The 107,924-nt window shown below is 45.2% G+C and overlaps 1 protein-coding gene and 1 long non-coding RNA gene across 7 annotated transcripts; one reads left to right on the top strand and one right to left on the bottom strand.

Annotated features, from left to right (window-relative positions):
* Positions 1-23,811: 23,811 nt before the first annotated feature.
* Positions 23,812-100,421, bottom strand: add3a (adducin 3 (gamma) a). Of its 4 annotated transcripts, none has more exons than XM_056410056.1 (15): positions 100,321-100,421; positions 63,399-63,643; positions 48,748-48,886; positions 45,910-46,061; positions 45,305-45,385; positions 40,947-41,096; positions 40,133-40,276; positions 38,128-38,226; positions 36,871-37,047; positions 35,927-36,184; positions 35,145-35,249; positions 34,973-35,059; positions 32,084-32,207; positions 29,308-29,400; positions 23,812-26,560 (listed from the first exon to the last, which is right to left on the bottom strand). In XM_056410056.1, exons 2-15 carry the CDS (start codon positions 63,591-63,593, stop codon positions 26,310-26,312), a joined length of 2,055 nt encoding a protein of 684 aa, XP_056266031.1. In that variant the 5' UTR covers positions 63,594-63,643; positions 100,321-100,421; the 3' UTR covers positions 23,812-26,309. The 4 variants fall into 4 exon arrangements, with proteins under 4 accessions (XP_056266031.1, XP_056266030.1, XP_056266032.1 ...); XM_056410055.1 differs by lacking the exon at positions 100,321-100,421 and adding an exon at positions 68,849-69,233; XM_056410057.1 differs by lacking the exon at positions 100,321-100,421 and adding an exon at positions 64,737-64,889.
* On the top strand, positions 89,739-93,406 carry LOC130190576 (uncharacterized). Of its 3 annotated transcripts, none has more exons than XR_008830998.1 (9): positions 89,739-89,846; positions 90,214-90,345; positions 90,738-90,875; positions 90,992-91,085; positions 91,445-91,541; positions 91,652-91,872; positions 91,967-92,136; positions 92,452-92,579; positions 92,694-93,406. It is a non-coding gene; the product is annotated as an uncharacterized LOC130190576 (long non-coding RNA). The 3 variants fall into 3 exon arrangements; XR_008830997.1 differs by having other exon boundaries at positions 91,426-91,541; XR_008830999.1 differs by having other exon boundaries at positions 90,966-91,085; positions 91,426-91,541.
* Positions 100,422-107,924: the final 7,503 nt, after the last annotated feature.

The following is a 107,924-nucleotide window of genomic DNA, read 5'->3' as shown; positions in this document are numbered from 1 at the left end:
AATGTGTTGTTTTTTTGGTCTTTTCATTGAATCCCATCAGACCTGTCATTGAGGTATTTAGATCAGAAGCGGATTTTCTTCTTCGTGATGAAGACACAATGTCGTAAACTGTGAAGTTGCAGTTGCAGTTGGCCAGTAAACAATCATGCAGGCTTGGCAGGATCTGCATGACAAATAGTTCCCTTTCTTTGTGGATCTTCAGGAATGTGGTCTATTAAACGTGTGTCGCACAAATCCTATGTTGAGACGCATAGTCTTCAGTTTGCACATTGAAATGCCGCCAAGTACATTTCACACACACACACACACATACAAGCACAATAACACCTCCATCGTTCTGGTAGCTGTAGACAAGAAGCCTCAGACCCCTGGAGACTCCACGGTGTGATGATTGTGTGCACTTCGAGATGCTGGAGGCGAGGTGAGAAGAGGAGCCCGAGGAGGAGGAGAAAACAAGAAGGAAAAACAGAGGAGAGCAGAAGACAGCAGAGGAGACGCTGTGGGGATCCTCCCTCTGTCGTTTTCACACTGGCTTCCTGTTGTCACCGCGACCGTTTCCTGTCCCAGAGGAACTCTGCTCACACATCCCACAATTCTCCTTTTTTTGTGTGAACACCTGGGTTATTTCTGTCTGAATTCAGGAGTAAAAAACTGATATTTCTGTGTCTGGTGTCTTAAAGGAGCCACGTATGTCTGATAATTCCCTTCTTAAAATCCCTGTCATGTCTAGCAATGATTCGGTCAACCAACAGAACTCCAAACACACATCCCTCCTTCTATGTTATCATCCCTTCACCTACCTACCTCTTTTTTTCAAATTTGTTCCAAGTTACTTCCTTTCTCAGGCCTTCACCTTCCTCCCTGGGGTTCTGTCTGAAAATCTCCCCCTCTCCTTCCCCTCCTTCTCCCCTCTGTGTTTTTCCGTCTGTTTTCTAAAGTGGAGGGGGTGGGGGGGCGTGCAGTCTGGCCGGGGATGCTGCCTGCAAGAAGAGCAGTAACCTTTCTTTGGGTCCTTGCTGATTTCATTATTTTCATTCTTGGGAGACTTCCACCATAGCAATCCCATTAGGATAAGACGGAGCCCAGCAGGAGAGGGTGCACTGCCTGGGGGTGTCGTGTGTGTGTGTGTGTGTGTGTGTGTGTGACTAAATGGAGTGGGTGTCCCGCAGGATACGAGCCTAAACTTAAGCACGGCTACATTACCCCGGGTTGTCGGGGGGTACATTCTTAATTCCTATTTCCTTTGTCTCATTTGGGACATTTCCTTTGTCTCAGTTGTGATATTTGCATGTTCAACTTTAATAGCTGTTTAGAAATATTCTTCAAAATGATCAACCGGAGAATCTGATCAAAGACTAAAATGAGCATCACAGTAATGCTGATTATCACTTTGTGATATTGTCAGCAATTTGGAAAAGTAAGGCTTCCAAACTGATCAGATACAGTCACTAGTTACATATAAAGATGAGTATAAAATTAATCATTTTGTGCATGTGCGGTCAATAGATGTAATAATTCATCAATAAATCAAAGCAATTTCTTTTGCTATAATATTTCATTTAGAAAACTGATTGTAAAGTCATCAAGTGTTCATCATTTAAAGAAGTTTGAGATATTGAGTAAATAGCCTGAGAAGTTACCAGTGGACCTTACCCCATTTGTGAGCTCAACCTATACTGTCGGTTGTGCATAACATCTTTTCTCTTTTTTATTTAAAGATATTTACTGAATAAAGATATATATATATATATATATATATATATATATTTGAGCCTAGTGGACATGTTTATAATGTGGATGTGCCAACATTGGTTCGAGAGTCCTTGTTATAACTCGCCTGACCTTTGACCTCACGTCCTTTCCAGTGGCCTGTAGCTCCGCCCCAAATCAACGAGAAGTCTAATCAGCCAAAGTAATGGAAAACACCTGTGTGGGGTTTGCAGGAACTTAAATGGACTGAAGGCCAGCTCAGTGGCTGAAGCCCAGCGTGGCGATCATAGAGGCTGTGATGACATCACAGACTCAAAGTGTCCATCCCCCACGGGAGAAACAACACTCAGAAAGAGAAACGTGTCTGGCTCCAGATGAAAGGCGTATGGTCCAGAAGTCCTCTTTTTAATATATATATATATATATACTGTCTGATTATTCTTCCTGCAGGCCCATGTTTGTTAGCAGCACATTGCCTCAAAAGACAGAGAGCAACATTGATCAGCGCTATGTTTTAGAAGATAACCACAGCTAGCGCTTTTAATTAATCTGGGAGTAATGCTAATGACCATTTTCTGACAAACAACGCTAATCCCTCACTTAGGGATCATTTACGGACGACGTCTCTTATCTCGCTTGCGTGTCTGATGAGGCTCACAGGAAGCCGAGGAACGTAAAGGCCAATGAATCATCTTGAAAGTGAGGGGGTGTGAACCTCAGCGGCCTCCTTACATCGTCATCTGGAGCCGAACTCCCGCTCTGCACTCATCACCCTGACAGCTTAAATGCCCCATTTAGTGCCCTTTTTTGTAGGCTCAGTGTGTGTGTGTGTGTGTTTGTGTGTGTGTGTGTGTTCACAGAGGAGGGAGCAGGAAGGGGTGAAGGGCTCATTTAAACCCAAGGGAGTATGGACATGGACGCATATGCATATACATACACTACTGCATACCAGTCCTATTTACACACGTAGCCACAGATGCATACACACACACACACACACACACACATAGTCATCCAGCCCTTTGGCTCAAACAGACCGTTGAACTCATGACTGCAGCTGCTAAATCCTTATCGGTCTAATACTTCAATGTTTGCCGTCAGCAGAATAAATGCCACAAGTTCGTTGCCCGGGTCACGCAAGTGATGATCAGAGGAAATATATGAATATGTGTGTGTGTGGCGCTTAATCTCCAATCTTATATCTGGCGGAGCCCATGAAAACATACACATCGGAAGGGAGGGATCGGAGGACTCTCACGACAGCTAAAAAGCTCGGTAATGAAATTCGGGTTGCGACTGCGACGTGCTGTTTGTTATCCTCTTGGTAACCATGGAGATTAAGATCAAGTGTCACCACAATGTGCACACACACATCCTTGAATGTTGATTCTTATGAAGCTCCCCATGTGAAACCCAAACCCTTAATCAAATCCTGACTTAATCCCAACTCTAAATTAAACCAAGTCTAGTTAACTGTGCTAGAAGATTGAGAGCACATAATGACCAGAACGGCGTCTCCCTTCAAACTGATGTTAACATAAATTCTCACAAAGAAGTAGAAGAACCAAAACACACAGAAACACAGACAGCCTTCCGGTTCCTGAGTGACTCATCCGGTTCCTCTCGATAAACAAAAACTGAGAATCTCAATGTGATTATGGTTCGGTTGCTCTTCAGCTGGTAAGAAACTGCCTGAGTTAGCGAGAAACAATCTTGGGATTTGGTTTTAGAAAGCTGCGTAATCAATCCAATTTGTTAACAATATACCAAATAACTAAAAAGGTTGAATCCACAGTTATACACTTCCCTCCAGCTCTGTGGAAGGTTTTAGAACCTCTCTGCTTATTGTTTTGCTTTTATACGACCTGCTAATTTGTTTTTTGTGCACTCTCAGCGCTCCCATCGCTGTTGTTTCCAGAAGCAACCGGATCCCACATGTGTTACCTGTCCAGAACCAAGCAGCAGACTTGGCTAGCTGGAGAATGTAGCTGCTGAAGAGCCACATGTTGGTGAAGGCTATAAGGAGCTAACGGGAGGGAATGTTGTACTTTCATTTATTAGAAACATGACTCCAAATAGTAAATCTGTAATTGTCGGATGTGTAAATGAGCAACTGTTCTGTCCACTGGCTTCAAGATGCAAATATGTGATGTTTGTTCTCTGGGGACCACGAGGGCCACCTTAATTATAACCAACATACTATCCAGGGGCGTCGTTAGGCCTATTTTAGGGCGGCTTCAATACTTTTTTTGTTGTTGTGATGTCATTAAATGAAACTATTAATTCTCACATGGACATGTTATGTACAACTCTAACATGCTACATATGTGTGTGTTCTGGTTTGTATGGTTTCTCCCCCTTCAAATTACAATCCAATAGCCTGTCATCATACTTTACGATTGTTACCTGCTTACATTTAGGTTTACTTGTTAGAAACTGTCGAATGAATTTGAAATACAATAAATAACTATCGACGTCTCTCTATTCTTTGGATTAATATATATTTGTGACAGGTGTGTCGCCGTCACTAGTAGGTTCCCCGCTTAAAGCACCAATGAGCAACAAGTAGCCAGAGGGATATTCGGTAACAAGGTTTATTTCCCAGATCAGACTGTGTCTCCGCTCATGGCTCCCGATCCTCCTTCTGCCCAGCTCCTTTATGGAGACAGACTCAGATACACAAACACTGATCGTCATCAGCTGGACTGATTACCAATCTAATTACCAATCAGTCCAGCTGATGACAATCAGACACCGTTCCCTGAACCACACCCCCGCTCCACCCACTCTGCAGCAGAGCCTAAACACCCCCCGCTGCCACATACCTCCACCGCCCGACTTAGGCCGGGGCAACATCCGGCCTAACCTACTCCCCCTCCCCCCCATGAGAGCGGGAGAGGAAGTCGGCCACGACCATCTGTGTCCCCGGCCTATGGATCACCTTGAAATTAAAAGGCTGCAAAGCCAGATACCACCGAGTGATTCGGGCGTTGGTATCTTTCATGCGGTGGAGCCATTGGAGCGGGGCGTGGTCCGACCAGAGGGTGAATGAGCGCCCCAGGAGGTAGTAGCGCAGGGAGTCGACCGCCCACCGGATGGCCAGGCACTCCTTCTCCACCGTGCTGTACCTGCCCTCCCTCTCCGACAGCTTGCGGCTGATGTACAGCACGGGGCGGTCAAACCCACCCCCCCTGCTGGGACAAAACGGCCCCCAGCCCTCTGTTCGACGCATCAGTCTGCAGAGTAAAAGGGAGAGAGAAGTTAGGTGTGTGGAGGAGTGGTTCCCCACAGAGAGCTTGCATTACCTCCTCAAACACCAACTGGCACTGCTCTGTCCACTGGACCGGATCTGAGGCACCTTTCCGGGTCAGGTCAGTCATGGGGCTGGTCAGCTCTGCAAAGTTCGGGATGAACCGCCTGTAATAGCCCGCCAGCCCCAAAAACTACCTCACGTCTTTTTTAGTCTTGGGCCGCGGGCAGGCTGCGATGGCGGCGGTCTTGTCCACCTGAGGGCGCACCTGCCCGGCGCCCAAGTGGTACCCCAGATACCGTACCTCCCTCCGTCCAACTGCACACTTCCCCGGGTTGGCCGTAAGCCCCGCCTGCCTCAGGGACTCCAGCACCGCGCCCACCCGCTGCACATGCTCCGCCCAGGTGGTGCTGTGTATGATCACATCATCCAGGTAGGCGGCAGCATATGCAGCGTGCGGCCGCAGCACCCGGTCCATGAGGCGTTGAAAGGTGGCCCCGAACAACCCAAAGGGAAGCGTGGTGAATTGGTACAAACCAAACGGAGTGGAGAAGGCCGTTTTTTCCTTAGACTCTGGCGACAGAGGAATCTGCCAGTAGCCCTTGGTTAAATCCAGTGTCGTAAAGAAACAGCCAGTGCCCAGTCGGTCCAGGAGCTCGTCGACCCGGGGCATTGGGTAAGCATCGAACCGTGACACATCGTTCACCCTGCGATAGTCCACGCAGAACCGAATAGACCCATCCTTCTTGACCACAAGAACAATGGGGCTACACCAGGCACTGTGGGACTCTTCTATTACCCCCATCTCTAGCATGGCCGCTAATTCCCGCTGAACCATCTTTCTCTTGTGTTCAGGTAACCTGTAGGGTCGTGACCGCACCGTCACGCCCGGAGGAGTCTCAATCTCGTGCTCTATGAGGTTTGTGCGTCCTGGAAGGAGAGAGAACACATCAGCAAACTGCTTTTGCAACCGGGCAATGTCTGTTTTCTGGGTCCCGGAGAGACGGTCTTCACAAAGGAGCGAGGCCGGATTGGTTGATTTTGTGACCTCAGGCCCCAGCTCCTCTCTCAGATACCGAGGACACTAGAGAAACAGACTCCGCCTCCCTCCATGCCTTTAGGAGGTTGAGGTGGTAAATCTGTGTAGCTCCGCCCCTATCAGAACGCACCACCTCATAGTCGACATCCCCCACTCGCCGTGTGACCACAAAGGGCCCTTGCCACTTGGCGAGGAGTTTAGAGCTGGAAGAAGGAAGCAATACAAGTACCTTCTCTCCCGGTGTGAATTGTCTCAGCCTGGCACCTCTGTTGTACAGCCGCTGCTGACGCTCCTGGGCCTGGAGCAAATTCTCACGTGACAGCTGACCCAGTGTGTGGAGCTTTGCTCGCAGGTCCAGGACGTGTTGGATCTCGTTTTTACTGGTGCTCGGCCCCTCCTCCCAGTTTTCTTTAATGAGGTCGAGCACCCCCCGTGGAGTCCTGCCGAACAACAGTTCAAAGGGAGAAAATCCCGTGGAGGCCTGGGGAACCTCCCGTACTGCAAACAACAGAGAGTCAAGCCATTTATCCCAATTACGTTCATCGTCATTAATAAATGTACGGATCATGGACTTCAAAGTCTTATTCAGACGCTCCACCAGACCATCGGTCTGTGGGTGGTACACACTGGTCCGAATAGACTTGATGCCCAGTAACCCGTAAAGTTCTCTCAGTGTTCTTGACATGAACTGGGTGCCCTGGTCAGTCAGAATCTCTTTCGGGATTCCGACTCGGGAGATTACCTGAAACAGCGCCTGCGCGACACTCTTTGCAGAAATGTTGCGCAAGGGCACCGCCTCCGGGTATCGTGTTGCGTAATCCACGAAGACTAACACAAAGCGATATCCGCGTGCACTCCGGTGAAATGGCCCGATGAGGTCCATAGCGATTTGCTCAAATGGAACCTCCATTTATGGCAGAGGGCGCAAAGGTGCCCTCGGAATGGCCGGAGGGTTTACCAATTGACACTCCGGGCAGGACGCACACCAACGGCGCACATCCGCCCGGATGCCCGGCCAATAGAATCGGGTCATTATCCGGTCCAGAGTTTTATCATACCCCATGTGACCAGCCATCGGGTTATAGTGAGCTGCCTGAAAAATAATTTCCCGGCGGCTCTTCGGCACCAGCAACTGGGTGCTTTCCTGCCCAGTGTGAGTGTCACGGCTCACTCTGTACAGTCTGTCCCTGATCAATGTGAAGTGCGGATATGTCTGCGCTGCGTCAGGGTGCACCAGCTGACCAATTCGTATCCCTTGGTCAAAGGCTGAGCGTAGAGTATCGTCCCGAGACTGCTCGAGTGGAAAATCCTCCATGGAGTGAAACTGCAGGAACGGGGAGTTCCATAGAGGCTCCTGCGTTCCCTCCCCGTCTGCAGTGTCGGACAACCTTGCGTCACCGCTGAGCACGGCGCACACATCGCATGACCCTGTCTGCCGTGAACGCCCCCCCCCCCCCCCCCCGCAGCCTTCCCCATTAATTTATCAAAGCCCGGCCAATCGGTTCCCAAGATTAAGGGGTGCGTAAGGCGGGAGCTAACCGCGACCTTCACGTTATGCTTTTTACCCCCATGTCTAATTTCCGCTGACACTATGGGATACTCGTGAATGTCCCCATGCACACACCTTATCTTCACCCACAATGCCTCCACCAATGCCCCTGGTCGAACCAGGCTCTGGTGGATCATAGACTGTGTACAGCCGGAATCCACCATTGCCTGATGTATACCCCCCTGGATTCTTACCGGTACGCGGTACGTCGCTCCCGGACCTGGGGAGGGCATTGGAGAGCCGGCAACCCGGATCACCTGGTCCACCTCCATCAGCGGACACTCCCACCGGACGTGTCCGGGCCGCCTGCACCTCCAACACTCCTGCCCTAGTGTTTGAGGGACTACCTGCGGGTTGGGAAGGGTGCCGGTGTTTGCTGGGGCCGGTGTGGGTGGCGTCAGGAGCTGCGTCGGCCTGGCTGGAGCCAGTGCGCCGCCGCTGTCCACCTGACTGCTGGGATAAACCGCCAGGTGGTCCTCTGCCAGAGTGACGGCGGCCTCCAGCGATGTCGGGCGGTGGCAGCAGACCCACGTCGACGTTTCGGCCGGCAGGCCCCCAACAAACTGCTCCAGGATCACCCGTTCTGCCACTGCCTGCGCCTCTCCTGTGTTCCCGGGCTGCAGCCACCTCGTCGCGGCGTCCCTCAGCCGTTGCGCGTAGGCGAATCACCCACTCCCCCGCTGGCCAGCCGCATGCCTCCGCCACATACTCAAAAGTCTCTAGAAATGACTGCGCGTCGTCCCCCGCCGTCATTTTTTGGAGCACCACCCCCGCCAAGGGGAAATGTGTGGCCGCAGCCATCTGGGCGGCGAGCAGTTCCAGGGCGCGAGTCTGCTCCTCTGCCTGGGCCAGGAGCTTCCCCAGTGTCTGCCGGCCTGCCTCCGCCTGGTCCTGCAGCATTGCTGCCATCCCCTCCAGCATCTGCCCCAGCTGAATCCATGGCTGATCTGGGTGCTGCTGGATGCTCTCCATGTGCTTTTTCCCACAAAAAAGAAGGGCTCCACATTTGGCTTCAGTGTGACAGGTGTGTCGCCGTCACTAGTAGGTTCCCCCCCTAAAGCACCAATGAGCAACAAGTAGCCAGAGGGATATTCGGTAACAAGGTTTATTTCCCAGATCAGACTGTGTCTCCGCTCATGGCTCCCGATCCTCCTTCTGCCCAGCTCCTTTATGGAGACAGACTCAGATACACAAACACTGATCGTCATCAGCTGGACTGATTACCAATCTAATTACCAATCAGTCCAGCTGATGACAATCAGACACCGTTCCCTGAACCACACCCCCGCTCCACCCACTCTGCAGCAGAGCCTAAACACCCCCCGCTGCCACAATATTATTATAATATTTTTTTCCATTGAATGGTATATTTGACACTCAACTAGTTCATCTTTATCTCAGTGATAGAGTCCAAATGAGCATATAATATCCCTATGACGTGCGCAAACATAGCCATGCATTTCACTACACCCTCGGGGCTTAGCCCCCCCTTTCTTTGAATCCTACAAACGCCCCTGATACGATCACAATACTACTTAAATATCAGTGTTTGTGATTTTAAATACTTTGCTCTACTTACTAGTCTAGCGAATAAAATGTGTTGGACTGAAAGCCAGTCGATGTAATGGATTTAAAAAAAACTTGATTACTTACACGTAACGTAATCATGTAAGTTAAGTGAGTAAAGTTCAACCTAACAGGGATTATTGAAAATACTTACGCCTCTGAATTGCTATTGTAATACATTTACCTCAACGTAAAGTAGAGCTATTAGCAACATGATACATGATGTATACGTTTGGACCACTCTGTGTTCTCCCGTTGACCCTCAGTGGAAATAGAGGGACCATAGCAGTTGGCTGTTTCTGGGTAAGTAGGTCCAGTATGGGCCTCCGGCGAGGAGGAGACTCAGCCAAACAATAGGAGCCAAAGGGAAGTCGTGGAGGAGAGGGTCCTCCAACGTCTATCGCCCAAACTAGGTCCTCCATTCACTGAGCCGTGCTCCACAGACAATGGGGCTGGATGGGGGGGGGGGGGGGGGAGCGAGGAGCTTCATGGGCACGGAGAGACGGCCGGTGCCAGGCAAGCACATGTTTAAATGTTTAAGGCGCGTGTGCATGTGTTCGCTTCGAGAGGAACCGACCGACATAAACCACACGCACACAAACACACACTCTCGTGCACACACACACACAGACAGGAGGAACCCCTGTAGCTCGGTTTAGGGTCCTCCGACGCTAAATATGGCTTCCTACTGAACATCTGTGCTTCATCAAAAGCAAACAGCTCTCCTCTATTCATCTCCCACTCTCATAGCCCCTGAATGGCGATTTGATGTGTATTGTTCTGCTCTGTGGTCATGAACCCTGCTCTGTGATATTTTCCTCCCAGGGAGGTTTAAAAAAAAAAAAAAGAAGTGGAATGGGTCTTTCGTATCCCATTTCCACGGCTGATTAGATGTCAGATGTCACCTTTTCCCACTACTTCATCCATTCTGCTTCTCGACGGACATTAAAATGAGTTACGAGTTAAGGCGCGGCTGTCAACAGGGAGGCGTCTTCTTCTTTTTTTCTCTTCTTTTTTTGCCTTTGCATCGTGGTTGATATTCAGATGAACAAATCTCAATCCGCTGTCGGTTGAGAACGACTCTGGCGAAAAAGTTATTGCTCCGTTGAATAATTCAAATATTATCTTTTCGGGCTGGTGTCTGACCCCCCCCCCCCCCTCCTACCCAAAGAAAAAAAAAGTCTGGGCAGAGACAATGAGCTATGTGAACAATTTTGACCAAGTCAATCGGCAACTCCCAGGAAAACACAGCCTCTCATTGTGTGCCTGTGTGTGATGGGAGAGAATGAAGAGAAGAAAGACGAGAGAAAAGTTGATATTTCATACTGAGCGAGTGAGAGGAGGGGCACAGCTCAACACAGCCAGCTGCAGAGGACAAGACGGGGCCAAAAAGGAATCCTTTCCTTCTTTCTTTCCTTCTTTCTTTCCGTCTGTCATTCTTTTTTCTTAAAGTGGAGAGAGACTGGAGGGGGGGGGGGGGGAACAGACGGAGAGGGGTGGGATCTCCTGCACCTTGAGGGAAATCTTAAATTCTGCTGTCCTTCTTGTGGTTGTGTGTCTGGAGGGGTGTGTGGAAAAGAAATGGGGAAGCCCCCCCCCCTCTCCCTCCGCAGACAAAGGGCGCAGATGGCTGGCCCTCCGCAGCTTTCGGGGTGGGGTGGTGCCCAAGCAGACGCCTGCGACGGAGCGCCGTGCCCTCCCATGGAGTTCATTTCAGTTCCCCACTGAAAGAGACAGCAGACAGGGGGGCCTTGCTCATAACAAGAAGGGCTTAGAGACCCTCCACTGCCCCCCCCCCCCTCAACGCCCTGACGCCCCCTCACCACTGGCCCATGACCCGTACTCCTAAGCAGGTCACATGCACAGTTACGAAGGTGGGAGGAATGCCGAAGGGAGAAAGGGAAGGAGACAGAGGCAGACAGTGAGCACGCAACCTGGCCATGAAAACAACTCGGACAATCTTCTCGCAACAAAAGCAGATTGTGCTCCGTTTGTATTCGTCCTCTTTTAGCTGTAAGAGAGATGAGAGCCGGAGGAGAGGAGGGCAGCACAGCGAGAGTAGCCTATCAGAAAACACGTCCTTTTGATCGGTCAATTTGCTCAATAATAACTTAATCTCCATACATCATGTCGTCTCATGTTGAATTCATCCCATTTTGTGTTTTGACATTTTGACGATCAATAGGCCAAATACTCTGATGTTCATTCACCAAATATGAAGCTACAACAAGTGAGCTTAGCTTAGCGAGCCGGGTCCAAGAAAGAGTTCCAGCCAAACCACAAAACTACAGAACTACAGAACTACAAACTGTTTGTTGATACAGTTCGGTTTTCTTTTTCAGAATGAAACATGTAATTGGTGAGCTTAAAAGATCCCGACAGGTTGATCAGTTTTGGTGTGTTGTGTTGGTGTGTTGCTGTGTTGGTGTGTTGGTGTGTTGTGTGTTGTGTGTTAGTGTGTTGCTGTGTTAGTGTAAGCGATGTGGGTGTGTGCGCAGGAATAACTCAGTCCAAGCCGTTCTGGGTTTTACTCATAACTTTAGTTGTCACTCCACTTCCAACTGTACCGCCAAGTCCCCTCCTCTCTCCTTCTCTCCTTCTCTCCTTCTCTCCCTCACCCTGCCGGCGCCTGAACAGCGCTGACTAGTGGTCATAACTCCTACATGTAATTAGGTTTATATCATAGAATCTACTCTTACATTAGTGTGTTGTGTGTTGTTTTGTTGGTGTGTTGTGTGTTGCTGTGTTGCTGTGTTTCTGTGTTGGTGTGTTGCTGTGTTGCTGTGTTTCTGTGTTGGTGTGTTGCTGTGTTTCTGTGTTGGTGTGTTGGTGTGTTGCTGTGTTGCTGTGTTGCTGTGTTGCTGTGTTGGTGAGTTGGTGTGTTGCTGTGTTGCTGTGTTGCTGTGTTGCTGTGTTGTGTTGCTGTGTTGCTGTGTTGCTGTGTTGCTGTGTTGCTGTGTTGCTGTGTTGGTGAGTTGGTGTGTTGCTGTGTTGCTGTGTTAGTGTGTTGCTGTGTTGCTGTGTTGCTGTGTTAGTGTGTTAGTGTGTTGGTGAGTTGGTGTGTTGGTGTGTTGCTGTGTTAGTGTGTTGCTGTGTTGCTGTGTTAGTGTGTTGCTGTGTTGCTGTGTTGCTGTGTTGCTGTGTTGCTGTGTTGCTGTGTTAGTGTGTTGCTGTGTTGCTGTGTTAGTGTGTTGCTATGTTGCTGTGTTGCTGTGTTGCTGTGTTGCTGTGTGTTGCTGTGTTGCTGTGTTGCTGTGTTGGTGTGTTGCTGTGTTGGTGTGTTGGTGTGTTGCTGTGTTGCTGTGTTAGTGTGTTGCTGTGTTGCTGTGTTAGTGTGTTGCTGTGTTGCTGTGTTGCTGTGTTAGTGTGTTGCTGTGTTGCTGTGTTGGTGTGTTGGTGTGTTGCTGTGTTGCTGTGTTGCTGTGTTAGTGTGTTGGTGAGTTGGTGTGTTGGTGTGTTGCTGTGTTGCTGTGTTGCTGTGTTGCTGTGTTAGTGTGTTGGTGTGTTGCTGTGTTAGTGTGTTGCTGTGTTGCTGTGTTGCTGTGTTGCTGTGTTGCTGTGTTAGTGTGCTGCTGTGTTGCTGTGTTGCTGTGTTGCTGTGTTAGTGTGCTGATGTGTTGCTGTGTTGCTGTGTTGGTGTGTTGGTGTGTTGCTGTGTTAGTGTGTTGCTGTGTTAGTGTGTTGCTGTGTTGCTGTGTTGCTGTGTTGGTGTGTTGCTGTGTTGGTGTGTTGCTGTGTTGCTGTGTTAGTGTGTTGGTGTGTTGGTGTGTTGTTGTGTTGCTCTGTTGCTCTGTTGCTGTGTTGCTCTGTTGCTGTGCTCGTGCTCATGTCTCAGTAATCCCTCCTCAATTTGAACCAGAGCACTCGGGGCCTCGTTTTGTTTCTTTAACCCACTTCAGAAAGCGTGTTCTAGTTCTTCGGGGGTTGGGCTCGCACAACGCGGTCAAACTTTGTCAACGTGGCTGATGAGCGGCGATCCCATCCCGCCCGTGTTTACTAACACATGTCAACATACAGCGTCCACTTTCCTTAAGAACACTTTGATTAAGGGCACAATCGATGAGGGATAATCTGCAGGTGATTATCTGTGGAGGAGACACATTCATAATTCCGATGTAATACGCAGCATTTAGTCCCTTAGTCCCAATGACCCAATGACCCATATCCCGTCTTGTAGGGGGGGGGGGGGAGGGGTTGATATTAAAAGTCTTACAATGGCTTATCGGGAGGGACCTCAGGCACAGTGAGGCGCTTGTCAGCCCACTCCTGATCCAGGGGGATTGGACCACAATGTGTGCATTATAATGGGCAGTGGGATGTGTGTAGGCGCTCTGGCAGCTGTCCCACACACTGTACGCAAAGTATAGAAGCGTTGTGTGTGTGTGTGTGTGTGTGTGTGTGTGTGTGTGTGTGTGTGTGTGTGTGTGTGTGTGTGTGTGTGTGTGTGCGCTAATGGAGGAAGAAAGGGACGGAGGGAAGACTGTTTGCAAGTCTAAGTGTGTGTACGTAATAAAGATGGAAAAGGCGGTAGAATATATTGTTTGCCAGCCAAAGGGGGGGGTGTTGTGTGGCATATATTAGTGTGTGTGCGTGTGTGTGTCTATAGGCATCTTTGTTAGAGCGCTTGTGTGTGTGTGTGTGCGTAAAATGTAAAGAAAAGTGAGAAAATACTTCCAAATTTGCGTGTGTGCTTCGTGTGTCTTCTGAGAACATGTCTAACAGCGTATCCCTGCGGACAATGTGTGTGTGTTTGTCTGAGTGTGTGTTTCTGTGTGTGTGTGTGTCTGTGTGTATGTTTGTGTAAGAGAGAGAGAGAGTGAGTGAGTGCAAACACGAGTGATGCTTGTTTAAACCACTTTCTGGTAAAATGCGGACAGGCACGTGAAACATGCATATGTACGCATTGATTGTTTGCAATTGTGAGTATGCATTATACAGCATGTGTGCATTGGTGTGTGTTTGTGTGCACATGGGTGTTTGTATTGGCGGATAAAGGGTGCATTGTTGTCACGGCTGTGTGCATGAACACACTGTGTGTAACTGGAATGATGGAGTAGAAGTGCAGAAGAAAAAGGTTTTGTGTTGCAGTAGTACAGTCTGTGTGTGTGTGTGTGTGTGTGTGTGTGTTTGTGTGTATAGTCCCAGAGTGTACCGTTACAGTAGACATCGAGCCCCTGTTCGTAGCCTGTGAATGGAGGTCAGTGTGACTCCTGAATAGTAGAGAAGAGAGAGGAAAACATGACAGATAGAGGATGAATCAACAGCTCTCTCTCTCTCTCTCTCTCTTCCTTTTCACTCCTCTCCTCCCTTCCCCCTTGTGTCTCTACTCCCTCCATCTCCAGCCACGCAGCCATGTTGCAAAGCTGCCCGGTAACCAAGAGTGAAGGACTGGTATTTTCCCGTGTGGCTGTTACGTTACATGTGAACAGCACAACTTTAGAAACGCAGGAGAATAATCTCCTGCTGAAGGAAAAAAACCGAATATTATATAACACATCATTTATTACGGCATTCGGGGGAAAAAATCCCGCAGACCATTTTCAGGCCACCGCCGTGACCCACGCCGGTTTTGGAGCTCAGCTCTGGTGACCAGACGACGGGATCGGTCAGACGTGGGTTGAAAGCTCTTCGCGTGATCCCACATCAAACACAGTGGTCCTGTGTTCGTGAAGATGATTTCCCCTGAGGGAAAGCATGAAATGGGGTGAAATTCTGCCAGCAAATGTGATTTAAATATATATATTTTTTAAATCCTAAATTTATGTGACATTAATTATTCCTACGATTTTTTAAAATTTTTTTTTACAGCAGTGTTTTATATGTTAAACCCTCTGCCTTCATTCTTCCTTCATGTGTTGCCATTGTGATATGTCTTGCATCATATCACCGTCAGGGTCATACACATGCAGATGCTCTGGCGAGGTAAACTGATTCTGATGCAGTCATGTTAATTTTTTGGACTGTTAAGCTGTTAAATGAGATATCTCATGAGATATGAGATATCTATATTTGGAAAAGTGACAATTGAAAAACTATTTTTGTTACTCAATTGGTCATTACATCCTTCAGTATGTGAGCAGTGTTTTAAAAAGCATATTTTTTCCAAGAAACAAAACCAAAAAGTGCACGATCCATTCCTGTCCATAATTTCTCATTTTTATTATTTATAAAATTATATTTCATTTCCAAATCACACATGATGCCTCTCACATTGCAAGCAGGGGCTCTAATTCCTCGATATAGCATGAAGATATGACCGAGCAGAAAGTTTATCCCGATCCATATCCCCCCACATCTCACATCTCTCCTCCTGTGCCTGCTCCACCTCTCCTCCCCTGGGCCCTTCATCGCCTCCATCCACCTCTCCCTCCTTTACTCCCCCTCTCTAGCCTCAGCGGAGAGACGGTCGCTGGGGAGTCACATTGATGCCTCCCTCCTCCCTTCAAAAAAATCCCCTCACTGTTGTTGTTGTTGCCCTCCAAATCTCTGCTGGAGAGAGCAAAGATGGCAAACAGAAAGAAATAGACTTCAGCCCCTCCCCCCATGTGTTGTGTTTTTCGCCCCTCTACATAGAGCCTTCATAGAGTCTTCTCAACAGGGGGAGAGTTCTCAGGGCGGCAGGAAATTACCCATGTTGTTTTTTTGCTCATCCTTTTTTAATATCAGGTTTTGCGACAAGGAGGCAAGGAGGAAGACAGGAGGTGGGATAGAGAGAGAGAGGGAGGGAGAAAGAGGGAGACAAAAGGGAGGTCCAAGGCAGACAAAACGATCGGCGGCTCCCAGGGGGACGATATGGTGTCTGTGTGTACACAACACACATCTCAAGCGCTGGAAATGAATCTCTTTATGAGACTCTCCGTATGTGTCACTGCTCAGTGATGCCATTGGTCTCCCTCCAAATGAAAATACATGAATGAGATAGTTTTTCTCTCTTTTTTTAATCACAAAGCTCCCGCTCACAAGGCTTTGGTTACAAGATGAATAGCTCACTAAGTGAAATACAGACCAGTATAAGTCCCAAAAATACTGCATGAAAATCATCTCAATGCGATGGCTTGAATTAATTTTTATTATTGTTGACTTTCCTCATTTGTGACCAACTTTTAAGACACGTTATATATCCCATTAGTGTCTATGATTTGCTTGCATCCTACAGTTTAATCAGGGTATGGAAGTTTAAAGTTGCATGAATCCATTTTTGAAACTGTGGGTCAGTGGTTAGCAGATCTGTCTTTCAATCAGGGGGTTGGCGGTTCAATCCCCGCCCTAGTCGATGTGTCCTTGAGCAAGACACTTAACCTTGAATTGCTCCCAGTAGCTGTGTCTACGGTGTATGAATGTAACAGGATTGTAATTCAGCTAAATGAAATGTATGGAAGTTTAAAGTTGCACATATCCATTTGTTTTAGTAACAAATAAATCATATCACAAAGTGAAAGATGTTGTTAGAGTCACAGACGGTGATAAACTTACTCACCAGCTGAGCACCATCAGACAACAAAGAAATGCAGACGTTTAGAGTTAATGACCAACATATTGGTGAGATAGTGAATGTTGGAGATAACGGTGGCCAGAATCAAAACTTTAATGTCTCTGCCTGTTGGATGTTTCTATAGGCAACTCGAGATTCGGCTACAAGTGCGTTTTACAACTTTTAAGACTTACAGTTTTAAATCAGGCCTATTTTTGAGTTCATACTGGGAAGTAAATATATCTAAAAATACATTGATCCACTGATTAACAAAAGTCTCTTTCCCAATGTAAGTCTATGGGACCAACATCTTTTTTGGCCCCATGACACCAGCGGGGAATTATTTGGTCACTATGTAAAATTTGCAGAAATTAGCTTCCAGCAAAAAAAAGCTCTAAAAACTCCCTGTAGGAGATGGTGGAGACTAAAAACAAAGCTAAAAGAAAGTGAATATTGGAGTTATACTTGTCGGGGGGCCAGAGAAATGTCTCCAAATACTAGACTGTATTTAAGACGTGAATGTAGTCACTGTGACATCACCCGTTGGCTTGTGGAGGTTGTGAAGCCTTGTGGCTTATCTGCTGTTGCCATCTTGTGTTTTGGTCATCGGCAGAAAGAGGTTGAAGTTAGGTAATAACGAGCGCTGAAGAATCTTTACATGTTACAACATTTATGAAGGGAAAACACACTGTGAAAGGGTTAAAATTGAAAGACAGAAACACGCACGCTGGCTGTGACAGCGACTTGTCGATCACAAGTTAGCCGGCCCTAAAGCCTAAAGCTTTACGGTCACTCTAAATGGGACGATACTTTACTAAATGAACATCGTGTTGTATTGAAGTACAGCTAAACTAAAGATTGAAACCATAAACTCATGCTTAAAATGTCTGCTGACCAGAGGCGTCGCCCCCTGCTGGCCTGGAGGAAGAATGCAAGTTTAAGGAACTTCAGAATTGTCTTCGCTCATCCGTAATCTAAAGGAGTTCTAATGCTTTGAGTGAACATGCCGCTATTCACGAGCTCATCAAACCCCATCCTGATTCACGCTGAGATTCTATTTGAATGAAAAGTGCTTTACAAATAAAATGCATTATTATTATTATTATTATTATTATTATTATTATTATTATTATTATTATTATTATTATGAGGTGACTGTGGCTCTAAGCAGGGTCGTCCTTAAGCCTAAAATGAGTGAATGTTAGTTAGTCCTGGTGGGCAGATGGCCCCTCCCATCAGTGTATGCATGGGTGAATGATGTCATGTCGTGTTAAAGTGCTTTGAGTGGTCGGAAGACTGTCCAAGTACAGGTCCTTCTACCATCTCACAATCTTCATGAAGTACTGACGTGTCACAGTTGTGTTTAGAGCTCGTGGCGCTGCCCCAAAGTGATAAAAAAAAAAAACACAACTGTAGCTACTTTAACTTGTCAAGACGTTTGATTTAAACTTTTGGAAAGCCGAAACGTTCCTTCAAAGGCAGACTTCACTTGATACTTCAAGGCTTGAATAAGTATGGGCTTGTACTGATAAGGAGGAGAAGGATCTGTCTGCATTCTCAGCCATTCATCAGTGTCACTTAGGGAAATCCAAGCCTCCCATCAGCGTGCCAGTGTAGATAGTGGCTGACACACAGAAGAGGAGGAGGAGGAGGAGGAGGAGGAGGATCAGCCGACAAGATACAGCTCACAGTAGCCTGTCGGTACCTTATTAACCCCTTTATGGCAGATGCACCCCTTCAGGGTCTGTCTGAGTGGCCTTCCGCTCCTCCCCCACACCCTTTCTTTAGTGGGGTGTGGCAGATAGTGAAAGAGAGGAAGGACGGATGGGAGAATAACAAAACTATACAGCAAACGTGTACACCCTCTTTTCAGCAGGCCTCCTGCCCCTGGTATTTAGCACAGGGATGTTACTGTATATATAGGCGAACGCCACACACACACACACGTGTGTGTTCGCCTTTTTTTATTTAGCTGGAGATGGACAGTTTGCGGCAATTCCGGAGTGTTTCACTCAACTTATTACAACACAGGTCAATATAAGACTTCAATATGAAAGCCATTTCATGTCATTGTCCCGGTGGGCCTCGCGGGTTTGAAGATCGGCCACCTCACAACCACGCGTGGCTTTGTGTCGTCGCTTCAGGGCTGCAGTGTCTGGTATGTTGAATCCACACCCTGCTTCGGTCTAGAATTTAGTTTTGATGGCTTACTGTTACTCAAAACACCAGGAAATGTATCTTCGGAATGGGGGACTCTAAAACTACGAAACAGAACGGTAATTATTGAACATGAAAAGTATGAAAACGAGGGTTTGATCGAACTGAGGATGCACTTTCCCTTTAAAACTCCTCAAAGAATCCAACAGACATATTCATATAATTCCAGTCAAGTATGTTTGTGTCTGTCCAGTCTGGTCCAGTTCAGCTGTCAGTGTTCTGGTCCAGTCCAGAGCTTTTCAGAAAAATAGTATTGTATTGAGGGAGTTCCTTCTAAAGCAAGTTTAGCCCACTTCAGCCTCCTCAAGCACTCCGGCCCAGTTTAGCCTAGAATTATCTCGCCAGTTCTTCTGCACCTGCATGACAAAGCAAGCCCTTCAAGCCCAGCTCAGATCAGAGCGCCGCTCTGCCTTCCTGGATCGCTGGTTTGTGGTGATAAGGAGGTTAAAGGTCAGCGTGTGTGTGTGTGCGTGTGGTTGTCAAGGGACTATAGATCACAGCTAGTAGCCATAGCGCTTCCTTTTTCTGCAAAGGATGTACAAAACACGTCCCTCCATCAACCGCGGTGTGAAACAACATTGATCCCTGAAACATTTATAGTTTATAGTTGCGGTAAGAAACAATCAGGTCGTGTTGGTCAAGGTGATATGGCGCACGTGGTAGGAAGGCTGTGTTTCACCAATAGTAAATCTTCTTTTATAGTTTAGTATCCAATAAATCGTGCTTTAAAAAAAAAAAACATTGACCAGGCACCCGGTCCACGCTATAGAAATATATTGAATCCTTGACAAGTGAAGAGGAAATAGGATGCTATTGATCTCCAATGGAGGATTAGATTTCCCATAGAAAAAGGATGCGGGTCTCATTCGACAATGGGAGGAGCATGCGACCTATATGGCCTGTATATAACCAATAGAAGGGAGTCAATAGACAGCAGGACAAATGATGCCGTGGCTCAAGGCAATTTATGCCACTACTTTCTCACAGCGGTCGCCGCGTTTCGTCCCACGGATCGATGTAAGAGAGGTTCGAGAGCAGCTCGTCATACGTCATCAGGGGCCGGCGTGGCTTCGGTTGAAGGGCCACTCCGTGTGCACCAGTTCTCTATCGGGGAGCCCCAACACGGAGCCGCTGTTTCTGGTCGGGTGTGGTTATTCGGGTTTTTTTTTAGTCCTTTGTGGAATCGCTCTCTTGTCGTTCTCATAGTTGTATTCTGTATTTCTTTAGTGCTGGAATTTGACCTCTGACCAGTTTCTGACAATAAAAACGTTTTAATGTGTGCCATATAAAAGTTTTTTTATTTTACTGTCAGAAACTGGTCCGAGGTCAAATTCCAGCAGCAAAGAAATACAGAATACAATAAAGAATTACAAGATATATATATAAATATATAATATATAGATATATATACAGTGGGTACGGAAAGTATTCACACCCCTTTAAATTGTTCACTCTTTGTTTCATTGCAGCCATTTGCTAAAATCAAAAAAGTTCATTTTATTTCTCATTAATGTTCACTCAGCACCCCATCTTGACAGGAAAAAACAGAAATGTAGAAATTGTTGCAAAATTATTAAAAAAGAAAAACTGAAATATCACATGGCTGCAATGAAAGAGTGAACAATTTAAAGGGCTCTGAATACCTTCCGTGCCCACTGTATATATCTTTTATTTGTATTTAGTATTTTCATAAAGCACAACCATATCAGTACTATCACATCCACTGATGCTTGTGAAATGTTCAGCTCAACCTGTTGACTGCATCACACTCACTGTGAAGCTGATGTGTCAATCACAAGGATTTGATAGAGCAGTTGATCAATAACAGTAACTGCACAAAATAACCCCCACCCCCCAACACACACACACACACACACACACACACACACTTGCACTTTCCCCCCTGCTCAGTGATGCAGGACAGCGCTATGAGGGCACCATTATGTACTCAAGCCATCAAGGCCAATCCCACAGCAGCACTGTACTCCCAGTATACGGCATCGTGATGACCTCATCACGAGACACTTTTCCAGACAATGTGACTTTATTCGTTCAGTTGATTACAGCCCACTGGGGTGTCCAGTAGGGTCCTGTGGGGGTAGGGTGGTGCTCATGTGTGTGTGGGGGGGGGTTGCCGTGAAATAAAACGGCCTATCGAGGTCTCCACCCTCCGCGAGCAGATCATCCATCTGGACGCAAGCGGGCTCATTGTGTTGACACTCACAGCGGGGGGCCGTCTGGAGAGGGGAACGCCCCCCTTCACCTCCTTAATTGTGCTGAGCGTGATGCAATAGAACGCACGTGCGTGTGCGTGTGTGTGTGTGTGTGTGTGTAAGAACGGCGGCCCTGAAGGCTCAATACACGGCAACTCAAGAAAAACACACACAGAGGGAAAAATATAGAGCAAACGAAGAAATGCTCTTCACCATTTTGACCGCTCACGCACGCACGCACGCACACACACACACACACACACACACACACACACACACACACGGTGCAAGACAGCAGTCTATATTGGGACACTAAATATGGCTTATGTGTTACAATTAATTAATAACTTTTCTAATAACTAATTTCCGTAGTAACCTTCAGTATTCCTTGTGTACTCGGCTGTGTGTGTGTGTGTGTGTTCATGAGGTGCGTTTGTGTATTCACTTGTTTCTCACTTTCACTTGTCAAGTTGCTGAAGACGTGTAGATGTGCTTCCTTGAGTTGCAGTGCACTTATTTTCAGGGCCACTAAAGTAATCAGACATATTCCAAAATGACTTCAAATGTTTCATCAATATCTGATGTTGACTGAAGACTGAACCATGAAGTTATTTTGTTGTCCTGTATTGAAAGAAATGACATTATCCGGTAACAGGTTGCATATAAACGTTCCGACAGTGCTGATGAATATATATATATATATTACATTTTATTCATATATATATATATACATATATATATATATGTATATATTTTCTATTTTTTATTTTTATATACATATATATATATATATTTTTTATATATGTATATATATATGCAGTTAAAAAAACCGTGCATTATACAGTTTACAATGTAGTACCATGCTATTGTTGCTTGCCTGTCTAACCGTTTATTAGCAATGGAGGATCACACACACACACAGCATATATATATATATAGAATAATATATATATATATATATATATATATATATATATATCCACTCATTTTCTGTCCGTCCATCACCCAAACTCAATTGTCTCATCTCTTGCTTTTTGTCTTTCCATGCAGCCTGAACAACACACCAATCAAATGACCTCAGAAACTCTCCCCCCCCCCCCTACCCACCCCCCACCCCTCATCCTCTGCCTCCAGTCTATTTCCTTCACTGGTTTCCACTACAACTTCCACCAAAAGTTGTACAGCAGTTGAATTTACAGGAAAAAAATACTTTCATTCAGACACAAAATGGCGGCTGAACATCACAGCACCGATTGAACTTCCAGCCAGACTTCACAATTCCACAATCACAAGACACACGAGTCACGGGATGGCTCATACGCTTTTATTGTTCATATCTGGAACGCTGCCACATTCACTGGCGCTAGCACAGGATTACATAATTGTCAATGCTACAGTATATGTGAAACAGAAATGATCCCATAGATAAAGGCGTTGCCATGGCACCCTCTCACTAACACACTCCCTGATGGGGCTCTTCTCGTGCCTTTAGCTTTTCACTCTAATCACATTCAAGCCATTTTTTCTTCAACCATTCAGCCGTTTCCTAAATGATCCCCTAAATGATCGGGAGCAGCAGCATCCTGAAACATGTTGATCTTTGACCCTCGTGGTAGATACTGAATTGTGGAAATAGGCCACGGTGAGAAAAAAGGTGATGGAAAAATTAATTGTATTATATTATATTTGCAGCTTAGTATCATAGAGAGAAAACACTTTTTGGAGGAGAAAAAACCCAGATTTAAGGTCACTGCAGGGTGAGGACGTGTTTGTGGAGTCATCTTCTCACGGGGACGTTGGAACACCATCATGACACGTAGAGGTTTTGCATATTTAGTTTTTGCATCTGAGGATATGAATGCAGTCAAGGCACACATATAGAACAACACAATGATTGTTTAAAGCACACGGTTCCAGACCTTTTTCTTCTTCCCCCCTTTAAAGAGGGAACTCCTTTGATTCTACACATCAAAGTCTGGATCCAGGTCTCGGGCTCTACTTTGTAGTTCTAAGACTTGTCGGGCTCCAGAGGGAGCTATGTGAAATATGATTATTATCATGTGATGTCACTTGAGTGAATTGGACTAAACGTTTGAAAATGAAAAGAAGAAAAAAATCAGGTGTGTGGAGTAGACCAGAGCTCGACAGACCACTCCTCATCTCTGCTGAAGGCTGACAGTTTAAGGCTGATTAAAAAAAACTGTCACTAGAATGAATCAACACTTTGAAGAGAAAATCCAGAAAATAAAATGAATTTGGTGCAGCAGTATTCAGACCTTCTCATTTCCTACACCAGTCGTCTTCTAGCAACACTCACTGGAAACCCACTAAGGCTCACTGAAGGAGACGCGAGTTCACACTGTAAACAAAAGGACGTACAGTAATCACAGCACGTCAACAACATACGTCTCATATTGAAGGGTGCGTTTGAGGTAATGCGAACCTCTGATCCAGCATGTCGGAGACGCCTCCTCTTACGTACTGCAGAGCAGAGCTCAATGTGTCTGCTTCCATATTTCCGGGGCCTCCGTTATGGTCGTTGCCATACGTGCATCATGACTTCCTGGATGTTCACACATACAATATATATTTGTTCTCATATTTCCATCTCATAAGGCACCGGTTGCTGTCTCCGCCTGTGTGTCAGCGTGTATTGCTTCCTCTTGAAGCCGCTCCACGCTGCTGAATTCATGATCGTGGCACAACGTAAAATGAGTGTGTGTATGGATGATGTTGAACTTAAAAACAGTTTTGAGGAATGATGCAAATGGTGATGAACAAACGTGAAAAATGAGCTTCCGTTTCTTAAAATACAGCTTTATTTGTGAATTTACACGGATTAGCAATACATCTAAAAGCAACTCCATTTGATAACCATTATTATGGGATGTTCACAGGTCACAAAGTAGCGCGGCTCATTCTGGCATGCCAAAGCAACACGTTGTTATTTACTTTAACAGAGAAACAAAGGTTGGTGGAGAGCGTTAGTGAAGCGAGGCGCAAACAGTCGGAAACTAAAGAGGAGAAAATAACGAGGATCCAACGCATCCAGCTCACCTGGGAGCAACTTGCTCATAAAAAGAGTTAGTAAAAATATATAAGCCGAGCGCTCTCTGTAAACTAAAAGAAAGCGTACATGAAGAAGAAGAAGAAGAAGAAGAAGAAGAAGAAGAAGATCTGAGTGATGAAAAGATGGTGCGTTAGTGTCAGGTTGTCTCTACCCACTGCCCCCCCCCTCCTCCTCCCCTCACACACAAATAGAAATATATATGCACTTCCGTTTCCGATCTCACACCTCCCCTCTCCTCAGCAGCTCTTTGCCGAGAGCCAAACGCTATCGATGAACACCCAGAGACCCCTCCCCACACACACAATCCAATACTTCACATTGCTAGCTGGGATATTGGTACATCTGGTTACACTGCTGGGGGGTGGGGTTATACATGTGGCGACCCATTACACTTTGGCTCTGCAGAGTTCATCCGTGGGTCATCTGACAGTTACAGCGCGGTCGTGTTTACTGGACAAATTACACAAGGGGGGGGGGTAGAGGGGGGCTTCAGAAGCTGAAATGACGACCGGGCCCAAGGAGCGATCTAATACAAATAAAAATGTCCATATGTCCTCCCCCCACCCATTTGTCATGTTCCAGGTCCAGGAGGAACTAAATGCCAAATAAAGCTGCTGTGGATGAAGCTACTGAAAGAAAAAAAGAAAGAAATGAAGTTCTGGGGGCACGGAGGGGGGGGGGGGTCGATGCAGTCACAGAGGTCTTGTTCGGGTCCTCGACGCCCGAGCGGGCAGACGACGGTCTCAACCCTCGTCTCATCATGAAAAACAATGGAGGGGGAAAAAAGAAAAGAAATGTCACATGGCCTCAAAAAACACACACACCAAACCAAAAGCTCCTCGTTCCCGACCACGTGACTCATCTCAGCTGGCGACTGCACGTATTTGGACTTGGTACTTCGACGCTCCACTTCCTGTTTCGCTTTATTGAGAAGAGGCGATCTCTCATTCCACCAATGACAGACGACCATTCGACTCACTTCCGGGGTTCTGACTGTTCTCCGACGTCACGCCTCGCTACTTGCGCACCTTTCTTTAAAAAAAAAAATCAAATTACTTCACAACCTCCTTCACTGGTGAAACCACCTGCAACTGAAATGGGTTTATATACCACGAGAGAAAAGTGCAGGACAATAAAATAAAAAAATATATAGTTAAAAATCTATAGCCGACATACCATCCAGTTTTCATATATCTGCGTTAATATAGTAAATTTGTGTACTCTGAAGATTAGAATATAATGTCGGCAATCAGGCATCGCTAAAGAACGTAGTCGGCCATATAAATTCAGTTCTTGCAACAACAAAAAGAGAAAACGTGCGTAGCTGCTGTGATTCTCTGTAAAAGATAACACGTGAGTACAAAACAGAGTCGACTAATACCAAATTTGTGTAGAATAAAAAAAAAAAAGAAGATCACATTTCACGAGATGACAAACTGGACTCAAACGGCGACGCTCTACCCAAATGAGATGCTCTCCTCTTTTTTTTAGTTTGGCAATAACAACGTTGAGATGAAGAGGAAGAGAAGCTGTGAAAATGCTACATAAATATTCCGCGCGATGACGTCGCCCGAGTTGTGAGAAACCGCCGGCGCCTGTCCTCGCTACGCCGCCCGGTCCGGCTTCTAACCCGACGTCTGTCGGAAGCTGAACGCATCTCCTCAGGCCGGTTCTCCAGTGTGACTCCGAATGTCGGGAGGCCTCTCGGGTCTCGGTGGGGACTCAACTCAACTTAAAAAACACAAAGATTTGAGTTTCAACGCGCGCGGTTTGACAACGATGTTGTAATCACCGAATGAAATTGGATTTTTTTTCTCCGAGCGAGGCGGTTTTCCAGTTCTATCTTCGGCCTGGGAACCGGCGGGGGAGGAGCCAGTTATTCAGGATCTCAACCAAAGGCCTGCTGGGAGTGCTGCCGACGCACAACACCCCCCCAAGTCAGCGCGAACGTGTGCGTCCGCGCGCCCGCCCCGTCATCACATGACGTCTCCCGGCAGAGGGAGAGGCCTTTCTGTTCCTGCTGTTGTTGAAGTCATTTTGTTTCTCTACGTGGATCCGTTTTGTCGGCCATTTTTGCACATAAAAGCTTTTGTTAAAGATTTGAATAAAATTTAAAACACTAAAAAGGACGTTGAAAACGGAGACAAAACAAAAACAAAGACATCAAAAGAGAGAAGATGGCCGCCGCCGCTCTTTCTTCTTCCTCCTGCCTCCCCGTCTGCTCTCAAGCCTCCGTCTTCTCCTTCTTTTTGTTCTTCTTCAGGAAGGACGGGGTGCGGAACTTCTTCTTCTTCTTGGCGTTGGGGGACTTGGAGGGCGAGCTCTCGGGGGACAGCGCCTCCTCGATCGTCCCGCAGCTGCGCACCGTGACCTCCACGCTCTCCACGCTGGTGGTCAGCTGGCTGACCCGCCGGCACAGCTCCTCGTCCACGTCGCCGTGGCTGTCTTTGCCGTTCATCAGGCCCGTGTGGATGTCTGAGGGAGGGGGCGGGACCAACAGACACAACCGATTACCAACAGAACCAGAGGCAAGAACAGGATTCATGCACATGCTGACCAGTGCATTTCCAGGACTTTTAAACCAAATATCCATGACCAAACATTTTGTGAAATCTCCGTGGATACACGAGTAAACCTTAAAAGACACAAATGAATGAGAGACAATAGTTTGATTGAAAAAAATACATATTTAAATGTTTATTCTTTTAAATCAAACTGCCTAAATGAACATAAGTATATAACACATTTCCATGACTTTTCTAAGACTTTTAGGATTCAATTATTTTTCAAGGACTTTTCCAGGACTGGAAAGAACACTTTTAAAATTCCATGAGTTTTCCAGGTTTTCCATGACCGTACGAACCCTGTAATAAATAATACACACGATGCTTCGTGTGACTGGAGAGGCGATAATGTGCGGAGGCACAAAGGTTCGCACCTCAAGCTAACATTTTTAAAAAGTTGACTGAATATAAAGCAACAAATCTTTATCATGGAATATTTGTGGTCATTAACATGTTGGGAAACATGGATCTCCCATTGTGTCCGATGTCAGTCAAAAAATAACAAGCATTCCAAAGGCCCTGAAGGCGTGGTGGCTTTTCCACCATATGTTGCCATCTCATATAATTTGCATTATCATATCTTTAATACACTTAAGGTGAGTAAACGAAGGAAATGTAATGCGTAGAACATCATTATCGTCAATGGTCGTAATGTCCTACATTTAATTACCTGATCAATTATCGTTGTGCTCTTTAGTTTTTACCGACACATTTTATGAACTTTTATGTTCAGCATACAAGGAGGGTAACGTAAGAGAATCCATGTTTATTATTATTACCTTCGCATTGAAAATGCGGAAGGTTATGTTTTGATCGCCGTGTATTTATTTATTTTTTATGCGTGTTCCTCGAATAACAAAAAAAGTTTTAAACCGAATCGCATGAAATTTGGTGGGATGATTGGTTATTATCCGGGGACCATTTGATTAGATTTCGCGATCAATCGGGTCAAAGGTCAAGGTCATGGAAAGGTCAAAATCTTCTTTTTACCATAGCACGGTCAATTTTTATCCAATTGGCATGCAACTAATGCCAACATGTTCATAATTCAATGCCCAATCTTGTGAGATGCGAAGGTATGCGCTCTACCGAGTGCCCATTCTAGTTATTATATTATTATTATTATTATTGAATGCCTCTCTGTGCTCATGTAGAGGCATTTCAGGTCCCTCTGTACCAAACACACTCATACAGAGTAACACAGAGCGACATGGTGTCCCAGTGCTCTACTCCTGCATACACTCCCGTGACCCGACAGCCCATAAAGCCTGTCCTCCTTTCACCTCCACGCAAACGGGGCGTGCGTCTCCGTCTCGCCGTCGCTAATGCGGTTTCGGGAATGCCGAGCGGCGGCGTCGAGTTTCTACCCTGACACGTGAAAACAGAGATGACTTCTGTGTCTTTTGTGTGTGTGTGTGTGGTCTGAGCTCATCGCAGGGGCGTCAGAGTAAGTCACCGTGCTGTCGGGGGCTGATTGTTACGTATCGAGTGTGTGTGTGTGTGTGTGTGTGAGAGGGAAACTGACAGGAAGTCAATTCTACAGCGTCGTTATTTACAACCTGCGAGGAGGCCGCTGTGATCTTTGCCTGTCGAGGATGCACGCCGCCCCGCTTCAGACGCCTCGGTTAACAGACACGAGGCGTGCGGATCCAACGAGGCGACTCAAGACCCAGAAGTCACGTGACGCGCCGCGCTCACGTTACCCAGCCGGCCGGTCTGAGCCGTTTTACACGGGAACGCGTTTCAACGGTTCTATTGGTCGTGGTGCGTTTAGGGACGCTGCAACATTCCCAGGTTGGGAGTGAGCCAGAAAAGAACGCTGTGATCTATGCTCCTTGAAAAAGACCGCCAGGCAAATGATACGGTGTCTTGCTGAGAGTCAGGCCAACACCCCTCATGTTTCAGCTTCAAGGAAAAACTGTTCATCGTGTGAAACTCTGTACAACAAAGGAAATGTCTGTTGGGTATTTACATTAGATTTGAACAAGTTAAACCAGTGATACAACATTTGAATGGTTAAGCCCGAGTAGTAGGCGTACCCCTTCAGTCTTTATGCTCAGCTTATTTCCAGACTGAATGTACAGACACGAGCGGTACATCAGCCAGAGAGCACATCAACATATCTGCCGTAAAATGTCAAACTCTTCCTTTAAAAAGTCAAACCAGGAAGACTATGAGCAATAAGCAAATATGTAAGTGTGAATATAACCTTGCACATTAGTTTTTTCTGCATTCAAAAGGTTTGGGTGCGACAGCAACCTCTGAAAACCTCGATGTCCCCAAACGCCCCGACAGGGAGAGAATCCACAGCAGTTCAGGACAACTGGATTCTCCTGTTGTCCTGACATGAACGGCGACCGGCGGCGCCGAATCGTTGTGTAGCTTTAAATGTGGAACATCCAAATGTTAAATAACTATGAATGTGCTTTAAGGGTTTGCTTTATCCCTTCTGGGAGGGGAGGGGACATTATTGCAGAAGAATCATTAGAGAAGTACAAACTCATCGCACCGATCAGTGCTTCAGGCAATGCTTACTGAGTTACGGTATTATTTGTTACTTTCATGCACACACACACACACACACACACACATAAAGCAAGGCAATTAAGATCATTCTGACAAAGTGTCTCTCTCTCTCTCTCTCTGGGCGAGTGATACCTTCTTTAGCTGGATTGCTTTGCAGCGACTGGCTGAGAGACAGAGACTGAGAGAGAGTGGAGCCGTCGTCGGAGGTTAACTCGTGCTCTCCACCTGCAGGGAGGTGTGTGTGTGTGTGTGTGTGTGTGTGTGTGGGGGGGGGGGGGGTGAGAGGATTGCAGGGCGGAGTAGAGGATTGAAAGCAGGGGTGAGTGGGATGAGAGGTTGAGGGGGGGGGGGGGGAGTGGAAGTGGGAGGGTTGGAGAGATTAGTGGTAACACACATGTTAGAACCAGGCCATGCACAGCTGCTTTTACACAACATTTCCCCCAAATCCCCGTCGGTCGGCCGCTCTCCGTTCCTCGGCGAGCGCCTCGTGTCCTCCTGACGAACAGAGACCCTCCGACTGGACCGCCGCGTTGCCCCAAATGATGTTGTCCAAACTAAAGGCTAACATGTTACAACAGGAGCAACAACGACTTGTAAACACCCGTTCCATCCTTACTCCACTTAAGAGTAAAAATGTTATTTCCCATTCATCATCTTTTTAAAAAAAAATCTCTAAAAGCCCTCCGTGTTGCTTCATGGCTCTTAATTGAATGGAACTAAGGAGCCTTCAACACATCCTTCGTACACACACTCAAAGAAATGACTCATTGGATGAACTCAATTAAATTGTTGGCAGGTTTTCCATCCAATAATTATATGCAACTCCAACTCAAATTTAGCACATCAGTGCAATAAATATATAATTAAATTATGTGCAGTGAACGTGCGGATATGTTCCCCCGTCAGATGTGACATGCCGCAAGTTGAGATGCACTCGGAGGTCGGGGCTTAAACATCTATAGAATGAGCTGCACGAGTCCCATGATGTCATCACTCTTAAATGAAGGAGCACCATGATGACAGAGAGTCCTTTTCAACCTGCAATACACACATTATATTCTCTACAATGGACATTTAAGGCTAAAAATGATCGGACAGTAATGTAACACACAGAGTGGACTGGACACTACTAATCACAGGGTAGATCTATATGTGTGTGTGTGTGTGTTGCCCAGGCACATATCAGGCCATGACAGACGGTCTCCAGCTTGCATCCAGATTGGCCATCGGGGGATTGGTGGGCCTTTGGAGGCAGCAGTGTCATAGCAACGGGCTCCGCTCATGTGGCGGGTGAGAAGACCTGCTGTCTGCTCGGTCTGCCATCTTTAGTCACACCGGCCTCTCGTACACGCGTGTGCACGCGCACACGCTAGCGCCGTGCTTCACGAGGAGGATCGATTTCGTGGAGCGAGCGTGTGCGTGCTGATGTACACACACGCATGCATAGCCGTACACACATAGATACACACACACACACACATGAATCCACTCCAACGTGGGAGGATTCTGTGTCTGGGCTAGTGGTCAACCCCCCTTCAATATCTGTTCACTATTGATTTCCCCCCTGCTTGTCTGGGAGAGATGGACGATATGATTAGCATTGACAACAGTGTGTGTGTTTGTGCGCACACAAACACACACACACACACACACAAGGAATGAAGACAGCAGTGGAGCCCGCATGGACCGAGCCCTCATGTCAAGAGGTAGATAGGTAGTCAGTTAGAATATGGGCGTGTCCACCGAGATCGCCGCTATGGCGACGGGGACACAGACCGTGAGACTGCTGATAGAGCACAGAGCAAACTCAACGTGCACAGTAATCAATCTGCTGGTGACACTTTTAAAGGAGGAGGAGGAGGAGGAGGAACAGGTTTTCCAGTTTTGAAATCTGCTCCGGCTGTTTTTTCGCCGACTCGGAGCACTTGAAAGTGTCAGATGGGGCTTGTTTAACTTTAACAGGCTTCAGCAGGACGTGCTCACATCTGGCTGTTCGGGTCTCGTCTTTTATACAGTTGGAAGTCTGTTACACCAATTAAGAAAGCTCATGAGAAAGATCACGGAGCAGCAGGACGTCGCCTGCAGTCAGAGAGCAATCTGCTCGCTGAGGCTTCACTCTCCAGGCAAATCCAATACAATTTTAAACAAATAAAAAGTCTGTTTTTTAGGCAATATTATGTGTTTTACACAATTTATCTTTTGCTTAGATAGCTCAGATGTTGTGGTTAAAGAGTTGCAAAAAAGATAATGTCTGTCTGGGATATTGAAAAATATTATTTTTTACAATAAAAGAGGGCAAAGTGACACTATTATACATAACTATAAATCTAAACATAATATAAACAAATTAAGAGAAATTGAGTTTACAGTCATCTATAATGATAAAACATAATATTACTGCCAAAATATAAACCGAAACCTGATATGACCAATATCGGCCGGTACGATCTTCTCTGCTGACACATCGGCCGGCTCTGATACAAACTGATGAAGAGGAGAGCACTCTTCTGAAGGCCTGCGAAGACCTGCAGCTCCCTCAAATCAGATTCCTCTTCCTGTGAGCTTTACGGGTTGATTATGGATCGATGGTCTTAACACTGCTCAATAACCAGTTGTTAAATGAAGCTTCACATATCTGCAAGATTGTTTGCTGCTCACACACCAAGAACATTGAGTACAAGTCACTGCGTGAGTGTTTCTGTGTGTGTGTGTGTGTGTGTGTGTGTGTGTGTTTATCGTTGCCAGTGCAGTCCATATGTCTCTCAGTGGGAATGGGCTCTTGTGGCGTTTGCAACTTGAGAATGAAAGAGTTAAAAAACAAACCCACACACCAATCCATGGTCTTATGTGTTTGCATGTTCTCTCAAGTAAGTGTGTGTGTGTGTGTGTGTGTGTGTGTGTGTTGTACCATTGGGGCCTAGATGCCTCCTCTCCACGTTCGTGCGGTACTCCTGCAGCACCTTCTCTGTCTGGTCACTGAAGGGGTTGGGAGGCAGCGGAGCCATCTGCTCCTCCTCTGTGGGCACGTATGGCTGGGGAGGAGACATGGAGAGGGGTGAGCATCGGAGCGCGCACACACACACACACACACACACACGCAAATGGAATCATGAGGAGCACACACACACACACTTTTTGAAAAAAAAAGGGGAAAAAAAGCGCACACACACACACACACACACACGCAAATGGAATCATTAGGGAGGCACATACACACACTTATGGAGATGCAAAAAACGCACACACAAACAAATTGATGTATGCATCAGAGCATAAACACAATGTGCCTCGGATTTAGACACACACACACACACACACAGTGTATGACAGGGACGTTCATTCATTAGGACCTCACTGAGGCTGCTCATATAAAGATCAAAGTGTCGACCACAGAACTCGTATAATCACCAACCAATTAGTCTGCAAACCGACATCTTATCAACAGACTGTGGAATCATAAACACCAGGCACGAGACACATGCAATTAACACGCTAAGAGGCGCCGTCATACTCACTAAACAAGTCACACGTGTGCACACAAGAAACACACGTTTCACAACTAACGTCCTCTTAGAAAACCCCTCATGCGCCAACACAACATCTCATTCTCAAGACCTCACGCACGGGAAAACAAGTAGTGCAATTATGTAAAAACAAAACGTCGGTGAGAAATTGGTGTCTTAAAACACGATGTTGATAAAACACATGCGCTGTTTTCAGTTCTGAATGGGCAATAATGTGTCAAACGAATCCACAAAAACAGTCAAATAAGAACACCACGGTCACAATTTGAACATTTGTGGATATTTACCAGAACTTGCGCCAGATCCTTCAAGACGAGACACCAACCACAAAACCGTCAACATCCAAATGTCTCAGTTAGATATTTGTACCTTATTCTTTCCGTTCTTATCGTTGGTTATTTAATCATTTATCTCGATAACTAAGTACAAATCTTTCCCATTTATTTATATGTGTCTATTTAATCATTCATCTCGATAACTAAGCTACAAATATGATCTTACAAGAGGTTCCTTTTGCCTTTCCAAAAAGGTCTCCTTGCCCCCACCTAGTGGTCAAGAGGTGTCATTACACAGACTGTGCTTCCTGGTGCGCTGCTGAGGACGGTGATTAAAGCTCCTCAGCAACAATGGAGCGCCGACACAGGTGTTTTCACTTGTGTCCAATTAGCCAGAATAACTGAAAACACATCTGAGTGATTGCTCAATAACCAGTAATGAGGGAAATCTGTATTGTTGGTTCAACCGGCAGTAAAGCGCTGCGTGGCCATAAAACGACACACGCGGGACACTTTTTCTGGAACAGAATGAAATTGAGATGTGAAGTTAATGCCTTCGACTGTGCACACAATGGAAGCGGCTGTTTATGACGTCGCTGCTGTGCGTTATGTGTATATATTTATTTTTTTAAAGCTCAAAATGGAGGAAAACTATCCATGAAGTTGAGATTTATTTTTTGATTTTTTTAAATGTCAGTTATGTCTGATGCGTGAAAAACAGGAAGTAAAAGGGTTTACATCCTGTATTTATTCAGGAATTTTCCAAATCACAGGGTTGGAAACGTTTTGAAGAGGGAGAATGGGAAGTAATGCGTACTGGTAGTCAGTATTTAACTTTCAACACATTACACAATATAATCTCAATCATAGAATATAAATAGCCCTGGTAGGCCAACATGTATAACTGGTATCGATGGATGTGCTGAGGAATATGAATAAGTTACTTCATGGTGTCCAACTGTCACGCGTGAGTCCGACATGTCCGTTTACAGTTTTATTACAACTTCATTAAAACAATCGCAATACTCCAGTTTTTTAAAATAATGTTAGGACATTTTTTTGCACAAAAAAACAAGCACTGAACATATTTAATTTAGTAAAATAGCCCGACCTACTACATTTAAAAATCAATAATATAACCATTTACTTAAAGTTGCCTCTATAACTCTTTTCACAATTTGAATTGAATTATCTAAAAATTGTTTTGTTTAAATATAACAAATTACAGTTTTTGTTTTACTGCAAAACAGTATAAACAGTACTCTTACTGTTTTTCCCAACCAACTGGCCTCTGAGTCCATTTAACTTGCAGCCACTACAAATCTGACACACACACACACACACACACACACACACACACACACACACACACACACACACACACACACACACACACACACACACACACACACACACACACACACACACACACACACACACACACACACACACACACACACACGTTATATATATTTATTAAATAATTTAATGTTTTCCTATATCCTGTACTGTTTCTATTGAGGTTATTACTGTTTCTTTAAATAGGCACATACTCTAAATAAATTAGTAGGTGAGTGGGTTGGCTGGATGTATGGGCTTGGTGCTGGTGTACGTTGTTGCATTATTCAGCCTGAGGGGCTGTTGAGTTAAAAAACGAATAAAGACGACGTTGCAAAAAAACTAATGATGTAATTTGTATGAACGGAAGAATATTCTGAGCCTCGCTGCCAGAGAACTTGGTTTGCAGCGCACAGGAAACAAAACTATGTTCAGGCCTGGACTGTAACATAACAGTAAAAGTAATCTTCATCAATTTCTGTAAAAAACGTTTTTCATTTTGTTTTCGTAGTGGAGACACGAGATGATTCGGTGCACATCTTCAGAAACCTCGTTCAGTCTGGCGCCGGCGATCGAACCGACCGAACGTCAGGCGGAAAGGCCGGCAAACAATATGAATATAGACTTTTCCATGAGGTCCGAAGAAAGAAATGTTCTTACCCGCCGTGGTTCATCGACAGGGATGCCTGCAAGGTGCTGAGAGCGCGGCCCGGACGACATCAAGTCGAAGCGGTTCTGATCTCTGATCTGTGATAGGTCAAAACACACAATGATGTCATCGCAAAGCCTTTGGTGATGGAGACAGTGCCGACGCAGAGGAGAGATAACTCACTTTGTTCCTCTTCTTCAGAACCTCGCTGGGGTCCGTGTTGAGAGGGACAAACTGATTGGGGTCCTCGATCCGGATCGGGGTTCCCGTCTCCTCCGCCTTCATCCACTGGAGAAGGAAGGCAGGAGAACACAGGTGAGCTCAAAACAACAACAACAACAACAACAGCCAAGCATTGTAAAAAATATATAAAATCTCTAATGTGACTGTAAGCCTATTTATATAGAACTTACACTCAAATTATATTAGTTAAGATAAAAGTCACCCAGTGGTCTGGTGAGAAACTACTGCGTTGCATTAAGGGAACTGTAATTAAATTAACTGTCGGAAATCATTAGAAACTTAATTAAAAGACACAAACAATGCAGTAAGATAGTTCAGTGTCTGCTCTTTAATTTTAATCATTTTTGTCTCTCCTTTGTAGAAGTGCAATACTTCATCACTGGGCTAAAGAAATCACTCAGCCAAATGTCTCGAATACCATGAACCATCGCAGCGGAACCAAAACCAGTGTAGTTCTCTGTTCCGCCACTAGATGGCGACCTTACATCAGGTTTCAAACACTGAAGAATGGTTGACAAAACAAAGCTGTCAAGCCAACTGACGAAGAGTTTGGTCTCAGTTCAGCTTCATAAGTGCAGAAATCAGAATAAAAAAATAAAATCACAACACACACACGTCACCTAAATTAGATATCTCTGTGACTGGAGCTCCACAACAATGTGATACAGATTATAATGGCTGACACACACACACACTCACTCACACACGCACACTCTGCTCACCGTGGTTGTCCGGCTGTTGTAGCGCTCGTCTCCGCCCTCCACGCTGACCTTGGTGTAGCTGTTGGGCGAGTTGAGCCAGCGCGTCTTCTCCCTCTGCTGCCGCTGATGCAGGAACTTGAAGGGCAGCCGCGTGGCGCAGCTGTCCCCGTCCTCCTCGAACATGAACGCTGTGACCGTGGCGGGGATCTCCACGTCGCTCTTGTGCCTGGGCTTCTCTCGGATGATGGGGTGCCTGTACGTGTAACCGGTCCTGTAGCCCTGCAGCAGGAAACATTTTTAAAAAAACATCCACAGTTTGAGTTCTGTGATTGGAGAAGGCGAAACATCACGGACACATTGAATTGGTATTCAATGGATCACATTGTTATACATTCATAATGATGCAATGTTGCTTCTCCTTCCTCTGTCCCTGGTTGAGCTGCCAGTTTCACAGTTAGTCAAATGAGAGAAAGAAATAGAGTTGAGACCACGGGGCCCCTGGACAGAGAGGGAGAGCCACTTCCTTTCTGGCCCTTTCCCTCCATCTGCCTGTTCAGCTTTCTCACACAGTTAGTTTTCCTCCTGTGATCCTACAGCAGAGGTTTCTGTTCCTGCTCTTTAACACCTCAGTAGGTCGTTACCCAGTGGCCCTTCAGTCGGTTACAAAGAAAGTGAAACGACCAATAAAACAGGCCACACACGAGTTTCTCCCAGGGTGGAAAAGCAACGCAACGCATTCATGAACTGCCTCCAGGTTGTGCCACTAATCTTTCCAATGAATGAGAAAGAAAAAAAAACGACATTTAGTCACATAAAAATGCCACAATGTGCTGACGTTTGGGGACGTAAAAAAATAATATATATATTGCCAAAAGAACACGTGGAAGTGGAAACTACGGGAAGTGTTTCCCATAGTTAGTCAAGTAGCGAGCCCGATGATGACGAGGACCCTCACTCTGACTCACCAGGTTGTCCAGCATCCTCATCAGAGACTCAAACTCCATCTCGCCGAACTTCCACTTATGAGTGGTGCCCATGTTGACCGACATGTCCTTGACGACGCTCTGGACTTGAGGTTTCAACTTGGCCGAGTCCAGCAGGATCAGGTTGTCCACGCCGCCGGAGCACGCCATGGCCTTCACCTGCGGGCGCGAAGGGCCGAGGGAGAAGCGCGAGAGACACAAAATAAACAAAAACATACTTTGCTATCATCAAACATCTGTGGCATTGGATACGAGAAAGACGATGTTTACCAAAAAAACAAAAAAAACAGGTTACCTCCTTAATCTAAAGCTACCACAGCGGTAATAATATACATTACTGCACAGGGCATACAACAAACTCGATGGGTGTGGGGGGGGTATTTATAGAAATTAAGCCGGGCATTGCAGGATGGATTATTGTTTTCTTTTGCTTGACCGTGGAGATTTGGTGTGCCTCTTCCAGCGAGCGATGCAATAACATCTCTAAAGTCCTCCGCACAAATACACGCAGGTGGAAATTATTACAATATTGTTTCTTACAGTTGAATTGTTGGGAGTTTATGTTGAATTGGTTCATTTTCTGGATTCATCCGTTGCCCTGCAGAACGTTCCTCCCTTACCGTTGACCATCTCAAGTCTTTCTTTTGGCTAAACTATTCCATTTATCCGTTAATATAATAAAAACCACTCTGTTTAACTGTTACTCTGACCCGACTTCTCCTCCTTTTATAACTAGTTCTTCGAAATGAGCTACTCCACAATCCTTCCACACTTCCAGTCCACCATCCAGGGACACACACAATATGAACGTGAAACTGAATATCAGCTGTTACTGATTTAATATTCAGTACGGATTCATGCCCCTGCTGATCCAGACCTCCTGAAGTCTGCCGGCTTCCTTTCAGCTTTCCTACTGGCTGAACGAACCAGAGGAAGAACAACAACCCTTCTGTCAATGCGGCTTCGGACGGACATCAACAAACACAACAACACGTTACTCCCTTCATCACTCCTATTAGCCCGACTGGAAGACTGTTTAGCCAACATTTCAACAAGGCAAGAGATTACGGCTTATGGAAGTGTTGCTAAAACAGTGAGATGTAAAAATGGCTGTGGAGAGATTATATTTAGCGGGAAAAGCTGCTGGTGTAAAACCTGAGCGGGGTAAGCTGAGCGGTGCTGGAATGTGCCGGGTGCCCAAAACAGCAGCAGTTAGCCTGTGTGTGTGTGTGTGTGTACCTGGATTTCACAGACGTATTGGGCATTGTACATGTAGGTAAAGGCCTCTTCGACGGTCTCCCCGAGAGTAACTACACCGTGATTCCTCAGCACCAGAACCTGTGACACAGAATGAGCAGGCATCATGATTTCATTTCATTTATGTATTTATTTGAACAGGGACCGTACATATCAATCAACCGGGGGGTAAATGTAAATGTGTCGGTCTTAGCTCAGCCTCAATTTGAACCGTAGTCCCTGTGTTTCATATTTATATGATAAGCCTTCACTAATGGAGAACAAGGTTATCACAGAAACATCATAAAAATCAATAAACAAACAGGTTACGATCAAATACTGGCCTCATCATGAAAAAAAACATGACTAAGCACATGAGAACAGTCAGACAGTCTGGAGCGAAACAATCTCAACGGGCGGCGGCACAATTCATTTAATATTTATTCAATTAAATCAACAAGATTAACTGCGGTATTGACAATTAAAATGAGCTCCGCTGAAAGAATACAGGGATGAGTAACTAGTTCCTTTACTCTTACATTAGTCTTTTATTCCTCCCCCATTCGCTTTTTCCTTTGAATCAAATGTTTTATGATCACGGTTCATCTCGTAGTTGGTTGGCTGTGTTCCACGTTTAAAACTTTGTATAACATGATTCCCTGAAAGGTCAATGGGGTGAATGAATGGGGAATTCACTTCCAGAATCAGAGTCGTTTGTCATTTATTTATTATTTAGTGTTGAATGAGAAGGTTGATAACGCCTTCTGTCTCATCAATATGAAGCGAAACCAACAACCTGAGAGCGGTATCTCCCGATCTCATCCAACTGTCTGCAAGAAAGCGAAAGCATACTTGTAACTAGAACGGGCACTTGGTAGAGTGCATACCTTCGCATATCACAATATTGGGCATTGAATTATGAACATTTTGGCATTAGTTGCACGCCAATTGGATATAAATTGACCGCCCTATGGTAAAAAGAAGATTGTGACCTTTCCATGACCTTGACCTTGACCTTTGACCGATCGATCCGAAAATCTAATCAAATGGTCCCCGGATAATAACCAATCATCCCACCAAATTTCATGCGATTCGGTTTAATACTTTTTGACTTATGCGAATAACACGCACGCACGCATACAAATACACAGCGATCAAAACATAACCTTCCGCATTTTCAATGCAAAGGTAACTAGAATGGGCACTCGGTAGAGCGCATACCTTCGCATATCACAAGATTGGGCATTGAATTATGAACATGTTGGCATTAGTTGCATGCCAATTGGACAAAAATGTATTGTGCTATGGTAAAAAAAGAGGTTGACCTTTCCATGACCTTGACCTTGACCTTTGACCCGATTGATCCCAAAATCTAATCAAATGGTCCCCGGATAATAACCAATCATCCCACCAAATTTAATGCGATTCAAGAACATTTTGACCTGTTCATGACCTTTGACCTTGACCTTTGACCCGATCGATCCCAAAATCTAGTCAACTGGTCCCCGGATAATAAACAATCATCCCACCAAATGTCATGCGATTCGGTTCAATACTTTTTGAGTTCTGCGAAAGATTTTGACCTGTTCATGACCTTTGACCTTTGACCCGATCGATCCCAAAATCTAATCAACTGGTCCCCGGATAATAAACAATCATCCCACCAAATTTCATGCGATTCGGTTCAATACTTTTTGAGTTCTGCGAAAGATTTTGACCTGTTCATGACCTTTGACCTTTGACCCGATGGATCCCAAAATCTAATCAACTGGTCCCCGGATAATAAACAATCATCCCACCAAATTTCATGCGATTCGGTTCAATACTTTTTGAGATTTGCGAATAACACGCATACAAATAAATAAATAAATAAATACACGGCGATCAAAACATAACCTTCCGCATTTTCAATGCAAAGGTAATAAGTGAGCTATTGCTTGAAGCCCGGCCGCCAAGCTAGGAGCCCCCGGTGGCCCCCGGTGGCGTCCACTTTTCTTGGGTTTCTTACCTTCGCCGTGGGGCCCAGGGCCTTCTGCAGCTCTCTGCGGTCCTCCTGGTCGTCCAGGCTGCCCTGGTAGCTGTAGTAGGCGATGTCACCCAGGATCATTGACTCCTGTGAAATGGGCAGGATGCCACACTTCATGGACGACACCTTAAGCCGGAGAGAAGAGACCGATGAGAAGCGTGGACAGGTGTGCTGCGGCGGTTCCATCCATCAAAGTCTGCGCGGCCGACATTTAAAATTGGTTGCCGTTGTGAAGATGGCGTTTAAACTCTTGACTTATGAAACCTCCCAGAGAACCACCCGACATCTGATCAGAGAGAGCTCCAGGTGTTCGGCGGCGGGTAAATCAGGGGTATCGGAGGGCGTTTGCTAGCGGGGGGGCGGGGCTTGAAGACGTTGTTGCAGCGTAACCAGGGTAGGAAATGTACATATTATATAGGGGGCGATTTTTGCCCCCACTGACGGAAAACCAGGGGCATTTCAAAAGAAATTGGGGCACTTTTTAAAACTTTTTAAAATCAGACAATTGTTGTCTTATTTCTTTGTAGTTATTTATCGTTATTAAATTTTTTATACAACCATTAACAATCATAACTTATTTCTTTTTTAAATTTTTTATTCAAAATTATATTTATTGATTTGTGTGTGTGTTCCTACCTAGTACAGGTAATACGGATAAGACCAAAGATCAAAAATAAAACGCTATTAAATTACGGGCCCCTCTCCCAGCGATGTCAGGGGCAACATTATATTTCTTCGGGTCAGTTTTGCCCTTTGCCCTTGTGTGTTTCCGACGCTGAGCGTCACGTGAACTTACAGCAGCCATGGCGGGAGTTTGCACGTGCAGGATGCAGCGGATGTCTGGACGGATGGAGTAGATGGCGGCGTGGGGGCTGAAGCCCGCGGGGTCGATCCTCAGGGTGGTGGAGCCCTGTTCGATCACATCGCCGAGGATGTTGACCTTCAGCTGGGGAAACGGGGAGAGGAGACACACTCGGTGAATGCTTCATGGAGCTAAATGCTTTTTTGAAATGAAAAGTTGACAGCGGCATCTCCTGAGGAGGGGGAGGGGATGTGATGGGGCACAGACAGAGATTACACAGATGAGCCTCGACGTGAACTAACGAGACATGAAGTCAAAATCAATAAGCGCGACGTCAGAAATCACACGATCAGCGATTCCTCCTCTCCAGGAAACACATCGGAGCGTTACCAGGAAACACAATATAGTGGACATGACGTCCTTTACTTTGACAACTTTGCTACCAGCCAGTTAGCGGTGATTAGATCCCGGAGAGAGAGAAAAGGGCGAGATAGAGCAAGAGACCAGGAGGGAAGAGAGTCGTTTAACCGGAGAGAATAAAGACGGACGAGGGGAATTTAAAACATGAAGAAAAAGCAACGGACCACAGATGTAAAAGTTCACAAACCAAAAACACAACTTTGCCTGCAGACCTTGTACAGAATCCCAAAGCGACCACATGTTGCTCTGTGATTGAACCAGAACCAACGAGATCACGTTTCACAACGCAAAGTACAAGTTTGTGTAATTCCAACCGGAAAGGGCATCCTTCATCAAATCTGCCGCTCATGAAATAGTCCAGCTGAATATATTTTACTCCTGTGCTTCATTTCTGCTGCTCATGGCTACACGATGAGAAGTTGTAAAGCAAACATGTTTTTCACATGGAGGCTAGTCTTGTGAAATGAAATAAACAAGAAGTTGATGAAATATTGGCGTGGATCGAGATAATGTGACTCGAGTGTGGTAGCTACATACTTTTGAGACAATATACTTGGCCCCAACATAAACTAACTCAAGATATAATAATTTAAAAAAAAGTGTATACAGGACTGTCTCAGAAAATTAGAATATTGTGATGAAGTTCTTTATTTTCTGTAATGCAATTAAAAAAACAAAAATGTCATGCATTCTGGATTCATTACAAATCAACTGAAATATTGCAAGCCTTTTATTCTTTTAATATTGCTGATTATGGCTTACAGCTTAAGAAAACTCAAATATCCTATCTCTAAATATTAGAATATCATGAAAAAGTATACTAGTAGGGTATTAAACAAATCACTTGAATTGTCTAATTAACTCGAAACACCTGCAAGGGTTTCCTGAGCCTTGACAAACACTCAGCTGTTATAAATCTTTTTTTACTTGGTCTGAGGAAATATTAAAATTTTATGAGATAGGATTTTAGAGTTTTCTTAAGCTGTAAGCCATAATCAGCAATATTAAAAGAATAAAAGGCTTGCAATATTTCAGTTGATTTGTAATGAATCCAGAATGCATGACATTTTTGTTTTTTTAATTGCATTACAGAAAATAAAGAACTTTATCACAATATTCAAATTTTCTGAGACAGTCCTGTATATATATATATAAACAAATATATATATATTTAGAAATATATATATATATACATAAATATAAATATATAAATATATATATTAGAACCAAGCATTTCAGAAAAATTAAAACATAAAAAGCCCCCCTAAAAACTAAGAGACAATAAAATGCTTCAGATTCTTATTAACTTGACATTAAATTAATTTTCTTTTGTATTTTTCTAGCTTTTGTATGGTTATTTTAACAATATTTCACCTTACATACAAAATAGCATGGAACACATAGCAGGCAGAGCCACATGTGCTTTGTTATAAGGGCCAACACGCAGGTGTAGTATTAGCACTGATTGATGGATTAAAACATCAGGGGGGGAGTCTGGATCAACTCGAGCTGAAAGACGTGTCCCGAGTGCTGCTCGGCTTTTTAACAGCCGTCTGGATGGATGACCGACCGTCTATTGATCTTTACCCCAGCAGCGGCGGAGCGCAACTAACTACCGGCATCTTTGACTCCGCACGGCCAGCTGTCAGAGGATCGGACATCGATCGGTTTAAATCACGCGTCGGGTACTGTACGAGTTCACCCCGCCACGCCCCCTAAACCCGCTGCTGAGAGGCCCTTCTGACAAAAACAGAACACTTATGACCCACGATGAGGGACTGAAGAAGAAGAGTGGGCAGCTGAGACCTCTGACCTCATCATCGTAGGGACATCAAACTAAACTCAAAGATGAGTGTCACACAGTGCATCTAGTTGTTGTGCATAAATGTATGTTACAATTATAATTCCACTGTGGTGTCCATATCAAATAGAGTCCAGTCAAGTCAATGTTATCTGGAACCAAAAAAAAAAAAACCTGAACTGAAATGACCCCAGCCACCCCTCAGAGTTCAACCCGTGAGCCTGAGGGGAGGCGGAAGCTGACCGAAGCCAACTGGACTCCAGACGTTCTCTGGAGCTGCAGCCTCAACCCAGCTGACTCCAACACAACCTCCCAAAGTCTTTATTCTGGATGACTTGAACTCAAACTGGGTAACCATAGAGATTGCAGGATCAAGACGGGCCGAGGGGAGAGGAATGAGAATGGGATGGAGGCCGGAGAGGGAGAAGCCCAGCAGCATCGAAACACAAGCAGACTGAAACACAGCCAGGTTCAGATGAAAGCACCGGACCACATCGTTCTGTCGCGTCCCCCCAAAAGCTGCTGTGTTGTGGTCATCGCTCTCGTACAGACCGCCACAGAGAAGATGGATGTACCAGATGCACTAAAATAGGATTTGGGCATTGTATTTCCAAGTAATGAATATACACAGCTGTACTATTTGAGAAAAGCTTGTAAAAGATCTTACTGTAAAAGCAGCTTTGTCAACCACACTGACGTCACATGAAACTAAACTAAATCATGAAAACAACTCATTTGTCTCAATGCCTGTAAATGTGCTGCTCAGCTTGAAGCTCACTCTTCAGATGAGTTGTGTTGCACAAACAGTGAAATGTCAGCACAACGGCTGCAACATCCAGCTGTGTGTGTGTGTGTGTGTGTGTGTGTGTTGAAGATAAAGTAGGGCTGAAGTACAAAAAGGCAAAGAGAACAGAGGAAAAGGGTAACAGTGGCAGCTGTCTCTAATTTGGCCTCGGCTGCTGGTGATTGGCAATCAGTCAGCCAGAGCCGCCAAAAAAAGCTCCAGTTGAGAGGGAGGAGGAGCGAAGTGAGCCGAGGTGCAGTGTTGCGGTCTGCTGTGCGTTGTGTTGACAAATAATATATGTCGTTCAACGAAACCTCTTGGTGCCTGGCTGATCCTTGGTGCTGGTGGACCCGGGTAAGGGCGTGAGACACTGCTACAGTGGAGAGCCCACGGGGGCCCCTGGAATAAAGCTCCTGGAAGGGATGCAGCCAGATCCGGAAGAGGAGCTGTTGGACAGCTGAGGCGGATGCTGGCCCGCTGCTGACTGATTGCCAATCACCAGCAGCCGAGGCCAAATTAGAGACAGCTGCCCCAGTCACTTAACACAATGAGTGAATTACGGGGAGTTGCAAAACTTGGTTTGGGAGACATACACAAAACACTTCTCCTGAATATGCGACATGGAAAGCATTCGAAGAATGTTTTGCTACTGGTAGATAATACCGTGTTTCAGTGTTCGTGTTTTTAATATTTCACATCCCGGCCGCACAAACACGACCGTTGTTCACAACGTGGAAACGGAGTTTCACAAAGGTTGCCGTTGACAACGACGGTATTCTCCAGAAAGATATTCATGATAAAGTGGTTTAAGTGCATCAAAACTAAACCCTGCGTTGTTATTCATTATGTCTACGCAACTATTCACGGCGTGCATTATTTTATTAATCCCGCAAATAAATCAGGCTTTTATCTTGTATTAAAACACTGAGAAAAATGAATTGTCTGATATATTGTAATGAGAAGAAAAAAACACTTGAACCAGAAATCAGAAGAGAGAGAGGAGAATAGAGACACAGACCATACAGACTCTCAATAAGAGGGATCTACTCTGTAAAGAGAGAGAGAGAGAGAGACCTGGGAACAATAAATGAGGCAAGGTGACAAAAAGAGGGAGGAATCAAGGATTTAAAAGGAGTAGAAAAGTAGGAGTTTATAATAAATGAAGGCGCAGCGACAGTCAACTCTGTAACTCGTTACTGAGAGAGAGAGAGAGAGCTAGATGCAAAACGTACATTAAAGGAAGCAAATGTCTGGCAGAGCGCTGTTGGGAAAAGATACACAGGAAAGGATAACGGCCCATTTCTTTGTTTCCTTCATTCCTCTCGTGTTTCCTCTCATGTTTCTTACCAGATTTGATGCGGACGCCTCAGCGAACGACAGTCCTCTGGGGCTGATGAGGATGTGGTCTTGCTCTTTGCTGACTCGACCCTAAAAGCAAGAAACAATCAAATGGATGTAACTGTGACCACAGCTGACTTCCACTCAGGCGTTTGGTTGGGAGAGACTTTTCTTATTTATGTCTCTATTCTGAAAATCAAACAGTGAAACTATTCCAGTCAAAAGTCAAGTGAGCGATAAGTCAAAAAGAGATCCGTTTTTTTCATCTGTTTCTCAGCATGCTTCCACATGTTACAGGAACTTCCAGACAATCCACAGATTAAACGTCAGAATAATAAAATCCACATATATCCGTTCCTACCGACTTCAGAAACCAAAGATGTGTCTGAAACATCTCTTTCACTACTCTCAATATAATAGTCACTGAATGATAAATCATCCGGTTTAGTGTTCACCAGTGTCATTTCTGCGATAAAATGAGACGCACTGCATTCTGGGACTTCAAATCCAGTAAATGCACTGCAGCGTAAACGGGGACCGGTTCGGGACACAGCCCATAACCGTCACACACGTTTAAGAGCGTGGTTATGAAAGGTCCCGGTGCAGCCACTCACTGTGATGTAGGAGTTGGAGAGGTGGGCCCAGCTGAACAGGTCCACCAGTCTGTACGTGCTGGCCAGCTTACAGCGCGCCAGCCGCTCGCCCTTCACCATCGTGATGGACTCCACTCCGTACAGGTCGTTGATGGGAGTGACCATCCCCAGACCTAAACAAGGGTATATATATATATGTATTTATTTTATTCCAGACTCATGACTCCATAAAGCAACCAACACAAATAAACTAGAATGGGCACTCGGTAGAGCGCATACTTTCGCATATCACAAGATTGGGCATTGAATTATGAACATGTTGGCATTAGTTGCATGCCAATTGGATACAAATTTGCCGTGCTATGGTAAAAAGAAGATTTGGACCTTTTCATGACCTTGACCTTTGACCCGATTGATCCCAAAATGTAATCAAATGGTCCCCGGATAATAACCAATCATCCCACCGAATTTCATGCGATTCGGTTTAATACTTTTTGTGTTATGCGAATAACACGCATACAAATAAACAAACAAACAAATAAATACACGGCGATCAAAACACAACCTTCCGCATTTTCAATGCGAAGGTAACAACAATATATAAACTAGAACGGGCACGCGGTAGAGCGCATACCTTCGCATATCACAAGATTGGGCATTGAATTATGAACATGTTGGCATTAGTTGCATGCCAATTGGATAAAAATTGACCGCGCGATAGTAAAAAGAAGATTTTGACCTTTCCATGACCTTGACCTTTGACCCGATCGATCCCAAAATCGAATCAAATGGTCCCCGGATAATAACAAATCATCCCACCAAATTTCATGCGATTCGGTTTAATACTATTTAAGTTATGCGAGTAACACGCATACAAATAAATAAATAAATAAATACACGGCGATCAAAACATAACCTTCCGCATTTTCAATGCGAAGGTAACAACAATATATAAACTAGAACGGGCACGCGGTAGTGCGCATACCTTCGCATATCACAAGATTGGGCATTGAATTATGAACATGTTGGCATTAGTTGCATGCCAATTGGATAAAAATTGACCGCGCGATAGTAAAAAGAAGATTTTGACCTTTCCATGACCTTGACCTTTGACTCGATCGATCCCAAAATCGAATCAAATGGTCCCCGGATAATAACCAATCATCCCACCAAATTTCATGCGATTCGGTTTAATACTATTTAAGTTATGCGAGTAACACGCATACAAATAAATAAATACACGGCGATCAAAACATTACCTTCCGCATTTTCAATGCGAAGGTAAATACAATACGAGGACACAGGTGCAATCACTGCAGTTAAAAAGTCACGTGTGGTTAAAAAACAGGAGGGGGGGGGGGCTGCCTGTGAGAGCGCTCGGCAGCCCCGCCCCCTTGTACTCGATGCGCGCAGACAGCGTGACGTGATACACCGTGCAGCATGACAGCAGTAGATGTAGCGGGCTGACATTCAAGCTAACACTAAGCCCCCAAACGCTGTCCACATCTGAACGCTGATTGGCCGAGACTCGACACGCCCCATCAAAGATGTTTTATTGCGAAGAGCACCACATCGCATTTTCTCCACGTCTCACTGCAATCTCAACCCGGGCCAGTTTAAATTTATAGACACAATTCTTCAACACAGCATGGAAAGGGGGAACATCACGCGTCAAACACGTATGACTTGCACTTGAGCAAGATTCCGAAAGCATTGTTAAATGCCACCTGAATCTTTTTCATTGTTGCTTTACTTATGAGGTTAAAGGGAAATGACCGCTTGTGGGTTCAAGAACATAAACTTTAACCCTTTTCTCACGACGACAACAAGAGGACCACTGTCAACGTCCGTGTTTTTATCTAAGGATGAATCTCACACATCTGGCTCCAAGGATTACTTTTAAATTGATTAATCTAACACATATTTTCCTCTAGAAATTAATTTCGCCCAAATAAATATTAAAACTTGTCTGATGGGTATTTTTAATATTTAATGAAATCGATTTCTCTTAAAAACAAACGCATGTGAAAAGAAGATAGACCCCAGCACCACATTGTTGGGTCTCCGTCTAAAATACGTGCACATTTCAGATCAGTGGTTCTCAACGTGAAGGAACTACAGGGGGTACATGAGATACTTTTTTGGGGGAATTAGCATGCATTAATAGTTATTTAATAAATATTCAATAAAATGTGCGTGTAAATTCCTAAACTGAATTTGATACATTCTATATAAAAGCAGACACTGATGGCACAGCGCTGTGTATTACATCTTTTACCCAAGATGCATTGCGTTGGTTAGGGGGAACTGAGAAACACTTCTCTGGAGGGTTTTTAGCAGCATCGTGTTCTCCGGGTAAAGCATCTGGACCGGGCCCGGCCGGTCATGTGACCCGCAAACGCAGGTTATATTTAAATTCATGGATTTTTTACCGAGATATGAACCTGCCCAGCTCCAGATGGATCACACTGACGTCAACAGCCCTCCAACCAACGCTTTGTCTACTGCCAATGTCTCCCAGAATTACTCATTAGGGGCGTGTCTTAAGAAACTGAACAACTAAACTGCATTTGATGTGTAATTCGGCATTAGTTGTGCATTCCAGCGTCCTGATTGGAAGCAGACTTCACATGTGGACTCCTGCACAGACGTCCTTGATCAAAAACCCAGAGAAGTATGCGCAGCTCTTCCGGAGTCTGGGGTTGCGTTGCCTTGGGGGTATTTACGCCCTTAAGCACGCTAAACGCTCACGTTTGGATTTGGATCTCCCGACTTCATCCGATGCGTTTTTGTTTTTTCTGCGCCAGGCGGCCACGCCCTGGGCAAAGGTGGACGGGCCACAGCCCTGTGAGCACTCACTGAGGGGGGAGGTGTTGAAGCCGGCCACGGACGTGGCCACGAAGAAGTCAGCGATCTGCCGGAGGGCCAGCAGCCCGGAGGGGTTGTTCCCTATCCGCTGCTGCTCCTGGATGAGACTCTCCAACTCCTCCTTGAAGGCCTGGAGGAGAAAGGTGAGAGGAAATCGTGTGAGAGGGGTGGCAACGACACAGTGTGTGAAAAACCAGAACCTGAGCCCTCAGATCCCTGAATGAGGACGGGAACATCAAAAAAGGATACATCTGGATACATATTAATTTGATAAAGTCATGAAAAATATCCAATAACGACAAGGAAATCAAGCCGTCGAGAACTTTACTCTGTGTTACGAGATTGGACCCCTCAGTCAGGTATTACGCAACCATTCATTTCATTAGAAGTCAGAGCTTCAACTTTCTTTCACTGTAATGACATCAAAAATAATGACGGCAAGAGATGATGGTGAAGCAGATTAGAGTCAAGGGGAGAAAAGAGAGCAGGAGATTAGTGGTGACAGAGGGATTAAAGAGTGAAAAGATGTGGGAACATTAGGAGAGACAGGAAGAGAAGGACTAAGGAGGGAGACATGTTCATCACAGACTAGACATTCTCCTCGGGTGTCAATCTGAATCGTCCTCAAAGGGCTCCATGGAGCTGGATCAGGATACGGCGGCTTCCCGACAAGCCGAGTCAGGATTGGCCGTCTGGCTAGCCCACAGCCTGCAGAGTGTGTGTGTGTGTGTGTGTGTGTGTACAATGTGTGTATCTGGCCAACATGTGTACGGCCAGATACACACACGGCTGGCTGCGTTACATCAAGTGTGCTTTTGTGCTTTCGCTTCCCTTGAAGGCAAATGTTACTCATCTCGAAACAGCTCCTAAATTAAAACGTTCAAACGGAAATCCCAAGACTCGGATGAAGATGTGAAGATCTGGAGCAGACAGCGTTGATCGTGACACTCAGAGTCCAACTTCCTGGTGGAAATGTGAAAGCAGTGATCTGTGGCAACAGCCCCCCCGACACATTCTCAATGCGATCACCCCCAATGCAGGGTAGCGTCCAATAAGAAGGCCTTTATTTCATCTCAGTGCGAACGCATCAACACATTTCCAATATAGCCGAGCACAAAGCATCCCTGACACTTAGCTTCCCCTCGATGGGACGGTCCATTGGTCTTCTGCGAGTTGAGGCCTTTTAGTTTTGTGCCCATGTGGGGGTGTTTTGTTAAAAGTGGAGTGCCCCCCCCGTGTCAGGACACATACAGTCGCGGAGCACCGCTGATTCTGAACCAAAGCCAGACATTCTTCGGTTCCTCGAGGCGAGGTTACCGCGGCAACCAGCCTGTTGCGGATGTCTGACAGTGGTGGGTCGAGGCTTTTCTTGTGTTCGGTTGCTGCTGCTGTTGTTCTGGGCCTTTTGCAGCCGCAGTGCTAGAGACACAGTTTATTGGTCCGACACCTGACCCCGACTCGACGAGAAGGCTCTTTGTTTTCGGCGCTGAAGGATTTTGTGCCATCTTGACACCAGTTGCTCTAACAAAGTGAGGAATGAAACCGTGTGTACAGTGCTATCAGTACTTATAAACCTGCTTTAAGATGACAACACAACTCTGACTAGTTATCTTTTTAAAAATCTTGTCTGCTTGCCGTCAGATGGTGTACGCTGACTTTTAGAGTCGTAACTGAAAATGATGCAGCGCACAAAAACTGTGAAGTTGTGGGCCGAAATAAAACAAATTAGCTAAATCAATCCAGTTTGTTCTTTAATATATCGCCCAATCAATTTTCGACAAACTTTCAAAACAAAAGACTTGTAATGTTTTGGAACAAAACCTATTAAAAAGCAGTTGAGCATGGAAACTCTTACTCTCTCAGACACACACACACATGGTCTACAATGTGTGTGTGTGCGTGTGTTCCCAATAAGATTATGACAGCATCTAAACAGATTAATTATGGGGCCTGAAGTGGATCCTATCATTAATAAACATCTGCTGCATGAACACCTCACATCAAGCATGCTTTTTAGTTGCTGTACCGTGACTGCTCAACTAAGGACACGCCCACTTCAACCCAAAGACAGGAAATGGAGTGAAACTTTAAAACATGACATCATTGCAGTTACAGCTCGTTTGCCTCTGGACAGAACCCCTCCACCCCCCCCCCCACACACACACACACACACACACAAACACACACACACACACACATTGCTTGTTAAAAAGCAGGTTCCTCCACTTACTGGAGGAGATGGATGTGATCCAATCAGAGGAAAGAGGGAGGCTTTCTGTGTCCACGCCAATATGCCAAACGTACACTACCGTTCAAAAGTTTGGGGTCACTTAGAAATGTCTTTATTTCTCAAAGAAAAGCACTGTTTTTTCAATAAAGATAACATTAATCAAAAATACACTCTATACATTGTTAATGTGGTAAATGACTATTCTAGGTGGAAACGTCTGGTTTCTAATGAAATATCTCCAGAGGTGTATAGAGGCCCATTTCCATCAACTATCACTCCAGTGTTCTAATGGTACATTGTGTTTGCTAATCGCCTTAGAAGACTAATATCTGATTAGAAAACCCGTGCAATTATGTTAGCACAGCTGAAAACAGTTATGCTGGTGATATAAGCTATACAACTGGCCTTCCTTTGAGCTTGAAGTTTGTAGAACAAAATGAATACTTCAAATATTCATCATTATTTCTAACCTTGTCAATGTCTTGACTATATTTTATATTCATTTGATAAATAAAAGTGTGAGTTTTCATGGAAGACACTAAATTGTCTGGATGACCCCAAACCTTTGAACGGTAGTGTACATTTTTCGATAAAAGACCTGCGGCGTTGAGAGAATTAAGTGGGCGTGCGGATTGCCGCTTAGTCAGCACTTCTGTGTACGAGGCACCGACGAGTGGAGAAAGTTGTAAAAATATATATAATTTCATGTTCCCAAAGATGAGTTTATTGGTTCTTGCTCACAAATAGATGCACGTCTCGCTGAAGGACATCACATCAGGGCAGATGCTTCCTAGTAGAGGAACTTTACCAGACTATTAGGTCATAAGAAATACTATTTATTATGACCATTCGGTGGCCGGTGAACCAAAATACATTTTCCCGTGCATATTTCAGATGGTCCGGGTCCCCTTTGCAAAGGGACAATAGAAACTTTTCTTCGAACTACAACAGGAAGCTTCTGGTCTTCCGAGTCATGTAATCTGCAGAGAGCTTTCCTTCTGTCCCGGTGTGGTTATTGTTGCAGACGCAGGTGGTACTTTAACTGTGGTACGTCCTCCTGTGGGAAAGGAAGACAGTTGTGACCGCTGCAGACCATCCGGCACGTCTGGACTCGTGCACCGATCAGAGTGTCAGCATTACCTCACTCACATGTGAAATTAAACTACTTGAGTTTGACTGACTCACTTTGGTGAAGTTGAATTATTACCATTGAAACAATCGGGTTGTTTAAGATCACACGGCATGAGAGGGCTTCAAACCAACACGCACAAGTAGCCGGTATCACTATGTTCCATCGGCTGATTATCGAAGGTCCAATTTGGTTTACTTATACAGGGAACACAATGTTGTGGGTTCATATCCTGGAGCGGGTCAGGATGACATTCACACAAACTGCACCTCAGTTCACCCGGAAGAACGTAGCGACCTGCAAACTGTCAGGCGCCGGAGCTCAGAGTGCGGAATACACCGGTGAATAAGTAAAGGAGGCATCTCCACGGATTCAAAATAACGATGACTTGCCGTGAGAACAAAAGACCTGCGTGTAAAAATAGATAAAAATGGCAAACACAGACACACACACACACACACACACACTCCTCACAGTGCAGACACACTTGCTCAGCAGGTGAGGCCTGTCATTTCAGCCACCACCTCCCCTCTTATGTCGGCACAATGCTGCTCTGTCAAGCTGCCGACGTGATACTGTTACAGAGCAGGAGAGTGCAGAGGGTCTGCCAGCGAGCCAACGCTATTGATCCCCCCGCCATCAAACCTCAGAGTGTGTGTCAGGGAAATGTGTCCCCGACTCCAGCTGCAACAGCTCCGTGCTCTGCATAAACATTCTGCATTGTAACGATCAAGCACAAGATAAGCTGTTCCTGATACCTCAGATGGCTTAATGAGGCTCTTAGTAACTACTTTTAATGGTTTTTATTCAATACATACACAGAATACACACACACACAGTGTGGCAATAATCACAGGGCAGTCAGCAGGCAGAAGCATGCAATGCACAGCAGGAACACAACAAAATAAAAACAACACATGTGTGTGTGTGTGTGTGTGTGTGTGCGTCTAAGTGTGTGTGTGTGTGTGGGGGTGAGGGTGAGTCGTGAGTTGGTGTACTGTCAGGTCCTGATGAAGAAACCTGTCTCAGTCTCTCTTCTCTAGCGTGACTACGGAGGCGCAGGGCCTGGCCGCTGCAGACGCGAAAAGCGCCTGTTGGTGGGTGAGGATCCTTCATGAGGATCATGATGGGTCCTTCACCACCAGATCCTGTACTCTCCTGCAGGAGTGGGTGTGTAGTTCAAATAGTGTGGGAGTGGTTCAACTACTCTCTACTTGTCCTTCTACTCTCTGCCGGAGCAGTGCCAAACCAGGCTGTGATGCTTCATCAGGGCTGTCATTGCTCCCAGACAGAAGGACTGAAGGGAAGAAGGTGGAACTTTTAAATTTCCCTCAGCTGCCTGTGGTTTGCTGCCTGCCCTGGTGTGCGCTGCCTTGCCTTGCCTTGTCACTTGAGTGTCTGTGTTTAGATCCTCACCAGATCCTCGTGGGCCACCCCTCCACAGTAGTCCACCCCTTCCACAGTAGTCCCGTTGTGTGTCCCCAGTGGTGTGTTGTTGAGTCCTAAGTCAACCTCCAAAGTCCACAATCAGTTCATGATGAGGCTGTTGTCCTGGCACCAGTTGTTACCACAGGCACAGATCCTCCAGGTAGGCTCTTTAGGTAGCATGATCAGGCCCACCACCACACCACTGTGTCATCACAACTGATGATGGTGTTGGTGTTTGGCTGAACCTGGCCACACAGTCATGTGTGAGTACAGAGTACAGTAGGGGCTGAGAGCGCAACCCTGGGGGATGTGTGTTCAGTGGTGGATGGATTTGGGTGTCTGCCCACCTGACCTGACCACCTGTGGCCTGGCGGAAGTCCAGGATCAAGCACACAGGGTGGGTGTTCAGTCCTCAATCAGCTTGCCCAGCCGCCAGTCTGGAGGACTATGGTGTTGAAAGAACTATAATAATCAATGAACAGCAGTCTCATCCCCCCCTCTGGGCTGGCTGTGAGAGAGAGTGGTGTGCAGTACCTGGGAGCAAACTGAAGGTGGAGTCCATGAGGGAAGAAGGGAGGCAGCAGTTGTCCTTGTTCAGCCTCCTCAGCATTTTCATGACACCGGTGAGGCCACGGTCGTAGTCATTTCATACATACTGAGAAGCATTCACAGGGACAGACACATAGTGGATCTCTCTGAGGCGGGCGGGACCACGGGACAGCCAGGAGGGTGAATATTGTGGGTGACACTGGAGCCTAGCTGGCTAGCACAGGTCTTCAGTACTCGCCCAGATACAGCTTTCCTCGATTCAGCTGTCACAGGGGTGCCCACCTCCTCTGCTCGGGTGCTCAGAGTGTGTGCTGTAGCCCAGCGTGCTGCTTGTTGTGTCTCTCAGCAGTGTTGTTGTTTGCGTTGTTGTTCGTAGGCTGTTGTTGCTAGCCTCAAACTCCTCATAAAAATGTAAATGAGGTGTTCGCTTTACGGCCGGGGATGCATCCACTCACCTTAGTGTCTGGCCTCTGCTCTGAGTCTGTGCGCTGTCCGTAGCCCATCCATCTGCTGCTCCATCTGCTCTTTCCTCTGTCGGTACCTGTCTGGGTACCTCCTCCCCCTCTCCTTCCTCTCACGCCTCCTGCCTCCATAGACCTGTTGCGCCCTAGTGCCGGATACAAGACCGGAGTTATAGGCAGCAGTACGCAGCTTCACGGTCGGATCAGCTTACCATCAACTTTTAGTTAGGGGGTTAGGAAAGACCCTAACTTTACCATGGGTTGCAGAGATGTTGCTATGCTGCTGGAGGCTTACTTCCGAGGACCGCTCATCACTGGATCTGGATTGGATCATGTCCAGGGAGGCGTCGACACGCAGGAGGTCCAGTCACTCAGCCTCTGATTGGTCAGACTTCCCTCTGATTGGTCAGACACCGCTTGCGGCCGCGAGCGGTACCAAAAGCCGCCGGAAGCAAAAAAATGGCGGGCATGTCTGATTTTCAGGAGAGAGAAGAGAGACAGCCTTAGCCCCTCTTGAATGGCATTAAGCGTTCCTGGTTCTTCTTTCTTTCTGTAGCTTGATATTGTGGCATGAAAGTTTGGCCATGCTTTTTTTATTAGGCTGGCAGCAGTCCCAGCCAGCCACACCACCATAGTAGATACGATACTCCGACATCATGTAGGCCCGATGGTTCTGTGGTGTCCGTATTGGTGCGGTGGTGTGTGTGTGTGGCTGGCTGTGGTGATGGAAGAGAATGATGGCATGAAGGAAGAAGAGACGGAATGGATGTCAGATGTTCCAGGTATGTTGAAAGAGTCTTAGCAGGAGCAGGAAATGTATTTATTGGGGCATGCACCACATCCCCCCCACCCCGCAAACCCTCTCTTCCTCTCTGTCTGTCAGTCTCCAACAGAAAGGGCGTTGGGCATAGTAGACGAGTTGGCACCAGCACGGGTCAGCCATGTTTGTTTCTGACAGACATATTACAGATCCTCATGTCCATGTGTTTGATGTCTCCTGATCAATCATCCACATTATTTTCCAGAGACTCATGACTGACGTTAAGAGAAGAATGGAGAGGTGGCGGAGGTGGTGGGTCAGCTCTTCAGTCTGTTCGTTCGTTCCTCCTCCGTTTGATGTGCGTTTTTCCGTAAGGTCTTCCCTGTGTTGTTGTGTTGTGTTGATGGTACGATCCTTCTGCCTCTCACGCCGATCGATGCGAAGGAAACAAAAAAAAACCCTTTAAACCAAAGTTTATGTCCATGTGTGTGGTGGTGTGCTGTATGCTGTGTGCCGATGTGTATGTGTGGCAAAAGAAAAAAAACAAAAACAAAAAACAAAAAAAAGCACAATCTCTCATGAGCTACCTCACGGGCGGCCTGACACAGCCGCGCCATCTTTTCTTATTACTTCTTATTACTTCCTTTTAAGAGAATGTATTACTTACTGTTAATGTGCGGTACTGTCGCTTCGCATTGTGCATATTGTGTGTCCTTCTTACCACATATACAGTTGTAGTGTGTCTTATCCTGTACTGTTTGTTATTGTTTTATGTTTATTATGGTCTGTCAGGGGACTACAGATGCAAATTAGCTGTATAGCTACAATCTGGTGCAGTGCATCAAATGGTGACATTTATGTTTTACATGGTCCCTTTTAAATGAAGATAATAATAATACTAAGATATTGGCCTATTATAACAAAGTAAAAACATAACATTTTTTTTTGATTTCAAAAAAAAAAGCACAACAATGAAGGAGGATCTGGAATCGTACGATATGGATCATGATCAATCAACAGTATTAGTGTGAAAAAAAACAAAAAGCGTGATCAGGGATCTCCACAAGTTAAGATTTGCTCCAATGTGTCTCTTTATGTGATCTCATCCGAGATACGAGCTACGAGCTGCAATCTGGGTTTTCTGATCTGACGCCCCACTAGTGAAACTCTGTCAACAGCTCATCTCAAGTTCTGCAGAATATTATGGGGGGCCAGTTAGGGATGCATGCTCAAATAATCCCCTTTTCCCAAAACGCCTTTCACTTCCTCCATTGATAGCTCGCTGACTCCTTACTCACTACTCAGAATTGCCCCCCCCCCTGGTAGGGGCAGCGAGTGTTAACACAGCTGAGTGCTGAACATCTTTTTTTCAGTTGCCAGTCGTGGAAAGCTTTCACACTAAGCAGCCGAGAGAGTCTTCTGACTTTTGGCCTCTTCCTTTCGAGGCTGCATGAGCTAAAGTGGACTTAGTAACTTTCAGTGTGTTGCCCTCTAATCCAGAGGGCACCGCTCCACAGCTGGAGGTTTCGCTCAGGTCGGCACCCGAGAGACGTCGTGGAAAGTCAAAAGTGAAACGGAGTGGAGGAGGTTTTTCAAAAGGCGTCTCTGCAGTGAGCGTCCAACCACTCGTGCATTGTCAAACGAGACCTTCAGGGAGGATGTCACAGAGCCGAGTCGTGACATTTGCCAGAAACCACCCACTTGCACCAGGAAGTCATTTCTGTGGATGATGTAAACCTGAGCCACGAGACGGGGAGACGGGTGGGGAGGAAAACCTAATCGCAGGGAGGGATAAGCGAGATGAGCGGAGATGCAGAAAATAGAAGCAGCATGTGGACACAGAACTCAAATTCAATTTCATCTGATTTGATTTCAAGCCTCTGGAGGAGTTTTGACCTTTTGACTTCTTGGGTTGCAAATAGAGTCACGCTAACTAAGTTCCCCTCACAGGGAGGAGGAGAAGCGTAACTGTGTAATTAACACAAACACATTATTATCATGATTTAACAACCCCTGGCATCGTGAGACTTGTATTTGTAGCCAGAATGCAACAGAAAGTCCCCTCAGGGTGCCTCACTAGCCCCTCGGGGCTGATGGGAATCCTTGCATGTCCTACACACCAAAAGCCTTCTTAAAAATCTCCTTTTGTCTCTTTCTTCCTTGTGTGATTTCTTAGAACCAAATAAATCAAGTATTATTAAAACTAAAGTAGATTGTCACACAAACATTGTCAGGTTTTTAAAAATGTATATTGTACATACATGTTTCTATTCTGTTGTCGTCAATGTCTTTTTTATATTTATCCTACTATTCGTAAATTACATGTATGTACGACAAGAGTGTACGTGTAACCGGTGTGAAATTACATGCGCACACACACACGTCCAATAAAGCCGGAAGTAAATGAACCGGAAGTTCACCGAAGGAAAACGATGCTCGGCTGTTCATCATAAGGACATTTCATATTAAAACCACTTTCTACAATTGTGAGAATGTACGTCTCTTAAGTGTTTAAAATGTCATTAAACTGTATCCAAAATCTTGAGGATTGTTTTAAGATGAGATAAGATAAGATATTTTTTTATTAGTCCCACAGTGGGCAAATTTCATAATCACAGCAGCGGGTGCACATTAGAGCATTAATAAGAATAAAAGGTAGATAAGAAAAAAATAAAACGCAAAACGCAATATTAATTCTAAATATGTTTAAGTTTTGCTCTTATTTGTAGAAGAAGATGAAAACACCACCAGTTGTGCCTTGTCACTTCCATGAATGCACTAAAGCAGCGGTCCCCAACCTTTTTTGAGCCACGGACCGGTTCCGTGTCAGAAATTATTTTCACGGACCGGCAATATAAATGACATAATAAATATGACGTCATACAATTATTCGAAGGGCATAAAGTGCCAAAACTACAACTCATCATTACGCCGAATTAGTCAGTGCGTTTACATGCAATCGAATTATTGGCTTAGTTGGACTGAAATCGAATTATCCGTTTCATGTAAACACCTTAGTCGGACTATGTGCGGTCCGACTTCGGTCCGATTAACACACCTGGATAGCTCGGTCTGATCCAGTTGATAATTCGACTCTCGCGGCATGTAACTCTGAATTCGATTCGCAGGGCTCTCAAGTTTTGAAGACAGGCAAGAGTGACAATTTATTTATACCCAAATCCTACCAAACTGACTCCAGATCAGCACGTACACACATGGACATGGACTTTAAAAGCAGTGTATATGGTTTGGCACGGGCATATTTTGAGTTCTGATGTTGGGCTGGTTTTTGGGCTGGTTTTATTGGCCATTGGGCTGGTTTTGTCACACAGACCTGGCATCCCTGGCGCTGCGGCACATTAAAACATTAAATAGCCGAGAGTTTTTTTCAGCGTGAGAAATACGATGTGTGGCGGGAGTGCGTGATTTAAGACCGAAATGCGTGAGTCTCACGCTCAATGGGTGACACTTGAGAGCCCTGGATTCGGAACTGGACTTTGCGTCTTTGCGCATGCTCGAGATCCCGCCGCCCGCCGCCCTCCTCCCTCCCTCCCTCCCTCCCTCCCTCCCTCCCATGTCGTGACCCGGAAGTCGAAAGAGACGATAAATTAAATTCTCCGTGTACCTTCGGCGACGGCGTCTTCTCTCCGTTATCAACTCAGCCAATAGCGCCATTTGCATTCGCTGTACTCCTATTAACACCATAGAAGAATAGTAGAGGGATGTAGTCACGCTCTCTGTTCGCCATCTTTCTCGAAATGTTGTTGTTGGTGGTGGTGAAGAGGTCAAGCGGAAATGGCTGTATCACCACGAGTTGTAATGAAAACAGCGCCGCTTATCGTATCGGATATGACATGCTTTCGGCCAATGATTCGAATTACTCACTGCCATGTATATTGGGATAACAGCTGATCCCCCAAAAGATAGCATAGTCCGACTAAAGCAAGATTCGAATTATATCATCATGTAAACACACTGAGTGTGAGCCGTGCGCTTGTTTACCTGCAACGAGCCGCTAATGGAGACGGCGACACAGACGTGTGTTTGGTCCGCTGCTCCTAACCGAGTTCTGGTCGCTGTCATTAGAACACCGGCAGAGTTGTTGTGTGAAATGTCCCTTCAGGCCACCGTCATTTGCATCTCCAACACATGTTCTTCTAGCTCGGACGGGCTCGATTCACCGGGTGGGTTTGTTTACAAATGGGTTGCAGGTCTATTCTTTTGCAGTCGGGTCTTTTGTGGTTGGAGTACCGCTCAAACTCTTTTAAAAGCCTCTTCCATCCGGTCAACGTCTGAAAGATGTAGAATATTCCGCTGTTCACTCGCCCACACAGCAGCGACTTTATCGGCCAACTTGAAAACAGTTGTCATTTCCCTGAAGTGACAGAATTCATTGAGCAGGTTGAATATGTTTTAAGATTCTTTGTCACTGAAATGTGCCGCCAGCAGAGGGTTCGGCGTGAGACTCGCCTGCAGCGATAAACCCGAACTTTAAGACTCCTGAACGCGCCTCAGACGTACACACGGGTGGATCCGGTCCTTTTTCAAAATAATATATTTTTCCGACTGATTAAAAAAAAAAAATTTCAAACTTTTATTCATTTTTTCCGCGCCTGGTTTCCAACAAAGGTGCGATCGGTACTACGTGGCCCGGGGGTTGGGGACCCCTGCACTAAAGGACTTTGCAGAACATGTATTTGTTTGTTACCTCCCCTCCCTCCCTTTCATCCGCATGTCGTCTCTCTGTGCCTCCCTCTGCATACTGTTGCTGCATACAGGCAATAAGTAAGAGTCCAATCAGCCCGGCAGAAAACAAGAGGGACTGAACGGGCTCACGGTTCAGCTGCAGCCTCCGGTTCCCAGAAGGTAAACAACTGCTGCATGAAGGAGGCGAGTGGATGAAGTCCCGCCTCGTCTATATCGGTGCGACTCTAAATACAACCTGCCATGCCAGCGCTGCAGACATGTAATCTGCAGCCGCCACTAGTCCCATAACACTGGAGTAAAAACAAACAGACAGAGAGGGAAAGAGGGAGGGAGGAAGAGAGAAAAAAGAGAGAGAGAGAGAGGTGGGGGCGCCATGTGTGGACTCCCAGCTGGTGACGTTGTTGTTGTAGCTGAATATGAGAGAGCAACCGAGAAATAAATTGCTATGAGAGAGGGCACACGTGTGCGCGGCCAGCTGACACACACTTGTTGTTGTTGTTGAACATGAGTAAACCAGCACTGAGAGGCCAGGAAAACCCCCTCTGCAGCCAACAGGGAGCCACCTGTCACGACTGAGAGCCGAGGGGGAGGAGAGGGAGGGGGGGGGGGGGTCAACAGAGCCGGGCTTCCTTTGCCCCGGCTGGCTCGATAAAGCCTCGACTTCCATTCAGGTGCCACACAAGGTGCTCATCTTCAGGCTTTCTTCCTCGGCACCTGTTCAGCCTGGCGCGTCATTTGACTCGACTACCGCACTCGGGAATACGACGCATGATATAACACCGCGCCACGTCCAGTGTGGTACTTGAACACACGGTCAGCTGGCGGGCGACACCATCCGTAAGAGTGTGTTCTGCACCTGCCTGAGAGATTTACAGAGGCATGACGTACGTGGATATGATATGACATATGACTTTATTCGTCCCACAGTGGGGACATTTAAAAAAATCATGTAATTTCAAAAATATGTTTGACATGTTTGACAGATGACCGTGGCTGCCACTGCTTGGCCTTGCAGCTGGTTAGAGCCGAGCCCTTTAATGCACTCTCCCTCATGTTATTCACCCCCCCCCCCCACACACACACACACCTGCACTCGTGGTACTCAATCACATCCACCGACACGGGCGTATGCAAAGTATCGAGTGGAAACCTGCACCAGCGGCACGGTGCTGGTGTCCTTCCAGACATCTGGCGCAGAACACAGCGGGCCAAGAAAAGCCACACTGGGCATGTGCAGAATGCGGATCGCATTTAGAGCTTATAAAGAAAACGTGTCGAACCGCGGCGGCCACCACCCCAAAGTCAATCACAACTACACACACACACACACACGCTTCATGCATGACATGCAGCGGCTATAAGCAACATTTAACCTTTATCTAACTATAACTTCACCATCTGTCCCTGCTGACTCAAAAGTGCATGTGTCACCGCAAACGTATAGAGAAACACACACATACACACACACATACAGTACATACACGCACGCACACACACTGAAGAGCACTTCAGTCAGAAATCTGCCTCGAGTCAATAGTGCCGATATCCCTGATAGCGCGTGGGGCTGGACTGAAAGGCACGGACTCGTAAAGTCTCCCCTCAAGGTGAGGCGACTGTTCAAAGAGCACAAACCAAACCGCAAGAAAGGAAAACACTGAGCGTGTGCGTCGACTATTGTTGCCAGAGAGTTCCTCCGGGATGCAAATGCAGTCAGGCATTAAAAACGTTAAATCTAATCTACATAGCACAGCAAATATTGAATTATTGTAAGTGTGTTCAAGTGTGTCCGTGGCTAGTGTTTATTAAAGCCTCTTATAATCCCAATCTTTGCACTGAATTCTGATGTTTGCAGGTTACAGCCGTGTGCAAAAAAACCTCCAGCAAAGATACATCGTAAAACTTTACCTTTACATTATGAAGGTAGATTTGTGTCTTTATTACGCAAACAAACAAAAAAGGTTTTAAGAGCACATTTCTCATTTGCAAGTCAATTAATTGTTAAACCTTTGCTATCAAATTTTTTTTAAAGCCCCGCCCACTACTTCCAAAATCAACTCGTAGATTTGCGTTTTGAGAGCACAGGTTTTTTCTGAGGGAAGGTTTTTGTTTCAGGAGTGAAATTTATTTTTTGAGAGCAAATATTTTTTATTTTGAGAGCAATTTTTTTGATTTGCAGCAACAAATTCCTTTTTTTTTTTTGCGGAATAAAGACACAAATCTACCTTTATATTACAGTTCCTAAATCATTTGTGTAGTGTGTGGTCCCAGAAAGGCCTCGCACCCCCAACTCTACCTCCAGCCCTTCAAGGGACACTAGAGCAACAGTAATCGTCAAGAATCCAGACCCCAAGGGGAAGAAAAATCAAACCACAACATGATGTGTGTTGGCAGAAATATGTCCCGCGACCACAGAGTTGTTTACGTCAGCAAAACTCTGAGAGCTGCTAGATCGGGCCTGCTCCAACAGGGCGTGGCAGCTGGTGGTTATAAGAGCTTATAAGAGTGTTATAACAGACGACTCACCGCTGAGACTCTGTGGCCGGTGTCACAACGTCAACAAAAGCACATGTGACGCTGTAACGTCTTTAGAAATCACTTGATTGGGGAATAATAACTGACGGAAGAGAAAAATGGGAACCGATTACCCACAGTAGTAGTCATCAGGCCACACACGATGTTCTCCATTTGGTATTCAGTGATCTTTAAAACTGAACCACCCCATTCACTCTATTCTATATAAAAGATAGACTAATATCCAAGTAGTTTTGAACCGTTCCATTATATCTTTGGAAAAAATAGCCTCCTGACCCCCTATTCATAGATGGAGGAACAGGTGGTTAACACCCTGGACCAATGCATTCATTCTCATGTTAACAGACAGAGGGGATTTAGAGCGTACCCCGAGAATCCGGACCCCATCTACCTTTCAGGACTATACGCTCTGTGTAAATAACCCCATGAAAGGTTTATTGTTTTTTGTCGATTGCCTGTTTTTAAAAATCTGCCTTATTGTTTATGTATGCCTTTTATATTGTATTGTTTGAATAATTTATAGACGTTTTAATCTACTTCCTCTTTATAATTAAATCAGACTTTTATTTTGATAGGTTAAAAGTAAGCGCACTTTTATTTTATGTTAAAATGCAAACTAGACGGTACGGCTACGGATGGACGGATGCGCATCTATCATTTACATAACACGGTTCTGTGTTGTTGTGCATTGTTACTAACGGGTAAACGATGGCGTCAGCTGGTCCCGTTCGACCTTCTTCTTCTACCATTTTAGCAGCTTCCCATCTCTCCGTTCTCTCAACAACGTCCCTCTAGAGAGAGATTTCATGCGTTTCCCTCATTCTGAAATGCAGTTAACGGACTTACGGGGCTCTGCAAGATCTGCGTGACGCGTTTCTTCTGGTCCAGGACATTGAAGTCGTGCCGGAGGTCAGGTGACATGTTCTTGGCCCTGATGTACTCCGGGTCGTTGACGTCGACGCGGTCGAAGTAGCGCTCCTTCGTCCCTCCGCTCGGCGTGGGAGGCGTGGTCACCACCTCCTGATGGCCGTCCGTGCTCATGCCTGCTTCACCTCTCTCGCTCGCTCTACGGCCGCCGCTCTGACTCTCACCTGAAGAAGAAGAAAGAAAACACAAATCACGTTACTTGACAGGCAAAGAACGGGCCTCGGAATTAATTTAATTGTACGCAATTTATTTTAATTGATCTTAATTATTGTAACGTTTCCCATACGCACATATAAAGGGACTCAAACAAAAGCTCTGATATGTGTGTCGCAAGTTATTATGATGCAAACCGGATTTGCTTGAAGAACGAAAAATTCCAAAGGATCACGTCACAAACTCTCATAATGTCTATTATCACAAATTCAATTTGTATGCAGCCAAAATAACTACCACGCCAAAATTACTGCCACGCACACAAACAAAGGCTTCGCTGACAGACACTAATCATGTTTAATAATTATGGCTTAAGTTAAGTGATCCGTGTCATTTTCTGACAGGAGTTACTCAATAGAGTAATCAAAGAGTAATGTATTACTTTTTAAACTGCCAATCCATTATACTGAAAAACAACATCCCGTGAGCAGATGACATCATCGTGGACGCAGGCGTCAGTCGTCCAACGAAGCTCACGAGGAGGACATGAGCACTTTTTTTTGCTCATCCTGACCTTGACCGGCGCGGTGGTTTACTCCCACCGTTCATTCTCGGGTCAGGTGGGGGTGACAACAAGCATGTAGCAGCATACAGAATTTATTGCAGTCAAAGCAACACGAGTGACCCCGAACCGCCTCCGTGTCACGCCCCAAACAAGAGACGCAGTCGATAAAGACAAATGACATGCATCTGGAAAAATATGGCAACGCCTGTTGCGTTTGAGAAAGAGTTGAAACTCTGTGACGCAACACGCTTTTGAGAAGAAGTCCGACAAAGAAAGAAGAAGAAAAAGAAGATAAACCGGGAAACACAGATTTTCTTTGGAATCAAATGCGGTATCCTCCACAGTCTCCTTCCCCGAGGCCGGACGTTTCACGTTTCCTTTAGCAAGAGATCGAGTGTCCAGCGTGCTGGGTGGAATACAAAAGATCAATCCACCGAAAAACATGCACAAGTGCATTATTCAGGATGCGCCGCGACAAGGCTGCTGTTTGCAGTAGCGACGGATACGCTGGCGGTGCATTAGGGGGAGGCGGGGCTTACGGGAGCCCGAACAGATGGTGCGTTGGCTTGAAGAGCAGAGCGTGGGAGAAAGGAATCGCGCTGCTCGCCCAGAGCTCTTCTGACAGCATCAACACGCCGTGGCCCCCCCACCAGGCGGGACTCCTATCGCCCCTTTTTAACCTTTTCCTTGAACTCCGTCTGATGGTAAACAGAGAGAGGGGGGGGGGGGAGAGGCCGCTAAGGTACTCACCCAAATGCCACTTAAAAAGCTGGTTGAGATTAGTGGAGCGACACACGTATTTACTGTAAAGAGGAGTCCTACTCACACCGAACAAACAAGGAGTTAAAGAAAATCATCGTGGAGACACATGCGGCGTGTTTGAAGTGGATTTTTTAAATTTTTTATCATGACCTCATGCTTTCTCTCGTGAGATGAAACCCACGGTGTTAACGTAACGTTTGTAGCATCGCAACTGTAGCAATGCTAATTTGCGAGAAAGCCAACAGCAACGTTCAACATATCCTTTCCACAGGACTTTGACGATAGCCTGAAGCGGGCGGCCATTATTGACTTTGCTCAAAGACACGTCGGCAGGAGCTCAATGTGTTGATCAGTCGGTTTTCCCGCCTCAATGTTTCCCCATTTCCACTGATTTCCCTGCTATGCAGATGATCTCCGTGTTTTTGGAGATGACACCCAGTGATGCTAAATAGAGGTTTTAGTAAATAGTTGGATAAAGAAATCATTTAACGTCTCTAATATGGCAATATTGTGCAGATGTATCCATATGTTCTGCCAAACAGCGTCCATAGGAGCACAGGAGGCCTCTCGCTCACGACCTGATCCCACTACGCAAGCTGAGATTTATACCATGGAAGTGAATAAAAGCCGCTCCCCCAAAAAAATCCTCTTTAATGGAAGGCAGCTGTGCGGGGAAGAGTTATGTAACCCGATATTGAATTCATCCTCCTGCTCTGCACAACAGAGGCTGGGATGAAACCGCACAAGGATGGGCTGGTGATGGTGGGAGAAGAAAGAGCGGAGGAATCATTGTCATCGACACCCCCCTCTGCAGTTTGTACTTATTCAAAGTGTCCTAAAGCAAATGGAACGTGTTCACAACGAGACACACTGGAGACACACGGAGACACACAGAGACACACAGAGACACACTGAGACACACGGAGACACACTGAGACATACAGAGACACATAGAGACACACAGAGACACACTCACACGGAGAAGTAATGATTGATGCCTGAAATATGCTGAATGAGTGGAATTGTGTGTGGCCGAAATGCAACAGCTGTAGCCTCACCAAAGTAAAGTTACACCCCCCCCTCCCGTCTTCCAAGCTCGAAACCCTGCCCCCCCCCCCACACCCCCTCCTTTCACTCACACAAGTAAACTCTGTCACAAGACACACTACAGAAGTCCTCAGCATGAGCTTCCTCCCTCCCTCCCTCCCTCTCAATAGATCATTGTCCCCATCCTGAATCCTCTGCGTCTGGTCACATCCAGAGGGATGGGCGGTGGGGCGAGAGGGGGGGGGGGGGGGGGTCAGCGGCGGTGCGAGTGTGCACAATTAAATCGGAGTACGGATGAAATCGGATCCATCGCACTGCAGCACAAATGTTGACATCCCTCCATCGCCCTGCTTCACGGCAGTTGAACTCTTGTGATCGGTTCCAACACTTATCCAATGAGACACGTTTAGGTGTTCACAAAACATCGGGCAGGAGTGCAGACCGAGTTCAGTGACCGATCGGACATCCGAGCCACGGTTACCCTTTGGAGAAACGACAGCGCCGCACTGTGATTGATTGGCGCTCCATTAACGCGCGGCAGCTCCAGGCCGGGCTGGCCGAGGTCACTGAAGGGCGCTAGAATGCGCCCGCTGCCCGGGGCAAAGTGACTGCAACCCCTCACTCTGTGACCTTTAGTGCCCCCCCCCCCTCCCCCTCACAGCTCTGCAGACATAAACTGTCTTTAGCATTAAAAGGAGTTGTTCATGAAAACTCTCATCTATAAACAATGACTTTAAGAGCGCTTCACCAGGCTTTGGTCTCTCTATTTCCATTTCAACATTAAGGTCCCACTGAGATTCAAGATCTCCTCCAATGGGAGTCCTGGTCATGAGAGGAAGAGAGATAACGTCATCAAACACTCCTCTGGGTGTTAAACACTGGACTGCAAAAAACAACTATGCTTTAACCCTCCTGTCGCCTTAGGGTCATTTTGACCCGATTAAATATTTAACCCTCCTGTCGCCTTAGGGTCATTTTGACCCGATTCAATGTTTCACCCTCCTGTTACCTTTATATTTACTAACATATTTTACCCTTTGGGTTCAATTTGACGCCAGCAATTAAAACCTCCAGAAAATTATTAGAATTAATATTGTTTTCCAAGTTTAAGTGTGAGGCACTTTATGTTTGTTTGTTGACTACCGAAAGAACACCGACATTAAACATTGAATGGGGTCAAATTAATCCTAAAGCGACACGAGGGTGTAATATTGATTCGGGTCAAATTGACCCTAAGGCAACACAAGGGTTAAATGTTTAAACATTTTTTATTATATTTTATAATGATCAAAAAACCTGTTCACATTCAGTTTACTACCAGGTATGACAAAGAAAAGCTACATTAAGTATTGTTTACGAGAGGCTGAAACTTAAATATTGATAATTCTTGAAAAAAAATATGAAATGATCAAAACAGTTGCCAATTAACTTTCCACCAAATGGCTTGTTGTTACTTGTTTGCAGTTCATACATCTAATCCTGACTCAGAGAAGTCATGTTCTAATCCAGTTAAATAAAGACATTTATATTTCATCAAATGAGTTCCTTCCTTCGTCTCCATCACGGGAGATAACTGCATATCTGTATGACAGCGCTCTCCCATAATGCATCAGTGGTCCTCTGACATTTGGAGCTGGAGCCAGACAACAGGCAACTCTCCATCTCCATCTTCATCTTCATCATCTAATCAGGAAACCTGCGTCTAACCCGAGTATCTGCTGCTGCATCTCTCTGGTTTCCTGCTTTCATTTTAACTTGACAGACAAATGTATGTTCTGTTCTTAAAGCTTGTTTATCACCCGACTGGCGCGTGCAAAAAAGAAACAAAATCACAACAATACAGGGAGTCAACACAACACGCCCACCGACCAGCTCACACACACACACACACCTCTTATCTGTCTCTTGTCCGGGGGGGAAGTTTCACCGCCTGGCGGCTCGAGTCTCCACCACTAAAAATAGACAAACAGCCCTTTGGGTGGTGTTACGACCCCACCGGCAACAACACCAGGAAAGAATCTGTACGTTGGCTAATTCTAGCCACACGCACTGTAAATGACCACATATATACAGGCATGGACAAATCTGCACACAAGTCACCTGCAGTGTCCACACACACACACACACACAAAACAAACACTCAAGTTTGTTTAAACACGTCTGCATGACAGATCCAGCAGGGAAACTGGAGCATTGGGTGTGTTTGTTTGTTTGTGTGTGTGTGTGTGTGTGTGTGTGTGTGTGTGTGTGTGTGTGTGTCAAATGCTCAGCAGCCTATAGATCCTCCCTACGAGGAAGAGAAAACTCTTCTTCCGAGCCGACACAAGGCAGCGGCTGGTTGTAGTTTGGGCTCTTGGCTTCTTGTGCAACCTCATTGTGCAGATTGCGACACACACACACACGGAAAACAAACTTATTTGGATTCAGTTTTTTACCGACATTCCCTCTGAACTATTGGGAAAGCTGGTGAACGCGTATGAAGTGCGTCTTCCTTCACATGCAGCCTGTTCTACTTCTACACATGCGAGATGACAGCCACAGCTAATCCTCCCTCACGCACGGTTGCTGCTTATAGAAAAGGAGTGTGTGCCTGCGCGGGTGCACTTGTGTGTGTGTGTCTGTGTGCCCACGTAGCCATACTAACATGGAATTCCCCTAAATCTACAAATCAGTTTTCGGGATGGGGGTCTGCGCCACGCTTTTGGCAGCATGTGGGAACACGGAAACCTGAAGACGGATTCTGGGTCTTTAAAAGAAATAATGAATATGCAAACCAGATATCGAGGTGTAATGAATGACACAGGAAACCAGTCCGTCAACAAATAAACCGAGCCCGACCAACCTTGTGTTTCCTCCTGGCTCAGTGAATGGGAGAGATCAGGAAGCAGCGGGGGCAAAACACATGTCTCTATTTTCCTCCGCTGCTCGCAGTCTGCCCTCAAAAATCCAATACGGAGTTCGTTCCCAGAGAGAAGCCGGGGAAAAGACGAGAGAGAGAGAGAGAAGGGGTGGGATATGAATGACGGAAAGTGAGAGCCGGGCTGCGATCAGGAAAACCAGTCGGTCCACTTCTGCGCGCAGGTCGTCCGTAGAAACGCTCTTTGCTCCGAGCCGCCAGCAGATTCTCCTCGGCTGCCCCGGCGTTTATCACAGAGAGAAGCCTCAACAGCTGTGAGTGTGTATGTGAGAGGGACTGTGTAGATGTGTGTGTGTGCATGCGTCTCCTCTGGAAATGAGGGTGCGTGGGTGTGTGGAAAAGAAGCTAAAGGGACCACGTGACGCAGGCGTAATCCTCCGCCCACTGGCTAGAAACACACACAAACACACTCAGGCAAACACACACACACGGGCTGCTCGGCCAATCAGAGCTCAGGCTCACACAGACTAATCGCACCATCTCCTCCTCCTCCTCGCTCGCCTGCTCTCTCTCTCTCTCTCTCCATCGAGTCATCTTTTTTTCTTTGATCCATTCACTTTTTAGTTTCTCTCTCACGTTCCACAATCTCTCTTCATGTGCCTCATTCTCTCACACACACACACACACACACACACACACACACACACACACACACACACACACACACACACACACACACACACACACACACACACACACACACACACACACACACACACACACACACACACACACACACACACACACACACCTCCCTGCCACCTGGTCACACCTCAGGCTAAAGGGTCAGAGGTCACGAGTCACCGCAGCCACACAACCTGCTGGAGTCAAAGCAGCGTGACCGTGGCGGCCGCTTCTCAGAATCAGTGTTATCTGGATCTGCGGCCGGACTCAAACGTTTTTATGAGCAGTCGTAACTACAGGTTGAGACAATGTCACAGTTTACTGATCCGAGGTCAGAGGTCAGCTGTGCTTCAGTGTTTTGCCTAAAGCAAAACATTATCATCCTGTCTTCCATTGTTCTGCTGACCGAGTCTCGCCGAAGCTGCTCCGACTGACACGTGTTGCTCTCCTACTGTACATTCCTCAATGATGGTGTGAGTTTTACGTTAAGACCATGACATTGCATCTTAAATAAATGTGTTGAATATGTAGGATATACGGAAGTGTTCCGTTTCCTGGCTCTCGGTCATAAAAAGTAAACTCCGTTTGACGCGAGTTGTTTTTGGCAGAGAGCTTTTTGGGGTAATAAAAAGCTGCAGTGCACGTTGAGCGGCCTGAGTTTACTTCGGCTCCTGGAGGAGAAACTCAGAAGCCTCGGAGGACCTGCACTCGAGATGAAAGCTCAAATTGAACCCAACACGAAATCCTGCATCGTGTTTATCTGAAAAGGAGGAAGATCGTACCATCTGACACACGCGTGCACACACACACACACACACACATAAACACACTGCTGGATCAGACATGCAGGCGTGTTTAAACAAATTCAGAGTTCGTTTGTTTTCTGTGTGTGTGTGTGTGTGTGTGTGCACAGCAGGTGATGTAATATTGGCTATCTTTTACGCCCTGCAGAGTTTTAAAAAAAAGGTATGTTTTTCATAGTTATATAATCTGCAAACGGGACAAAAACCCCACCCTGACAGCGGCTACCATACAGTACGTAATCTATCCCTAGAGGAAAACAATCTTTTTAGTTTACATGAACACATATAATACATATATGTATGTACATATAAATACATGTGATATGATATAAAGATTGTACCTTTTGACACACACACACCACTAGGGATGCACCGATCTGATCGGCGCCGATCCATATCGGCCGATATTCCCATTATCGGTTTTGATCGGCGTTCTCAAAACGGCCGATCAAACTGGCCGATCAGATGACATAAAATCTGCGAGAACTATCAGACGTTTCAATCGCCGCGCACCGCAACGGAGACGATGCGCCCGGCGAGGGCCGCAGAGTGAGAGGTCCACGAGGGGATCCTCACCACCGAGCGGCGTCACCGTCCCCCGAGTTGAATCTCTGGGTCGACTCAGCCGACTCTCACATGTCTGAGCCTCTATAGACTGATGTTGACGGTAAACACATTCCATCGGGAGCAGGCGAGGGTTTTGATAAAGTTAGCGGAAGGATTTAAGTGACAACATCCGGTTTTGCAAAGTTAGCGGAGAGAACCACGTGAAACAACATCCGTTTTTCAAAATAAGATGTCGACAAATCATACACGAACATATAAAAGTAAACAATGAACTGATTTTCTATCTTGATAGATCGTTTCTGAGATTTAGCTTAAATTATGCTGACATTAAAACATGTTTACTGTACCAAGGAAGAGTTTATAAAAATAAGTCAGACTTTTGTATGTTAAAAAAAGTCCAGTAAATAGATTTCCCCAAGAGTTCCAGGAAATGAATAATGCAGATGTGTTCCATACATAACTGAAATCCCCTACAATAGCAATCAAACTATTTTAATGTATCAATTAGGACATTTTTCAAAGTAAAAGTCCTAAATGTTTAAAGAAATCTGTAATTTCTTTAATGTTTGAGGTGCTTTATATATGTATTTCCTCATAGTCCTAGGCAATAATGCTACACAATAAATAGAATGCTTCAATCGACACCGTGATCGGTGATCGGTATTATCGGATCGGCAGGTACTGATTTCAGTGATCGGTATTATCGGTGATCGGCAGATACTGATTTCAGTGATCGGTGATCGGCACCAAAAACCTGATCGGTGCATCTCTACACACCACCACACTCACACACACACACACTGCAGCTGGTTCGTACCAACAGACTAGAGCTGTCATACTGCGTCCTCTATGAAGTGCTCTTGTGCATCCCTTGTGCTGCTCGTCCGTGACACGGCATTACCGAGATGATAATACTATATATTTCCGGTTGAGAACCGCGGCGTCGTCTTACAGAAAACTCTCTTTTAGAGCAGTGGATGTGCAAGTCTGCAGGTCCAAACGAATGCAGACAGATGAGATCTCAGCGGTGAGTTTCTGGGTGTGATCAGTAAAATCTGCAGCACGACTCGGCACGACGGCTGCATCGTCGTGTCTACCGCTCCATGTCTGTATGCATGTTATGGAAGTCACACGTAACAAGCTGCAGCGGCGGAACGCTGGCAAAGGGCTGAGCAACACTTAGTTTGTTTTGCTAAATTAAAGACAAAATGTGAGAAGTTTGAAGAATTTCACACGTGTGATCAAATAAATCAAATTTAATTGATTAAATATTGAGAAGGCACAATCTTCTTCAAGGAGTTTCTGTGTTGACCTGCGTCTGCACAGTGTTCTCCTCTGCAGTGCAGTGTGTGTGTGTGTGTGTGTATGCCAAGTACACACTGCATATCAACGGTTCTGCAGTGAAAATGGTCAGCTGCTTCAGGTTCCTCGGGGTCAACATCAGCAACGACCTCACCTGGTCTGCTCACACAGACAAGGTGGTCAAAGCGGCCCGGAAGCGCCTCTTCTTCCTGAGGAGACTGAAGAAGTTTGGCATGGATTCAGTCATCCTCACCAATTTCTACAGATGCACAATAGAAAGCATCCTGACTGGGTGCATCACAGTGTGGTATGGGAGCTGCACAGCCAAGGACCGCAAGGCCCTATGTAGTGTGGTCAGGACTGCGGAGTTCATCATCGGTAGGAGCTCCCAGCCCTGCAGGACACATACCGCACACGATGCCTCAGGAAGACTGGCAGGATCCTAAAGGACTGCCATCATCCAGCCTTCAGCCTGTTCACCCCGCTGCCTTCTGGAAGGCGGTACCGTAGCATCCGGTCTCGCACACAGAGACTGGAGAACAGTTTCTTCCCGAGAGCCATCAGGCTGCTCAATGGACACTGACACACGATCGACACTTTTGCACTCGACACTTTACACTCGTCACTTTACATACACTGTCACTTTCAGCCTTGTACTTACACTACACTTTCTATTGCACTACCTGCTTTCACTACCTGCTTCTCCCATTTGTCTGTAGTTTAGTTATGTGTATTATATGTTAGTATTATGTTCAGAGTTCTTGTACAGTGTGTATGTCATGTTATATTATGTTCGGCTATGATAGTTGTTGTGTGGTGCCTTGTCCTAAGAATTTCAGTGCCCAGTCTGACCCTGTGTCATTCTGTGTATCTGACAATAAAAGACTTGACTTGACTTGACTTGACTTGACTTGACCCCCTCCCCCCTCCTCCCCTCTCCTGGATGTCGGTGCACTCAGCACTTTATACCAAAATCCACGCACACACTCCTGTGCTATGGATTGTGTAACACACATCCCAACCTAGAAATATAGAAATATACAGAACTTAGACGTAAAAAAAAATAAAACTGTTCGACAAACTTAACTTCTCCCTAAATCTAGAGTACAAAAAGGCCAAACCAAGCCGAGCCGAGCCTGCTCCAGCAGCTCGTACGTCTCACTGCTTGATAGCAGCGGGCTCTTCTCTTAACGAGAGCTAATCACGAGCCTGTGGAAACCCAAATTACTGTTATTGCTTTAGGTCGACTCATGTGACACATTAGAGGCTGAAGTTGGACTCGAGCCAAGCGGTCCAAAGCAAATAAAAAGGCCCGATCCTCTGCCGACTCCACGCAACCGCTATCAGGCCTGATGATTAAGGAGCCCGGTGCACACCCCGGTGCCCTTAAGTAATCCCATATTTCTGTTGAAGTCATCCCCTCCTTGACCTCCGCGATAAGCCGTGGACCAAAACAAAAAGCACAGCGGAGGAGGGGGGAGGGGGGAGACCCGAGCGTCTCCTGGTCCGAACGCGGGCTGGTATCCATTTGTTGCCGAGAGCCCCGCTATCAGCGCGCCCGTCGGCGTTTCCCACCAAAAAAACGTCGAGCGGTAACTGGAGAGGAGCGATGGGGGGAGATGGGGGGGGGGAACGACGCCAACTGTTCAGGAATGTGCGAACACTTGAGCTCATTATTGGGCTCTCGGAGCTATTACAGTACAGGAAAAACGCGGCGGCGGGAACCCGGCGGCGGGACCCCGACAGATGTGGTCACGCTTAAGAAAACACAACTCATTCAGTGAATGGGTGTGAAGCAACCCCACGACTTAAGAAGTGTTTTGCTTCTTCCTTTATTTTTATTTTTTAAACAGAGCATGTTACGACTACTTTTACTTCAAACGCCTTCCCCCCCACCCCTCCCCCCACATGACAGGGAGCTGAAGGTGGCTCCCAGAGGACGGTATCAAGCCACAAGAAGGCCTCCGACAGCTCCGGTCCGTTCATGACAGGAAACGTTCACATCTGGAGGATTTCAACTTCACCTGGAGGCGTTTTATTTAAGCCCATTTTACTGGATAATAAGAATGAAAACAGCACTGGGAAAGAGAAGAAAAAAAGACTTTCTTTTGTGGGGACCTGCTGCTTCTGGTGGGGCGATGATAAAGAAGGCAGCTCTGCAGAGTTATGGCGGTTCCTGTTTATTCATCCAGCGTCTCGATGATCACAGGGTCAACGTCACGATGACCCAAAGGAATCTGAACGTGCACTCGCACACATCGGAGCGGCCGATGCAATCGTTGCCAGATGGCGTCGACACAGTGGGGTCTCAGTGAAGTGAACGACCGGCCCCGACTCGCACGTTTAGACATCATATCACTAATATATCATATCACATATATATCTATACACGTGTTGATGTAAACTACAAAAGGGCTTGCCAGCTTCCTGGGTTACGTTTGCTTTCAAAGGTTTTCCTGCTGTGGGCTAGATTGATGTACCGTATGGTAGCAGCAGGAGAAATATATAATTATTACCTTCGCATTGATAATGCCGGAAGGTTATGTTTTGATCGCCGTGTATTTATTTATTTATTTATTTGTATGCGTGTTATTCGCAAAACTCAAAAAGTATTGAACCGAATCGCATGAAATTTGGTGGGATGATTGTTTATTATCCGGGGACCAGTTGATTAGATTTTGGGATCGATCGGGTCAAAGGTCATGAACAGGTCAAAATCTTTCGCAGAACTCAAAAAGTATTGAACCGAATCGCATGAAATTTGGTGGGATGATTATTTATTATCCGGGGACCAGTTGATTAGATTTTGGGATCGATCGGGTCAAAGGTCAAGGTCAAAGGTCATGAACAGGTCAACATTTTCTTGAATCGCATGAAATTTGGTGGGATGATTGGTTATTATCCGGGGACCATTTGATTAGATTTTGGGATCAATCGGGTCAAAGGTCAAGGTCATGGAAAGGTCAAACTCTTTTTTTACCATAGCACGATACATTTTTGTCCAATTGGCATGCAACTAATGCCAAAATGTTCATAATTCAATGCCCAATCTTGTGATATGCGAAGGTATGCACTCTACCGAATGCCCATTCTAGTTTGGTTTGTGTTTTTCATTCAAAACTTTAGAAAGGTGGCAAGTTTGCAGCTTTTATAAACATGAAAAAGCTTCATAATCAAACAGAATATAGTCGGTGAACCTTTTACGGATGCATTCAATATTGGAGTTCCTTCTCTTCATTTCTAGGAAAGACTGCTTCTTTTTTACCTTCGCATTGAAAATGCCGGAAGGTTATGTTTTGATCGCCGTGTATTTATTTATTTATTTGTATGCGTGTTATTCGCAAAACTCAAAAAGTATTGAACCGAATCGCATGAAATTCGGTGGGATGATTGTTTATTATCCGGGGACCAGTTGATTAGATTTTGGGATTGATTGGGTCAAAGGTCAAGGTCAAAGGTCATGAACAGGTAAAATCTTCTTGAATCACATGGAATTTGGTGGGATGATTGGTTATTATCCGGGGACCATTTGATTAGATTTTGGGATCAATCGGGTCAAAGGTCAAGGTCAAGGTCATGGAAAGGTCCACATTTTTTTTTACCATAGCACGATACATTTTTGTCCAATTGGCATGCAACTAATGCCAAAATGTTCATAATTCAATGCCCAATCTTGTGATATGCGAAGGTATGCGCTCTACCGAGTGCCCGTTCTGGTTTTTAATGCAATGCTAATGCAGGTTTGAACACAGCTTTAGTTTATGCATCAGCTGTGTTCATAAAGTCAGACGTCAGGGTGCAGTGAAGCACATTTAGTATTTCTTCCTGAACGTTTTTTTTTCCAACCCGCAGGGCATACAAAATGGCCAGTGTTGCATCACCTGCTGTGCACGCACGCACGCACGCACGCACGCACGCACACACACGCACACACACACACACACACACACACACACACACACACACACACACACACACACACACACACACACACACACACACACACACACACACACACACACACACACAGACAGACAGACAGACAGACAGACAGACAGACAGACAGAAACCTGAAAAACCGTCACTGCTGTTGATCCGGCTCTTAACAGCCCGTCGAGTTTTACGCTTGTACGGGAGCGATCTTAAGGAGCCTGTAATCCGTGTTTGAGGGGTGAAGAGCTAATGTTTAACGCACTGAGACGCACTCGGGTCCACTTCCTGAGCGCTCGCCGGGAACAATGCTGTCACTGTCTGAGCAGCTGTGTTACTTAGCGTGGAGAAGAAGCGCACGCACACACACACAATTACAGGGAAGTCCGCCTCAGGGTTCAGCCGGAAGAGACAACAAGCTGAGAGAGAGAGAGATTTAAGAAGTCGTTCCTCCTCCTTTTCCTCCATTGAGGGTAGATAAAACGAGGCCTGGAAGCTGGAAGCGACAAAGGGAAGTCTCCGCCCAGTCGCCACCTCGGTCAAATGTGCCATTACAGGTCAAGTTGAACAAAAAGCACTGATGTGACAGATGGCTGAGGAAATACAGTGTTTGTCAGGAGGAAATTTAGAGCACGTATGCTCAAAAAGAACCCGTAATTAACCATGATCCGCCCACCATGCACCCAAATACAACTAGGATGAAGCTGGAAACGGCTAAGAAGAAGAAGAATAACGACCCATTGATTTCTAATCACCCGTTCTCGTCCTGGTGTCACTGCATGGGAATACGGTGATGAGCACGGAATCCATTTTCACTTGTCAATCGATGAGAGTGCACGTTGAAGGCCGTCACCGATTGGACGAATGTGAAGAGGCCTCCACACAACATGTGGACTGCAGTCACTCCCATGGCAATGACAGCATATCAGATGACCACACACACACTCACACACACACACACCTTGAGTCAACAGAAGAGGACAGAATGTCATGCCCTGTGGTTGTAAACACCGCGTTTTATACGTTTATGTTCAGTACGTTTTTATGTTGACTCTCGATCCATAAATTCACGTCTTCTACTATGTCAGATGTAAAATGAGTATCAACAAAAAGGAAAGAAGAAAAAGAGGTGGGTCATGTGATCCAGGTGGACCTGCAGTAGTTGCATTTAAAAAGGAGCCAGAGGGAACAATGTGAACACAACATGTCAACATTAAGTCCAAAGTGGCCGGATGGACTTTACACTAAAACTGCAAATGGGGTTTTGGGAAAGCTGAGAAGTTCAAAGCAGATGGCACGTCTTTTTTAAGCCAATGAGAAGCGAGTCCATAACACAGTCCACACACTTGGCAGTCGGTTGCTTGAGTCTTCAATGAAGCCGTGACATGAAAGCTAAAGCAGTGCGAGTCACACAAACCTTCAGGGGAGACAGAAAGGAGCTTTGTAGCTTCACATCCATCCCGCCGGCCAAGTCCTCTCCATCAAAGCCGTGAGAAGGAAGGGGTCGCCCCGCTTTCATCCCGGCCCTGAACGCCGCTGTGCAAGTAGCATGAGAGAAGGTGATGACCTTCAAATATGGAGAACGTGTGCGCACACATGTTTCTGTGTGCGCACACGTTCTCCATATTTCAGTCCGACCTCATCGGTCAGTACCATTTAAGAGCGAATAGCAGATTTATTTTGTGACCATTTGTCAGGGGGCGGGAATGTCTCGGCACCTCGCGATTGGATTTGGATTCAGAGCGCTACGACTATCGATTCATCTTGATGCGTCAGCAGTTTTCTTTTTTAGCGGTGCAAATCTTTGTCAAAAGTAAAAGGTTGCTATCTATTTTCCGAAGAAGAAGCAGAATACTGTACCTGAAACAAGTGAGTGTAAAGAGAGATGTGCACGTGTAGTTAAACAATTCATGATTCATTGACATGAAAAGTTATTTAACGGTTAAGTCATTAAGCACGATAAAGTTGTATCCACGAATCGTCCCACAGCTTGAATAAAGCTTGGTTGTCACACACACACACACACACACACACACACACACACACACACACACACACACACACACACACACACACACACACACACACACACACACACACACACACACACACACACACACACACACACACACACACACACACACACACACACACACACGGCGAGCCTGTTGCTTTAACCACGCAAACAAACACAAGCCGTCGCGGCTGCTAACTGCTACCGTGTGTGCTCACCGCCAGACGCCGTCGCTCCAGTGGGACGGCGGCTACACGACGCGCTCTACTTCTACGGGAGAGCCGTGTGCTGAATTAGCTGCGGTGTGAATCACTTGACATTTTCTCAAAGTTCTTTCTGACTCGATGCTTGACTGAGGGAGGGGGAAAACACACATGGATTCTTTTAAGTTGACTCTGCCGTCTTTATTAAACTACGCCCCGATGGGAACGAAAGGCAGTTCCCATAATGCTTTTGGGGATGTAAACAGGAAGTACAATGTTGCCGTGGAATCAATTACTATGCTGTGGTCCACAACTTGTGGTCTGAGTCCATTTACAGGTTTGAATTAACATTTGTCTGTGTGTTTAAATTGCTGTTAGGACTTAGGACTTTTTGACTGGATCGTTCTCCTCGGCCTCCCTTCAACTCTACTTGGACCTTCTGTAGTTTCTCTTTGGCTGTAAGAACGAACATTGTATAGATAAATCTTTTATAACGTTTTTTTAATATTCGTGAAACCCCCAGAGTGCTTTCCACTCGCTTATACAGAGTCCCTGCAGATAGAGGACAAGAATACACACTTCTGTCCTCGAGTTCCAACATAATAATTAAGTTATTCTCACGGGGCAAAAGATGCAGAGGGAAGCGGCGAGCTGGGCCGCGTGTCTCTTACAGGACCGGTCGATAATACAGTTGGAATGAACGTGTTCATTGGGCGACACATTAACATGTGAGAAACACTTAATAATAACAGGATTGTCTTCGAGGCCCCAGAACAGACGGCTGAAAACAAACGACGACAGCCAGCAGTTCAGGTAAGCGAGGCTACGGCACCCTGAAGCTCAGCGGTCCACTTCTAAGGCGAATGGGTTCTGACCCGTCCACACCAATCGGCTCTGATTGGTGTGGACGGGTCAGATAGGCCGACCATCCATGCAGAGCAAGAGCAGCTTCTGTGCCGTGTTGCCCGAGTTGATGTTCCAACCTTTCATTGCCATCCGGAATGTCCGCTACTTTAAAATCACTTATAAAGTTGCATATATAACAAGATCAGCTGTGTACGTAAAACCCAAATGGGACGGATGTATTTGTCACAGCGTTTTTGTCAAGCCGCTTATGAACGCGCCCGTGTTTCGCAGTGAATATGTGGACGAGCACAGTCACATGGCGGATCAATATAAAAGGCTATAATCACGAGGGTTATCGGTTTATGCTCTGGGGGTGAAATAGATCTGTCAGAAATATTTGTCTAATGAAGCAGAACTTTTTTTCCACACAAAGAATTTTTTTTTTTACCACTGACTCAGCTCCACAGCTGGGCTGCGTTCCACATTTCACACTATCTGAGATTAGCAACCCAGGAACGTCTAGGATGACCCGGGGCGATAAGGTGGGACGAGTGATTTTGTATTAACAGAGAAAAGAAAAAAAGAAATACTTGATGACGGGTTCCTTTCAGTTCATGAACTTTCCAGCTCCTTTACTAAAGAGACGTTTGAATCAAATAAATCAAATTCCAACCTCACGCACCAAATGAAGTTATCCAGAAAACAGGCATTGTTCCTTTTGTCAGATGGAGTTGGACTTTCGTTGCCAAGGGACCCGTCAACCGTCTGTGGTCAAGCAACAAGGCACAACACTGAGGGGGCGTCGGCCAGAGAGCTGGTGTGTGTGTGTGTGTGTGTGTGTGTGTGTGTGTGTGTGTGTGTGTGTGTGTGTGTGTGTGTGTGTGTGTGTCTTCGGGGACTATCCATTGCACAATCCGAGGAAGCAGACGGATTCAGAATTTCAGGATCCGTGTCTGGATGAGATCATTTCGCATGAAGCAGAACTGCAGGCCGACACACGCACATACACACACACACACACACACACACACACACACACACACACACATACACACACACACACATACACACGCTCTCTCATGAGTTACTATAGCAACTCCAAACAAACAGTCCGTGCATGTGGTGACCCCACCCCTGCAGAAAAGAGGGACAAACCAAGAAAACGAAGCAAAACAGACATAACAGTGAGACGGAAGGCGAGAGCGGCGATGAATGCGGCAGTGACGGATATCACACCGCCGCTCCGTGGGCTTCCCTTCATGCTCGCCCTGTGTCTCATTCATTGCAGAGACATTAACCCTTGTGTTGCCTTCGGGTCATTTTGACCCGATTCAATATTTAACCCTCCTGTCGCCTTCGGGTCAATTTGACCCGATTCAATGTTTAATGTTGGTGTTCTTTCGGGAGTCAACAAACAAACATAAAGTACCTCACACTTAAACTTGGAAAACAATATTAATTCTAATAATTTTCTGGAGATTTTAATAGCTGGGGTCATATTGACCTCAAGGGTAAAATATGTTAGTAAATATAAAGGTAACAGGAGGGTTAAACATTGAATCGGGTCATATTGACCCGAAGGCGACAGGAGGGTGAAACATTGAATCGGGTCAAATTGACCCGAAGGCAACACAAGGGTTAAACAAATAAACAAATCTCACACTGCCAATGACGTCCTGAACTGTTTTGAACCTTGAGGATAAGCTTGCATTAATATTCATAAATCCATCCTCGGTAGATTCACTTCTAAAACCAGAAATATTTGATTTCACAAGAAGACAGAGGAAAAGTCCTCATCCTATTAGAATCTCTTAAGCTGTTCCCACACAGGTCACAGCCGGGGGTACACAGTGACCACAAAGGCAATCCACTCCCCGAAACAGGTCGTCATTCACCTTGGAGCTCCAGAAACAGCGAGGGGGAAACAATCCAACCGTAGCTTTGTGTCACGGTGAAGTCCAGCTACTGAGGCCTAGCAGCCTCCGAGGTCAATTGATGTTGACAACGGCCTCATCTGCACGTTAAAAAGACATTTAGGAGCAGAAAATGCACTTATAGATACGTTTCACCGCTTTACGGTTGCATGGATAAAAAAGATATTAAGTGTCAAACTGCAGCACGGCAGCGTGATGCCAGAAAGCCCAAACACTGATGCTCTCTGGGCCGCAGCATTGACCCATGTGAACGATGAAATGGGTGGATGGGTGGTCTCCACAGATCGGAAATTGGCCGGGGAGGGGGGGGGGGGGGGGCTTTGATGAGCTCTTGTTTTATTTTAAAGGAAATCTCAGCATGTCTCTCCCACAACAGGAAAGGAAACAGAGTTCTCCTCAGTGAGTCACTGTGCCGCGCTTTGACCCCTTCCACCACTCCTGACTGCTCAATAACACGCCATCAGAACGGGGTGGAAAACAGCCTCCGACAAGTGTGTGTGTGTGTGTGTGTGTATATGTATATGTACATGTATATGTCTGTGTGTTTTTATGAGCATGTTTCCGGGCCTGTCAGGGTTGCGACACAGATTCATAAAGCACCGATGACATCCAGGAGGTCAGGCATCTTGCTGACCCCCTCCGGGTCCTTCTTCGCCTCATCTACAATCCATTCACTGAGCTCCGCTGTCATGGAGAGTCCAGTAAACACAGATAGAGAGAAGAATTTCAGCTTTGAGGAGGAAAGACGTCCATTTAGCTGGTGCTTGTCGTGAGTGTGTGTGGATGTGAGTGAGTGTCGGTGTGTGTTGTTGAGATAAATGATGATTCAATATCTAATATATATTTGAAGGGATTATTCAATGTTTTTCTGCAAATAGCAAAATATAATTTGTGTGTTTCAACCTTAAAACAGAAGAATTGTGTTATTTAATAAAACATATGACAAGTTTCTTGACCCCACAGATGAAGAGCATTGTTTCATCTTCCTCGTGTCGGTTTCAATCTGCTCTGTTGAACCTGGAACCACACCCAATAGGAATGATGTCAGGGTTTACTGAAATAAATATGAATATAATTCAACTGCTTTCCAGCTTCGTTTTGAATCTGCTTCCCAAGTCATCTTGGAACATTTAGCATCTCCGTTCTGTTTAAAGCCACTGGATAACAATACTTATAAGGCAGAGATGCTTTTGGAATACCAGGCCCTCAACATGGGAGCCGTGTCCTCTATTAAGGGGTCCTGGAATAATTTAGGGTCCATTTCCCTCCATCTGTGGTCTGTCTGCTTATCACTCTTATTTTGTGGTTGTCCAAATGTGTAGCCTGCAGTGTTCCAGTGCCTCTCTCCCTCTGGGGCAGATTGTGTGTGTGTGTGTGTGCGTGTGTGAGAGAGAGAGAAGGAAGAACAAGCTTCCTGTCAGGATGTGGGGTCCAGCAGGGGGACAGTGGCACTTAGCCAAAAGTTATAACTTTCAACTTTCTGCTGAAACCAAGTGTAAATATATGAATATATGTGTGAGAGAGAGAGAGAGAGAGAGAGGACGGAAAGTGAGTGAAATCTTCTGCCACATTTGCGGCTCATGCTGAGCTCCGGATGAACCCGAATGAGGCATATTATCAGCGTCTTTCTTGCGCCATAATCACAGTGAAGGCTTCACTGACATCCAGACTGTAGACAATTAGACCACCAAGGAGGAGAGAACAGTCCAGAGCCTGGGCCTCTTTCAGATCCCTCCTCCGGCCTCTCTACCCTCTCCACTGATCTCCTTTGCCTCATTCATCTGCATTCTCGCTTCCTTTCATCATTCTGTAGTTCATGTTCTCTCCGTCTTGAAAACCATTGGAATCCACACAAGTAGTGAACAAATGGTGTACGATTGCTAATGCTGAGGGAGAATTCAGTTGTATTGAGCGAGAAAGTGTGAGTCGTCATGAATACTGTAAAATTGAAATGTTCTTAGAACCAGCATGATTACTGACTGTCACAGGATGAATAGTAATCATCCCCCTGTCACATGGTACCTCAAGCAGATTCATATGATCTCCTCATTCGCACAATTGTTCAACAAGCAGCATTTCTAGCACTCTGAACATTAAAAGAAAGAATGCTCTTGTGAGATTTGAAAAAGACAAACAGCACGATACGATTTAAAAAGATACCAAACACATTTCTGCGAAAACGTATAAATGACCTCATTACCAACTGTTAAGGATGTGGATGAGTGAGTGTGTAAATTTGTACAAATAGGCACAGCTGTTTCCTCACACACCCATCATATTCCCACTTACACACCAGTGCGCGTGCACACACACACACACACACAAACAGGAAGAGCTTAAAGGACCTCTAGTGATGCAATCAGGAAGGAAAACTGACAATCGCCACAGCTGAGTGATGAAGTTAATAAGAGAGCTGCTAAATGATGTCTTCGAAATTTCTGACTATAAGTGACTTGGGTAACTTTGGGCTTTTACAGGGTGGAAATTATAAATATATGTGTTTTAATAAGAGATTAAACGCAGGTATGTCCTAGGGGGAATAGTTGCTTGATTTGGCTGACGAGGAACATGACAAGCACCTAATGACTGTTATCTTAATGATACCTCAAAGCAGGACGGATTACGCAACCGATGACGATGATCATTAAGCTTTCCAAGCTTCAAAAACTTCTAGAAACTTGCGGAGGCTAATGGTTACGAGGAATTACGGCGTGCCACTGTGCATCAGTGTCAAACCCAAGTGGCTCAGCTCACTAGTCTGATAAATAACAAAAAAATACCTTTTATTAAAAAGCCCTCGCTTCAATTCAACGACAATTAGGACAAAGGTAACACCTGCACATTTCCTAACTTACCAATGTTTTAATCATACTCGGATCTTCGTCAGGTCAGAATGTTTGAAAGATAGAAACCCGGTCCATATTCAAACACCATACACAGTAACAGACAACCAGCTCTAATGCTTTCATCATTAGAGCTGACATTTCAACTTTTCAAACATTCTTCCCTGAGGAAGAGCCAAGTCATTAATAAATAGCTATGCAACTACACAATGTACACAATATAATGAATCTTCTTCAACTTCCATTTAAACCATAAACACCAGTTGAGCTCACACTTGTATCCACACTTGACTGGACGAGATGTTCGATGACCCTACCAGTGAAGCATGCTGGGGCATTAAGTATTCAAACTGGGCACCTTCTTCTTCTTCTTTGATACTAATGAAAACAGAACCCCAACCCTAACCCTTTGGCATTCGCCTTCAAGTAATAACCTCTACTTTCCCCATCCCACTGTCATAACTACTTCCCGTCTTTGGTAGCTACAGCAGTCTTTGGGAGGCTTCTGACCCAAAGTCCTGATGGGATGTCACCTGTCAGACATGCCACGCAATGATTTAAATTGGCATCACATACATGTGACCCCGCAGTTGGATCCATGTCAAAAGGTCACCGCCGTTCAGGAGGGAGACGCAGGGTCTAATGTTTCACCTCAATTAGCCACCGATTTGCCGGCCAATGCGAGGATCACCCCCAGGGCCTTCATGGCAGTGTCAGGGTCCATTCGCATGATCAAACACAGGGGAGTGGATGGAGGTGGAGAGTGACCTCACTGATGCCTGTTGCTGAAATATCCGTCTCCTGGATCGCGAGGAGGGAAGTCTCGGCAGCGAGATGGATCGCAGGGAGACATGTTTGAGTTGTGCGAGGCGATACCGAAGCTATGCGCCGAGAAATTCCACAACTCCCTTCCGTCTGTCTCTCTCCCCCCTTCTTGCTCTTTGGCTGACGGCACCGTCCTCATCCATCGGTTATCCTCCCACCCTCCTCCCATTTCCTCGTCCATTATTATTGGTTGTGAGACTAAAGATAATGGAAATATGGACGGGCGACACAGCAGTTAGCCTCCGCGTAGCTTTTTCCTATCAAATCAGACGGTTACCAGAATATCGTCAGCAGACATGAGAAATGAGAATCGTGCTTTCAAGTTTGAGGTGGTGACTTGACTCGGTTTACAAGGTGCCTGATGGAACAGACAGACCCGGCATTTATGATAGTCTCCCCCGCCCACACTCACTCCCCTATACATTATAGAATTAGTTTCCCCGGGGTTACACCGCATTCAGATCCCTTTCAAATCATGCCCTCTGTTTAAACAATCAGAAACAAAAAAACGCCCACGGTCGCAACGGGCCTTTCTCGGATCGTCCGTTTAAAGACGAGCGTGAAGTCTTCTTTCCACATTTGAGATGAAGGCAAGGAAGATCGATGGCTCGTTGAGGGGCGACGTAAAGCTCGACCGTGCATCGTATAGGAAAATCAAAAAAAATGTACGAAAATCACACAAAATGAGACCGGAGGACGCTTAGTCACAGCCGGTTAATGCTGGATAGCTTTACCAGAGGAACTGATCCGATTCGCTGCTTCCGTCAGTAATAGAGCCTCAGTGATTTCATAGACAATGCTGGAAACCAACCAACTAGAGATGCACTGGCTGAAACCGGTTTCATCTAAGAGATCATAGACGTGAGAAGACAACGTCTTTCTAAAAGTCCAAAATAAGTCGCGGAGGAACAACCTTAAAACGTTTGGCACGACTAACTTAATCAGACACTCCTTTAATTATTCATTCCCAGGTCTGTCCTTCCCTCTCAACTCTTTCTTCCCACCTATATCCATCCGTCTTTAATCTCAACTTTCAATTGTCCGACCCTTTGTCGAGTATCGTGGAGATAGAGGGGGGTCCGCCTCCCCCCGTTCTCTGACTCTATTCATCCTTCCATCCTTAGTTTCCCTCTTTTAACCACTCCTACTCCCACTCTCCCTCTTCCTCCAACCATCTATCCTCTGTTTTGCTCATTCCTCCCCTCATCTGTCTTTCATCCCCTTCGTCCTCCATCAGGTCCTCCATCTCTCTCACACTCTGTCCACTCTCCGTCTCGCTGAGAGACGGACAGTGGAGCGTCCTGGCAGCTCTCCACCCTCCCTGCCTGTCTGGGCGGAAAAATAAACAAGCGTCCACATGTTCCAGAGGAATTTTAATGACTTCCATAACTTGGGACTTCTTTACCTGCCAAACCCCAGGGCAAGGGGAGAACAGTGGACTCTAGAAGAGCCACTGTTAGCTGCACTGATGACGAGCTCTGAGCCCGGGCCAAGTAGTATCCTTCGAAGAGCCGAGCATCTTCATAGAGATGCTCAAGCCAGAAGCCATATAGACAAAACTCTGAGCTCAAAATGCTGAATAAAACGGTTATAATAAAAAAAACGTGCATCTTATTGGGTGCCAAATTTACTGTAACATGCAGATTGCACACAAAAACAAACACTACATTTGTACCAGTAATGAACAGGGGTAGAGTTGGACCTTGAATGCCCCATTGCACTGACTCGAAGCACACATTAAACGCAGAGTGGCGTTGTCAGCAGGGAACAACTGCATGCGAATGACCCACGATACATCAGTGGCCCAAACGCAGTGTGCATCGGCTGCGGAGGGTTTCTATTGTGACGCAACCAGGGCTCCGATCACATTTGTAGAGTATGTATCCCAAACGAATCCCTTTTCCCCAGTGCTGGAAAGTCTCTGGTGTGTAGTACGAGTGCACTCATGATGCTCAAGAGCGTATGTTTGTATGTGCAGCGATCGAGGTCCAGAAGAAACTCGCTGCCAGGTGGGAAGTGTGTTTTAATGGGGTCGTGACCCACAGACTGTCAGCTCCCAGACTTAACTGACCTGACCCGAGAGCAGACATGGGATTGCTCTCCGTTAAGAGCCGAGGGAGGGCAATAAATCTGTTGGAATTACCATGTCACACCAAATATGGAGGCCCATTTAAGAAAAAAAGAGACTCAAGACAAAACGGAGTTCATGCAGCTCAGAAGTAAACAGTCCGCTGAAAACCATGTTGATCCAATCCTGACCCGGCTTTTAACCCTTGTGTTGCTTTAGGGTCATTTTGACCCGAATCAATATTACACCCTCCCCCCGCTTTAGGATTAATTTGACCCCATTCAATGTTTAATGTCGGTGTTCTTTCGGTAGTCAACAAACAAACATAAAGTGCCTCACACTTAAACTTGGAAAACAATATTAATTCTAATAATTTTCTGGAGGTTTTAATTGCTGGCGTCAAATTGAACCCAAAGGGTAAAATATGTTAGTAAATATAAAGGTAACAGGAGGGTGAAACATTGAATCGGGTCAAAATGACCCAAAGGCGGGGGGGAGGGTGTAATATTGATTCGGGTCAAAATGACCCTAAGGCAACACAAGGGTTAACATTAGTTCTTAAAAAACTTTTGAACCTTTGCTTCACTACACAGCTTGTTGTTTTATATCAAAGGGCTGCTATACATCTGTGCATTTTTCACCTGCATGGCCCCCCCCGTTTGCCCTAATTAGCAGCACATTACGAAATCAGGCTATGTGTTTTATTACAGATGTGTCAGCGGTGGGGAACACCCAGCCCGCTGGCAGCACCACTGTTTAGATTTCTGATCTCCTCCGTTGTGTTTTTCTTTCCCTCTCAACCCGGGACCAGCTGCAGAGGAAATGACAATACGAAGGGAAAACAACAGAGATTAACAACACCTCCTCCCACCTACCCATGCTCCCTAACTCTCTTCTTCCTCCATGTAGCTGGTCTTCCTCAGTACATGTGGCTTGTTTGACCTCCTGGGCCACTTCTCAATCTGCATTTCTGCTTGTTTCATCTCCTCTATTGCGACCCCCCGACCCATGAAATTGATACGTCACTCCGTCTTGCACAAACCCAGGAGGCGTACTCACTTGCAGATTTCCGTTGCTCCCCCTCCTTTCCCCTCGTTGCACCCCGTCTTCCGTCATGCGTGAGGAATCTGGGCTGTGTTCTCCAACTTTAAGCCCACAATGATTAGCAGGCCTCGGAGTGCGGACCCACAGAACTCCCCCAGCGTTGTGATGATAGAGCTTCATGGCTCAACACAATCAGGAGAACGGAGTAAATCCCATCTGTATGTGGATCTGAACCGTAAATCATTTCAGCCCTTATATATAAGCCCCCTTCCCCCTGTACTTGTCACATTGTGATAAATACGGGTACATGCTGACTTTAAAAAGTCCCACACAGAAGAAGAGTCTGATACGAATCAAATCAGCAGATTTTTTTTCCGGTCAACCTGATGCAGCAGATCAGGAAGAGAAACTAGAATCGGAGCACAAACCAGCCATCTCCTAGCTCGAATACACACAGGAAAAAGGGGAGAGTAATTTTTCCAGAGTTAACATTATTTTCCTCTGAAAGAGTCATTTTTATTCATTTCGGATTATAATTATTTCCGATGACCACAAGAATGGGAGTGAAAAAACAGAGTAAACCTTATTGGAGTAATATTAAGAACACGCCCACTAATGTTTGTTAAGTTTCGTTTCTGCCGCCATTTTCTAGTCCCGCAGTGCAAGGTGAGGTGAGTGGCAGTGAGACGGCGGTGAGCCAGGTAAGTCTGCAAAGTACTACATATCGATTTTAATAGGATAAAATGTCATCAGCATTTTTTGTTGGCTTATTTGAAAAGTAAAGCCGGTGAGTTACATGATAGCTGGCGAATTTGTGTGTTAGGGTCATTTTCTCACGTTGTTCGGTTAGTAAGCACATGTGTTTTACTCTAAATGTAATGGTGTACATTGACGTGACATCTTGTGTGTGTTTCAACTGCTATTGGGCTAGCAAGCACGAGGTTAGCAAGCTATTGTGTGTGTTTCAACTGCTATTCGGCTAGCAAGCATGTGGTTGGCAAGCCTGTGTGTTTTTTGTTTAACCTGCTGTCCGGTTAGTAAGCATTTGGTGTTTTAATTCACCTGCTTCCCGGTTAGTAATGTCTGTTTTGTTAGACCTGCTATTTGGTTAGCAAACACGTGTGTTTTACTCTGAATTGAGTCCTGTACATTGACCGTTTTCGCTCTGCTGTTCGATTAGCAAGCTTGTGTGTTTTACTTCTATTTTGATCTGCAGTTTGGTTGGCAGGTATATACTTCTACTGACATTCCCTCATGGCCAGTGTGTTGGACTAGCATCATACAAACCTTATAGACATGTCATTTACGTAACTTGTTGCTGCTATAGAGTTGGCCATTATTTTGTTCACCCGATTTACTTAATCAGAGCAGCATAGACAACATGTGTACAATACAAATGGAATAAGTCAAGGTGGACAATGGATTATAAATGTTAATGAATGACTTTGTAAATAGATGTGCGAAATCTAATAAAATAACCTTTTCATGTCATGTAGGATGAATGCTGTTGGAGTGAAGTACAGAGATCAACAAAAATACCTCTATTTTGAGGGCCAAGTTACTTATGCATCGTTTTTGGAAAGTGGTGAGTGGAAAACCTAATGAATTTCAGTCTAACACACTAAACAAACTGAAGCGGTCGGTTTGGGGGGCATGGTGCAGATTTTAATGAACTATTACTAAGGAGAAGATATACCTTAACTGTTGAGGTTTATATTGCTTATTTTATTAAATTTCCCTTGTTCTGGAGTTCATATTAAATTTTTATTTTTTTAATGTTCACAGCTTCCAAGAAGTTCAGCATCCCAACCTTGGACTTAAGAGTCTTTGATGACACAGACTGAGGTTGATGAAGAAGTCTTTGATTTCCTCGTGAAAAAACAAAACCTAGGTGTGCTCGAGAAGGTCCAAATTCAGATGGTAAGTTTCTTAGTGTCATTAATTTTTCTTTTTTAATGAGCAGGGTAGAGTGGATAGTGAAAGGGAGAGAGATTGGGGGAATGATGATCAGTAGTCAGGAATTGATCATGATCACTGCATTGGGCATTGCCAACATGGACTTAACCACGTAGCCACTGAGCACACCAGTGTCATTCATTCTTTGAGTCTTGGCGAGCCTAACATGTTCTATTTAAGACGAGCAGATAAATCTGCTGGATTGTTAGTTTATTATAGTTCCAATAATCTTTGTTTGTGTGATATTTTTTTGGTAGTTACTTTAATACTTTTGGCAATTGTATGGTTTTAGTGTTAATCACACCAGCTGAATGTTTACATGGTTTGACAGATTGCCTGAGTTCCCCTGCAAGCAGCTCCTTTACCAGCTCCAGTGGGGATATTGATGGGGACTCTGATGACACTGTAATATTGCAGTGCAGTCCTGCCACAAGACGGAGAGCTGAAAACCTCTCTTGCCAAAGTAAGCTATGCTGATTGCACTACACGCCTTCAAAAAGTTTACATTTTAAACAATTAATCGATTTGTTGTTTGGTCAATAAAATGTCAGTTTCCCAAGCCGCAAGATGACGTCCTCAAATGTCTTGTCCACAAACTAAAGGGATATTGAGTCCATTGTCATAAAGAAACCAGAAATATTAACATTTAAGAAGCTGAAATCTTCTTAAAAGCTTATTTTCTTTCAAAAAAACCTACTCAAACCAATTATTCGATTATCAAAATAGTTGATTATTTTTTGTTTGATTAATTGTTGCAGCTCTACATAGAAGTCTTGTGTGCTTGTAGATGAGGAGATTTATGTGTTTACATTGATCTGATTTTATAGTAGTGTAATTTTTTTAAATGTCACCTAGATGATTGAAGATGTTCTAAAGAACAAACCTGGCGGAGAGAGGATCATCAATGAGTATGCTCGGACAAAAGGTATTAACAGACGGCAGGCGGAGCGACATGGTCAAGATATTGGTTGCACAAATAACAAGTGAACATGGGTATGCTGAAATATTATTTAATTCACAACTAATGTTTTGTATGCACCAAGTTTGCTGACGGTGTCATTTACACTCCAATATTTTCAACAGTGCTCATAGTTTGTGTGTATGTGTAGGACAAGTCCTTCAAGGCGTGTCAAAGAGGACCACGCAAAGGGGATCATCAACTTGTTCCCATACCTGGCTGATCCAAGGAGCAAGTTTGGTTATGTAAGTACAGAAAACAATTAGTCCTACCTATTTAGTCTTCACTTCTAAACTCAACAGTTTTCGAGCATGATGTACAGCTAGATTTAAAAAATATGTATATATTAACTGCTTGGCTATGGTTTGGGAAAAACTAAAGATGTTAACATTCATGCATGTCCACCATCTCTGCCGTTTTTCCTTAACTGATAATTTAAAACCCTCTTGAGTTTAGCAGTCCAGTCTTGAGCAAGTTCAGCTCAGCTGCTGCATTTTTTAGATTTAAGTGTTAAAATATTTTATCCTGCTAATTCAAACTTGTTGAAAATAACAATTCATTTCACTCTGAATAATACCTTTTTAGGAAACATTTTACAATGCAGAAGATGGGAGTGGGTATCTGGCTTGGAGATTGAAGTTTGTCCAAAAGGAAGCTTCTGATGGACAAAAGAAGGCCATGAGACTCAAGAACACAAATGGGTATTTGTTGTTACCTGTAACCAAACTGCATACATGAGAATCATGGCAGAGTTCCCAAGTGTTGTTTATTAAATCCTAGGACACTGTCATATCCATATCCACTGTTACAGGGGGCCCATCAGCTGAAAGAGACTTGAGGGAGGACAATCCCCTAATGACAGACAGCTTGTGTTCTGAGGCCATTGCACTGATGAGGCATACAGCTGATGAAGGAATTGTTATGACGAAGATGAAGCAGACCTTCAACTATCGTCAAAAGATCATTCATGATCCAGTGAAGTCCTCTGATGTCTTTCTGGCCTTCCCAAGATTCCTGGACATACAAGGATTAGTATGTTCAACTTACTTCATTGTAACTTGTATTTTAACTTGTTGACTTGTATTTAAGAAACATCATTAACAACATGATTTCATCTATTCTGCAGATTGAGCAAGATTTTACTTTGATGTTTGATGACGCCATCTCTGCAAAGTTCCTGGAGAAGTGGCCCACAATTTACAAGCACAAAGTCCTTGAACAAAGCCGTGGTCTCACAGTCAGATGATCTGCAGTACCTCGTCCAGACTGCTGAATCCACAACAGAAGTCGAAAGTGGTGAGGCGAAATAAATGGATTATATTGTTATTGTTCTGTTTTGGTTGTGATAAGATTGAATGTTTTTAGGAAAAAAGCACTTGATGCAGCTGGATTAATCAGTTGGTCCAACAATGTAAGACAGGAAATAAAGGAGCTGGCTTAAGTTCAGGAAGTAGTGGAGCTGTGCATAAAGCCTATTTATTGTAAATGGGAGCATTAGAAGTGCAACACTATTTGTGCTGACTTTTTTTTGGTACATAAAGTAGTGTTTAGATTTTTGTATTAAAGTAATCCTAGAAGTCTTTGTTTTTAATTATTACTTTATTCTTTCAGGATGGGACAGTGACATGTCGTCCATTTTGATCCTTCTGCACCTGCTGCCGCCGTCACCTCAAGGCCGAAAGAGACCAGGAAAGCTCTCCGCCAGACAAGCCAGTGAGAATCTTGTGAAGTTCATCAAGGTAAGGCTGCCATACAGGAAACATCACGAGCTATATCACACCACATATCTTTTTGTCGTTTTCTTGGTGTTTAAAAAAAAAAGCTGTTTTCTCAAACTTTTTCTTCTGTCACAGACAGGGACCAGCATCCAGGGGCATCTCGATGGAATCGCAGGCAGCCTTCAACCATACCTGCTTGCTGTGGGAACTCAGAGGAATGTGATTCACAAGTACTTCATTGACAAACAGGCAATATCTTGTAAGTCATCTGGCTCTCCTGCTTGTTTTGATGAGCTTTTCAAAGCTCACTTGGTCTTTGGCACTTCGTACAACCACAATCTCGTCAATGTGTACAACTTCCTTCAGTCAACCATTTATGAAATCGATATTGATACAACCAAGGTGGATCCTGGAGTTGCAGAGTTGAGGCTCAGATGCTGCGTTGAGTAGATTTTTCTGATTTGTTTTTCTGTGAGGGCTCCATTACAGAATTAAGGTATTCTGAAATGTTGTTTTTCATTTGTAAGAGCTCTCAGACAAATACTAATTTAGTTGTATGTGTTAAAATTCATTGTGACATGCCAGTTTTTCATAAGATCCACCATGCTGTTGTGAAGGATGAGACATTGTTTTTTGTTACTTTTGCACTACAAACGGTGTCTCATCGAGCATTTTAATGCATTTCAAGTTTTGTACACAACAGACGGACCTCATATTGTGTTTGTCAACGATCTTTTCTGTCACAAAGCATTCGATTTACAGGTGTCTTGCAGTCATAATGACTCCAGTTTTTATATTGTGCCATACTGTTTCCTGTGAACACTTAATAAAGTAAAGGTGTCACTTAAGGTATTGGGTTCTGATCTATTTTTTCACCTTTTTAAAAGCTTTGCCGTGTAAAAAGTTATATAGTGAGTAAAATTCTGTTCTATTCATAATAAAGTTAAACTCTTTTGAGTAACATTCACTTCATAATATATTCTATTTGGAGTAAAATGATGTAACATTTATAATTTTGATTTCTATATTGAGTAAAATTCAGTTCTATACAGAGTAAAACTATGGTAGTGTTGTTTTTATTTTATACTAAATGGATTGAATTATCATCAGGTAGAGTAAAATTCTGTTCTATACAGAGTAAAACTAGGGTAGAGTTGTTTTTATTTTATGCTAAATGGAGTGAATTATCAGGTAGAGTAAAATTCTTGCACTAAATAGAGTAAAACTAGGGTAGAGTTGTTTTTATTTTATGCTAAATGGATTGAATTATCATCGGGTAGAGTAAAATTCTGTTCTATACAGAGTAAAACTAGGGTAGAGTTGTTTTTATTTTATGCTAAATGGAGTGAATTATCAGGTAGAGTAAAATTCTTGCACTAAATAGAGTAAAACTAGGGTAGAGTTGTTTTTATTTTATGCTAAATGGAGTGAATTATCATCAGGTAGAGTAAAATTCTTGCACTAAACAGAGTAAATTTAACTCTGAAAGTTTAACTCTGTCATAAGAGTAAATTTTACTCTATTTGGACTGGGACCAAATGTTGTCTTTTTTAGAGTAAAATTTTATTCAATTTGAGTAAATTTTACTCAGCCAATTTTACTGTGCAGTATCTGTGACAGATGTAGGAGACAAGGGGGAAGGAAAGTTTCTTCGTACAGCTGGATTCACAGAGACAGAGAAATGATTAAAGTTAAACATGGAAGTGTCTCTTTTATTTTCCTTTGGAGAGCACCTTGAAAGACTGATGATTTGGATTTGATTCCCTCAGAAGTGACTCAGCAGTCCATTCCTTTATTCTCCAAACCAGACACGCCATGGGGGGGGGGGGGGGGTTGCTCATTGAAAGTAGAAGGCCAACACAGTCTACAAAATGGATTCTTACATCTGATTGCTTCAAGACTTCAACAACCACCATCTCAAATAAATTGAGTGATCAAAAGAAAAAAACACATGACAAAAAAAAGCAGAAACAATGAACGGGGCTGTAAACACTAAAATAAATATTCGGCTTACCATCACAGCCTGCCAACCCAAATGGAATGGGTTCAGGGTCATATATCTTTTCTCACAAAACGCTTTTGAGCTTTAACTCGCATTCCATCGTCCATTCAAAACAGATTCATTGAGTCTGTGCGTTGGCGGGAACGTTAGCTAGCTAACGGGGAAAACACGTTGGCCTCCACCTGATGACTTGACGTGGTTGTGCGTTGGCGGGAATGTTAGCTAGCTAACGGGGAAAACACGTTGGCCTCCACCTGATGACTTAGTGTTGCTATGCATTTTTTAATTGTTGGGGTGAATTATTAAGCACATTTAGATGTAGAAACAAAAATGTAACCATAAATGACCAAACTAATATACTTGAGGTCATATATTATAGCCGACCATCTGGCAGTACCTCCACGGCACAGGAGATGGCGCTCTGGGACATTATGAGTCTCATACAACGTCTCTAAAAAATGTGACCAACGTATATTCCAGCACTTGGGAGACTTTAATTGTAAAAAAAAGACTAGAGACAAACTCTGCTTTTGTAACTAGGTTTGGTTTTGACATCAAGCCAGAGCTTGTTCCAGCATTAAGATCTTCAGCCTCACGCTGATGTAATTCCCTTGATGGGAGGTGTGGGAAGTCAAACTGGAGTCCCTCGTGCTCACATATCCACTTCTGGACGGGAGAAAACCCATCCCAACTTTGTAAATGACTTCCAGGTTTTGGTTAAGAGGGAAGTAGGAAAGAAACGAAAGAAAGAAGAAATGGGAAAAAACGAGATTTAAGGGGAAATTGCGAGCTTGTGTGTTCAGCCCCCCCCTCACCACCAGAGTCAATATTTGCCAATACAGAAGAGCTTCCCGCTGAAGGAAAGAAAAGTCATTGTTTTTTAGGACTTTAGAAAATAAGTTATTTTTTTATTGTTTTGCAGTGAATCCCAGGGACGTGGAATGTGTTTGTGCTGGTTGGTTGGTATGATTCCTAGTTATATAGAAAGTTACACGGCCGGGATGAACAAAGCAACATCCTCCACCAGGTAAGTGCCGTTGTTCCTGAGACAATTCCTCAACCTGCCACACATCACATTTAATCTGGAACCATCAGACAATTTATCAAAAAGTTCTGCCCTTTCAGTGCGATTCTCCCTTTCCTCTCAGAGTCCAGGCTTTCCCTTGTTTTATCCCATGCCAGGGATTGAGAACTTAACACGTATTAAGAAGCATTTGTTAGCAATTGTGGTGGGAATCAATAGGGCATTAAACGTTACAATAAAAAAAGCTCAAACGGCTTTTCTCCACATACCACAGCTCTCAAAACATCAGAATGGCTTAAATTAGATGCCGAGAGGTTTCTTACTTGAATAGCTTGCATCAACGTCACTAACAAATGCCACTTAAAGGATGGTTTAAGTTTTATGCGAACAAAAGACCTGAAATTCCTCCTTCGGAACAGCTAATCCGATGCCAGACACCGGATAGTCCCTGTGACTCGGCAACAGACTGCTAGTAACACCGTCATGACCAAAATGAAAACTTCTCAGCTCAAAGTTGAGTAAATCGCAGAGAGGAATGAATCCAAGTGAATGACACAATCCCCCAAAAAGGAACTTTAGCCAAATGGAAAGCAAAAGTTGGTCATAGCTGCGAGGGAGAAATGTTGTGTTGCGTCGTCTCCCCATGGAGTCATTTGGTGGTTTTGGTGAATAAAAAATAAAAAAATGTCATCTGGTGGAAACGTTTACTCATATCATCTCCGACATTCAGTGACTCGCTGAATCCTGAGGACAATTTGACCTATTTGGTCAGAAGTTACATCAAACCGTTTATCGAGCGCCTTCAGTAAATCCAACAGGTGCTTATGGAATCTCTCTTCTTCTAGAAATAACTGCGAGATCCAATTATAATGAAGAGTCCATAGAGTAACACCCTATACAAAAATAGTATTTGTTTCAATCTACAAGCATTGTGGTCACGGCGGACTGGGGTCAGACAGAAGAGAAGGCCGTACCAGGCACACTTCGACTGGCATTTAGCCATTTAACTGATATGATGATCCAGAGGAACAGAGTGAGGACACGAACATCGTACGATCCTCATGAAGCACACAACGACTCCCCCACACAGCACCAATCCTCCTTTTATTGGAGCCGCTCCCACGAACCTGACGGAGCAACGGGACAGTTAAACCGTCTGTGGGAGACGACGACAACAAGTCAATCAGCCGATGTCAACAAAACACCAGATATCATTTTAAGACCGAAGAAAATTGGGGATCAGTTGCCCGTGGGAGTATCAAACTTCAGAAAAAACCCCGGTGTGTTTACTAAATATAATAACCGTGACTGTAAAATAAAAATGGCCATTTAGCCACACCGGTTCCCGCTTTCCTTTGTGCTAAGAAAGGTGATCGCAGGGAGTTTGGACCCCGTGCGTGTGAACCGATTCAAAGCTCGCATGGCAGCCAGCCCAAATACATTTGCTTTAACTTAGAGCTGCATTGAGAGGAGAGTTCAATCACAACCAAATCACAACCATCAGAAAGGCTTCAGCTGCCAGCAGCGACTCCTTCGAGCCGACAGGTGACGCTCCGCAGAGTTTATGTGCACTTTTATACAAACAATTAAGCACTAATTTAAAACATACAGTTCTCTCTCTCTCTCTCTCGATCTCTCTCTCTCTCACACACAGGGGTTGACTTTTTCGAAAGCTAAATTAAATGCAGCTGACTCGGGACAGCTGGAACACATGAGGTATGACAAAATCACATGCAGGCTAGCAGGACTATTTAACACACACACACACACACGTTAGAAAGAAGAGTAACACCCATTTCTTGGATACTAATACACATTCTTACCGTCTATGTAAAACACACACACACACGTTACAAAGAAGAGTAAAACACATTTCTTGGATACTAAAACACACTCTTACCGTCTATGTAAAACACACACACACACGTTACAAAGAAGAGTAAAACACATTTCTTGGATACTAAAACACACTCTTTACTGGCTCTATGTAAAACACGCACGCACAAACACACACACACATGTTAGCAGAGTAACAGACATTTCTTGGATACTAAAACACACTCTTTACTGTCTTTATGTAAAACACACACACGCACGCACACACACACACGTTAGAAGACACTAAAACACACTCTTTACTGTCCCTTGGAAAACACAAACTCACACACGCACAAACAAAAACACACACACACACACACACAAAAGGTCCATCGACCCTCCTAAAGTGAAAACATAAGGAGAGGACTGGGAGCGGTGCTCGGGCCACTGAGGCTGAATGAGACGGCGGGATGATACTTCACCTCCTCGGCCTCAGCGCGGGGGAAACGTAACCTCGACTAACTTCTTATTAAATGTATTCAAACTACATGTCGCAGGTAGAAGTACAATAACTCGCATGTAACACTGAGAAATCTGTCTTGAAGAGAGAGCTTTAAAACCTTGACCCGAGAGCAGGCATGTGGTGTTGAGTTCGGATGAATGCACATTTGCCGGGGGAGAGGAAATCAAGGCCAGCAGGGCTGCAAATCATCGGGCCTGAGGCAGCAGTGTTTTCTTCAAGGGCCTCGGCCCACAGAGGCACTCCTAAAACAAGGAGAACACCTCACAATGGTCCAAACATGAAGACCCAATTCAAAGCCTGGTGAAAGATCCCGTTTTATTACTTTTTGACAAATATTGGATTTGACGATTCAGGATTGGTCAGAGGACTGAGGCCATCGCCATGGCAGCGAGTGCCATGGATCCAGGATGTGTGCGCAGATTATACTTCTCCTCTGCAGACAGAGTTGCATCTCAAAAAAGAACACACGCCATCTTGGTAAAAACGTCGATGACAAATGAAACGGACCCAATTTTCATGAAACCATCGCGAAGTGTGTGACTGTAATCTACTTTTCCGCTAAATCAACATCCAACGTCCTCACACATTCAACCAAATTACGCAATATAGATGAATTCAAAGTTGTATACACAATCTGACACTTGCTTTAACATTACCCTCTATGACGTAATCAATAATGTTCTCAGAGCACCTCGATTATAAAGTAACGTGCACCTTGGTGAAGACAACAGACATGGAACAATAGAAGTAGGAAGTGAGAGGAGGCGGCACCATGGTGGCACGTCAGTTTTATTTGCGAGCGGCTGCAGAATTATTTCAGTGGAGCGTGTCAGGAGGAACGTTGGGATGACAGCGCTCACGCTAGTAGATTTGATTTCTGGTGATTTGGTGTTGTGATTTTGACCCACCTCAAAAACAATATTCGGTATAATAAATTATTTGCTCTGTTGCCTTGAAATTAAGCCTGAATCACATAAAACAATCTGGTGAATCAGTGTCAGTGGCTGGTAGCCATGTGCTTTCCTACTGCCTTTCCTAGCATGTTTAATTTGATTAATTTAGCGGTTGGCTATCGCGCTAGCTAACGGGTTAATGCTACCATGCTTTCATGCTACCGTTACATTTTTTAAAAGCACCACATGAACTGCTGGGCTTGGTCTATACGTTACTTCAACATTAAGCCTGACTTCACTTGCGTACCAACATGTACATTATTATCATATACATGACCTCCTCCTAGAGCCAATGGCACCATTAAACTGCAGCAGACATATCTCAACCAGTAGAGGGCAGTCATGCATATTTATGACACTATGTAGAATTTAAATGGTTTTCAGTAATAGTCAAGATCTGGACGTGAATCCATCAATCAATAAATACATATATATATTGTGTTTCAGCTGAAAGAAAAGTAGTTTCGGAGTTTATTTACTCTTGAAGAAGAACAAAAGTAGAAATGCTCCATAACCTCGATCACGCAAATCACCCTCAGCGATATGAAACTGAACCAAATGAAGATAGCAACACATTGGAGGCTGGTAAACACACAACAACCAAACCAGTGACTTTCCCAATCTGCCAGTCAGTTCTCAGACCATGAAAGGGGGCCTTTCATAGGAGCCCAACACAACGGCCTGAAATAGAAACCAGCCGCTCCGTACAGCTCCGTATCACCGTCCAGCCGATGGTAAATGGACACCTTTGAAAAGATGGGAATCGCCAAAGCACTTGACTTTATCTATCCACATTTCCCTCAGGGGCGGGGGAGCGCGGGGGGGGGGGGGGGCGGGGGGGTAACGAGACCAATAAGGAGTCATAAAATGAGAAGAAACATCATAAATAATCAACTCTGCAAACTTCTAAACAGTGGAGGACTAATCATGCAGGCAATAGCTCATCTCTTATCAGCGGCCCAGATGCATGAAGCCCAGCCCCCTCTATAAACTACAACCACATGAACCTAACCCCGCCCCCCCTCCCCCCACCAACAACCCCACAGCGAGCATGCTGACACTTGAGAGGGCGGCACCGCTCCTCCGCACACAGAAAGCCATCTCGGGCCCATTCACAGCTCGCGGCTCCATTCTTCTCCCAAGTGAAAGCAACGTGAAAAGGAGGGAAGGGGCCCCGGTGCTCCGTGCCATCTAGAATCGAAGCAACCACGGCAAAGAGGGTCCTGCTCGCTTCCCGGCTCAGAACTTCTTCATGCAGTCTGAACTTATTGTGCACACATGTGAACAGCGAGACACAGAACATTCATGCAACGATTCAATCCCAGATTCTCTCACACACTTTCTAACTTGCAGTCACACATTCACGCCCCAAAGCCATAAATCCATGAACAATAAGTGAACGCGACAACCGGCGAGTATTGAGAATAAATTGCTCTACAAACCTGCTGGAAACCCAGTTTAGAGTTACACGGCTGCCTCTGAACCTGCCTCTTCAGCTGTGATCCACCTGCACTGCAGCGAGCCCTCTGCCTGTAGTGCTCTCTCTCTCTCTCTCTCTCTCTCCCTCTCTCTCCCTCCCTCTCTCTCTAACACGCCTCTCCCATTGTCGCTGCACGCAGTGTAAAACTGTTGCTGCTCTCTTTCCTTCACCGCTCCTCCTCCCACAATATCTCTCTTATCTGCTGCAGGAGCTGCGGATGACGAGCCAGCATAGACGGGGGGTGATGGGGGGGGAGAGGAAGGGGGAGAGGAAGGGGGAGGGTCCAACCCGATTCAAATTCACACACAGGAGCGAGATGACCCCCTCATGGTGCCTCAGTGATCATTTATAGACCTTCAAAAGCTTCTCGGCAAAAGAAACAGGCATTTGTTGCATTCCTTTCTCCTTTCCTTTCTCACATCTCCCTCAACGTCCCAAAGCCTTTTTATCCACCACCTCCTTTCTTTTGAGGTCAACACGTTTCATGAGAATGTCTCCTCTCCTCCTCATCATTGGTGCTACTTTTTTTTCTTGGCGGAAACAAAAAGAGAAATGCCAAAGTTTCTTTCAGCAAGGTCTGAGAGGAGAGCCTTCCCGGACTTCCCCTCGGCTAAAAGAGTCCCTTCCTCTCCATCATTCCTCCATACAACACTTTCCCCCGAAAGCAGCTTAACAACCTCCTCATGTGAGGAATCTCAGCTCCGCACAAAAGAGTTTGCAAGAGAATTTGACCGAGAAAGGAGGGAAGTGCTAGAATGATAGGAATTTGCATAAAACACAGACTATTGCTTTAACCCTTGTGTTGCCTTAGGGTCATTTTGACCCGAATCAATGTTTCACCCTCCTGTTACCTTTATATTTACTAACATATTTTACCCTTTGGGTTCAATTTGTCGCCAGCAATTAAAACCTCCAGAAAATTATTAGAATTAATATTGTTTTCCAAGTTTAAGTGTGAGGCACTTTATGTTTGTTTGTTGAGTGCCGAAAGAACACCGACATTAAACATTGAATGGGGTTAAATTAATCCTAAGGCGGGGGGAGGGTGTAATATTGATTCGGGTCAAAATGACCCTAAGGCAACACAAGGGTTAAAAATATGTGTATATTAAACATTTGATAGCACTTTTTATTCCCCTAAACTAACTACGAAGGGAGAGCCAGCAGGCGGTTGGCTTTGTATGAAGAGAGAAACGGACAGTTTGTTGTCAATTCATCACATTTCTATTTGAATTACAATTTGGGGGTCAAACATATCAATTTATCAACAAAAAAGGACAATTGTGGCAATTCTACCTCCGCAGGTGACCCCCCCTGACCCCTTTCAAAACACAGATCCCACCTTGTGGGACTTTTTTGCAAAGTCATCACCTTTCATATCTCTAACCCACAGCTAATGTTATATTTATCTCATACTTATATTTATCACGCTGTGTTTGTTGTTGATTGTTGTTAATGTCGTTGTCTATTGCTGCACCACCCACCAAGACACTTTGCTTGTATGTGTAAATATACATGGCAATAAAAAGGTTCTGATACGGATTAAATTGTTCTTCATTTCCTCTTAATTAGGCTCTCGATGTCCACGACATTGGTGTAGTTAAAACTTTAAATAACTTCTAAATGTGTGATGTTTCCAAAGTCAATGAGTTGAGTAAGCGTGTTAAATAAGCTCAACATTGACCAAAACAATCATGACTTTTTGAGATAATTGCCATATTCAGAGCTGCTGCCCCCCCCCCCCCTCTTCCCCCTGCCCCCGTTTGCAGTCCTTAAGCTAAACTACGCTCAGGACTGGAAATGAGGATATTTCTCAAAATGTCAAACTATTCTTTTCATGGCAAACGCAAAAACACATTTGAATGGTAAGATGTTAAAAACGCTCGTCGTAGACATTGTGGGGACTATAAATCATACAAAGAAATGCTCAGATTAAAGAGAACGCGGATAATCAGCATGTTTGTGTCCATGGTGTCACATGGTTGTGTTCAGGTCAGTTTGTGAACATTATAATAGAAAGAGGGCATAGGAATGAGAACGGCTCCCGGACATCACACAGTCCAGGCAAAAGTTCAACCACACTTCATTTATTTTTCTCTCCATGTCCACCAACAACTCTTCTGCTCTATACACATCATTTCGTTCGTGGTTTTTAAACTGTTTTAGAAGAGATTGATATTGAGCAAAATAATATTCAGAGAGATTTCCCCGAACTCTATGTAGAGGACTTTAAAGACCATCGGCAGACATTGAACCTTTCCTGATGTAGAGGAATGCCTGGTGCGTGTCATCTATAGTCAGACGGAGCAACAAAGAAATCTCAAATTACGTTTTAATTGCCACTTCCTCGAAAAAGCTTCCGTTTCCAGAGTAAAAACTCTGCTTTATTGCTGACTGGCACAGAAAACAAGGCAGACGATAATTATAGGAAGCAAAAATACTTATGTGGCAGAAGAAGACAGTGAACCAGCTGAATCCATTCAAGATCAACCATTCCAGCTGAGATTATGGTGGGACCAGCCGCTGTTCACCCAGCTGTCAATCTCAAAGTGGCAGGGATTCCCTGCTGACGCTGCTCGTCTGTGCGGCGAGCGCGGTTTTCTGTTTGTGAAACTGGGTCCAGGAAGGAAGGCAGTGGATCTACCGCTCTGGAAACTATTTTAGTCGTGGCGTGTCCGAGCTGCGCTGGAAGAAACGGCATCCTCGGTGTCATCGGGAACATCTTAAAATCAAGCCTGTGCGTGGCCCTGGATAGTCCCACGACCTTCTCAGCCTCCTGATAGGATGCTTCATATACAAACACCTCACGCATGCACTTATTAAACAGGATGATGCACCACTAGAAGCAGCTCCTCGTCCACTCCTGCGGTGTCCCTCTGGGCTCTCTCGGGCTGTGCATACCTGTCCCAGAATAAACATCGCCCTATGGCCTCCCTATGGCCTCCCTATGGCCTCCCTATGGCCTCCCGCTGGATGCCGCGGTCTAACATTAGCACATATTTGAGTGAAATGTGCATAAACCCGGCAGTCTCGGCGGGATTGAAATAGGGATGCGCCTCTAGATTATTTACGAGTCGGAATTGCTAGATGTACCTTTCTACAATAACGCTTTAAAAGAGAGGAAAGAGGAAGATGGAGCGAAGCGGTGCACTTTCCCATCTACCAATATGCACATGATACGGTAATAAGCACTTATTACTATAAAGTCGGTATAAAGTTGGAAATCTGCTAGTTGGCAATCCTACGTGTGAACAAATGACCTGTGCACAAGATTCATAAAAGTGTCTGTCAGTATCTTTCGATGCAATATTTCTGAGCTCAGTGATGCAGATTCAACAGCCGGACGGCAAAGTGAGCTCACTTCCTGCTGCCGAACATCCGCCATACATTCTTGTAGTTCTTTCCACTGTTACACGTGACCACCATGTAGCCTTTCCTCATCAAAAACAACTACGTGCAGCCAGCAGCGGGAGAGAAAGCCATCCCTACATAACCATACAGCTTTTTCTGTGTTTTCATTAACAAGAGGTCACGAAATGTGCACACAAATCTGATTTCGTGGCTAAGAACCTCCCGCTAGGTTTTGTGTTCATCTTCCCCAGAATACAACTCTGTGCATGCAGAGCGAATAAACCGGTTCTACTTCCTGCAGACACGAGAAGATTGCAAAGCAGAGTAACTCTTCAAATCCCGCGAAATCCCCAGAGGAAGTGGCCGAGTCACCTTAAAGTGTGGATGTGGAGTTAATGCTGCAGGGCCAGTATGATCAGAGTTTTTTAGAAATAAAAGTCATACGTTGCCTGTGGAGAGCACTTTGTGCATATCTGACTGTATGCATGTATGATTTATACTTAAGAAGCCTATAAGTGTTTTTTTCATATCATAGCTCAAGGTGTTATATGACATTCAATAAATAAGTCATGGCTGCATGTCACGCTTTATAATAACGATACCTGACAGAATGGCCCCGAGCACACGTCTTTATTAAATCATCTAGATTCATTCTGTCCTTGTTTATTCACAGACTCCGGTCGACTCTGGTCCTGAGGCGACCCTCACAGTGGGGTGTGTGGGACCCCCCTGCCCTGTGTGTAATTCCCCATGTTGACTGTAACGTCATGTGACAGAGGTAAACATGGTGCTTCAGCTCATGAGTCCGCGGCTGACTCAAGGTCAGGGAAGTGATCATTACGGTTAAAATTGCACTCAGTGACAGGGACTTGAACCTGCACCTTGTTATGGTTAGAGCATGTTTGAACTCGTGCTCACAGCGGCGCAGACCCGTTGTCTGAGGCTGACCTTAAATCAGTCAACCACCCATTACTATTGCTCAAAGAAGGAAAAACACAATCATAATGGCAGTTTTAGCAAAGGCAGAAAAGTGATCCACATACAACGGACCGTGAAGAAGGGGGAGGGGGGAGGGGGGGGGGTCTTGGCTGTGAGAGCCCCTCGTCGACGGGAGGCTCCGGTGGAGACGGCGAGGGAGGGACCCAGACAAACACAGCTCGCTGCCAAGCGTCGTTACTCACGACACCCACTCTCGACTCCGCGGCACATTTCCACTGGCGGTTGCCAGGTTTCGCTGATCATGATATGAAAAAATAACCTCCTGTCAAAATAAAAAAGAATCTCCCCTGCAAAGCAAATGCAATTTCTGAGGAATGAGCTATTGGAAAGAAACGGGTTTGGAGGGTTTCTCACGCATAAAGGGACCGAATGGCCGAAGATTATGCGTTTGAATCATTGTGAATTATGACGTGTGATGTCGGCTGTCAGTACCCGTTAAACATCGGGGCTCTTGAACGTGCAGCTAATAAAACAAAACAGAACGGAGGGGTTAATATAACCTGCTCCAGGTGGACGAGTGCTCGGGCCAATCAGGAACACGATGCATCATCCTTTCCCAACTACCCGTTACCACATCCGTAACGCCTGAAACACATTGTGTATAACAGACACGGATTTAAAAAAACAATGCTGCTGCCAGCAGAACGTCTGCCATGACACACAGCATGATACAAGACTAACAGAGAGACAACTCATTTCACTGGGGAACGTAAGGCTCAACACAGACAAAAACAAACAAGTATTCTGGGTGGATTTTTCCCTTAAAGGACCCATCGTATGCCCATTTTTCCACAAGTTGATATGGTTCCTTGGGGTCTTAATGAAATGTTTGTAACATATTTTGGTCAAAATACCACAAGAATCATTTCAAACCGCACCCTTTTTACCCTGTCAAAAACACCTCCCCACAGATTAACCTGTTTTGAGTGCCTGTTCCTTTAAATGCTAATGAGCCCCCTCCCCCCTCCTCCACGAGATGCGCTCGCCTCGCTGCTGCCTGCCCAGCTAGTCATGACCTTTGTAGAAATATGGCTACTGCAGATGAAGATAGCGTCGTGCAACCATATCGTTTTGAACCAGAGTCAGACCCTGAACAAGAAGAGGCTCCCGAACAAGTTCGAGAAGTTAGGGCTCAACAGGACGTTTCTGAATGTCACTTCTACATTTGTTTGTTTGTTTGTCCATTGGCTAAGGTCTCAGTCTTGTTAGCGGTTTTGAGAGCATAGTGGTGCTAGAGATTTTAGTACGTGAATAGTTTGTGCATGTATGAGTATGTAGCAAATACAGTGTGTTTATGTAAGTTACTGTTTGTGAAAGTGTTTGTGTAAATGCAAGTAACGGGAACGCCATAAAGATATAAATGCTAGATGAGTAAAGTTCCATCTGAAAACTAAAGTGTTATCTGACAACAATAAGTGACCAAGCAGGGGCGGGGGTAACGTTTTTACCTCCATTAATTAGCGTTTAAACCTTGTTTACTTATTAAATCGTTGTATTTGATGACATGACTTATTTGATGACTCATGTCTGTAATATGAACACAACTTTCAAATCAACTTTACCTGCAAAGTTGTGGGGGGCGGTCCAAGGCCATGTAGCCAGACTCCCTACATGGGTGTGCTTCAAAATCTACGTAGACGTTGGTGGTGATCCCATTTGACGCACTATAGCATATCGTTTCTGACAGAGGAACCACAACAAGCCGCGTGAGTTGGGTTTTTTTCCAGCGTTTTTGTGTTGGGAGACATGCCAGATACCCAAATTAACGTATAGAAGCACTAAAAAAGTGGAATTTTCAGAATATGTCCCCTTTAAGACTGGCCTGAACACTGTCCCCTCCCTCCCCCTCCTCCTCCTCCTCCTCCTCCTCCTCCTCCTGCAAGTCCATGTTCTCCTCTAGTGTCATGAGGAGGCTCTAATGAATCAGCCTATTGAGCCTGAACTGCGCACAGGCTTTGACACTGCCAAAGTGTTTGTGTGTTTGTGTGTGTGTGTGCGGCCCAACTTTCCCAGCCTTTCCCGAACACAAAGCGGACGCTTGTGGCCCCTCAGCACTACAAAAGCCACCAGAGCTGAAAGTGCTTGCATGTGTATGTCTTTGTGCATAAGAATGTCTCCCGTGTACTGTATGTCTTTTTACATGAGTGTGTGTGTAGTTGGAGACGCAGCCACACACACACAACTCGTCTGCATTTCACGAAGACGACAAGACGCACATCATGTGGCCCAGAACCAGTCAAACACAAGCAAAACCACCCCGCCGTCATACTGACAGATGGCCATTAAGCTAAAGATATGTGGCCACTGCAACAACACCAGAACTCTTTCACGGATCTACAAACTACAAACCAGATCAAATATGGCTGTAAAACACAACACAACCGGTACATGAGAAACAGACGCACACACACACACACAAACTAGACTCCTCCTCTGGCTGATGTCAGGACTGATGAGTCACACGGGAGACAGTTGTTGTTTTTTGATCAGGGAAACACCCATTTGGATTATCACTAAAAAATTGTGTGTCACTCCGAAGCAATATCACTTCGTGGAAAGACCCCTTCAGATCAAAATCGATGCACATGATTACCGCAAATCTGTGTTATAACACCTGTTATTACACAAGAGTCGGTCAGATTGTGAACCCTTTCCACATTCCTCTCTGTCTCACCTCGCTGACATCTCAACTACACACGCAAAAGCACTCGTTTAAATGTGAATGCCGATATAACACACCAATACATTTTACACAATGGAGCCAATTAACAAGAATTAACTTGCAATAAACTGTACCGCTGCTGTGCTGGAGGGCTGGGCTGAACCTCATTCCTCCATTATCCATGTCGGATGTGCGGGGCCTTTTATGATTTAGACAGTCTTTCCCTGAACGTACGAGAATTGAACGCCTTGTATTGTCCCCACCCTCTATAAAGCCTGTCCCTATGGGTGGATACAGACAGTTTTTTCTTCTGTTTTCTGTATTTTTTTATTTGTCCATTTCTGTATATGTACATTAAAAGCAGATCCGGAATCAAATTCCTTGTATACATACACACACATGTCAAATAAAGCTTTTGGATTGTGATCCCAGTCTGTAAGCCCACCAACAGCGACGCATCTCTCCAGTAAAACATCAAATGGGTGATTCAAAGCCTCATTTGTCCTGCAGGTTCCTCCCAGACAGCTTACCCTGTGTGTTGACTTGTCTGACTG

This window comes from Pseudoliparis swirei, chromosome 24 (genome assembly GCF_029220125.1).
Source record: "Pseudoliparis swirei isolate HS2019 ecotype Mariana Trench chromosome 24, NWPU_hadal_v1, whole genome shotgun sequence".
NCBI lineage: Eukaryota > Metazoa > Chordata > Actinopteri > Perciformes > Liparidae > Pseudoliparis > Pseudoliparis swirei.
Note: the sequence above shows the minus strand (reverse complement) of the source record. Positions and strands in the feature narration are given on the sequence as shown.

Bases quoted from the DNA above. Each gene is read 5' to 3' on its own strand.
- add3a (XM_056410056.1), bottom strand. From the start codon at position 63,593: ATGAGCACGGACGGCCATCAGGAGGTGGTGACCACGCCTCCCACGCCG. The intron at 29,401-32,083 runs GTACAACACACA...ACCTCCCTGCAG, and splicing joins GAGGCATCTAGGCCCCAATG to GTGGAGAGCACGAGTTAACC. The intron at 26,561-29,307 runs GTATCACTCGCC...CCCCTCCCTCAG, and splicing joins AAGCAATCCAGCTAAAGAAG to ACATCCACACGGGCCTGATG.